Source organism: Saccopteryx leptura, chromosome 1 (assembly GCF_036850995.1).
Source record: "Saccopteryx leptura isolate mSacLep1 chromosome 1, mSacLep1_pri_phased_curated, whole genome shotgun sequence".
Classification (NCBI taxonomy): Eukaryota; Metazoa; Chordata; class Mammalia; order Chiroptera; family Emballonuridae; genus Saccopteryx; species Saccopteryx leptura.
This window is the reverse complement of record NC_089503.1, coordinates 103887963-104005888: the sequence shown is the minus strand read 5'-3', so window position 1 is coordinate 104005888 and position 117926 is coordinate 103887963. Positions and strand designations below refer to the sequence as shown.

At 50.8% G+C, this 117926-nt stretch overlaps 2 protein-coding genes across 3 annotated transcripts; one reads left to right on the top strand and one right to left on the bottom strand.

Moving 5' to 3' along the window:
* Positions 1 to 18554: 18554 nt before the first annotated feature.
* Positions 18555 to 31852, top strand: ANKK1 (ankyrin repeat and kinase domain containing 1). Its single transcript, XM_066360773.1, has 8 exons — positions 18555 to 18736; positions 24369 to 24663; positions 25803 to 25954; positions 26207 to 26256; positions 26956 to 27111; positions 27860 to 27978; positions 28501 to 28537; positions 29802 to 31852. Exons 1-8 carry the CDS (start codon positions 18555 to 18557, stop codon positions 31103 to 31105), a joined length of 2295 nt encoding a protein of 764 aa, XP_066216870.1. The 3' UTR covers positions 31106 to 31852.
* A 12345-nt stretch (positions 31853 to 44197) lies between these two features.
* DRD2 (dopamine receptor D2) lies at positions 44198 to 113977 on the bottom strand. 2 transcript variants are annotated; one of them, XM_066360771.1, is made up of 8 exons: positions 113758 to 113977; positions 57254 to 57569; positions 52134 to 52243; positions 51005 to 51141; positions 49274 to 49464; positions 48087 to 48173; positions 46289 to 46616; positions 44198 to 44410 (listed from the first exon to the last, which is right to left on the bottom strand). In XM_066360771.1, exons 2-8 carry the CDS (start codon positions 57536 to 57538, stop codon positions 44217 to 44219), a joined length of 1332 nt encoding a protein of 443 aa, XP_066216868.1. In that variant the 5' UTR covers positions 57539 to 57569; positions 113758 to 113977; the 3' UTR covers positions 44198 to 44216. The 2 variants fall into 2 exon arrangements, with proteins under 2 accessions (XP_066216868.1, XP_066216869.1); XM_066360772.1 differs by lacking the exon at positions 48087 to 48173.
* Between the last annotated feature and the right edge of the window lie 3949 nt (positions 113978 to 117926).

Below are 117926 nucleotides of genomic sequence, written 5' to 3'. Positions count from 1 at the left end.
AATTTTAGAAAAAGCTTTATTATTAAGCACACGGCGCATGGGGCATAATCCCAAATCATGCAGCCAGGAGCACAGTTCTGAGGCTGCTTTTATAGACAAAATCACATACTGGTTGGGGAAAAAGGAGGGGAACATGGTACAAAAGTCATTAATCTTACTAACAAGCTCATTGAATTTTATTGTCTTGTTACAACATTATCTATAGGATCTATCAAAAGGAAAAAACATTCCTACACACTAAGACCATAAGATAACACAGTAGTGATAAATGTTTTACATATCTGGCAAAGACATTCCCAAACATTCTAGGATTTACAACCTATCTTCATAGCTACAATAGTGGGAAATGTTTAATTTAGGATAAGGAGAGAAGCTAAATGAAGTTACTTTTGCTAAAAGTGTTGGGGTTAGCTTATTAGGAAGTCTAAAGCTAGTTCCTGCTGGCTTAGTTTACAAGTTTTGCACATACAAAGAAATTCAAAATGATGATTATTAGAAAGCATATAAAATGTTACAGAATACAGGTTTTTCATTCAAGGAGGAGAGGCTCATGATCCCTTTGTCTAGAGGTATAGGTCGCTCTCATGACTCTAGGATGAGAGAGTGAGTCAGGATTAGTGTAGGAATTTTTAATTAAGGTACGTAAACATTGTTTCTTGAAGGCTTTTAAGACAGGAGAAGAGGAAGTGGTTTTCAGATAGGTTCTATCTTCTTTGCTCTGTCTAGCAAGTGGCGTCAGTCCTTCCAGAGAACTATAGGAAATAATTAAACTATGACTAGCTGACTTTTGCCCCTGCAAGCTCTTCTTGCATTCTTGTTTTTTCTTCCTCAGAAAGGAGAGGTAAAGGGCCTGACTCTTCCTTTTAAAATACTAATGTTAATAATTGCGCACTTCCTTGGCGCCCCATCACATTGGAAGGAAACTGCATTCTGCCAACCTGACTCCCAACTCCCTTCCTCCCTCTTTTGCTGCTTTTTGCTGGAAACATGCTAGAAGCATCAGGGTTTCAACCTCAGCATTTTGGCACCTATTTCCCGGCTCTGGAGAGTGAGGGACGGCTATACAGTGTCGACAGTGCCTTTCGGCTTCTGGAGTCAGAGTCTGGCCCTGGGGCACATGCTCTTAAATTCTGTGGGTCCAGTGGTGGGCGATGGCTCCCCTGGCAGGGACTTCTGTACAGTCTGTGGAGTCCTTCCTGGAAATGCCACCTGGTGCCCTCTTCCAGCCCATCTGATGATGATGTGATCACCCCATTCTACATGTTGGGATGATCTGTTTCTGCACTTAATGCTCACAAATACACTTATTTTCCTTACCTGCTTTGTATTCTCACCTCATGTCCTAAAGGCTCTGCCCCTTCTGCCATTGCCCCAATTCTACCCTCAAACTGTCTGGCCTACCTCTGGACCCCAGTTCCCTACGTGAAAAGTCCAATAAGTGACATAACTCTTCCATGTCTCAGTATACTTAAACCTGGTCATTTCAGAGAAGGAGGCAGGACCTGCATAGTACAGTGAATGCCAAGAACCCCAGACCAGAGTTCCAAAGGCTTATGGTCCTGCCCTGCTACCTGGAAGCTGTGTGACTTTAGGCAAGTCACTGACCCTCTCTGAACTCTGGCAGCTGCTTCCAGAAAAGAGTTAGAATAACAGTGGTCCAACCTATCTCCTCCATTGCTGTGAAGATTAAGTGACATTCTAGAGGTAAAGATACTTTGGGAATTATAAATTGCTACACAAATACAACATTTCCAGGCTCCATCTTGAGGTCAAGGGGGTTGACTGTGGTGTCAGTTGGGTTAAATTTGAGGGACCTGGGCAAGGGTAAAACACACATTCTCTAAGGAATCAGAGCTGTACAATTTCTGGACCACGTAGGAAATGAATCCCTCCTCCTCCTAGGAGATTTTTGTGACATCCCCCCAAAACTAATCTTTCACAAGTGAGGTAGCTCTTAGTTTATATTATGAACTTTGCTCCTGAAACCAAGATAGCTAATTGGCCTTTGCACTTTGAAGGGCTGGAATGAAATAGCCCTGAGCCCATCATTGTGGGATAAGGGCACCACCTGGGGTTGAAGTAAGCTCCCTGGAGGACTTGTGATGCTGGGTGGCAGGCAAGTGACAGGCCACAGCAGAGAGGCCAGGGCCCGCCCACTTAGTCCCATTATACAAACACACTTCAGCAGGTTACTGAATTGCAAGGGGAGATGTCTTGAAACTGAAGAGAACAAAATGAGAGGTTGCAAAATTTGCCACCTTCAGAGAGAATTCAGTGGAGCTTTAAAAACGGAAAAGGCTGGCCTTGTGTGTAACCAGCAGGCTTGTCTCCGAGTTGAAGTTTCGGCCCCTCCCACTCCCCCTCTTTGGCTGTACTCCTCCTTCCTGGCTCTTGAAAGTGGATATTGTTTGTGTAATCTCTTCCCCAGAGAGGCAATGTCAAGTTATATTATCATCTCTGCCTCAGAGAGCCTGCCGAGGGCTGCATCTTCTGTGCCATGGAGGAGGGAGGTCTGGCTGCAGCCGGGGCGCCCCCTCCCCTCAGGAGGGAGACGTGTTACAGGCTGGTGTTCACCTCCAGGATGGACCAGCCCTCCTAACCCTTGTGGCCTCTGACACACACCACCTTGTGGCCAATCACATGTTGAAGGCAGGGCTCACCCTTTGTGCCAGGAGCCACAGGCATGAGCACCGTCCTTCACACCCTAAGGTTCAGGGCTTATTCCAGGAAAGCAGACTGCAGGTTCCATGGGAAAAGGAGTGGGACTGCCCATCCTAAGGAGGATGTGACCAAGGTGATACTTAATAACCACCCTGAATCCACTGCAGAGGTAACGTCAAGTAACAGGCATTAACCAGCTGTCCTAGACAACAATACCATGGCAGGTCTAGAGGGCAGCAAGGCAGAAGAGGGGTGAAACATTGGGAGAAAATAACAAGAAAGGACAGGACATATTCCAATAGGCCAGGATGCTCTTGTAAGCACATTCCTGGGGACTTGTTAAGACAAGAATTTGGATTGAACTGCGTGAAGCATAGCACCACTTGGCAGTATCCTGAGTCCAGATGACATTCAATCCTCCATGACTTTTTTTTCCATCAAAAATCCCATATTCTGAATGCCTTGAAAGTACAGACTCGCCAGAGGACCTAGTCCTTCGCCCCCTTACCCACTTCACTCCCAAGTCACGCCTTTCCCAGTGCCAAGGACTCTTGGTCCTCACTGGCCTGCCACCTGCAGGCCCGCAGAGAGAGGATAAAGCCTGCCTCCACCCGCGCATGCACCCAGAGCTAGGCCTCGAAATACGTGCTTAACCACCCTGCCTCGCAGACCCTGGGAGGTGGGGTCATCACTTCTCTGGGCACAGAAACCACGATACAAAGATTTGTGCAGACAATGTGTACTTCTCACCCAGGCTCACAGAGCCAGTAAGGACGGAAGCCAGAATTCGACTCCAGCTTATGTTTATAATTTGCATGGAAAACATTCCTCCACCTATTAAATGTAGCGTGAAAAAAATTAATCTAATTATCCTGAGCCTCAGTTTCCCTTCTTACATAATGAGAGCAGTACTCCCTACCTGTGGAGTTCTGTGGGCTCCTGGTATAGGTGACTAAAAACATAGGAGGCATTTATTTAATAGTGACTCTTATTTTTAGGCATGAAATTACCATAAACTCATTATCTTCCCCTCTCCCCCTCACTAGAGGCAGATTAAAGTTGGTTGAGGCCCTGGGTGCAGAAGGAAATATTGGGCCCCTTACATTAGGAAAAAGTGTAAAGTTGGGGTTTTGCAAGGACCTTCAGAAGTCGGGGCCCAGGGCGTGCGCCCAGTGCACCTGGTGCACCCACTGTTATATACGCCTCTGCCCCTCACACATCTGCACATCCTCCCACAAGTTCCATCATAATGAAGGGTCTCTTTGCCTCTCCCTCTCTCCATGCCTGGTGGCAAACACAAGGCTCCCTCAAGACCCAGCTGCCTGTCCAGTGGTCTGCCTTCTAATACTGGCTCCAAGGTGTCTGGCCTGGGTTGGGTGGGGTTCTGAGCACACCCAGGGCTCTGGCAGAATGACCGCTCTCTGCCAGGAACTGTATGAGTGGAGCCTGCCGCATTGATATCAGCAAGATCTCTTGTGCAGTGACTAGGAGCCCAGACACTGGAGTACTGTAGTGGCTAAGATCAATGCCCCAAGTCCCCTCACTAAAGAGATGTGTCCCTGTCATTTGCTATTCATTATTCCAACCACTGATTCCAAGGACGGCATCTCCACATACACATACATCAGGATATCTTTAGTTCTTTTCTCACCAGGCTTCAGGGGCAAGAGGTCCCCCTTCCCCTAGTGCCCTAGAAAGGAGGCAGGGTACCAGCAAGGCAGGCAGCTGGCCGGCAGCGCACTGCCTCAGACAGCTCCCAGTTCTGCGATCTGAAGCCTGCAAAATGACGACTTCTTGTTGTTGTTGTTGTTGTTGTTGTTGTTCTTCTTCTTCTTCTTCTTCTTCTTCTTCTTCTTCTTTTTCCTCCTCCTCTTCCTTCTCCTCCTCCTCCTCTTCTTTCTCTTCCTCTTTCCCTTCTCCTATCTCCCCTTCGTCTTCCCCTTCCCCTTCTCCTTCCTCCTTCCTCCTTCTTCCTTCTCCCTTCTTCCTTCTTCTTAGTTCTTCTCAAATTTGATACCAATTTCAAAACGGCAAAATGAAGACTGGATTCTCCCGGAAGTATGGTGCCTGGTCTGATTTGCTCAGTCTGAGCTTTGAGGGGGAGTGGGAGGGCCTTGGGTGGTGGCAGAGCAGGGAGAGCAGCCACCCCAGCCCCAGGTGAGCACAGGTGAGCCTGGCCCGAGCCAACGCCCACCGTGGCAGGTTGGAAGGAGTGCTCCGTGAGTGTGACAGTGGCCACATGTGCCGATTCAGCTCGGCCTGAGCATCACTCCTCTCATCACGTGTCTGTCCCAGCTTCACAGTTGTGCTTTTAATCTTCGGCAGCACCATCTGCTCATTTAGATCCCTCGCTTCCCCTTGAGCCACGCGTCCACCCAGACACACGCAGGCACTGGCACACTTCGCATCTCTGTAGCCCTGAGGTGAATTTCTGCGTAAAAATGAGCGCGTTCGTGTGCAATGGGGATGTTCAGCTAGATCAAAACACAGAAAGATAATGAGAAATAGAGGAACGGGTGGTAAGGACACAGGCTCCCACAGTGTCTGAGATGGAAATAATTTAGGGACCATCTCCTTCAGTGTCCTTTTTATAGGGATCCATCCGATTTTATTTGCTAAATGTGAGGCAGTGTGCAAAAATATGTAGCCTGCACACTGCCATCCAGTTTACAAATAAGGAAATCAAGACTCCAAAAGGCCAGGCCAGCTGTCCTCCAAGTGGCAAGACTCTGAGCCAAGGGGACAGAGAAGAGGGGACAGGACAAAAGGGAGCCGCGGGGCAGGAGTAACTGCTGTGCCAGACTGCAGGCAGCTGCCCTGACATCCAGGCTCAGAGCCCAGCTCCGACTCTGATATCACTGCACCTCCTCACTGCTTTGTTGATAGAAGGTGGGGGTGGGGTGGGGGCAGTGTAATACCCACTGTCTGAATCTGTCCCAAGGATTCAATGAGATGATTTCTGCAAAGCTCTTAGCGGCCCTCCCAGCATGCAGCAGCCCTCAGAAGGTAGCTGGTATTGTCCTTATGCCACAGTCTGCTGCTTCTGTAGATAGATGCCCCTAGCTGGCCACCCATATATGCTCTTTTCCGGAGTTCTTAAATATGAGGATTGTTGTCAGGATTGGAAGGGTCTGACTCTACAGGAAGGTGGGGGTATAGAGATGTGGGCTTCCAAGTTCAATGTCATCTGGATGTAGACCAGCCAGCAGAAGAGGAGGGATGGGCTGGGGAGGATGGCTGGTTGAAGTCCGGGTGTGGTGGGGGCATGCACAGGGAAGCATGAAGGACTGAGACCCGTATTCAATGGGATTAGACTTTGCTGAACTGGCACATGTTCAGGGATGAGGGTGGGGGAAATAAGAAAGAAACAGGCCCTGAATTAGGTTAACTTTCATTACTCTAATAGCCTCCGGGCAGACTCCTCTGTCTCACTCCATATTCTAAGCACAGAAGCCAGAATAATCCTCTTCATAATCCATCATTTTCATTCTGCTTCTCAGACACCTTCTCACAGTTGTCCACAGGCTAGAAGGCAAACTCCTTTGTGGGGGTGTGCACATAGCTGTATCATGTGTGCACACATAGCTGGGTGGGTGTGGTGTAGATGGGCAAAGCGGTGGTGAGAGCACAGCACTTTTTAAATTTTCTGAAATTTTGCTGATAAAGCACTCACATTATCTTAAGCTACCATAAGAATTATACACATGCCTTGCACTGAGTAGAAATCAGAGCTATGATTCATATGTTTTAGGTATTGTTTAAAATAAATATCTCTGTCGTGACCCCTCAGATATTAATAAAACTGTACCTGACGTTGCGTGTTACCCATCGTCCGGTGTGATCGCGAGGCCAAGCCCCCCCTAAAAGTCAGCTTGGTTTGAGGGTCAGAGTCTGGCCCCATCTAAGCTAGCAGTCTTCAGGACTGGCCCTGGGTCCCACATCCTGGTGGTCACCGCAGCACTCCAGCTCCTGATGGAAGCCTGAGGCCTGGTGGTGAACGGTGCTTCACACCAGGCCCTCTTTCCTCAGGCCTGCACCCCCCACCTCTGCATTCATTCTGCTCACTCCCATCCTGTGGTATCAGCTCCTGCCGTCCCCCCACTTCTCTGTCCCTCTCTAGGTCCCACACATCCTCAAAGCCCCGGCACAATTAATGTGGCAAGTGCCTCATGTTAAAATTCTTCCTAGGATTCAGACCCTGCCTGATGAAGTGGGTACTATTATTATTTTCCCTTAACAGATGAGGAAACTGAAACAGGAGGGGTGAAGCAACTGTTGGAAGACCTGTACTGAGTCCGTCTAGACCCGCATGCACTCAGCATGAAGCCCTCGTCAACCCACACTAGGCATCTTTTCTCTGATGTCCTACTGTTGTGTCCTGCACATTCTTTTTCAAAAATTTTTCCATTGATTTTAGAGAGAGAGGAAGGGGGAGAGAGAGAGAAACTCATTTCACTTAGTTGTGTACTCATCAATCACTTCTCCTACGTGCCCTGACTGGGTTTGAACCCGCGACCTCTGGTGGACCAGGTCAACACTATCCACTGAGCCACCCAGCATGGGCATACCCTGCACTTTTAAATACTTCATTTCTGTGTCTTTTTTTTTCTCTCTACAACTAGACTTTAACTCTAGTTGGAGGACTTGGAAGACTTTTGTGAGAACTTTCATGGACAAGGAAGAGTGAGGTGTGCACAGAAGCTGTTTAATAACCTTACTGTAAGGACACGTCGTCTGGGAAGGCACATCCTTGAATCTGTGCTTGGCCACGTTCTCAAGAGTCTGTGGGTGAGTCCCCAGTAATGACAGTGGCTTCCCTCATGGTCATGAAAATGTCTCGTCCATCACCCAAGCCACTGGGTCCCCCACTCCTCAGAGAAGTGTGTGGCTGATACTACGATTGTCCCTCATAATATCCACAGGACGTGAAATGGGATGGTTCCCCTTCATGTTTCTTCTGAGAAAATGGAGGCCAGAGGGCCACGTTCAAAGGCCCCACCCCTACAATCCTGGTGTTTCAGGCATAGCCCTCAACCTTGAGCTCTTTCTCCTGTGGCAAGATGATAATATCATGCAGAAGGTTTTTAACTACTTCAGAGGCTTCCACGGCCCTGCTCTCACTTCATGTGCAGAGCCCCGTCAGGTAGGTGTACTGTTTCCCATCAGATATTCCGTGTCTCGTCCACCATTCCTGAGGAAGTCATGGCTGAGCCAGGGCTAGAACCCAGCCTTGCCCTGCACCTCACTACCCACGGCCCAGCCCTGTCTCTCCTGCTGTGAATAGAGCCAGTTTTTCTCACTGGCTCCCTGAGCGTGAAGGAAGAAATGAAACTCTAACCCCTGTAAGGTTTTAGCTGAAAGCCTTGCTAATCCATCAGTAGTCTGTCAGATAACAGCTAAAGCTCCCCGCTGCGAAGGATTACCTTCCCATCTGATCAACAGGCATATGAAAGGGGGCTTGGGATGGGGGCGAGCTTGTGGAGGCCAGGCCGCTTTATGGGAAAACAAAGGTGCTCAGGTTTCTAGACACTGCTGTCCTCCTCAGATGGGAGGGGGGCAAGGTGGTCCAGGGTCTGTTGTTCCATTGAGGAGCTCCTCAGCCAAGGTCACTTAGATGACAGCTTGATCCCAAAATGCCCCTTACTCATTAACTATTTATCAAGCACCTACTGTGTGCCAAGCACTGTGTTATTAGACAATATAAAGTGACTTTGGGAGAAATGGAATAATACTTCCTCCCCCACAACTCTTATAATGGTAGTGAGACATTATTATTATGAGAAGCAAATCAGACCCCAGCAAAACTTCCACTTGGACCTGACATGATCTTGGCCCCTGATCTGTGCCCCTCACATCAGGGAACATCTGCTGAGACCAGAGGTCCTCCAAACCCCAGCCCCTGGGTTTCAGGGGTTATCGCTCCAAAGGCCAGGGTGCCCGTTGTCCTGCCAGCACTGAGAGGACTTCAGGTTCCTGTCGGAGTGCTGTCAGTGTCACAACTTTTGGGAGAGCATGTCTGATGACATAGAGCCCCTCCTACGTGCTCTCTATTTCTACTGAAGTGAGCTGTGACTTTTCTTCCAAGGGCAGAGGAAGTTTAGTCCGCCTTATCTGTCGAGTCAGCAGCAGCACCTAACATCAGACAACGAGAATTAGACCTGGTCTCCCCTTCCCCTCAGATGTTTGCTGGGGACCTGTTCCTCCCTTCAAGTGCTATCAGAGTAGGGTTCCTACTCTTGGGTGGACCATACATCAGAGGCTCTGGATAATTGAAAAAGCAATAAAGAAATATGTGGCCTTTATTGGAGAGGGGGTTTGGTTCTCAGAACTAGTGAAGTCATAAGAAATTCAGTTTAGCAACTGAAGCAGGAATGGTGTTTTTGAAACAAAAACTTTCCAAACAGCTGTGCTGTGCTGCTATACCTGGCCTCACTGTGAACAGAAAACTGCTATCCAGGGCTGAGGAGGAATGTTGCTTGTTCATCAACAGGACAGCTGGACAAGGTTGCCTCCACGGGCTCTTTCCAAAGGGCATCCTTCAACCAGCGTGGACCTAGTGCTGGAGCCCCAGCTCTGACCTCGCCAGACTGCAACCTCAGATGGACCAGTTCACTTTTCCTGGTCTGGGCCTTTCATTTCTACTTCCTTGTAGATTGGACAATTGGTATGTGCTTGACCAGCACCCATTCCCCCTGTTCTTGGAGAACCACTCAATCCCCATGATTAAAACCACATGATTCAGGTGAAGCTGAGTCTACTCCAGATTCCATAGAGGAGCATGGGATCCAAGACCTGCCAATCACAGCACTGCAAATCCCTTTAGCCGTGGTGATTGGTTTAGAGGGAATCGTGTGACCTGAAACATGATAATCAGCACTCAACCCAGCCTGTGCTGGAGCAAAGGAGAGGACCTTTCTCTTCGCTGGGGTTGCTCAAAGGATGGAACATGAATCTGGAGCTGTGGTGGTGATTTTACCATCTTTGAGGATGGCTTCACTGAGAATGGAGTCAAAATAGAGAAAAGCCGAACCAATGGATGGAATTAAGTGGAGCCCCGACATCACTGACCCCTTGGTCCAGCTGTGATTCAGGCTGTTGCTTCCAGGTATGTGAGATGGTACTAAGACCAAAAGAACCTTTGTCAATATGCCCTCCCTTGTCCCCTTTATCTTACTTAGGTCTACTTATCTTGAAAGTGCCAGTTTAAATGCAAAGTGCTCCTGCCCTATTACCCCAGCCCCTTTCTTTCCACAAGGTACTATCATTCTGACGACAACGATACTGTATAATTACTGTTTGTTGCTTGCCCTCCTCCACCCCTCTTCCCACCAAAATGTGTGCCAACACATAACAGGCGCTCAATAAACATTTATTGCTTGAATGATTAAAATGTAGCAGAGAAAGGCATTAGGGGTTTTCACTAGCACCAGCCTGGGATAAAGTCCGTTTACTCTCACCCATTTTTAACTTTCCAGGCTCCTCCCTCTCCCCAGTGGTAGTAATGGTTTGGGCTGAAATGCAATGAGTAATAGCTTCTGTTTCTTAAGTGCCCATTATGTAGCAGGTACTGGGACAAGAGCTGGGCACACACAGCCGATGCCTTCTTGGACGGGTTAATGTCTGAGCTGTCCTTTTCCCAAGTTGGAAGGAAGACCTGGCAGAGATGGGCATGGGTTGGGGGTAGGGAGAGAAGATGGGGAAGAGTGATTAAAACTCAGACAACCCCAAAGGCCGGGCAGAAGAAAGTGCTCTGATTCCCTCCTTCACTTGTTTAGACCGGACTGACGTGAAAGAGCTCCTGGCGGACTGACGTGAAAGAGCTCCTGGTGGACTGACGTGAAAGAGCTCCCTTCCCAGGACTGGCCACACTCTCCCTCACAAGGCCAGGGAACAGTTTCTTTTTGTTTCATTTTTCTCTTGTGAGTTTCAAGGCAAAAAAGAAAAAGAAAAAAACCACCTTCATAACCTCCTTTGTGTTTCCACATCATTCCAGGTCACATCTGGAAACAGCCATAGGCTCTTGGCTAAACCAGCTGTGGTTTCTAGGAAAAGCCAGCCCTTGCACTCCACGCGTTCCATTGTGGGGACAGGGCTTCAGCACTCGTCCTCATTAACTCCTCTCCTCCGCTCCAACTTGCTCCTGGTTCAGTCCCAGGACCAACCATGACTCATCCTTCTTTCTTTTGTTTGTTTTTTCTTCTTTTCTAAGTGCGAGGAGGGGAGGCAGAGGCAGACTTCCACATGCATCTTGACCAGGATCCACCTGGCAAACCCCATCTGGTGCTGATGCTCTGCCCATCTGGGGCCATGCTTACAACTAAGCTATTTTTAGCACCTGAGGTAGAGGCTCCACAGAGACATCCTCAGTGCCTGGGGCCAATGCTTTGGAACCAATTGAACCATGCTACAGGAGGGGAAGAGAGAGAGATAAGGGGTAGGAGGAGGGATGGAGAAGCAGATGGTTGCTTCTCTTGTGTGCCCTGATCAGGAATCGAACCAGGGATATACACATGCTGGGCCAACGCTCTACCACTGAGCCAACCAGCCAGGATCAACTCCTCCTTCTTTGAGGTCATTCTTGAGTAACACCTTCAGGACAGGGTACATAACTCAGAGCTGGACCGAAAGAGATCATTTTTCCTGGCGCGAAACCGCATCTGCTGACATCCTATGTGCCAAGTTTCCACACTCAGATGCAGTTATCTGAACATAGATAGTTTCCCTTTTACTGGTGAGAAGGGTTTTTGACAAGACAGACACACATTGATTTCTTTCCAGCCAAAAAAAAAAAAGAAAGCAAAGACAGAGAGACATGTCCACTGTTGCTAAGTTCTCCTAAAGTTTCTCCGGAAGTCAAATTTGTTTGAGCTAATACAGACTTTTCCACAGACACAGCTTCCAAAGATATCTTTCAGCTGCAGGCAAAGCCCTGATGAGTGTGATGGTCATCAAAGCTTGCTCTCAGCACCAGCCCATCCACCCTCACCCTCACCAGAGGGGTTGATGGAGGATGGAGAAGGCCACTGAGCACCTGCAGATGGTTTGTAGCATGGGGACCCTCTCGCTTTCTCCTACTTTCAAAGCCCACATCTGGATGCACCTCACAGTCTGAGGGTCCATATTTTATTTAATCAAGGCTCTTCTGGCCACATTACAGTGTTAAGAGTATGTGCTTTGGCAAGAGATGAGTCAGGTTCAAAACTTGGGGCACTTACTTTTCAGCTAAGCTACTTGGCTCCTGTAAGTCTATAAAAATGGAAACAATAATAGTACCCACTCAGAGGATTGGGTTAAACGAGACGATGCAGGCCAATCATTGCAGACAGGGTGGGCCCCGACCAAAGACTCTGTGGATGGCAGGTCCCAAAAGTCTCACCATCAGTTTCTTCCTATTCATCAGGAAAGTGTTTTGCTTAGTGTTGGGCAGATAAAATGTATTATGCTCACTTTGTTAAAGATAACACAAGAGGCCATCGCCCAGGTGATATTAATGTGTGTTGGAGATCGTTGTAACCTGGGGCTTGGTTTTGGGATTAAGCCTTTCCCACCCTTTTTGATGTAGGGCGGTACAATCCAATCATGCCTTACAGAAATGACTTTGTATTAGAGACTTCCCTGTTATGTATATTGGATTAAGGGTTTGGATTTCTACACTATAAAATGGGGGCAAAACGAGAGCTTGCCCTCTTGGTTCCTGAGGTTAGCATGAGAGAGCGGAGAGAGTAGAGCCAGCAGCTAAAGGAGGCCACGTGGAGGAGGCCAGGAGAAGCAGCCAAGATGGCGGAGTGCTGAGTGAGATGCCAGTTTGTGTAGAGTTTGTATCTGGGATAAGGAAGGAGATGGGGAACTGAGGAGAATAAGGTTGGTGAGCTAGAAACCTTTGATTCTAGGAAACTCGGATAAGTCAGTGGCTTTGTGAGCACTGAGTGTGACTGGGTTTTGGAGCCCAGTGTGTATTTTTACTTGCCCGCCGGGTGCAAGGTAGGATTAAAGGTTATGGCCCACCAGTTTTTGGCTCCATGGTTTCTTTACCGACTGTCCGAATCCAATGCGAACCTGCATGGGCCGGGCTGCTGTGATAGTGGCCCTGGCCGTGCCTCCTGGCTTTACACTTAGAAAACCAATTTATTATTTTTTTAAATGCACAAAGTCAAGGGACCTGACTGGAGGAGGTCAGTGGCAATGGATGCTGCTGAGAGATCTTCCCCAGGGAATAAGAGTCCTTGGAAGTTCCCGAAACTTAACTTCTAGGAAGCTTATCCACAAACTCTTAACACTGTAAGCTTATCCACTTAGCTGCCTAAAGGTCTTAGCTGCCTAGCCCTGGGGTCAAATGGGGGTAAATGTGAAGTGTAAGGGAAGGGAGGAGCTCACTGAGACTAAAGGAGACCCTTCAGAAAGGTGGGAGAGATTGCCAAAGCCAGCCGTACTGCCTGCGTTTCACCTTTCCCTTCACCCATCCATTCACTCATGCATATCATGCATATCAAATATAACATGAGCTCCCTCCTACATGCCACGTGCTGAAAATGCAGCCCTGAACACCACAAGCTACGAATCCTGTTCAGGAGCCATATACTACTAGTCTATCTGAGGTGTTTTTGGCTCTTCAAAGTTGTGTTCTATGCTGATGCTTGGGGAATGGCCTTGATTTAAAAACAAAACAAAACAAAAAACCCAGGTGTGTTCTTTCCAACCACCAGATGGTGAAAAACAAAACAAACAGACCAAATCTTTTTTCTTGGTTTCTTTAAGTGTGCCCAAAGTAGTCTAATTCCCTACACCTAAAATAAATAAATAAATAGATAAATAAATAAATAATAGAAAGGAAAGAAGAAAGAACTTTCCTAAAAAGTAAGGAAAAGAGGGAAGAGAAACCAAATACAAGAAGTAAAGAAGTATGAAATCAGTCACATCTTAGAAGACCCTTCCTTTTCCCACACAGCAGGCAGCCCTCCAGCGCGCTCTGCTGCATGGCCCGGACAGCTGCCTTTGGTGGCGAAGGTCCTTCCTGGTCCTAACTCCTCCGGGCTCACGCCCGCCCTGGGAGGGCCCAGGGGAAGTGGGAGGCTGGCATATGGGTGTGGAGGGAGGTATTTTCCTGCTGGGGTCCCCCCTAAAGGGAGTCACATCACTCTACCTAATTGGTTATTAAACTCAAGGGGGTCCTATTTAAATTTGCAGTCCTTTTGTAACTTCTAGAAAAGATATTGACCATGACCTCTTGGATTCATTGATGAGTTCGAAACCTGGTGAGGGCCAGGGTAAGACTGAGGTTCTCTAAAGCCCTGGCCATGTGAGGTTTGAGAGGGGAGAATTGTTGGGGCATTTGGTTCTTATTTTACTATGGACACAATTCAAGCATCCAAGTCTCCAAAGAACCTGTGACCATAATTCTGGCAATGTGAACTGTCTTTTCTGAAACACTGGGCTTCCAATTTCCGGCTTCTTGACACTTAAGAATTTTTTTTTAATCAAAAGCCCTTCAAAGGGGAGCCAGTGTTCCCTATCAGAGGGGAAAAATTGACAACATGTCAATTCAGACATGCTCTTTACCAGTGGTGAGATTCAAATAATTTAACAACCAGTTCTCTGCCCTAATGACCATTTTAAGTATAAAGAAGATATATTGAAAGGTAGTTTATTATTTCATGCATTTAATACTTAAATAAGAACAATAAAATAGGTACACAGAACTAGATTATGTTATAAGAAAGAGTTTTGAGATATTAAATAACACCTGACAAAAACCAATGAAACTGCTATTTAAGACATTTCCATACTGCTTCTTGATTGGTGTCCTCACTTGCAATTTTTTCACCTATGGATGGAATGAACATTACTCTAGGTGCTTAGAATACGCTGTTGCACAGATGAACGTTAAAAAAGAGTAAGGAATGTAAATTTAGGATTTCCATATTGGGTGGCTGCCCAGGCGTCCACCTTAAAGAGAACCCTGGTTACAAGTGCCATTTTAACAACTGGTTAACGGAACTCAACAAAAAATTAGGTATCGGTTCTGCCAAACTGGTGTGAACTGGCTGAACCCCACCACTGGCTCTTACTCCTTTCTTGAGCTACTGTACTCCATTTTCAGTCCGTCTTGACCCTGAAGGAGACTATTTTTCTGGAGTATTCAGGACCAAGTCCATCTTCCTGGGTAGAAACAGATGACTATGTCGGGGCTCATCCTCTGGGTGCATCAGACTAGCAGCAGGCTGCTTGGGAGTGTCCTGTGGCCACAGTGGAGGCCTGCCTGTGCTCCCCGCTTCACAGAGCAGCCACATCTGTATGCCTGCACATCTCAACTTTCAGAACACAATCCCATGACCCTCAGAGAGGTACACTGAATAGCTAGAACCCTGAAATGATTCTAAGAATGGCCAATTGAATTTTATTTTTCCAGCTTTCTCTGAATGACTGTTTTAAATTTGTCTCATCGGACATTATTCTGGTTTTATCAGTAGGTGGCAGCTAATCTGCCCGAATCACCTGGGTGAGAGTATTGAGTTTTGGAGGGAACTAGCTGTGGTAGAGGACAAGCCCAGGTTTAAATGCAGGTCTAACTGACTCACATGCTTTGCATTTTAGCCCTGCCCTTGCTGCTTCCTGCCACCCCTTCCTCTCTGGGAGAGTCTTGCTTCCCGGGCAGATGTTCCAGTTTTCAGCATGCATTCCTCATGATGACCGGCCTTGCCCTCACAGCAGCACACAGGTTATCAGAGGTTGCCACTTGCCAGAACTTGTCCGGGTATCTTGTTACACGTCTGCAGAGTGGATAATGGGGACAGACTGAGAAATTTCCCTGTATGCAAAGAGTGTGTCATTCAAGTTTAGGGAAGGCTCACATTGGGTGTCAGCATCTTCCAGTGGATGGCAGGACCACTCTACAAGCACACTGGTTTGGGGGTAACAGGTTGAAAATTTTTAGGCTCCCCACAAATAAATACACACACACACACACACACACACACACACACACACACACACACACAGAGAAAATGTCCATCCCCGAGCTACCAAGATAAAATGCATTGACAGAGGTCAATGGGAAAGACTTGAAGCATCTTGGGGCAAAATGCCTATGGCTAGAACATATTTCCTGCCCCTTCTGGTGGGTTTGGGAGATTGTCAGACTGTCCCTGCCTCATTTATTCCCATCCATTCACACTCATTCCCATTCATGGGTAGGAGTGGTATACAGCTAGTGCTCGATTTACAACCACGATTGGTTCCAACAGACCAGTCATAACATGATTTGGTCATAAGTTGAGTAGGCTATGTATACAGTACTGTGAAATGATGTTATAAAAATCTTTAAGTCATATTTTATCATAATTTTCTTTCATTATTGTTATATATCATAATTTTCTTTGTTCATTTTATGCCATTTGTATCATCTCTACACCATTTTGTTTCTTATTTTTACATTCATCAGGTTTATATAAAACACTGCATTATCAGTACAACTGGTTTAATATTTGCAAAGACAGTTTCCTCTTGGTAGACATCTTGGGAGGGGTTTGATGAAAATATCCAAGACACAAAACACAAATTGCTGTACCGAGTCTGGGATAACAGTTGAAATGGTGCACGCGGAGATGGTAGTGCTGCCGGAAGCTGGTCCGCACTGTCGTAGGCCCAGCTGGGCAACGCTTGCGCTGCCAGAAGCGGAGCAATAGTGGCTAGCGATTGTGGTCGTAAAGTCAAATGGTCGTAAGTTGCATAGGTTGTAAGTCGATCAATATTTGTAGTTGAAGGTGGAGCATTGCTCTCCAGCTCTCTCCTCTGTTCTCACCAGCAGCGGACTTCCCAGTCAGGCGGGATCTAGGAACTTCGGTACTCAGACCACTGGAGAGAAATTAGCAGCCTCTAGGTTGATCTTGCTCTTTCCCAAATGCCTGAGCACTGCCCTCTTATGAATGAGGGATCTAGGCGTTCTTTGTCTCTGGGACCTTACACTCATTAAGGGCCCTTCTCCCTACAACTTCCCCCAAAGCTTGTCCAGAGACTCTCAGTTTTTCATCCTGGCCCACTTAGGAGAGGCAGAGGGGAAAGAATGAGCTCAGTCTAATGAGTCCAGTTATATAGGTATATGCATATATCTACTTGGCCAGATTCTTCAGAAGCCTCAGGGGGTTTGCTTGAACCCACAACTTGTCTGTCTTAACAAGCGAGCCAACAGTAACACACCTGGGTCCTGTCCGTGCCTCCGCCTCTTCTGTTGTGGACTTCACCTTCCCAATCTTCATGCTCACCACCTAGTAGATCTCCCGACCCCCTGACAGTAATACCCGCTATCATCTTACAAGCTTCCGAGGGGAGGGCGCAGAGGGGAGACTGGCAGGGCAGGGAGGGCTGCTGGAGGAGCAATAAGCTGTCATGCCCCACGTGCTGGGGGCCCCCACGACGTTGTCTGTTGGGTTTGTCTCTTGCTCCAGATTAAGGTTTCATCACCTCCACCCTCCTTCAGGGATCACAACTCTATCCTCCCTCCTCCCCAACCCCTCCCCATAGTCTTAAAAGGCTACCCCTTGCTCCTCCTGTGCCTGACCCTTTCTATGAGAACCAAACAGTCCTGGCTCTGAGCCTCAGGAATCACTTACTAGTTATGTGGACATTCACTATTCCCTGTTTTTAAGCCCAGTTCCCCCATCTGTAAGTAGGGAGAGGTTGGTCTCCTAGCAGGTGCCGTGGATTTCAGCAAGATCACATCTGTAGAGTAGGTACCACAAGCAGAGAAGCCACTGATTCTGGGACAAAGCTAATGCACAGTGGTGGCTGTCGTGGTCCCTGTGATCACAGTGTTTGTGTCCGGGCCAATCGTCGGTCCTCACTCTGCACCCTGGAGCTGGTATGTAAACTGTGATGGAAAGAGCAAGCTCTGGGCTTCCACCTGGAGCCCCTGCTACACACCTACCCCGTTACCCGGGAGTCTGCTGGGAGTCATGCTCCAGCTGTTCCCTGAGCCTCATCACTGGTCCCTGACAGCAAGCCTTCCCTACTAACTGGGTCAGAGTCCACTCCCCCACAGTCAGCCCCAGACCAGGCACCCAGCCCTTTCAGGTTGGGGCTGAGAGCAGGCCAGGGAGGGGAGCTTCCTGTAGACAGGCACCCTGCCTCTCACCCCACTGTTGGCTAACCCCTTCCTCGTGACCTTTAGCACCCCAAGACTGGCTAACCAACAAACAAAACCCAACAACGAAGGAAGTGGAACCAATCAGGCTAACAGATTCAGACTACAAAATCCCCATTGCAACTTTTTACCCCATGCTTGCTGGGGGGTGATTAAGGTTTCATCACCTCCACCCTCCTTCAGGGATCACGACTCTATCCTCCCCCCCAACCCCTCCCCATAAGGCTATGGGGGAGGGGGAGGATAGAGTCGTGATCCCTGAAGGAGGGAGAGTCCAAGGCCCCCACACTCAACAGTGGGGAGACCCCTAGGCAGTCCCGAACCTGTCATAAACTCCCAGGATATGAGCTGCGTGAATAAACAAATCAGCCCCTTCTGAGCTGGGGCTAACTTCTCCACCAGACTCCTGCTTCCAGCTCTAGGACCCCTTCCCTGCCCAGCGCCGCCCCCAGCTCCAAGGGTCAGGGCAGGGGGCAAACTCACAGGCTAAGACCAAGGAAGGATGCAGGGCTAGGAAGGGGTCTGTGGGGGTGCTTAGGGGGACACACCCTTTTCCCAAGCCAGGTGCCCCTCACTGCCACTGCCAGGGGCCTCAGGCTCAGGCTAGGGACTTCCCCGCCCTCGCTGGGCAGGCTGGCTCCTCCGGGAAAGGAAGGAGGGGCTGGCTGTCCCCACCCCAGCCTCAGGACCTGAGCTGAGCAAGTCGCAGCCACCCCTGAGCAGAGCGCGGGCCTGCAGCAGACGGGCCACCAGCCCCATGGCCGGGGCAGTGCAGCAGAGTCTGGGCAGCCTCCTGGTCTTCACCCGCGATGACTTCGAGGGCGACTGGCTCCCATTGGCCAGTGGCGGCTTCGGCCAGGTGTTTCAGGCGCGGCACAAGCGTTGGCGGACAGAGTATGCCATCAAGTGCTCCCCCTGCCTTCTGCCAGAAGCCAGCAGGTACCTGTCTGCCCCGCCCCTGACCACGGAGTGGAAACTGGGAACAAGACACTCTGGAGGGCGGGAGGGCCAGCCAGGGCTGAGGATGAGGATTGTCCTCTCAGTGTTTCTAAACTCTGCCCAGTGGCCTGAGGACCCCTGGCTCAGCTGCCTTTGCTTCTGTAACTGAAATCCAGCTGGTGCGCCACACCTGTTTCTGGAATCCACAGAGGTCATAGGTGAGCAGGAACTACCCTCCAAGCAGCCTTTGCCCCATCTAACCTCCCAAACTGGCCCTGCCTCCTTTCCTCTGGCACCTCCTCCCTTCTGAGTGTCAGGGCAGCGATGACTGCTCTCGCTGGCCCTCTGCCACCCTCCTGCTCGTCCTCAGACTCTCAGGGCAGGCAGGGCTGGGCTGGCTCGGAGGCTGTGGCACCTGTCTCAGCAATGCCCGGTGACCCGTGGGGAGCCACAGCTGTCTGACGTGGTCCCTGCCCAGGCAGTGTAGGCTGGAGGAGGCTTGGGGGAGGGAGATCCTGTCCAGGCCACTTGCTGGCTCTTATGGTGATCAGGCTGAGAGATCCAGCCTGAAACGCTGCCATCTCTGTCCTTGCTTTTGTTTACGACTTCTGCCCATCTCATCATGCTCACCTCTCCCCACTGGTTCCACCCATGCCCACTCTCTCACTGAGGTGGGCTGAAGCCTCACCTTGCTCGCCGCATTGCTGGGCCTGGCTGTGCATTTGCCCCTGTGCTGCCGTGAAAAAGAGACACCTGCTATGTCTTTTTCCCAGGGTCCTGGGCCTTCAGCTAGAGGGCCTAGGAGGGGGCAGCTCCTATGGGCACCTTATTTCATGTTCTTTGTCATGTCCTCTGAGTTCACCATGCCAGCTCTGAAGACAGCTTCAGGTCCAAGCCAGTTCCTCTTCTAATTCCCAGACCCCACTTGCTCTGTGACTAAGGGCCAAGGGAGACAGCCTCAGACTCTCCCATCGTCCTCCCTTGACCCCTTCCTGCTGCTGTGGAGCAGAGGTAGATGCTAGGATTTGTGCAAACTAGCTACAGCCTTTGAAGGAAAGAACAGAGGGAAACGATGGCACTGACAAGACTAGATGGCTGGACACTGACGATAACATCTGCACTTTCCTTCCTGAGTCCCAGGGACTCCCTGGGTGGAGTGGGCTAGGATGTAACGACAGTTTATGCCTGCTCTGGGCGGAGTGCCTGGAATGCTGTACCAGGAGTTTCTATGTATCACTTCACAGGACCCTCCCTCCATCTCATTCATGCATCCACTTGACAGATGCCTATGACCCTCTTACCATGTCTCAGGCGCTGTGCTAGATCCCGGGGTGTGCTGATGAGTGCAGCAGATAAGGCACTGTTCTCCTGCAGCTCACAGCCCATGGGAAAAAGACATTCATCAGCTTACCTGCAAGTAAATGGTGAATGTAAGTGTGCTACTGTGAGAAGTATTACAGGAAAGGAGAGAGTTACAGTTCTTTTTTTTTATTTTTTTAGGTGAGAGGAGGGAAGATAGTGAGGCAAACTCCCACATGTGCCCTGACTGAGATCCACCCAGCAAACCCATCTGGGACTGATGCTTGAGTACTGAGCTATTTTTAGTGCCTGAGGCCAACACAGTTGGACCAACTGAGCTACCCTCATTGCCCATACACTTGAATCAATGGAGCCACCAGCTGAGGGAGGGGAAGAGGGAGAGAAGAAGGAAAAAAAGCAGGAGAAAAGTGAACAGTCGTTTCTCCTGTGTGCCCTGACTGGGGATCGAACCCCAGATATCTATACCCCAGAACAATATTCTATCTATTGAGCTACGGGCCAGGGCCAAGATTCACAGTTCTGTGTGAACTTATTAACATATCTTGACTGAGATCATAAAAAGGCTTTCCTGGGGAAGTTACACTTGAGCTGACATGGGAAGGATGAGTGTGACTTAAGTAACAGAAGAAGAGAAAACTTTCTAGGAAGAGGCAACAGAATGAGCAAAAGGCCTGTGGCAAGAGGGGAATACTAAGTGAAGGCTGAAATAATGGCTGTTTTGGGTGGAGCTGAGAGAGAGAGAGCAGTGGAAAGCCCTAAGGGGTCTGTAGTCAGGTGGAGGTTGGTGGTGATGGGGAGAAATTGATCAGAATTGCGGGATGGAGAATGGACTAGAACGGTAGAGTGGATGCTGGTCCAGTTAGGAGACTGTTGTCATCCATCATGCAGGCAAGAGACTAGTGGAGTCTAGAATGATGTGTTGGTGATAGAGTGAAAGGGATAGATTACGCAATATTTCGGAGGTAAAAATACATTCAATTTGATGCTGGATTGGCTATGGGGGCCACACAGAGGAAGCACGTGACAAGGTTAACCTGATGTGTGGCTTGCCCAGAGGAACAAGGGTCCACTAGAATGTATTTGTTCTGTAAGAACAGAGTCTGTGTGTGTTTTGTTCATCACCCTAATTGCTAGAGCTTGGCACAGAGTTGGTGTTCAATAAATATTTTTTGGATTATATTGTTGACAGTAAACAAATAAAACATGAAAATAAGCCCAGGTTTGGAGAGGAAGATCATGAGGTCAGTTCTGTACACGTCAAGAAGAATTGTCAGGTAAACTTCAGAGAAAATGTTCTGAGCTAACGATGTTAAATTTGTGTCATTCGTTATATGTAATTGAAGCTAAGACATGGATGACATTCATTCATTTTAAAACAAAGTGAAATCAAAACATCTCTTCATAGAGCTTATAATCTAATGGAGGAAGATAATAAATGAGTAAATAAGTAAACAAACAAACAAATGAATAATTTTATTTATAGCACTTATAACCGCCTGATATTTTCTTGATTAAAATGCTTACGGGAAGCCCTGACTGGTTGGCTCAGTGGATAGCACATTGGCCTGGCATGCAGGTACCCCAGATTTGATCCCTGGTTAGGGCACACCGGAGAAGCAACCATCCACCTCTCTCCCCTTCTCTTTTCCCCTTCTCCCCTTCTTCCCCTCTCTCAGTCAGTGGCGCGACTGATTCAAGCACTGGCCCCAGATGGAGGTTGCACAGTGGGTCCCAGTCAGAGCACATGTGGGAATCTGTCAGTCTCTCCCCTCTCACTTAAAAAAACCAAACAAAACAAAACCCAGAAAACAAAAAAACCCTAAGGAAGGGTGAGTAATCTGCTCTTCCAAGAATACATTTGATCTAGAAACGTTAAGCTGTTGGCCACCTCTATATGGGGGGAGTGAGGTTTTGCTGATGTTAGGGTAGGGTTGCTATTTCATCTAGACTTGAAATCCTAAGTAGATACCATTTAAGTAGAGAATTGAAATAAAGAAGCAAGCCATATGGCCTTAGGGAGAAGTATTCTAGGCAGAAGAAACAGCAAGTACAAAGGTCCTGAGGTGGGAACATGCTTGCCACGGTGGAGGAGCAGCAAGAGGCTAGTTTGGCAAGAGCAGAATCGGGAAGGGAGTGATGAGTAGGAGAAGAGATCAGGGAGCAGTGTCTGTGGCTGATCATGGAGGACTTTATAGGCTGTTGTCAGAACCTCGGCTTTTCCTGTGACTGAGAAGAGAGCCCTGAACGGTCCAGAGCAGAGTAGTGGCATGCTCTGACTGGCATTTACAAGTGTTGCTCTGGCTGCTGGGTGGATCATAGATGGGGAGGGGAAGGGAGAGAAGCAGGGGCACCCATTAGGAGGCTTGGGCCAAGATGCCAGTGGGTAGAAGTGGTGAGAAACGGTCAAATTCTGGCTCTATTTTCAAAGTAGATCTGACAGAATGTGCTGAGGGACTGGCTGTGGGAAGGAGAGGGAGGGGGGAGTCAAGGATGACATCAGGACCTTTGAGGACTAGGAGCTGGAGGCCCCAGTCACTGGGGTGAGGATGACTAAGGGAGGAACAGGTTTTAGGAGGAATCAAGAGTTCAGCTCCAGACACGTTAAGTGTCAGATAGCTCCATTAGAGATGCTGAGGTTGTCTAGAGACAGAAGATAGAATGAGAAGATGAAGGAAGGGGACGAGGGCCCGGGGTGGTGTCGGGTCACAGGACTGAAGCCTGCAAGGGAAATGGAGAGGGAGTGAACAGGAGAGAGGGGGAAATCCTGGGGAGTGTCAGCCGGCCCGTGGCTGAGGGAAGTGAGCATTTCAAGAAGAAAGAGAAAGAGTGAGAGGTCTGACCCTGTAAACCGAGAACTGAAAATTGTTCATAAGCTAGAACAACGCAGGGTCGTTGGTAACCTTAGCAACAGCTGAATCCAGATGAAAAGGGTGGTGGGAGGTGAGGAAAAGAGGGACAGCAGGCATGGCAAGTGCTCTCTCAAGTCTGGGTGTCAAGGGGAGCCATGCAGGTACTGTTGCCCCAGTTTACAGGTAAGAAACGAGGGTTCAGGGCTTACCTATTCGAGTCATCAGAAATTAAGTGGCAAAACTGGGATTTGAAATCAGGGCAAAGTGCCCTCAGATCCGTTGCTTGTTGTCCACTTCACGACAGATGTCTCAGTTCCTGTGAACTCAGAAAGACGCAAGGAGACAGATAAAAGTACTGCAGAGGTGGCGGGAGCTTTCTGGGACAACAGAGAAGTCAAGACAACAGCAGGAGGATGGACCAGCCAGCCCGCTCAGATTCGAGGCAGAGCCAGTGGCCTTTTCCAGAGCTTGGGAGTGGCTGGCTGGCTCCCAGGAGGCGTGTAAGCAAGTCTCCAGCCGCCTCTGACTGCAGTGCCAGCACGGCTTTGAAAAGACTGTGTTGTTAAAAATGCCATCTCTCCCTAATCCCTATCCTGCAGTCCCCAAACAATCTGTGGCAATTAGCGTGTTTATTGCTCTGTGGACACTTCAGTGAAAAGAGCAGGAAGCTTTGCAAATGCTTTATTTTCTAAGTCCTTCCCTGTTCTACAAAGAACAAAACGCTGTGCTGTGTGCATGGTCCTGAGCTTGTGGCGGAATGGCTGCAGTTTATCCATAAAATGGGACGCCACGCAGCCTTACAGTTCTCGCTCCAGGAGAATAACATTGTAGGGCACGCTCAGGCTGCACCGACAGGGAAGGCTGCTCACAAACCAGCCCTTGCTGTGGGACAGAAATGGGGAGACAGTTAGGAGGGGCTGAAAGGGTTGGGGGAAAGGGAGACAGAGACTGACGTTGGAAATGGACTGTAAGAAATTAACACAGCCCAACTCTGGAAACTGAGAATACTGACCATTTAATTTTTTTTTTTAACTCGTTGTATTCCCTAGATTTTCTATATGAGCTATATGTATTACTTTCATAATCAAAATATCAATAAATAATATTTTGAAATAGATGCAGGAGGCATAGTTTTGATCCTCCAGGGGCTTGCCACCTACCAGAGGGAGATAGACATGCGGTCAGAACGAATGGCAAGCTTTCTGTGACCACTCCGATTAGAGTGAAATTGCTCCTAAACTTGCAAACTCCTTTACTTCCTGTCTTCTTCCTGCTGGCCATACAGACCCTAATCCGTAAGCCCTGCTGGACATCCCTTCCTGTCTCTCTGTCCTCCTCTCCGACCTCACGGGCTCCCGAGGCCTCTCGGGTCTGCGCAGCCTGGTGCATCGAGCCCAGTTTGTGTGCTCTGCTAGCTGCTCTCGTAATTAATGCGTCACCTCCCTTTGTCTTCCCCTACACAGCTTTGATGTGAATGGCCTCATTGAAGAAGCAACCAAAATGGAGAAGATCAAGTTTCAGCACATCATGCCCATCTACGGGGTGTGCAAGCAGCCCCTGGGCATCGTGATGGAGTTCATGGCCAGCGGCTCCCTGGAGAAGGTGCTGCCCACCCACAGCCTCAGCTGGCAGCTCAGATTCCGCCTCATCCATGAGACCAGCCTGGCCATGAACTTCCTCCACAGCATGAAGCCACCTCTGCTCCACCTGGACCTCAAGCCGGGCAATATCCTCTTGGATGGCAGCATGCATGTCAAGGTGAGGACCCCGGTCCACCTTTGCCCCCTTTCTACTTTGGAGTCTTCTCCAGGTGAGCAGGACTATTTACCCATCTTGACTGGCCAGTCAAGAGTTTTAAGCAGCCTCCTTCATGGACAAATGCTGAGGGCAGGAATCACACCTAAAGCAGAGGAGGATTAGCAGCACCATCTGGTGCATGAAGTGTGGTGTCAGGATGGCTGCAGTGACCCTCTCTGGGCCTTGGTCTAACATTTCTGATGTGGGTAGAATCTCTGGCCTTCTCATTCTTTGCTTCAGGTGAAGATGTGTGTAAATGAGATGACCGTATAAAAGGTCTTGATGACCATCTTTCTCAGTTCCTAAAACACACAACAGTCTTTTTCTGCCCCAGGACTCCTGCATATTCTGTTCCCACTGTCAGGAAAAGTGCTCTCACACTGCCCTCTGTATCTAACGAAGGACTTCCAGCTTTCAGCATAAATATCACTTCCTCAGTGCACCCCGCAGGGGCCTGTTGCATACCCTATTGTACCCATCTCTTTCTATTGCTAACCCTGATTGTAAGTATGTAACCATAAGTAAAACTATTTCCATTAGTGACGCTACCTCTCATCTGAATCATAATTTAGGACAGTGATGGGTGTGAGCATCTCATCAGTTCTGTCCGCCCTCTGGTCCTCAGTACCCAACCTAGCTGCCGCTCAGTAAAGGGTCAACTGGCGTAAGAATGAATCAGTGGATGGAAGCAAAGAGGGGATAACTATTCATGGTGCAAATGCTAAGGGGACGTGGAAGTGAAATGAACAGCAACTCACCAAAGACAGCACCCTTATTCACAGTCCCCCTTATTCACAGTCCCCCTGGATGAAGGCAGCACGGACCATGGACTACTATGTGCCAGGCGCTATTCTACATGTTTTTTTGCATATTTACCCATTTAATGCTCATAAAAGCATATTATTTCAATTTTATAGATGAAGAAACTGAGGCTCTGAAAAGATAACTTACCCAAGACTTTCCAGGTCACATATACAGTAGAGGTGGGGAGAGTCCACACTCTTAGCGCCACTCTGTACTGGAAGGGGTGAGAAGCCAAGGTGGCTCTTTGCAGGCAAGACTCTGCTGCTCCCTTGTCCCCACCTCTGGCTTCCTCCCAGATTTCGGACTTTGGCCTGTCCAAGTGGATGGAACAGTCGACCCAGCCGCAGTACATCGAGAGGTCGGCTCTGCGGGGCACCCTCAGCTACATCCCCCCTGAGATGTTCCTGGACAGTAACAGGGCCCCAGGGCCCAAATATGATGTGTACAGGTAAGAGAGAGGCTGGGCACCCTCTGCAAATTCAAGGAGTAGCTAGTTGTCACCACCCTGCCTGAACCCCATGGCCCAAAGCGCAGGGCAGGACAGGGAGGATGTCTGGCCCTTCCCTGCCAATGGGGGAGGGGAGTATGGAGAGGAGCTGGGGCTGGAGAGGACTTGCCTGAGACTGTGTGGTCTGTGGGGCCCTGACTGGATGACCGTGGATATCCAGGGTCACTCAGGGCGCACTTTCCCCGTTTACAGCTTCGGGATTGTCCTCTGGGAGATCCTCACTCAGAAGAAACCCTACACAGGTAGCAGACAGAGGTGGTGCCCTCAGACGGGGTCCCAGGAGGGCTCGTGGCAGGGCTGAGGGTTTGTGGGGACAAGACCCATGGCAGGTTCGCCCTGGCCGGATAGCTCGGTTGGTTAGAGCATTGTCCCGATACACAGAGATTGCTGGTTCAATCCCTGGTCAGAGTACATCCAGGAACAGATAGATGTTTCTGTCCCTCTCTCTCTACCTTCCTTTTTCTCTAAAATAATAATAACAAAAAGGCTAGTGGCAGGGCCCCCATCCGCACCCTCCTGGCTCCCCACCTGCTTCCTGGAGCTTACCTGCAGGGAAGCACGGGAGGCCGCACACACCAGCCCAACCCAGGCTTTCCATGTGCTCTTTCCGCACCCCTCCCCCACAAACGCAGAAAACAGACCGTCAGGAAACTGGGATAGTCGAGCAAAGTTGAAAGTCATGTTCATGACTAGTCCTGGTATCTCTAGACTTTAAGGGTCTACAGCGTGGGGTCACGTCTGGTCTTGGTACGGGAGGTGGCTGGAGCTGGTCCAGAGACCTGAACAGAAAGTGGGCCGCAGTCTAGCTGTTCAGGCCCCACGCACCGACTGAGGCCCTGCTGGGCGCACCACCCTGTGGGGCTGCTCGGAGCCCACCTCCTGGCCAGCCATTGCGCCCGCCGCCCCTCCCGGCACCCCAGAGCCTGGGCCTCCTTTTTCAGGCCTCAACATGATGGACATCATCATCCGAGTGGCTGCCGGCGTGAGGCCCTCCCTGCCGTCTGTCTCTGACGAGTGGCCAGGGGAGGCCCAACAGATGGTGGACCTAATGCGGTGCTGTTGGGACCAGGACCCCAAGAAGAGGCCCTGCTTTCTAGGTTCTCGCCCAGCCTGGCCGGCCCAGGAATTGAGCGGTGGGGTGGGGCTCGAGGGGAGGGGCTGGGCATGAGGGGAGGGGCTGGGCACGAGGGGCGGGGCTGGGCACGAGGGGAGGGGCTGGGCACGAGGGGCGGGTTGGGCACGAGGGGAGGGGCTGGGCACGAGGGGCGGGGCTGGGCACGAGGGGAGGGGCTGGGCACGAGGGGAGGGGCTGGGCACGAGGGGAGAGGAAGTGATGGAAGGCCCAGGCCATTCCTGAGTGCTCTGCGAAGGGGGCCCGGCAGGGCCTGGTGCAGAGCCTGTGCAGAAGTGTAGGGATGGTGGCCCGGAGGGCAGGGCGCCGAGGACTGCAGCTGGCCGGCCTCTGGGAGCTCACTGTGCACCTTGTGGCAGTAAGGCAGCTGGGTCCGGCTTTCCAGTTCCTACAGTGTCCTCATTTATAAAATGTCCCCAGACCGTGAGATCACTACGCACATATGCACATATGTGGGAATGTGAGCATCTTAGAGGTCACCTAGTCCTTCCCTCATTTTACGGAAAAGGACAGATCCTCAGAGGGGCAACTTGCCAAACGTGTTGATTTAAGGCTGGGACCCATGTTTTCTGCTTCATGGTCTCACTCAAGGATATGTGTGAGCCCAGGAATGGGTTTTGGGGTTAGCAAGGGACACAAGAAATGCAGGGCATCTAAAATGGGACTGCTACTCAGCCTGTTTCTTCTTTTACTGTCTCTTCTTTGAGGAGCAGATCTCACATTTGAGACAGACATGCTGCTGTCCCTGCTCCAGAGTCCTGTGACAGACCCCAAGAGCGAGGCCCTGGCCAGGAAAGTGTCCTGCAAACCGTCTCTTTGCCGGCCCCGGGAGGTGAGTGGTGGGCTGGGCATGGTCTCTGGCCTGCACTGAGGATGCACGCACAGGTGTGGCCTTCACAAAGCCAACTGGCTGAGGTGGAAATGGGCACCCAGCCCACACTCTGCCAGCCAAGCCAGGCTGCCTAAGCCAAGCTTAGGTTGTGCAAAGCTCCTCGGCCCTAAGAAAGACATGCCTTCACTGGGGTGTGGGAGAAAGCAGAGCCCTCCCAGGCTGTCCTGCTGGGCGCTCAGCACCACCACTCTGTTCTGCCTGTTCCCAGCAGGGCAGCCAGCCACGGCTGGTGTGGGGCTCCCTGCTTCTCATGGAAGTCGAGCCCTGGGCTGCCTCTTTGCAGCAGGGTTCCCTCTTCCCGGGGTTTTCCTTTAGACACAGCTGGTGGTGAGAATGGCTCAGGAGGGGTCTCCCAGGACATGGCAGGATGGAGAATAATAGACAGAGGGGAGGAGTAAAAGGGGGCATGGACCGAAACAGCCCTGCTGATCCACCCTTGTGTCTCCTGGTTCTCCCTCCCAGGTCAGAGAGGAGGTCTGCCAGGAGCTAACAGACAGCGGTGAGTCCGGAGTGCCACAGTGGGAACCAGAGGGTTTGCGGCAGAAGAGAAAGTGGACTCTCATGCTTTCCCCTCCCTGGCCCCCTGCCTCCTCCCCAGGCACCAGAGAATAAAGAAAAGAACCGACACCTAGCGCACCCTATACTAATGAAATCAGAATCCCTGGGGGGTTGGCCTGGAGGTAATTTTTATTTTTTGAAATTATTGCTTTTAATTTTAATAAGCCATGGGGCAGAACAGAAGGAAGTCGGTCCTAATGGCCTCAAGAGTTCAGATCATAGAGCTCCAAAAATTTATTTTCAACTTGCATTTATTTGTGCCAAGTAGTCCTCTGAAAGTTCTTACCTACACAATTTATCTTCACAATTGTAGTATGAGGTGGGCATTGTTTGTGTCCCCTTTAAGGATCAAGACCTGGAGGCTCAAAGAGTCAGAGTGAGTAAGGTCACATGATGCTGAGGGGTGGGGTCACGATTTGCACCCCACCCAGGCTTTCTTCCTCAGTCATGCTTTTAAAGAATATATATATATTTAAAAGTTTTGGCCCTGGTTGGTGGCTTAGTGGATAGAATGTTGACCCAGCGTGTGGATGTCCCAGGTTTGATTCCTGGTCAAGGCACACATGAGAAGCTGCCATCTGCTTCTCTCCCTCTCTCTCTTCTCTCTCTCTTTTCCTGTCAAGCAGCCAGTGGCTTGATTGGTTCCAGAATCAGCCCCAGGCACTGAGGATAGTTCAGTTGTTCTGAGCGTCTGCCTCAGGTGCTAAAAATAACTTGGTTGATTCCAGCATTGGCCCCAGATGGGGGTTACTGGGTAGATGGATCCTAGTCAGAGCCCATGCAGGAGTCTGTCTCACCATCAACCCTCCTCTCATAAAAAAACAACAACAAACAAACAAAAAAAAAACACTATTGATTTTAGAGAGAGGGAGAGAGAAGCATCAATTTGTTGTTTCACTTATTTATGCATTCATTGATTGATCCTTGCATGGGCCCTGACCAAAGGTTGAATCCACAACTTTGGCAGATCTGGACAACGCTCTCTTACCGACTGAGGACCTGGCCAGGACTCTACCTCGTTCTGACAGGAAGAACTGCCAGAGTCAGTTCTCTAGGGCAGTGGATCCCGCATGGAGATCTGTGGTATCAGGAGAGACACTTCACAGGCTCTGTTCCTGGACAGTACTCTCAGAAGGCAGGGGGTGGCCAGGATGACCTCTGGACAGGTCAGAGGTCCTTTCTGAGCCCCCTCTCCCCCCCAGCAGACTCAGGAGACTGCCTGCAACAGCTTCTGCCGCTCTCAGACCGTGCAAGCCTGGTCCCGTGCGAGGAGGAGCTGCCTGTCTATGAGAACAAGGTCACCCCCCTCCACTTCCTGGTGGCGCAGGGCAGCGTGGAGCAGGTGAGGCTGCTGCTGGCCCATGAGGTTGACGTGGACTGCCAGACAGCCTGCGGCTACACACCCCTCCTCATCGCCGCCCAGGACCAGCAGTCTGACCTCTGCGCCCTGCTCCTGGAGCATGGTGCCGACGCCAACCTGGCGGATGAAGATGGCTGGGCCCCGCTGCACTTCGCAGCCCAGAATGGCGATGACCGGACCGCCCGCCTGCTTCTGGACCATGGGGCCCACGTGGCCACCCAGGAGCACGAGGGGTGGACCCCGCTCCACCTGGCTGCACAGAACAATTCTGAGAATGTGGCGCGGCTCCTGGTCTCCCATCAGACTGACCCCAACCTGAGTGAAGCTGAGGGCAAGACCCCTCTCCATGTAGCCGCCTACTTTGGCCACATCAGCCTGGTTAAGCTGCTGACAAGACAAGGGGCTGAGCTGGATGCTCAGCAGAGAAACCTGAGGACCCCCCTGCACCTGGCAGTGGAGCAGGGCAAAGTGAGAGTCATCCAACACCTACTGAAGAGTGGGGCAGCCGCCGACGCCCTGGACCAGAATGGCTGCAGTCCACTGCACACCGCGGCTGCCAGGGGCAGATACCTCATCTGTGAGATGCTGCTCAGGTATGGGGCCAGCCTCGAGCTGCCGACCCGGCAGGGCTGGACGCCCCTGCATCTAGCAGCCTACAAGGGCCACCTGGAGATTGTCCATCTGCTGGCTGAAAGCCATGCGGACGTAGGGGCTTCTGGGGGCATGAGCTGGACACCCCTGCACCTGGCTGCCCCCCACGGGGAGGAGACAATAGTGGCGGCGCTGCTGCACTGGGGGGCTGACCCCAATGCTGCCGAGCAGTCGGGCTGGACACCCCTCCACCTGGCGGTCCAGAGGGGTGCTGTCCTGACTGTCCTCACCCTACTGGGGCACGGCGCCGATGTTCATGCTCGCAACAAGAGAGGCGGGACCCCTGCCCACCTGGCTGCCCTGAAGGGCAACATGGCCATCCTCAATGTGCTGGTCAAAGCCGGCGCCCAGCTGGACGTCCAGGATGGGGAGGACTGCACACCCCTGCAGCTGGCCCTCCGGAGCCAAAAGCAGAGCATCGTCGCCTTCCTAGAGGGCAAGGAGCCCCCACTGGCCGTTCTGGGCAGTGCTGAGCCTGGAGACCAGATGGAAGTGTAGACCACCTGGGGACTCCTTACCATGAGGGCGAGGGGTTGAGGGAAGTGAGGCTGGGCTTCTGGCCGGGCCCCTTCCCTACTTGTCACCAGCCCCTTCGACCTTGAGAGGAAACAGGAACCCGGTCCCCTAGGAGACGGAGGGACAGGGAGAGCGGCCCAGAGGATGTAGCTGGGAAAGGGCTCTGGCTTGGAGAGGTCCCTGCAATACGTCCTCCAAGTGCCTCTCTGGCAGACCCCGGCCGCCTCCTCCTCTGCCTGGACTCAAGCCCCCAGAATGAATTCCCTTTTCATGCCCAGCACTCCTGTCACATTTTACCAGGTATGCCTGGGCTCACAGGACCTTTTCTATCCTAGAAACCCTGTCTGCAGACAGAGTGCCTCCTGCCAGCTCAGGTCTGTGTGACTCCAGCCCTCACCTGGGTGGGCCCGGAGAGCCAAACCCCTGCTTTGTGTGGGGTGGAGCTGAAAGATCAGAGGGTACTGCTTCTCACTGAAAGCCCAGCCAGCCCCCTATTGCTATAGTGGCCATACCTGCTTAGTGGCCCTGGTCCCAGTGCTTGGGCCTTCCACAGGCTGTTAGAGGGGAAGGAAGGTTGTGTTCCAACTGCCCGTGAGAGATCCTACACAGGGCACTCAGTCCCTGGTCTCTTTGACCTACCTTTGCTGTGCCCAGTTCTATGACTCAGTTCAAACCTCGCAGTCAATAAAGCCATGGATTTGAGAGTCTCCTTCAGAGATGGACTGGCCTGTGGAGCTGGGTTGTACATAGGGGCCAGTCATGTTAGTATGGTGTGTGTGTGTGTGTGTGTGTGTGTGTGTGTGTGTGTGAAGTACGTGTGTATGAATTCACACGGGGAGGTGGTGGGGGAGGACGTGGGCAGTAGCAGCAGTGACACCGAGGAACAGGTTATCTGGGCTCCATCTGGACTCATAGGACAGGGCCTTTCCTGTCTAGCCGAAGCTCACAGGTCTCCCCAGCGACCACACCCTGGTCTCCCATCAGCTGGCCTGGCCTGTCTTGCTGGTTCCGGGACAGGCTGGGGCTGCTCACATGTACCTTGTATGATGCTCAGCTGACAGCTGACATCTATGTCCTCTCTGGCTCTGCCAGGGCTGGCAGCCACTGGGAGGCAGTGGAGTGGGGCTGTGAGCAGGGCAGGACAGGCGACCTAGGGGTCCTACCCTGCTCCCCTCGACCTTCCCACACTGCAGGAGCAGCCTCTCCAACTCAAGGATCTCTTGTAATTGTCTGAGAAAAAGAATCTTCTGCCCCAACTAATGGCCAGCTCCAAGCCCCAGCCGGTGGGCAGTCCTGCCTTTGTGTGTCACCCTCCTGGGCTGGGTGTGGGGACATTCGTTGGCAGCCTATGTTAGTGTGGGACGAGAGGGGCAAAGCAGAGGAAACCTATTGTCCCACGCACAGGCCAAGTTTATGAGTCACTTTTAGTGGAGCTGGCAGCATTGCCACCCCTCCTATGGTCTCCGGAATGTGGGCCCTGGACACTTCACTCCACCTTGGCACAGCCTATGGTCCCCACGGGGACCCTACTGAGCTGGGCTATGCCCTAGAACAGTGGTTACAAATCAGCCCTTCAAGTTAGAATGTCCTGGGTGAGGTGTGTTTGGAGGGGGGCTGGGATAGAGGGGCTTATTTAGTACCTGGCGTTACCCTCGACCAATGAACTCAGAACCTCCAGAATAGCATCCTGGTGTTAGTGAGAGAGTGGCCAGGCTGAGAACATCCACCAGGGGGCGGCCTGTGGCTTTGCTCTGTGCCATTCCTTAGGGTTCCCACAAAAACCGTCACTGGCCAGCAGCCCAGGGTGGGGGCCTTTTCCTCCCCGGGTTGGATGAGCGGAGAGTCCTGAGGACTGGGGCGGGGCAGGTACTCCACAGACTGTCCCATCCTCCTACTCTTTGCGAGTTGCCTGACCCATTCTCCTTTACCCCAGACTAAGCCTTAGGCAAGACGTAGTTAAAATTGCTCCTGGGAGTTCTGCCTTTCCTAGAACGTGCTGGAGGGGAAAAAGGAGGGGAGGGGCACAGTGCTGTTTGCCCCTTGTACCCTGAGGTCTGGTCTGGCTCCCCATCTAGGGTGCAGATGAACCAGTGAAGGGATGTGAGCCATGTGAGCCGAGATCAATCCATGGGAACAGGGAGGAGTGAACCACAGAGGAACAACAGTATCTGTCTGTCTTTATTGGAAAGTTTGAGGGAAAACCTTGAAGAAAGGAGTCACAAAAGTTAGATGATCTTTGTGCCTGTGGGGCAGCTGTGTTTGGCTTGCTAGCGGGTTTACCAGCTGCAAGCACTTTGATTAGTGCATGAGCACGTGGCAGAGGCACGTGTGCGCAGCCTATGTAAGGCTACGGGTGCTTCCCCTGGGTGGCGAGTCTCCCAGACAGCTCTCCCACCACGAGATGTGGCTTTCCTTACTCCCTTGCCCTTATTGCGAATAGCAGATTTTCCTTTGTTTATTATCTCTTTCTTTTTTTTTTCTCTTTCATTTTTGTTGTTTATTTGCTCCCCGTCTTTGCGAGCCTCCAATAAACGGGAATGGCCTGACGCTTTCTGGCTCCACAGTTTCTCTACTGTCTGCCCAAATTCAATGTGGACCTGCCTGGCCTCGGCCACCAGCATTACAGTGCACCTGTTGTCCTATGAATGGCAGGGACCCGATGAGGATTCAGGCATGACTAGCCCTAGGAATCATTTCAGCTCTGAGGACCTGTGGGTCGGCTGTGTTAGGCTTGCTCACGGGTTACCAGCTGCAAGCACTTTGCTTGATTGGTATGTGAGTGCGTGGCTACGCCATGTGTGCATAGCCTACATAAGGCTATGAGTGCTTGTGCTCGAGAGAGATGGGGGATTGCAGATGACGGATTGCTTGTGAGGGGCCATTTTGCTGTTTGTTTGCCTGAGAGGCAGTTTTCCCTGCCTGTGTGCTTGTCTGCTGCTGTGAGACTTTATTAAACAGAATGGCCCTAACGCTTTCTGGCTCCACAGTTTCTCTACCATCTGCCTGACTCCAATATGGACCTTCCTGGCCTCGGCCACTGGCATTACAGGACCCCAGGGCCTGGGTTGAGATCATGAGACCCCTGCTTCCTGCACTTCCTTCCTCCGAGAGAGAGCTGGGGTAGGCATGCGAGGGCTGTTCCAACCAGCACAGCCCTGCTGGTATCTCCTTCTCACTTGCAAACCACCAATTCCAGACACACACCCTTACAGGCACACACAGCATCACCCTGAGTCCCCTTTCCACAGCTGCCTTTTAATGGTTTTCTGGGTGTTGAGAATTGGGTTATAGTGGGCCCTTGAAATTCTCAGGGAGAAGGTATGCAGTTGAATCTCAAACTCTGTTTGAGGGAGATTTGGGTCAAGCAGGACAGGAACTTCTTTTTGTTTGTTTTTTTTGTTTTGTTTTGTATTTTTCTGAAGTTGGAAACGGGGCAGGCAGTCAGACAGACTCCCGCATGCGCCCGACCGGGATCCACCCGGCATGCCCACCAGGGGGCGATGCTCTGCCCATCTGGGGCGTTGCTCTGTTGCAACCAGAGCCATTCTAGTGCCTGAGGCAGAGGCCATAGAGCCATCCTCAGCGCCTGAGCCAACTTTGCTCCAATGGAGCCTTGGCTGTGGGAGGGGAAGAGAGAGACAGAGAGGAAGGAGAGGGGGAGGGGTGGAAAAGCAGATGGGCACTTCTCCTGTGTGCCCTGGCCGGGAATCGAACCCGGGACTCCTGCACACCAGGCCGACGCTCTACCACTGAGCCAACCAGCCAGGGCCAGGACAGGAACTCTTAAGTTACCTGCTGTGCATTTCCGCTTGGACCTTCTACCCTCAATGTGTCCCAAACCAAGCATTCCCCTCCCCCCGCCCCCACAAGCCTGCTCCTCAGCTGTGCTCCCTCGTGTTCACTGAAGGTACCCAAAGTCCTAATGTAGGAGTTACCCCGGACCGGCCTGTCCAACAAAACACTCTCTGAGACGGTGGAACCTCCTCTTTCTGCAGCTGTTTAAGAGGATAGCCACCAGGTCCCCGTGCTATTGAGCATTTGAACTGTGGCTAGTGGCACCGAAGAAACAATATTTTAATTTCAGTAAGTTAGACTGAAGCAGCCACACTGAGTCTATACTCCCAAGATCCAGTGTGCCTCTCCCGACCTTTGAAGCCTTCTCTGACTGCCTGTTAGGGATGGCCACTGTGTCGACATCCCATGCAGTAAGGTTCAGAGAGCCCATGGCTGGCTCAGGATCAGCGGTGTCACTCCGTGTGCTTATGTCTGCACACACAGTCCTCTCCAGGTATGCTGCCCCAGCTTACTGAACCAGGTCATGGCAGCACGGTTGTTGCTGTAAGCAGTAAGAGGAGAGGGTAGTTGCCAAACTGGGCTGAGGCACAGAGGGAGGCTCCCGGGAGCTGGGAAGTAGAGAGATAGAAGCTTTGAGGACAGACCAACCTGGGTACAAACCCTGCCGTGCCCCCCGAGTGTGTGACCTCAGTTTGCTGGGACTCTCAGCCTCGTGTGCTTCATTGCACAGCTGTAATGCTTCTCTCACTGACTGGCAGGAACGGCTGAGTCAGCTCCCATGTGGGCCAGGGGAAGGCAGCCGGGAGCACTCCACACATTGCTTTCTGACAGTTTCTCCCAAGTCAAAAGGATTTTTCTCTTGGAAGGGTGCACAGACAAGCCAGCTTCCGGATTCTCTTGGCATCATGCTCATTGTAATGCTGGTCACTGAGGTCAGGCAGGTTCACATTAGATTTGGGCAGAGGGTAGAGACACTGCAGAGCCGAAAAGTGTCAGGCCATACCCATTTAATAAAGCCTCACAACAGCAGACAAGCACACAGGCAGGGGGAACTGCTTCTCAGGCAAACAAACAGCAAAATGGCCCCTCACAGTGGCTGGCTGGCTGGCTGGCTGGCTGGCTGGCTGGCTGGCTGGCTGGCTGGCGGGGGGGGGGGGGGGGGGGGGGGGGCAGGCAACCTGCACTTCCCCAATTCCCCATCTTTCTCGAGTGCAAGCACCCATAGCATTATATAGGCTGTGCACGCATGCCTCTGCCACGTGCTCATGCACTAATCAAGCAAAGTGCTTGCAGCTGGTAACCCAGCCTAACACAGCTGCCCCACAGGCATGGAAGCCGCTGCCTATCTTCCTTGGCTGGTCAATCCAAGGGCAGAAGGGGCAGCCTTCCTGTAGTCCTTGGCGTGTGTGACACAGATACCAAACCAGTGTCAGGCAGCTGTAGGGCAGGGGGAAGCCCCTCTGTGGGTTGTGCCCATTGACTCAGAACTTTGAGGACCATCTGTCAATTGGATTATCCTGAGCCCTAAGAGCCACACAGCGGGGTTAGTGTTAGCAAAGCAAGGTGGCCAGGTCTGCGTCCAGCAGGGGAGGGAGGTGTCCAGGGCTGATGCTGGACCTCACTCTGCTTGCAGATGAGCAACAGCAGTGTAAGGACTCACCTGCACAGGGAGCGGCAGGAGGGTGAACACAGGGTGAGCAAAAGGAGGTTTACAGTTGTTTGACCCAAAAATAATACAATACTTAATAATGATACAAGAATCAACTCTTTACATACAACTTGTGGGGCAGCTGTGTTAGGCTTGCTCGCTGGTTTACTGGCTGCAAGCCCTTTGCCTGATTAGTGTGTGAGCCTGTGGCAGCGCCACATCTGTATAGTCTATACAAGGCTATGGGTGCTTGTGCTCAGGGGGATTGCGGATGCACAGATTGCCTGCCCGTCACTGTGAGGGGCCATTTTGCTGTTCATTTGCCTGAGAGGCAGTTTCCCCTGCCTGTGTGCTTGTCTGCCATTGTGAGACTTTATTAAACAGAATTGTCCAACACTTTCCGGCTCCGCAGTTTCTCTACCGTCTGCTGGAATCCAATGTGGCCCTGACACCGGCATTACACAACTGTAGACCTGCTTTGGTGCACCCTGTGCAGCAGCTGAGGTGGAGGAGGTGGGAGAGGTGGTGGAGGCAGCACAGGAGGGAGGGTTGGAGCTTCAGCTTAGATGGGGAGCAGGGCTGGGGCCAGGTTGGCTTTTTGGGCTCTGTACCACAGAGTAGTATGGACCATGGAGTTTGTCAGCCCCAGGCTTTCCCCACTGTGGGGCAGTTGTGTTAGGCTTGCTTTCGGGGTTACCAGCTGCAAGCACTTTGCTTGATTAGTGCATGAGCACGTGACAGAGGCACGTGTGCGCAGCCTATGTAAGGCTATGGGTGCTTCCCTTGGGCGATGATTCTCCCAGATTGCTCTCCTGCCACCGTGAGGTGTGGTTTTCTTTGCTCCCTTACCCTTACTGTGAATAGCAGATTTTCCTTTGTTTATTAGCTCTTTCACTTTTGTTGTTTATTTGCTCACCTGTCTTTGCGAGCCTCCAATACACGGGTATGTCCCGACACTTTCCGGCTCCGCAGTTCTTCCACCATCTGTCTGAATTCAGTGGGAACTTGCCTGGCCTCGGCCACCAGCATTACACCCGCCCTGGACAAAGCACAGAGCCTGGCCTCCACAGACCATTCTCATGGGGCCGACGGGAGGAGATGATTGGAGTCGGGCCTGTTCAGGAGAACCCATACGGTGTGCATGCTGGAGCTTTGTTTCTACAAAGTCCCCAGCCCCTCCCCATGTCCCAAGTGGTGTCATCTTCCTCCCCTTCCCTGACCCTCATCCTTCCCTTCACCAGCAGCATCTACTCCCAAGGTGCCAAGGGGCTGCCCCCCTCACTCCAGCCTCACACACCTCTCTGGATCTCAGGACAGAAGCCAGGGGTAAAAATGGGGGAAATGCCCTAGCCAGTTGGCTCAGTGATAGCATGTCGGCCCGGCATGTGGAAGTCCCAGGTTTGATTCCCGGCCAGGGCACACAGGAGAAGTGCCCATCTGCTTCTCCACCCTTCCCCCTCTCCTTTCTCTCTATCTCTCCCCTTCCCACAACCAAGGCTCCATTGGAGCAAAGTTGGCCTGGGCATTGAGGACAGTTCCATGGCCTCCACCTCAGGTGCTAGAATGGCTCTGGTTGCAATGGAGCAATGCCCCATATGGGCAGAGCATCACCCCCTGGTGGGCATGCTGGGTGGATCCTGGTTGGGCTCATGTGGGAGTCTGTCTGACTGCCTCCCTGCTTCTCACTTCAGAAAAATACAAAAAAGGAGGGGCAGCTTCCAGTGAGCACAGTGGCCCTGCAGCATTTCTGGTGGACACAGAGCAGCCCAGCCCCACTGGCAGTAAAAGGCCTCTGCAAATGCCAGCTTCAGTGCCGAGTAGCAGAGCTGGGAGGGGAGAGGGAGTGGGAGGGTGACCCTGTTCCCTGACCTCCCAAATCCCAAAAGTCAAAAAAGCCAGGGTGGGTGTCCCACTGAAAGATGGTCTGCTCACTCCCCACCAGCTCCCTACTTCCCTGGGCCCCCCAAACCAGAACCAGGGCATCTGCTTGGCAGGAGCAGACCTCCAGGCACAGGGTCCTTGGACGCTGGCCTCCTGCTGCTGAAACCCACTGCCCTGTCCCCCACCTCTCCCCACATACACTCAAAAAGGCCACTGGACTACTCACAGGCACCAAAGGCATCCTAAAAGTAATCCAGAATGGTTTTTCTACCTCTATTTCTCTTTTCAAAAATCTTCTGACCACACTAGCCTCCTCCAACTTTGCTCCGGGCCGGTCAGGAATGGATGGAGTGGATAACATAAGACAATAGAGTCAGAAGACCTGACTCAAAGGCCAGCCCAGCCACCAGGCAACCACCCTCTGAGAGAGGCTTCTCCCCTGTGGTGGGATCACCTGGACCCACCCTGGGGACTCTGAGGACAGGAGATCCCGTGGGGCAGGGCCCACCACGGCCCCGGGTGGGTGGGAGCTAACACCACAGACACAGCCCGGGTCTTGGGGCTGGAAGGCAGAGAAGCAGTGGGGCACAGGGCTGGGCCATGCTCCCTGGGGCAGGGACGGATGGGCAAGGGTACCAGCAGGTGAGCACACTGGAAATGCCCGCGAGGCAGGCCAGTCTTTACCGTCCCTAGTTGCTGGGAACTGGCTGCCTTGTCCTGAGACCACCAGGGAAGCAGGATCAGCAGGTGCTTCTTTGGGGACCCCCTGACCCACCATTAAGGAAGTCCTCCAAGCAGGCTTCTTGCCCTCACCAATTCCTACCTACCTGTCAGGGCACAGCAAGGCCACCGCATCTACGTCATGTCACCCAGATGCATGGTACCTGGCACTGGGTGGCCGAGCGGGGTCTCCCATCCAGTCAGGGCTCTGCCGGAAGACGTGGAGCTTTTACAGTGAAGTGTGGTTAGCACCCCTCACACTGCAAACCTCGTGAAGGCAGGGACCGTGCCCGCCTTCCTCACCACCTCGCCCAGGGCCGGGCACAGCAGTTGCCCCATGAATAGTCACTATGACAACAGCTGGTAGATGGACGGATGGATGAAGTGAGTTATTCCTGCATGACATGCCTTCCCAATTCCCAGGATGTCCCCCAGCCGCTGCCACCTGGAGGAGCCCACTGGGGAAGAACGAGGCTGGAAGCTCCGACACCTTGTAGTCACGTGCAGACCTCTGAGAGGACATGTGCAAGGTGCCCAGCGGTGCCTGGCCAGAAAGGCTAACTTCTTTAAGGGGTGCTTTTGGGGAGGCTGGAGGGACTCCACCTGCAATAAAGGCAGAGGAGCGATCCTTTGATTAAATGGAATTCTATGAGAAAGACAGGCACAGGGCAAAGCAGAGAGGAGAGGAAGTCAGGGCTGCAGCCTGCCCAGCCTCCAGTTCCCTCCTCCCACCCTGCTGTCAGGGCACGTGGTCAGGGCCTCTCGGGAAAGAGCCAGAACCTGGGGCGGCCCCCCCACCTTGGCATGCCTGGGCCCCACACGCATTCCTTTGCCCTTGAAACACAGGGGTGGGGTGGGGATGAGGGTGGAACCCAGTCTTCCCCCTGCCCACTCTAGCTGTCAATCTGCTGTCTGGCAGAAAGATTTGAAGCATCGTGACAGCAGTAGGCAACTCTCCCCGATCCCGCCTCCCGCCCATGCCTGCCCTATTGCCCTCTTCTCCCTGCTCAGCTGCTCTGAGGGTGCCTTCCTCCCATCTCCCACCTGTCTTCCTCCCTCCTTTCCTTCCTTCTTTCCTTCTTTCCTTCCTTTCTTCCTCCCTTCCTCTACCCCTCCCTTCCTCTTCCCCTCCCTTCCTCTTCCCCTCCCCTCCCCTCCCTCCCTCCCTTCCTTCCTTTCCTTCCTTCTTTCCTCTCTCCCTTCCTTCCTTTCTGTTTTTCTCTCTCCTTTCCTTTGTCATCTCTTTCAGTCCCCACATGTGATAAACCCGTGTGATCTTGTAAGATTTCTAATGATGAGAGGAGCTTTTAAGCTCCCATCCAGGCCAAGATCTTTTTCAGACTGAGGACGTGGTGTGCGTGTGTGCTGTCTGTGTGTGTGTGTGTGTGTGTGTGTGTATGTTGGCTATAGCATGGGGTTCAGCAGCTGAGAGGTCCTGGGGTTTGTAGCCACCTTGGAGATCTGCTGTCTTCCCCAGAAGGTGGCTACTGGGTTACTGATTCCTGAGGGACCAGTGTTGCCCACCTTCTGGAGTTTTCTGAGGACAGGAAACGCTCTTAGAGCTCAGGGCTACATGGAGGTTCAAAGAAAATATCAACGGCCATAATTAAACATTCAGGGCAAGTTCAGTGCTCCAAACTTTGGTGCTAAAAATACTGTATTCAGCATGCAGATTATGCCCTGCCAGCTCCCTGAGCCCGAGCCCGTGGGTGTGCAGCCTTGTTTGTTATCACTGCGGTTACTCCCAAGGTGGTAAGGATATTCCTCCTTCACGAGCTGACTTGTATTTCACTTTTAAAAAGCCAAATCCCTGTTTGTTGGGTAGTTCCCGTGTCATGACCCCAAAAGGCTTGGAGCTGCGACTGGCTCGCAGGTCGAGAGGAGGGAGGACAGGGCCACGTCACTCAGGGCCTCCCTGCCCCTGCATCCCACCCCAAACAGGGTCCTGCTGTGGCACAGAAGACCGGGCGAAGGGCAGACCCAGACACAGCACAGCCAGCACCTCGAAGATACCTTCTCCACGGAGCCATCTCTGCCCTGGTGGGCAGGAGGGCTGAGGGCTGGGCCTGCGGAGGTGCACCTGCATGGAGGGGCAGGTGGGGGTGGGACAGCCCGGCTCCCTCCGCAGGCCCCCACTGCCCTGCTGGGCATGCTTGGGAGTCCCACTGGAAATGCTCTCCCTGCCATCTGGGCTGACAGGTGAGGGTCAGAGCCACCCAAGAACAGGAGTCGAGCACTCAGGGCAGCTTGTTAGGAGAAGACGGGGACGAGGGAAGGACCACCGGGCGGCACACACATCTCTCCAGCCCTCCTGGACCAGCCTCTCTTCTTTCCTCCACAGTCCTGCCCACCTGATGGCGCTGGTCAGGTCACCCTTCTGGGAGGGTCTACGCCTCTCTGACTCTATGCCTAGTCCAGAGACGGGGCTTTGCTACCGCAGCTGCTGCAGAGGACGTAGGTGGCACCGCGCCTTTCCCCACAAGGGGCCGCCCATGTGACTGTTGTCAAAGTTTTATTAGTTTGGAGCATGTGTGATGATGTTACAGAGTCTGGGACTTGACCCCCACCCCAAAGCTGCAGCTTCCCCTTGTCCCTCAGGACAGGGCCAGGCCAGATGGCAGTCAGCAGGCTCTTAGCTGGGAGTCCTCTAAGGCCGAGGCCGTGGAAGAGAAGGGCAAAAGGAGGAGAAAAGAAAAGTGGTTTTTGTGGCAGAGTATGGCGGGGGGAAGTCCCCCAAGACCTCAGGCACCCCAGCCCAGGCCCCCAACAGAGTCACAAGCCACTTTCCCTACCCACCCCCAGACTGGCCGGACAATTGCTACAAGAAGGGGTGCGCCCAAGTCCATCATGACATCATGAGGCGGCAGAGTGGGCTTTGGGTAGGGATTCGCTCCCCGTGGAAACCTCCGGGGCCCACCCCTCATGAGGTGTGGAGCGAGTGGGCCAGCTCAGGACCCACTGTGGTGGGCGGCGGAGGCTCCTGTCAGGCAGCAGAGGGAGCAGCGATGTTTGGCTTGGGTTTCCCTGGGGTCTTACTATGGTCTGGTGTTTACATGGGTCTCCTCAGACTGAAGTTAGCCAGAGCCTCGGTAAGAGCTCTGGCTTTCCTGGTGTGGACCTCATGGGTTATGAGGTATCCGTCCCTTCCTGCTGCCCACTCTAGCACAGACCTGTGCAGACCAGGCTGAGCCCTGACCCTGGCCCCAGCACCCAGAGCCCCAAAGGAAGGTCAAAAGAGGTGGCTGCGTCTTTGGTGCCCAGGAGAAGGGGTCTGGGAGTGGAAGGGGCTCTGTGAGTGCCCCTGAGCCACAGGGTGCCAGCCCAAGGGCTGGCACCATGTCTGGCTCTCTGCTCCCTTAGCAGAGTGAGGGTGTTCAGGCAGTGAGGGGCATGGTGTCCGGCTAACACTGCAGGGCCTGCTCAACAGAGAGAAGTCCACCCACACCCTCCTGGCCACAGCACAGGGACTGGGCCTGGGCCACGGTGCCAGGCTAACACTGCAGGGCCTGCTCAACAGAGAGAAGTCCACCCACACCCCCCTGACCACAGCACAGGGACTGGGCCTGGGCCACGGTGCCAGGGTAACACTGCAGGGCCTGCTCAACAGAGAGAAGTCCACCCACACCCCCCTGACCACAGCACAGGGACTGGGCCTGGGCCACGGTGCCAGGGTAACACTGCAGGGCCTGCTCGACAGAGAGAAGTCCACCCACAGTCTCCTGACCACAGCACAGGGACTGGGCCTGGGCCACGGTGCCAGGCTAACACTGCAGGGCCTGCTCGACAGAGAGAAGTCCACCCACAGCCTCCTGACCACAGCACAGGGACTGGGCCTGGGCCACGGTGCCAGGGTAACACTGCAGGGCCTGCTCGACAGAGAGAAGTCCACCCACAGCCTCCTGACCACAGCACAGGGACTGGGCCTGGGCCACGGTGCCAGGGTAACACTGCAGGGCCTGCTCGACAGAGAGAAGTCCACCCACACCCTCCTGACCACAGCACAGGGACTGGGCCTGGGCCACGGTGCCCGGCTAACACTGCAGGGCCTGCTCGACAGAGAGAAGTCCACCCACACCCCCCTGACCACAGCACAGGGACTGGGCCTGGGCCACGGTGCCAGGGTAACACTGCAGGGCCTGCTCAACAGAGAGAAGTCCACCCACAGTCTCCTGACCACAGCACAGGGACTGGGCCTGGGCCACGGTGCCAGGCTAACACTGCAGGGCCTGCTCGACAGAGAGAAGTCCACCCACAGCCTCCTGACCACAGCACAGGGACTGGGCCTGGGCCACGGTGCCAGGGTAACACTGCAGGGCCTGCTCGACAGAGAGAAGTCCACCCACAGCCTCCTGACCACAGCACAGGGACTGGGCCTGGGCCACGGTGCCCGGCTAACACTGCAGGGCCTGCTCGACAGAGAGAAGTCCACCCACACCCCCCTGACCACAGCACAGGGACTGGGCCTGGGCCACGGTGCCCGGCTAACACTGCAGGGCCTGCTCGACAGAGAGAAGTCCACCCACACCCCCCTGACCACAGCACAGGGACTGGGCCTGGGCCACGGTGCCAGGGTAACACTGCAGGGCCCGCTCGACAGAGAGAAGCCCACCCCACACCCCCCTGACCACAGCACAGGGACTGGGCCTGGGCCACGGTGCCAGGCTAACACTGCAGGGCCTGCTCGACAGAGAGAAGTCCACCCACACCCCCCTGACCACAGCACAGGGACTGGGCCTGGGCCACGGTGCCAGGGTAACACTGCAGGGCCTGCTCGACAGAGAGAAGTCCACCCACAGCCTCCTGACCACAGCACAGGGGACTGGGCCTGGGCCACGGTGCCAGGGTAACACTGCAGGGCCTGCTCGACAGAGAGAAGTCCACCCACAGTCTCCTGACCACAGCACAGGGGACTGGGCCTGGGCCACGGTGCCAGGGTAACACTGCAGGGCCTGCTCGACAGAGAGAAGTCCACCCACACCCCCCTGACCACAGCACAGGGACTGGGCCTGGGCGGCCTGGGCAGCCTGGGCCGGGCGGCGGGCAGCTGGGTCAGCAGTGCAGGATCTTCATGAAGGCCTTGCGGAACTCAATGTTGAAGGTCGTATAGATGATGGGGTTCACGGCGCTGTTGACGTAGCCCAGCCACGTGAAGGCGCTGTACAGGACAGGCGGGATGTCGCAGTCACAGTGAATGTTCAGGATGTGCGTGATGAAGAATGGCAGCCAGCAGATGATGAACACACCTGGAGGAGAGTGCGGCCATCAGGCTGGCCCAGGGCCGGGTGACGGGGGGACTGGGTTGGGAGGGCCCACACTCAGTGGGCACCCGGATTGTGTGCTGGAGTTACAGCCCAGGGCAAGAGACCTGCACTGTCCCCCAAATCGATGTCTGCCCCCAACACTCTGCTGAACTCAGGACCACCCGCTTGGGTGGGACCCTGGGTGTCAAGTTATTGTGTGCACACAATGCTCCACAGGCACTCTGGGGGTCCCTGGGGATGGAGGGGTGCCCAGGAAGGGCAGAACTACAGAACAGAGCCCCTGTGGACTGGAGAAGGGTCCTCTGTTCCTCCTGGCAACATGGCAGCACAGTCAGTGATCACCCAGCTCCTTCGCCTGTTGTGACTGTGAGCCCTCCCGTGCCTGCTCAAATCGCAGGGCTGCCGGGAGGTCAGAGGGTGGCTGTGGAGAGCACACAGAAGACGGGGTCCCATCAGTCCTTCCTGTTCCCAACCACCCCTATTAGCGCAGCCTTGATTCTTGACCGTTATTATCTGGTTTTCCAGGGGCTTTTACTTGAGAACCTTGCCTCACTGACGGGACCTGCTGACAGAGCCATGCTCTCACTTAGGCCAGGCCCTCCATTGCGGCCCTTTTTAAAATTATTACAGCTCTGGCCCCACAGGTCTTGGTTAAGGTCAGGGGAACTGATTTTCTCAATTCTTAGAAAAAGCAGTATTACCAAAGACCATGATGATAACCCCATGTGTGCTGTTTAGCAGTTTATAAAATGCTTTCACTACCACCTGTCATTTGATGACCACAACAACCTTGAGAAGTAATTTAAACCCTGACCAGTTGGCTTAGAGTGTCGGCCTGGCATGTGGATGTCCCAGGTTCGATTCCCCATCAGGGCACACAGGAGAGGCGACCATCTGCTTCTTCATCCCTCCCCCTCCCTCTCTCTCTCTCTTCCCCTCCTACAGCCATGGTTCGAGGATGGCTCCATGGAGCCTCTGCCTCAGGTGCTAAAAATAGCCCAATTGCAAGCATGGCCCACATGGGCAGAGCATCCCCTCCTCTCACTTGGAAAAGAAAAAGAAAGAGAAGTAATTTTATCTACTGATGGGACTAGAGAGAGAAAGTAACTTATCTGGGGTCATGAGATTTAGGGGTCATTATGGTAGATTGATCAAGTTCCCATACTTTATTCATTTATTTTTATTATTATTAAGTGAGAGGTAGGAGGCAGAGAAAAAGACTCCTGCATGAACCTTGACTGGGATCCACCCAGCAAGCCCACTATGGGGCTATGCTCTGCCCATCTGGGGCTGTTGCTCTGTTGCTCAGCAACCGAGCCATTTTAGTGCCCGAGGTGAGGCCGTGGTGTCATCCTTAGCACCCAGGGCCAACTCGCTCAAATTAGCCATGGCTGTGGGAGGAAAGGGAGAGAGAGAGAGAGAAAGAGAGAGAGAGAGAAAGAAAGGGGAGGGGTGGAGAAGCAGATGGTTGCTTCTCCTGTGTGCCCTGACTGGGAATCAAACCTAGGACTTGCACGCACATGGCTATTGCTCTACTGCCGAGCCAACCGGCAAGGGCCAAGTTCCCATACTTTACAGTCAGACTACCTAAGTTTAAATTAAAGTTAAAATGGGTCCTCCTGGGTCAAGTTATAGGACCCCTCTAAACCTCAGGTGTCCCATCTGTAAGCTGAGCATAATTGTAGAACCCACCCAATAGGTACACGAGGAGGTGTGGGCTGGGCTTGAGCAATTAGCAGTCCCATGACCCACCAATCACAGATAGGAAGAGGGCAGCAGGTAACGGGACCTGCAGTGAGGGGTCCATCCCTCAGCCAGGGCAGCAGGGCTGGGCCGGAGCCAGCAGCGCGGCCAGCTCACCGAGGACGATGGCGAGCATCTGGGTGGCTTTCTTCTCCTTCTGCTGAGAGAGCTTCCTGCGGCTCAGCGTCTTCAGCGAGGTCCGGGTCTTGCCGTTGGGCATGGACTGGATCTCAAAGATCTTGGCAATCTTGGGGTGGTCTTTGGCATGCCCGTTCTTCTCGGGTTTGGCGGGGCTGTCGGGAGTGCTGTGGAAGCCATGGTGGGACGGGTCGGGGAGGGTCAGCTGGTGGTGGCTGGGCGGGATGGGGCTGTACCTGGTCCTCTCGGGGGGGCTGGTGCTGGACAGCATCTCCATCTCCAGCTCCTGTGCTCGGCGGGCAGCCTCCTGCATGAGGCGGGGGCTCCGGGTGAAGCCGGGCAGGTGCTCGGGCAGTAGCCACCCAGCCTCAGCTGGCCTCCCCTGGCCCCGCCCAGCTCTTCCCTATCTCCCTCTTCAGTCTTCAGCAAACATCACAGGTCACGCCGCCCAAGATTCAGGGAGGGTGACCACTGGGAGGCAGGAGCTCTCTGGGTACAGGCCCCAGGCCCCACGGCAGTCCTTGCCTGCAGGGTTGTTGGGCTCCCTTCCCAGAGCAATCCTTATGCAGCCTCAGTGACCCCACAGCCACTCTGCAGGGGCTTACTCCCCTGCCCTCCCCTTTTATTAACTAGACAACACTTCTGGAGTGCCAGTTCAGTGCCAGGTGCCAGGTGGGCTGCTCAGCATAGAGTACCACTGATGCTCAGTGCCCGCCTCCAGACACTCATGTTCAAACCGCATTGGGGATGCTCCTGACCTTCCTGTCCCCTGACCTGAAGCAGCCGCAGCAGCACCCACACAGGGCTCCACGTCTCCTGGTGCACGGAGCGAGGTGCCAGGGGAGCCCGTGGGCCCCACAGGCTCCTGCTGGGCTGACCCAGCGGGCCCTGCCGTGGACCCGCCCAGGGCCTACCAGGTTCTTCCTTAGGTCTCTTTGTTCCGGGCGTCAGTGTCTCAGCCTGAGCCGCTGAAATGCAGCCTCGCCCTATGCCCAGGTGGCACACCTGGGGCACCACCTCAGCCCCAATCCAAAGTTCCTGTTTTGGCAGGTGAAGGGTGGGCCTGCTTCCTGAGGACACCTGGCCTGGACTTCATGTGTGGCCTGCCCAGGGAATGGGGCACCTGGTGCTTGGACCCTGGTGCTGGCCGTTGGGCAAAGCCAGGGCCTGCTGTGATTGTGCACCCCTGGGATCTGTGAGAGGCTGCACTTGACACCAGCCCTGTGGCTGCTCAGCTCCCATCCCCTAGCCTGGTCTCCAGCCCCAGAGCCTGCCCCTGGTAAAGATGGCACATGTGGGCAGAGGGCATCGGAGGCATGGATTTCAGAGACACCTAAGACTGGGCTCGGATATGCGCTCCCACCAACTAACTAGTTCGCCTTGGGCGAGTCACCCAACTTCTCTGAGCCTCTGTGTCCTCCTGTGAAAGGACCAGTAAGACTTACCGCCCAGGGTTGCCCTGAGGATTTGGGGAGATAACAGAAACATGGTAAGTGCTCAGTGAATGGTAACAGCCATTCTTACTATTTTTATCATGTTATTAAAGGCCAAGTCCTTTCTCCCAGTTATTTTCTTGTGCTGCAGGGACCTCTTGGTGCCTTGCAGAATTGAGCTCTCTTGCCCCACGCCTGGAGAGTTTGGCCTCAGTTGAGGCAATGGTGGGGGATCCCAGAAAGTGTGTGTCCCCCTGACCAGTGGTGGGGTTTCTGAGAATTGTGGCTGGTGGTTTCCCCTAGGGCAGAAAGACCTGGCTGTGGGGCCTGACCTAAGCACTTACCACTCTCCGCCTGCTCACAGGGAAACTGCCATTAGACTTCATGACAACGGTGCAGAGTTTCATGTCCTCGGGGTGAGCACAGCTGCCCTGTGGAGTGAGCCAGCACACCGGTCATGACGGGGAAGTGGGTGGGGGCAGACACCCAAGGTTGGGTAGTCAAACTGGGCACAGAGGCTCAGAGAGGAGCGGGGAACAGAAGGGAGGGGCCTGAGGAGGCAACCAAGGTAAGGGAGAGGGGCAGCCCTGCAATAAGAAGAGGTGGGCAGGAAGGGGGACAAATGAGCCCTGACTTTTATGGAGCGCCTGCTACCGGTCTGGCACCACGCTAGGCACACTCACATCGTTCTCACACCGAATCCTCAGGAGTACCCTGTGAGGTTGGTGTTATGATTCCTTCCCATTTGACAGATAAGGAAACCGAGACTCAGAGAAGTTACGCAAGTTGCCCAAGGTCACTCAGCAGAACAAGTGGCAGTGCCAGGATTCGGACCTGTTGTGTCTAACCCCAAATTTCCTGTTCCTTCCATGCCCACACAATGTCTTCCTCGGGGAGGGCTGAGCAAAGGAGAGAAGGCACAAGACACGAGGCGGTGGTAGATGAAAGAGGGGCAGAGTAGAGAAGTAGAAAAGAACGGGGAGGAGGAAGGAGGTGTGCAAAGAGGGAAGCACAGGGGTGTGGATGGCCAAGGGGATGGGACAGAGGCATCGGCAGGCGGGACAGAGAGACAGAGGGACCGGAGTGAGGGAGGGAGAAGGAGACACAGAGAAAAAGAGGAGTCCAGGGGGGCGCCAAGCAGAGGAGGATTTAATGGCGGGCACACTGGGTGCGTGCCCTTGGCCCTGACTTCTGAAGGGCCTCACAAAACCCCTGTGGGTTTTTTTTCTAATGTAAGGGGCCCAATATTTTCTTCTGCACTCGGGGCCTCAACCAACCTTAATCTGCCTCTGGTGACAAGGGCTTCTGTGTTCAAAGACCTGGTCCACGCACAGACTCCTCCATCTGGGTTGCTTCTACCACCCTCTGCACCTCCCATCCCTGGAGATTCAAGTCCCTCTATGGAACTGTGCCCTGCTCAGAGCTCCCCCAGCCTGGACCCTTCCTGCTGCGGAGTCCCAGTCCCCACTGAGAACTGGATGAGCCACCTCAGGGATGGCAAGTGGGGACAGTGGAGAGGAGAAGCTTAGACCTTGAGTGGGGTCTTCAGGTTGGCCCTGAATGCCCGGCTGCTGCGCTTGGTGTTGACCCGCTTCCGGCGCCTCCGGAGGACAATGTAGATCTTGATGTAGACCAGCAGGGTGACGATGAAGGGTACATAGAAGGAGACGACGGAGGAGTAGACCACGAAGGCGGGGTTGGCAATGATGCACTCGCTCTGTTCTGGAGGAGGGAGAGCCCCAGGTGGCAGGTCAGCAGGCCCAGGGCCACAGCGTCCACCGAGAGAACAAAGGCAAGGATATAGAGCCTATACTAGATGTCTACGGTTGCCTGGAGGTATTAGATACAAATACACGTGCAGTGTACATCACGGCATTAAAAACACAACTCGTGAACCTGACCAGGCAGTGATGCAGTGGGTAGGGCGTCAGCCTGGGGCACTGAGGACCCAGGTTTGAAACCCCAAGGTCGCTGACTTGAGCGCAGGCTCACCAGCTTGAGCATGGGATTATCAACATGATCCCAAGGTCACTGACTTGAGTCCAAAGGTTGGTGGCTTGAGCAAGGGGATCACTGGCTCGTCTGGAGTCCCCCGGTCAAGGCACATATGAGAAAGCAATCAATGAACAACTAAGGTGCCGCAATGAAGAAGTGATGCTTCTCATCTCTCCCTTTCTGTTTCTCTATCCCTGTCTCTCTCTCTCTCATCCTTTCTTGTAAAAAAAAAAAACAACAAAAATGAAACTGAAAAAACAACAGCAAAAAACAACAACAACCGTAAGCAAAAAGCTGAGCTGTGACTGCTTCCCAGTTCCTCCATTACTATCCCCTCCTTATGTCGTCATTAGTTCTGCCATCTACGAGCACACAGCTGGAGCCTGAATGTGTGGGAAAGGTGCCTGGAGAAAAGTATTTTAAGAGAGCAAGCCATTATTTTAGTTTTTCCTGTATACCGGGGGTGAGATCTGCCACCAAACAGGCCACCGGGTCCTGTTTGCTAAACTCACCTGTGTTCCACTGTGTTCCCAAGCTTCCCTCCAGGTCTAGTCGGTGTCTGTCACCCATCTCAGGGACTCTCCACACTGACCCAGGCATCTTTAGACCTATTGCCTCCTATTGCAATCCCCACAGGAGCTAGATTTGGCACCACGCACCTTTAGGACTTCACTGTGTACTATAGTCCTGCAATGGTCTCCAGGGGCGCATCTGCCTGCTTCTGCCACCCTGAAGAGCGTGAGCTGGATGCCAGGCCCACAGGCGGGCCTGGTGCCTCTTCTATCTGAGATGCTCAGAATGCCTCGCGAAGGGCCAGCCACGGAGCACTAGCCTCCTGCTTGTTCCCCCTTCTGCTCCCAGTGGCTGAGGTGTGGCCTGAACTCCCCAGCCCTGGGGCTGCAGCCTCATTACACAGACACCACAGCCAGGGCACCTCCCATGTGTGCATATACACAACACCGTGCACATGCAGTCTGTGTGGCTATCTGACCTGCTTCCACCTAGCAGAGTTGAAAAGGGCCAGACACCCCCCTGAATTATTACCCCCATGCTTCACCCAATTCCACTGTGCCCCAAGCCACTGCTCCTCTCTGGCCCAACCAGGTATAACACGGAGTCAGGCTTAGGCCAGGAGACCCGCCCTGGCCTCAGTCCAGCGTGGCAAACAGGCCCCCATGGACACCACTAGGTGTCTACCATGTCAGTGCCAGGGGCTCAGCCCCCTCAGGGTCCAGCAGAGATCTTGGCAGACAGAGGCACAACTCACCTGTGTTGTTGAGTCCAAAGAGCATCGGGCAGGAGATAGTGAAAGACAGGACCCAGACAATGGCGATCATGACAGTGACCCGGCGCTTGGAGCTGTAGCGGGTGTTGTACAGCATGGGCATGGCCACGGCCGTGTACCTGCAGGCACAGGACAGGGCACCACACTCTGCAACAGGCCCAACCAGAGACTCTACTCTGGGGGACCATTGGCCCACCTCCACGGACCTGCCTGTCTACTCTAAGTAAACCCTCCTTCCTGTCCCCAGCTCAGCAGCGAGGACATCGGGTGCTGCCCGATTAACTGCCTAACGACTAACCGGTCACCATGAATCCTGGACCACATCTTTTGCTGCAGTCACCGGGCGTGGATGCTAGGCCTTGTGGGGAGCCATGGCCGGGTCTTTGTGCTTTGGAGCCCTACCTCCTGGGCCTGTGCTAGACCCACTGAAAACGGAGGTGCGTGTGGGTGTGTTGATGCCTGGTCCCTCTGAGCACGGGTCAAGCCCGCTCAGCAGAAAACAGTGACAACGGCCATTGTCCGTGAACCTTCACATCCTCCTAGCCAGCCCTTCTTGCACAGTAGCTCGTTTTGTCTTCTAAGAATCCCACAAGGGGAGCAGGGCCGGAGCCTCTGGGAGCCCGCATGGCCTGCGTGTGCAAATTAGTGAGAAGCTCTAAGGATGTCACTCAGCGCGGTGAGCACAACCTGGGCCCTGGGCCCTGGGCCACGTGCCGTGCTGCATAGCTCCAAACGGGCAGTCTCATCGTCCTTGCTTTCTGGACAATGACACCACGGTTCTGAGAACTTCCACAATCTGCGTAAGGTTACCTAAGCAGAAAGTGACAGAACTAGAGCTTTAGTTGGAATCAAGTGCTTTCTCCTCCATCCCAGCCCGGGTGTTGTTGGTAGCTGTCTGTAAGATGGCACTTTCCCAACCAGACACACCGCACCTACATATGTGTGCATGTGTGCGCACACACACATACACACGCACAAGTGCACAAAACCATGGACTCATAGGCACAAAGACAGCCACACACAGCACCACAGACAGAGCCTGACCCTGAAGGGGGGGGCAGCCAGAGAGGTGAATGGCCTGGGTCGCCTCTCCCACCCTCGCTGAGCTCACCTATCGATGCTGATGGCACATAGGTTCAGGATGCTTGCCGTGCACATCATGACGTCCAGAGTGACGAAGATGTCACAGTGAATCCTGCTGAATTTCCACTCTCCCACCACCTGGGGACAAAGCAACATGACAGGTGGACAGTAGAGGGGAGATTAGCTGAGGGCAGGGCTCAGTCCTCCCGGGGGAGGTCACGCCATGGGCTCAGAGGGCAGCCATGAGGTCTTGTGCGTCTCCACCAGGGGTCTGGAGATGAGGAGCAGCAATGGGGAGTCATGCCTGTGATGTCTGAGGCCCTTGCCTGGCCCCTCTCCTCCTAGACATCTAAGGCAACATTGTGCCGAGAACTGTGCTAGAAGAGAGATGACCCGCTACACTCAGGGCTTCGATGTTTCTTATCCATAACACATTTGTGTGATCACCTGGAGACCCCAAGTTTACCAAGCAGGAAACCCAGCCTCAGAGCAGGGCAGTGACTTGCCCAGGCCTTTCAGCTCAGCATCTGGTCCCGCTCGGGCCAAGGTTTCTCGGGGGATCAGGCAGCTCCCTAGGTGCCCAGCACAGTGCATGGCACAGGGTTGGGGCCCACTAAGTGTCTGTTAAGAACAACAGTGAAGACAATGACCCTATGAAACAGGGAGGACATTTCTGCTCCTTGTGATACCTGAAGAATGAAAGAAGGAGTCTGGGCTCGGGCTGCTGGCCTGGCAGAAAGCGCTGGGGAGGCTGAAGCAGCACAGCCACGGTGTGGGGTGGGAGGGGTCCAGCTCCTGGCAGGAGCACTTTCCTCCTGCCCCTCCCCGGCCCCACCACACACACACACTACAGGGGTCTGAAGACGAGAAGCAGCAATGGGGAGTCATGCCTGTGATGTCTGAGGCCCTTGCCCAGCCCCTGGGATGGGAGGGGCCCAGCTCCTGGCAGGAGCACTTTCCTCCTGCCCCTCCTCGGCCCCACCACACACACACACTCCAGTACCCTCCCCCCACGCACACCCCCAGCCCACACCGCTGTTCACAGGCATTCAAACTCACACTGCCCTGGCAACTTTGGAAGTCTGGGGCGGCCCCATTCCTGAGCACAGAGTCGGAACAGGAGACGCATGTAGGCCTCCACCCACAGGAGAAGAGGGGCGGCAAAGCAGCTCAGAAATGGGCAGGGCAGCGGCCACACCGCATGTCACAGCTCAGCAGCAGGCTGGACAGTGACCCGCTCGTCTCACCGCTGCCCTCTGTCCCGCTCTGGGGCACTGGAGCTCAGTGGCAGGCACCACAGCGGCTGTTGTTGAGTGGGGAAGAAACAGCAGCCTCCCCTGGGAGGCAGGAAGCCTGGTGGCGCTGCCTTCTCTGGCTCACATGGGGCCCGTACCAGGCTTCTCCCGTGTCACAGCAGCAGGGTCCCTACACCTCGGAGCAGCGCTGCCCGGGTGGGCAGGAGCAGACTGTCCTGTGAGGTGGATGGGGATAGAAGGGCTTCCCTGGCATAAACAAAGTCTACATGTGGCACCACTGGGAGAGTTCTGGGCCTATCTGGCCTATGCCCCCTTGGAGCCACTCCTAGACTAGTAGGTTGGAGCTGCTTTCATGTCCCCGGGGACCTTGGTCCTCTGTCCTCCCTATCTTCTCTCCTTCCTGTAGACACTTAGCATGTGCAGAGCTCTGTGCTAGACTCCAGGGTACAGTGCTGAACAGAACTGACAAGTCCCTGCCTCTAAGGAGCTCTCCACCCCCTCCCCCAAGGTCCTTCTGGGCCGAGAACAAGGGCGGGCTGTCCTGCACGTCTCAGGGGCGGCTGCCCCAGAGCGCAGTCGGGCAGGTGGCTGACTCACAGACCCGAGGGAGCGTGCTGGCCGCCACTGTTTCTGGAATGCCTGCCACGGGCATGTGCTTCATCTCCTGTATGATTCTCAGAACTCACACAGCAGGGACTGCTATGTCCAGGCCTTCTCTGCCCTGGGGAGGCATTTTGCTCCCTTGACGCTGAGACCAGCAGGACAGGCCTTTGAGCTAGCTGGACCCCAATAATCAGCAGCACATATGAAGCCCTTCCTGTGTGTCAGGCACCGTCCCAGCACTCACACTCCCATCTGTGGGCTGTGACAGCAAACCTCTGAAGTTAAGGCATGGCTGGTGCACCTCAGAACCCCAAGTGCCTGTTTGTCGCCTGGATAACTCCTCTGGAAGCCCCATCCCCCTGCACACGTGCCGAGTACCACGTCACTCTGGTGCCCCCACACCTCCTGTGGGGACTGTCCCATTGTCAACTCCGTCAGACTGCACCATCACGGGCGACCCATCTCCTCCCTGAGGCGGGGGGAGGACGTATCGTTGCTTAGTGCATGTCGAACGAGTGAGCCAATGACTCTGGGGTCTTAGCTGGTCCACTTCTCACCCCACCTGCTCACTTGGAAAATGCACGCAGTGAACCCTCCCCCCCAGAAGGCCGGGAGGCTGTGATGGCATGGCACACGCCACCGGGTGGCCCTGACTAGTCTCTCAGGGGCTTCTCCGGATGGAAAGCGGTAGAGTCGGGAACTGAACCCAGTCCTCCCACTCCCAAACCAGTGTGCTTTCCATACACTGACTGTGATAAACAGGCGCATCCAGGTCTACCCTAGACAGGTGCTAACACGGTGGGCTATTTAGTAGAGACATTTAACATCGCTGGGAATGGAACAAGAAGGAAAAATTCTAGACAACAGAGAGTACGGTATGTGATTGCAAGAATACTTTGACAGGATGTTGGGATAGAGATACTCCACTTAGGACATTTTCTAGAGATGATAAGTAGCTGCGAGAATGTCCTGTGAGTAGGACTCACTGTCCAGCTCTTGTTTTGGTGGGAGACTATGAGAGAGTTTGAGCACAGCTTCCTGAAACACGGAGCTGTCCCTTTAAAGTAACAGTGAACAGGTATTAGAGATTGCAAGAAGCCCTGGACAGCCCATGTACAGATTTGTCTCTACCCTAGAGAGTCTGGACAGGGGCGGTGGGTCTGAAAGCCCCAGAACCCATGCTCACAGGCCTGGGTAGAGCACACCCACTCTAGGAACAAATGCTTCTTTGTCTGGTGTAAGAGGTCTTCTCTAGGTGGGGAGCTGCTGGGTGTTATTGGTCATTTCATCTCAGATGCCCTTGTCACGGCCGACTTTTACATAGTGCTTGTTATGAGCCTGTTTCCATTCTAAATGAATTAATCCATTTGATTCTCAAATAACACTATTAGAGAGATACTATTATTACCTCCATTATATAGAGGTAAGGAAACTGACACATAAGAGGTCATTTTCCCCTGATGGTCTGACCCTTGGCCCTCCTTTGAAAGCGAGCAAGAAAGGAGCAGGCCTATGAATGTGGAAGGGGCCCCTTAGGGAGGCTCTCAGACAGAACACGGGGTGAGCCGAGTCCAGGGCCCTCGACAGCACTGGGGCGCAGAGGAACTGAACCCTGGCACGTAGCTCTGTCCTGGGCCCTCGAGAGCACTGGGGCCGCAGAGGAACTGAACCCTGGCACGTAGCTCTGTCCTGGGCCCACATGCTTCCATGTTGTTTTGTGTCTTGTTCATTTCCTTTGGGTTCTTCCCGAATATCCAGGCAGGTCACTGGGAAAGCTCCAGCCTGTTCCGGCTGTGCTAAAGGACAGCAAGGGTGTGATGGCCCAGAGCTCCCTGTGAGCAGTGTGGCAGAGACAGCAGGAAGCCCGGGGAGCCCCTGGCAGAGAGACAAGGTGCAAGGCCACTTCGAGGGTAAGGAGTGGATAAGCTTCTTCTCCTCAATGTCTTCTCTGCTCAAGCTGACAAGGTTCCTGTTTTCCTTTCAAAGAAGGCTTGCCCCCAGGGCACAGGTAAATAATAACCCTCTAGCCCAGAGCAGGAAGGACAGCTCAGTGATCCCTCCTGTGCACTCAGACTCCACCCTCGACTGCTGTGTAGAGAAAGGGGCAGACGCAGCTTGTGCCCACTCACGTCACCTCACCCTCCCACCAGAGGCAGATTACAGCTGGTTGAGGTTCTAGGCGCAGAAGAAAATATTGGGCCCCTTAAAAAAAGAGAGAGAAACAGGGAAAATAAAAATATATGTTTAAATAAATAAAAAATATTATGTACTATTAATGTTAAAATTGCACATATGAAACCAAACTTGGTGTCATTAGAAAAAGGTGTAAAGTTGGGGTTTTGTGGGGCCCTTCAGAAGTCGGGGCCCAGGACGCATGCCCTGTGTGCCTGCTGTTAAATCTGCCTCTGCCTCCCACCTGTGCCCACCAGCCCTGAGGGGCCTGTCCGCCAGGGGCGGGTCCACAGAGGGGCGGCTCTATCAGCAGCTTCATCCTTCAGTACATGATCTGGGTGCAGACAGGCAACCTCGCAAAGCTTCTGTTTCCTCTTTGGTAAAGTGAGGAGAATAGGACACCCTCCCAGGATGAGCACTTGCTGAGTCTATGTCTGAGAAATTCCGGGCACAGCGCCGGGACCGCAGTGGGGCTGCCAACTCACTATGCTGTGGTTCAGAGCCAGGCTCTGTCCTGAGCCGGGCAGTGGTGACTCTCATCCTGAGGAAGGGGCAGCTGCACAGAGGCTGTTAGCTGGACGTCCCCCACACAGGTGCTAGGACCTACCAGGGAAGCAGGAAGGGAAGGGGCACACAGGGCAGCAGTGGGGAAGAGGAATGGAGGGCTCAGTCCTGGAAGCAGGAACATCCCCCATCCTCGGGGGTCCTCATCAAACATCCCCACTTCCAGCAGGACCTTATAAACTGACTCTGGCCTGGACAGAGTGCCAGCCTGGGCCTGCCGGCTGATGCCGGAGAGGACACCCGACTTTTGTGGAATGGTGTTAACAGCACCGGCCTCTCAGAGCTGCGGGGAGGATTCTATGGAAAAGGCTATATATAAAGGATTTAACACTGGGCCTGGCACTTAGTAACTCTATACCTGGTCATTGGGATTGTTAAGGAGACAATGTACCCATTTTATACGGTGAGAAACTGAGCCCAGAGTGAAAAGGGAGACAGCATCTTGGAAAGCACCGGGTGACCTGTGGATAGAAAACAGTGAGGAGCCCGGACTCGAGACTCCAGCACCACGCCCCCTGGAGCCAGTGCCAAGTGAGGCAGGGCCCCAACTTACCTCCAGGTAGACAACCCAGGGCATGACCAGTGTGGCTACCAGGAGGTCGGCCACGGCGAGGCTGACGATCAGGTAGTTGGTGGTGGTCTGCAGCGCCTTCTCACGGGACACGGCCATGCACACCAGCACGTTGCCAAAGACGATGATGAAGATGAGCAGGGTGAGCAGCATGGCATAGTAGTTGTAGTGCAGCCTGTCGGCCTTGCCCTCCGACCCATTAAAGGGCCGGCTCCAGTTCTGGCTCTCCAGGTCGTCATCGTACCAGGACAGGTTCAGTGGATCCATTGGGGCAGCAGGGCCACTGGGTGGCCAGGCTCTGGCCAGGAGAAATGGACACAGAGAGTGAGCAGGAGGACCTCCCAAACGTGTGCCTCCCAGGGAGAACTCTGCTGCTAAAACCAACCACTAGAAGTTAATGGAGAGAATTCTCCAGCCTCAGGGTAAGTGTCATGTTGAGCAGTTTCTTAAAACATCGAGGCCTGCTGCCAGTATTCTGCTAGCAAGTTCTGCAGGTGGTAAAACAGATGAGCAAGGATGACTTTTTAAGAAGTATAATAAAATAAATGAGCCTGAGAAGAGCTGAGCGTTCATTCATTCACTCACTCATCCAACACACACGTATTAAACACGTCCCATGCACTGCACACTTGAGACAAGCTCGTGAGGAGTTCTAGCTTCTAAGAGTTGGAATAGAAATATGCATGAATTATAAATATTTACTGAGCATTGTTCCACACAGTGCTAGAAACCTAGATAGAAACAAAATATATATAACTCTCCAGCTCCCAATCTAAAAGAAACAATAGCCAGGCCCTGGCTGGTTGGCTCAGTGGTAGAACGTTGGCCCAGTGTATGGATGTCCTGGGTTAAATTCTTGGTTAGTACATACAGATGAAGCAACCATCTGCTTATCCACTCCTTAACCTCCCCCATGTCTCTCTTTCTCTCTCTTTCTCTTCCCCTCCCACAGCCATGGCTCAATTGATTTAAGTGCATGGCTCCATGAGCCTCCGCCTCAGGTGCTAAAAATAGCTCGGTTGCAAGCATTGCCAAAGATGGGCAGAGCATCAGCCCCAGATGGGGGTTGCCAGGTGGATCTTGGTTGGGACACATGCGAGAGTCTGTCTGACTATGTCCCCTCCTCTCACTTGGATAAATAAATAAATAAACAAATGAATGAATGAATGAATGAATGAATGAATGAAACAATAACCAATCCATCAAGCAATGCAGTCTGTGAGTGATAGGCACTTGAAAGTGGAATGGGGTGAGGCTGGGGGGTGAGACACATAACCTAGTTAGGGATTTAAAGAAGGCTTTCCAGAGGAAGTGACATTCAACAGACACCTGAAGGGTATGTAGAAATTAGCCTGGTAAAGCCTGGGAGCCAGGGGAGGGTCCAGACATAGGAATCAGCATCAGCTCAAGGCAGAGCTGAGGAGCAGGCACCACCGTGGAGGGCCAGAAAGAGGTCTGGGCTGGCGGCAGCATGGAGGGACTTGCAATGAGTTAAACTGGGGAGGCTGCAGCAGCTGAGACCACAGAGGGTCACGGAGGGCCTTACAAGTCATACCAGAAGTTTAGACTTGAACCCACGGCAGCAGGAAGGATATGATCAGCTTTACGTTTTGGAGAGAAATTCTGTCGTGTAGAGAATGGAAGGGCGAGGCCAAGCAAGGTGGCAGGACCCCAACTGGAAGGCCCTTGCAGGAACCCCCAGCAGCAGACGATGAGGTCTGCACATGTGCATGGAGAGCCCTGAGGACCAGGCGTACCATCCCAGTGGGAAAGGACGTCCTGAAAGAGGCGTCGTCTGAGAGGAAGTAGGACAAGGAGTCAGCCAGGCAACCACGCTGGGGGAGATGTTCCATCCAGAGAGAACACAACACAGCCCCAAACAGCAAATACTTTTGTTTGGCTAACAGTGTAGCGCATGACGGTGACATTGGGAAAATTAAACTGGAGGGCCATTCATGGGTCATCTTGGGCCTTGTCAGCTTGTTGGGGGCAGAGGACTGACTCCACTGGACTGGTATTTTAGAGAGGTCACTAGCTGCTACAGTGCAGAGGGGACCTTGGAGGGAAGTGAGGTGTGGCTCTGTTTCAGGTAAGAGGTGGTGGTCGCCCAGACTGGGGGTGCAGAGAAGTGTTCAGCATCCACAGCTAACCTGGAAGTCAGCATCGTGGAAACTGGTCGTTGGATAGACGTGGGTGCGGGGGGTGGGAGGAAGCAGGGAGAGAAGCTGTCTGGGATAACTCTGGGACTGCGTTGGGCTCTTGGAGGCTGGGAGTGCTGCTTACTGAGAAACAGGAGCAGGGCTCAGAGGCAGACTCGCAAGGCATTGATGAGCTTGACAGCCTGTGTTTTGGTTATGATTGAAACATAATGCACATATAATAGAGTTGGCTTTCCTGCTAACAAAAGTGTTCCTATTTCATACAATGAAATTAAAATTATCAGTATTCCAAGGCATCCCGCACAAAGCACCATGATTTCCAGGTGTGGTGGAACCCGGGTGGGTTTGAGATCCACCAGTTTATACCATTCAGGATGAACATGGCACCACATCCAAATTAGGATGGAGGGCACAGCAGACACCACAGAAGAGAGGGGACCCCACCTCTGACCCGGGAGAAGAGTCTGCTCACCTCTGCACCTGTCTCACACATCATTCTGCCACCTCTCAGTAGGGGAGCGTGAATGTTATCCGACCCAGGGCCACTACTGTGGGGTCTCTGGGGAAAGCAAAATGCCTAATTCCACGTGAGATGCCATAGAATGACACCCATGCAGCAAGTCTTCCAATTCAAGGTAGGAAGCACGGTGTCAGACGGATGCTATCTTCTGCAAGCCAAGTGGGCCCTCTTCCTGTGTGGAGCACACAGAGGGAGACCTGTACTTATGTACTGACCAGGCAGCAGGGACTGCAGCCACCATTCATTTATGCAGTCAGTATCTACTTAGCCTCCCAGGCAGGAAGCACAGAGGCACACACACTTAGCCCAGCATCCTGGCGGTTCCTCTTTGCCCTTTCTCCCACTTCCTTAAGTCCCTCTCTGAGTAGGGCCAGTGGCATCTGATGGGGACTCTCAGGTCCCTGATTTCTCCACCCACCCATTCTCTACGCCCAACCAGACTTCTGTTCCTGCGGCCTGGTCCTGAGCCTGTCTGGGAAGCCATCTCCATCCACATGTATAGCACTGCTCAGTTCGCCAAGTCCTTTTGTTTTTGATATACTATCTCCTTTATCCTCAAAGCAACCTCCAAGACTTGTCGTTATTATCCGCGTTCTACAGGTCAGAAAAGTGTCTGAAGACTTCATCCCCCTTCTCTCCACTTGCCCAGTCCCTGCACATCCTTCTCGGCACGCTCACTCGAACCCTCTTGCCCTGAGCCCATCCCACGCCCACCCGGCTGGATCTTCTTTGGGGCTCCCACAGCCTGGTTTCCTGGTTTTGTTCCAGAACACACCCATGTGTGCCTGCTGTTTTCACTGGGTGTCAGCGTCTCAAGGCCACCCTGCATCTCGCTCTTGCTCGCCTCACCTCTGTGGGATAAACAAAGGCATCCTGGTCTCATCCTGCTCCTGACCTGGTGATCTGCCGGCAGCAACGCTCGGCAGAGGTGTGCTGAACCCAATCAAAGCCTCTGCGAGTCCTCCTGGGCAAAACCCCTCCACAGACACTTGAAAGTAGCTATTAGCAAAGGCCACTTGATAAACAAGTAACAAGAGTAATGGGCCGAAGTGTCATGGGTGTGGCATGTGGGTCCCCAGGAAGCAGACCAAGGAGGAGATAAGCATGCAGGAAATTTATTGGGGATGTTCTCAGGCTCAGGACTTGCAGGGGCATGAGGGGAGCAGGACTGGGCAGAGGAGTCAGGCTGCTTTGCTGCCACACCAAAGGTCTCAGGTGCCCCCTCGAGGAGCCTTGCGGGGTTGCCTTACTTAGGGCAGCAGGGTCGGGCCTCTGACCCCTTTCCTAGGTGTGGGCTGCCCCAGGGAAAGGATGTGGCCTTGAGAGAGGGGTCTCCCTTCAGCAGTGGGCCAGCACCAACAAGGTGAACCCAACTGCAAGCTGTCAGTTGTTGATGCCCCCAGTAGTTGGGGAAGGAGTACATTCCTGCTACAGGGCACCTGGGTGGCACACGACAGCGCCACTACTGTGATGTTCAGAAATCAGAGAGCATGTGCACATGGGCACAGCCAGGGTGTTCCTGGAAGGCTTCCTGGGGGGGGGGGTAAACTTAAACTGGGACTTAAAATTGTGGGTGCGGTTTAGATGGCAAATAGGACCATTGTTGATCAGGGAGGGGCTGGGGCTGAGCACTCACTCCTCTGTTTGCTGGTGACTCACCCAGGGCTGGAGAAGCATTCAGTGTTGCATTTAATTTTCTAATTTAGAATTGATTCTCAATTGCTCTTGTTGCTTCTTGCGGAGACAAGCGTACATATTCACATGATAGGAAGAATAGGAAATCACAGAAAAGGCCTAAATGCTATCAATCCTATTAACATGTTGGTACCAGGCTATCAACCCCAGTCCCCCTGTGTCCTCAGCACTCTGCCTACCTGGGCTGGGATTTCTCACACACAGGGGCTGCCTGACTAGCTTGTGTTCAGTGCCAACCTGAGCAGAAATTCAGACATCAGCAAATCCACCCCCACAGGTAAGGGACTCTATCACGAGAGATAGTGGTATAACATAGGGGCTGAAGACCAAAAGTCCCGGGTTCAAATCCCAGGTCTACCGTTACTGGCTGTGGGGTCTCAGACTGATTATTCAGCTTTCCTGAGCCTCAGTTTTGTCATCTACAACAGTGATTTTCAACCTTTTTTGAGCTACGGCACATTTTTTACATTTACAAAATCCTGGGGCACACCACCTACCAAAATGACACAAAATGACACTCCAATACAGTACATATTATACATATAGTTAATAATATAGTTTCTAAATGTATTTATACTCACTTAGTGTGAAACCTGGGCCTGTTTCGATGAACACAAAAGGGACATCCTGGCAGGAATGGTAGAAAGACACACACGAAGCTCTTCCTCAACAGTTCTCAGTCTCTCTCTGGTTTTAGTTTTTATCACAATCAAGCTTGAGAAGCTCAGCTCACATAGCTATGTGGTTGAAAACGGGAGCAATGTCAAAATAGCTTTGTTGGCAAGAATGGGGAACTCCTTGGCAACAGATAACCAAAAACTGTCCAAAGGAAGATCAGCAAACTTTAGCTTTAAAGTTAGATTACATTGTGATGCATTGTATATCACCCTCTGCAGGGGCTTCTTTTAAAAAGAAAAAGGTCAAATATCTATATACACCATCAGGATAGACATAACCAGCTGAGGCTGAGCTTCATCTAGTGGTGGCAACATTTACCTCCAGTCCTGACCAGGATTAGAAATCGGGACCATGGGGCAGAGTAGCAGCTTCAACTACTTGCCAGGGCCACACAATGACAAGTGCACGGCAGCCCGAGTGGGGACTTTCCTGGGTGTGGATGAGAGGCGGCCTACTATTGGTTCATCGCTAGTGGTCGGAATGAATCCTAGAAGGTGATTGGTCAGTGAGCGTTCCCTGTGCCTCCACTCTTCCTGTCGCTGATAGCTGGAGGGCTTGTGATGGGCATGTTTATGTTCGGATGGAGGCGGCTGTCGGTGGGCCAGATAAATAGCCTCCGTGGGCCGTATCCGGCACACGGGCCGTAGTTTGGGGACCCATGTTTAATTTCCCCACGGCACACCTGACCATGTCTCACGGCACACTGGTTGAAAAACACTGATCTACTACATGGAGAGAACGGTCGTTGTGAAGATGAAGTAAGGTGAGGCACCACGTGTGGCCAGCACAAGCAAACCCTCAAGGAACGTTAACTTTAACAACCAAATAGAGCAAAAGAATAAAAAGAAACAAGCAATTAGGTTTGTTTCCCCTTGGGAGGGAGTTAAGAAAAATAAAAAGAGAGAGAGCATGTCGGTTCCTGAGCCTCCTTTGCAGGAAAAGTGTGAGGGGTGGGGTGGCAGCTGCCCTGAAAGACCTGCCCCCAGCCCACCTGCTGTGCGGTTAGGACTCTAACCCCAGTGGTGGCATCTCCTAGGCTCTAAGACAAAACTTAATGTAAGACGCACCCCTGTTTCATATACCACTAGGAAAGAAAAAGTGTCATCACACCCCAACACAGCTCTACACTGGGGTCAATTATAGAATGAATTCTGATTTCAGAGACGTTAAGATGCTGATGGGAGTGTGTGTCCACACAGGATGAACAAAATACGGTGACCTCCGGCATCTCTGCTGGCATTTCTCAGAAGGCCTGAGAAATATGCAGGTCCCAGGCCTCTCCAGTGCGGCTCCAGAGGGGCCTCCCTCTTCTCCTTCTGTCCCTGGGCTTCAAGGGGTGTCTTGTGAGGATATGGCACAGGGAGAGGCCAGCCGTTGGTCTCGCTCACTCCGGGGGCACCTGGAGGACCCCTCAGACCCGTGCCCTTGCCCAGCACCTCAAGCTCTTCGTGCAGCTGAACTTTTGCCCGTGGGCGCAGTGGAGAGGCTCAGGTACTCTGGCCTGGCTCTGGCTTTAGAAAAGCCTTCTGAGGGTGAGGCCCATGCCCACCTGAGTAGGTGGGAACACCAGGCCACACAGCAGCCAGCACCCTGGAGGTGCCAGGATGGTCCAAATTTCGTGTGTGTGTGTGTGTGTGTGTGTGTGTGTGTGTGTGTGTGTGTGTAAGTGGAGATTGGATAAATGTATATATAAGCCAAGATGAATTACTCTTTTTTCTTTTTAACAGAGACAGAGAGAGGGTCAGAGAGAGAGAGACAGCCAGGGACAGACAGACAGAAAGGGAGAGAGATGAGAAGCATCAATTCTTCATTGCGGCACTTTAGTTGTTCACTGACTGCTTTCTCATATGTGCCTTGACCAGGGGGCTACAGCAGAGTAAGTGACCCCTGGCTCAAGCCAGTGTCCTTGGGCTCAAGCCAGCGACCTTTCGAACCTGGGTCCTCCGCATCCCAGTCCAACACTCTATCTACTGCTCCACCATCTGGTCAGGCAAGATGAATTATTCTTAACAGTTTTAAAACTTTTCAGAGAAATAGGACCACATTATTAATTTTTTTCAGCGTCGGAGTAAGCATTCTGATTTGGTGTTATGTAAGTACAATGTGCCACCACCCCCCTTCCCCTTCCACCCAGGTGGCTCTTGCTTTGTCTGAAAAAACTCCAGATCACAGTCCCCAACCATGGAGCACTTAGTGAGCGCCAATGCCTACGTGGTCACTGCCACTTCTTAGCGCTTACTGGTTTAGCTACACAGTTCTATCTCCAGGGAGAGGAGTGGATGACCTAACCCTGCTGCATGGACACCTCAAAATTCATATTCTGAAGCTCTAACCTTTCCTTTTCCAACGTAATGGTATTTGAAGGCGGGGCCTTTGGGAGATGGTCAGGTCTCGATGAAGTCCTGAGGATGGGGCCCTTGTGAGGAGATGAGTGTCCTTATAAGACAAGTCACTTGAGAGCGTGTTCCCTCCTGCTGCCCTGCTCTATGAACACACAAGAGGCCAGCCACTGAGACAGGAGGAGTGTCCCCAGCACCTGGAGTGCGGGCACCCTGCTTGCTGATGTCCAGCCTCCAGAACTGTGAGAACATGTCCGCTGTTTAAGCCACCAGTCTGAGGTGTCTTGTGTTGGCGGCCAAGCAGACAAAGACAGCTGCAGATGCCAGGCCTCACTGGAGCAGGGACTGCCTCTTCCCCAAGGTACCATCATCTTCCCTACGCAGCCAAAGGGATACCGCTGCTGCCCACCCCCTCCTCCCCGGGCAACACTCAGACAGGTTCCATGGGTTTCTTTCTCGGCTGTCCTGGTATGTGAGGAGGAAGAGGGAGCCAGGAATACGGATACTCCATTTGTGGGTGGCCCTCAGCCCCATGCCACAAAGTGCCAGAAATCACCTGGCCCTCATCGCCAGCACAAACTGCCCTGCCCCAGCTCAGAAGGGCAAAGGTCAATTGAAAGATCTTCCAGAATCCTCACTCCATTGGTCAGTGCCCTCCACCAGCTCCCCCAACACTCAGCCTGCCCGCAGCTGTTGCTGCTGTCGCTGCCCGCAGGGCCTACATGGCAACTTCCCAGTAAGATGTCCCAAATGAGGAAGGTGCGTGGGGTCCCCAGGGAAGGGGAAGTGTGGAGCTTGTGTTTCTGGCACCAAGCTCCTCCGCCATTCACCCTTTGTGCCTTAGAAATCGGAATATTTCTGTGTGTGCCCTGATTTGAAAATGTGCTAGCTCTAGGGTAGGGGTAGAGGAGAGGGGACAGTGGGGAGGATGCAACAAGGAGGTGGCTGCTCACCCGCCACCCAGCCTGCAGACAGAAACGGCTTCTCACAGGGTGCTGGGCCAAAGGACTCCTGTAGGACTCCACAGTTCGAGGCTGACTCCTAACAAGAAGATTGTCTCTCAGAAAAAACTCGGCAGGCTATTGGCACCCTTGGTCCTCAGCCTAGTGAGGTGTGGCCAAAAGGGCCAGTTGCTTAGGGCAGCCTGGGACCTGGAGGATAGCCGGCTGGTCCCAGAGGAGAGAGGAGACAGTTCCATTTCTCTGGTTTCAATGTGATGCCCTCCCCAGCAGGGCTCTGGGGCTGAGGGGCCCGGGGTACAGGACAAACCCAAGCAGCCTGGTCCCCGTGTGCTGCCTCTTCTTGATGTCTGGCACTGGGAGGAAGCAAATTGTCTAATTAAAATTTAACAATCCCTTATCGGGCTTGATGGCAGGTGAGACATTGCTGTCTTTTACACATCATTCTGCACCCCCCCCCCTTTCTGAGACTGGAAACATTTCAGTGAAAAGGGAAGGGGGGAGGGTTTTGCATCTGCATTTCAAAAGCAGCTTGTTGGAGTGACTTCAGTTGGATGGGAATTGGGAGTGAGTGAGCAAGGGCTCCTCCTCAGACCCCATCATTCAAACCACCCTTGCCCTGCCAATCAAAGGTCCATCCAGGCTGGGGCTTGGAGATGCGTCCTGTCCCCGCAACTCCTGCAGCTTCCCCTGCAGTCTCAGGATGAAAGAGTGGGAGGGGAAGTCCCACAAAGGGGAAGGGAGAAGTCACTGAATAAGCCTCACTGCTGCCCAGAAGGCCACCTCAGTGAGGACAGGGAAATAGGAGCTCACGTGCCCAGAGCCCGAGGCCAGGCAGCCACAGAGAGAGCCCTCAGGGCTCAGCCCTTGGGAAGGCCCTTGTGGTAGATGGACAGGCACAGTCCCGTCCATGGGAAGGTCTCCAAGCCCTGGGGCTGGTGTGGGAAAGATGGTGGGACGGACCTGTGGGGAGGAGGCAGAGGAGGAACAGAGAGGAATGTTGGGAACAGAGAACAGGGGACACAGGAGTGGGGGTGGGGCTATGAATGCTGTCATTTCCAGGATGCACCCTCCCTCTCTTCACCCTGAACATCTCTCCCCGCCTCCCAAGCTCGACATGCAAGGAAGTGGGATGGTGAGGCCGGGGGGGGGGGGGGCTGGCTAAGGTACTAGTGGTCACTCCAAAGGTTAGAAACAGGGATTGTTTTTTCCTATTAAGGAAAGGGGACACCCTCCACTCAGGTACAGGCAAGGTCTTGCTCCCAGAAATTCCTTGGCTACAGGAGTTCAGAGAAATCATAAAGGACTCCTCCTCTACTGCTCTGGGGGACAGATGTGAGATACACCTAGGCTGCTGGGGACACCTGCCCTCCAGTGGCCAGGGCAGGAAGGGGGGAACAGGAAGGAATGCCACACACTGATACCATTCTCCCTTCGGGCTCTCTCCCGGCATGGTCACCTTCCTGGTCCAACCTGGAATTCTGCAGGGCAATCAGCAGCAGGGCTATGTTATCTGTGGGAAATTGGGTGTCCTCAGAAAGTGTGTAACAGCTTGGATGAATCTCTCCCATCTTTGGTCTCTGACTGTGTTTGGTCCCACCCAGCTGAGGCCAGGAGAGTGGGCACAGACCTGAGGGTCCTCAGTGGCCCAATCATAACCCAGTCACCTGTTCGAAGCCTCCACCCTACTCGCTAGAGTGAATGTAACCAGGCATTCCCAGCCTTGCCTCCCATTCGCAGCCAAGAGAAGCCCTCCCTTGGGTGCTCATTCAACTTCCTGACACCAAAGCCACAGACCTACTAGCATAGGTACCCCTGCTCCTTCACCTTGGGTCCCAATGACCCAATTTCCACCCAGATCCTGTCTTTCCATCAGGGCTCAGGATTCAGTCCTGGCTGATGTCCTCCTCCTTCTTACCCTTCAAGTCAGCCCCTTCTCCAGGGAAGCCTTCCTGATGCCCTAGCTCTGAGCCGTCCTCTTGCTTCATGTTCTCACAGCACATGTGCTCCTTAATTATCACAAGTATAATTAAGTCATTATTTAATTATCTGTTTAGTGTCTATTCTTCTTGCCAAACTGTGAAGTACACCAGCATGAAAACCATACCTAGAGACTAAGTTGTGTGGCTCTAGAGTGGGGGACATTTTTCCTCTCACACCCAACTGGTGCAGAGCCCTCTCTTTACACGGCCAAATCTTGGTCTGTTTGGTCATGATGAACTCTGCTGGTCTCCTCTGAAGATTCCCTGAGACTTTGCCCCACCTAAAAAGGTCTGCAGGCACTTGGCAAGGGACAGCTAGACTCGGTATATCCTAGGATTTTTGCTGAGTTGCCTCAGACCCAGTCATAGGCAGCATCTGACATTTACCTGAACTAGATTCCCTCCCAAGAGGTCCCAGAACCAACACACCCAGGCTCAGACATTATCAAAGCAGGATCCAATTAGCTTCACAGTCAGCATATCCAAACAGAGATCTCGGCCAGCCCCAGACCCTGCTGAGGCAAATTCTGCTTCATGTGGTCAGCACCTGCACAGCAGCTCATACACTGTGGTCAGGGTTGATTCTCAGAGTCAGCCAGCCTGAGGGTGGACCCAATGCACAAATGGGCCAATAGCAATCAAGGGTCAATTACAACAGGAGGGCTCATGTAACCCACACAAGGGACATTCCTAGGACACCCAGCTCAGGTGATCAAGGAGACTGCACCACTGGGTCCCACAGGATACCTATTACATAAGGCCATCCTATCAAAACTGGAAGTCATAGCAGATCTATCTAATACATAGAAACAAACACAAAGGAGCAGCCGATATTGGGAGACAAAGAAACTGGCCCCAAATGAAAGAACAGGATAAATCTCCAGAAAAAGAGCTAAATGAAATGGAGTCAAGCATTTTGTCAGATATAGAGTTCAGAAAAATGGTTATAAGGTTGCTCAAGGAACTTAGTGAGAACTTCAACAGCATGGAAAAAGACATAAAACCAGAAAAAGAAATACTCAGAAATAAAGAGTACAATATCTGAAATGAAAGAATACACTAGAAGAAATAAACAGTAGGTTGGATGAAAAAGAGGATCAAATCAGCAATTTGGAAGACAGGTAGAAGATAATACCCAATGAGAGCAGCAAAAAGAAAAAAAGAATAGTTTAAGGGACCTTTGGAACAACAAGAAGCAGAATAGCATCCACATCATAGGGTTACCAGAAGGAGAAGAGGGAGAGCAAGAAATTGAGAACCTATTTGAAGAAATAATTACTAAAAACTTCATTAACTGGTGAAGGAAAAAAACACACAAGTCCAGAGAACACAGAGAGTCACCCCAAAAATAAACCCAAAGAGGCCCACGCCAAGGCACATCATAATTAAAATGTCGAAGGTTAAAGACAAAGAGAAAATATTAAAAGGAGCAAAATAAAGACAGTTTCCTATAAGGGAGCTCCCACAAGGCTGTCAGATGATTTTCAACAGAAACATTTTGGGCTATAAGAAATTGGCACAAAATATTCAAAGCGATTAAAAGCAAGGACTTACAACCACGGCTATCATTTAAAATTGAAGGAGAAATAAAGAGCTTTCTAGGTAAGAAAAAGCTAAAGGAGTTCATTGCCATGTAACCAGTATTATAAGAAATGTTTAAAGGGCCTTCTTTAAAAAGAAAAAAAGAGAAAAAAACCCCAGAGGAACAAAATTATAAAGAATGAAATGGCAATGAATATATACCTATCAATAATGACTTTAAATGTAAATGGTTTAGATGTGCCAATCTAAAGACATAGTATGGTAGCTGAATAGATAAGAAAACAAGACCCATGTATGTGCTATCTACATGGGACCCACTTCAGAACAAAAGATAAATGCAGACTAAAAGTAAAGGGGTGAAAAAAAGATTTTCATGCAAATGCAAATGAAGATAAAATTGGGGTAGCAATACTTATATCAGACAAAATGGACCTTTAAAACAAAGACTATAATAAGAACCAAAGAAGAATACTACATAATGATAAAGGGAGCAATCCAACAATAGGAGATAACCCTTGTAAACATTTACACACCCAACATAAGAGCACCTAAATATGTAAAGCAAATCTTGATGGACATAAAGGGAGAGATTTACAAAAATACAGGTATAGTAGGAGATTTTAATACCCCATTAACATCAATGGGTAGATATTCCAGATAGGAAATCAATAAGGAAACGGTGGCCTTAAATGACACTCTAGTTCATATGGATTTAATTGGTATCTTTGGAGCATTTTGCCCCAAAACACCAGACTATACATTCTTTTCAAGTGCACATAAAACATTTTGTAGGACAGAACACATGTTAGGACAAAAAACAAGTCTCAATAAATTTAAGAAGATTTAAATTATATCAAGCATCTTCTCTGACCATAATAGTATAAAACTAGAAATCAATCACACACAAAAAACAAACAAACAAAAAAAAACAGAAAAAGACACAAAAAGATAGAGGCTAAATAACATGTTATTAAACAATGAATGAGTTAACAATGACATCAAGGAAGAAATCAAAATATATTTTAAAACAAATGAAAGTGAGAACACATACCCCAAATCCATGGGACACAACAGAAGATGTCCTAAGAGAGAAATTCATAGCATTACAGGCCTACCTTAAAGAATATAAAAAAATCTCAAATAAAATATCTAACTTTATACTTAAAGGTACTAGAAAAAGAACAATAAACAAAGCCCAAATGAGCAGAAGAAAGAAAATAGTAAAGATCAGAGAAGAAATAAATGAAATAGTCTAAAAAAACAAATAATAAAAGAGGTCAGTGAAACCAAGAGCTGGTTCTTTAAAAAGAGAAATGAGATTTACAAACCTTTAATCAAACTCATCAAGAAAAAAAGAGAGAGGACCCAAATAACTAAGATCAGTGATGAAACAGAAGATGTAACAACTGACACCACAGAAATACAAAGGATTGTAAGAAAATATTATGAATAACTATAAGCCAACAAATTGGAAAATCTAGAGGAAATAGATAAATTCCAAAAATGAATTAGGAAAAATCAGAAAAACAGAAAGACTGATTACAACTGATGAAATTGAAGCAGTGTTCAAAAAACTCCCAACAAACAAAAGTCCTGGACCAGATGGCTTCACAGGTGAATTTTATCAAACATTCAAAGAAGAATTAACACCTATCCTTCTCAAACTAGTTCAAAACATTCATGAGGAGGGAACATCCCCAAGGTCATTTTATAAGGCCAGCATTACCCTAATTCCAAAATCATATAAAGACACAACAAAGAAAGAAAATTGTAGGCCAATATCACTGATAGATGTCTAATATTTTTTCTGCTATATCTCCTTTAGCAAGGGAAATAAAAGAACAAACAAATGGAATTAATTAAATCAAACTAAAATGGTTTTGCAAAGCTAAGTAAACCATTAACAAAATGAAAAGACAACCCATTCTATGAATGAACATATTTGCCGATGATATATCTGATAGGGAGTTAATATCCAAAATTTATAAAGAACTTATACAACTCAACACCAAAAAACAAACAATCCAATTTAAAAATGGGAAAAGGACCTGAATAGCATCCATTCATTCAAAGAGAGCATACAGATGGCCAATAGACATATGAAAAGGTGATCAAAGTCACTAAACACCAGGTAGATGCAAATTAAAACCACAATGGGATATCACTTCACACCTATCAGGATGTATCATCAATAAATCAACAAATGTTGGCAAGGGTGAGGAGAAAAGGGAACCCTCATGCACAGTTTGTAGGAATGCAAGTTGGTACAGCCACTGTAGAAAATAGAAGTTTCCTCAAAATATTAAAAATGCGACTGCCTTATGACCCAGTGGTTCTACATCTGGGAATTTATCCGAGGAAATCTGAAACACTGATTCAAAAGAATATATGTACCCCTCTGTTTAGTGAAGTATTTTTTTTTTTTTTTGTATTTTTCTGAAGCTGGAAACGGGGAGAGACAGTCAGACAGACTACCGCATGCGCCCGACCGGGATCCACCCGGCACGCCCACCAGGGGCGATGCTCTGCCCACCAGGGGGCGATGCTCTGCCCCTCCGGGGCGTCGCTCTGCCACAACCAGAGCCACTCTAGTGCCTGGGGCAGAGGCCAAGGAGCCATCCCCAGCGCCCGGGCCATCTTTGCTTCAATGGAGCCTCGGCTGCGGGAGGGGAAGAGAGAGACAGAGAGGAAGGAGGGGGGTGGAGAAGCAAATGGGCGCTTCTCCTATGTGCCCTGGCCGGGAATCGAACCCGGGTCCCCCGCATGCCAGGCCGACGCTCACCGCTGAGCCAACCGGCCAGGGCCTGTTTACTTAAGTATTTTTTAACATAGCCAGCATATAGAAGCAGCCCAAGTGCCCATCAGTAGATGAGTGGACTAAAAAAAGCTGTGGGACATATATATAATGGAACATTACTCAGCCATAAAGAAGGAAATCTTACCTTTTGCAACAGCATGGATGGACCTGGAAAGCATTAGGCTAAGTGAAATAAGCCAGTTGGAAAAAGACAAATACCATGTGATTTCACTTATATGTGGAATCTAATGAACAAAATTAACTAACTAACAAAATAGAAACAAACTCATAGATACAGAGAACAGATTGAAGTTGTCAGAGGTGAGAGGAGTTGGGGGGCCGGGTGAAAAGGGTGAAGAGGTTAAGCAAAGATAACAAGAAATCATATACCCAGACAACAATATGGTTGTTACCAGAGGGAAAGAGGGTGGGGTATGTAGAAGGGGGTTGAGGGGGTTAAATGGTAACAGAAGGAGACTTGACTTGGGGTGGTGAACACACAAATAATATATTATAGAACTGTACACTTGAAACCCACATAATTATATTAGTCAATGTCACCCCAACAATAACAAAAAAGAATCATACCTCCCTTGTCTTTCTATGATCTTCCCAGCACAGCACCTGGCGATGGTAGGTGCTCAATAAATAAGAGGCGTCCTGGGAGCTGGTATCACCCCCAAGTATGAAGGAACCAGTCCCAGGGGCTTTTTCTACCCTGGTTGCTGTTTCTCTCCCTGGATCCTTCTCAAGGGGCACTAGATCCCTCAGAGATCTTCACCTGGACCGCTGGGTCTCAGTCCTGGTGATAGCTGGGGTCGGATGCCCTGCTGGTTGGGGTCCATCCAGGAGTTCCAGGTGGGCTGCCACTGGGGAACGCAGGGGCACAGGCATTGAAAGAAAAGGAATGCACGTGTGTGAAGGGGAGTGTAGGGAGGTGTGTGGGGAGACACCCTGAATTCTGTGGAAAGGGAAGCACAGAGCTGGTGGGGACAGCTCTGGGCTCCTGCAAAGCCTGGGAGGCAGGGTTTCACAGCCTCTAGGTTAGCACCCACTGTGGGTGTGAAGTTGCGCGCAATAGGCCAAAGTAGCTGCAGCCCTTGTCTCACTCAGCATCGAACAGCAACTGTAAACGTTCACAGTGAGCTCAGGGAGTGCCGCTGAGCCTCATGGCTGGTCTAAGGGGCTACAGCAGGGGTCGGGAAGCTTTTTTGGCTGAGAGAGCCATGAATGCCACATATTTTAAAATGTAATTCTGTGAGAGCCATACAATGACCCGTGTACCTTACGCATTATCCAATAAAAATTTGGTGTTGTCTCAGAGGACAGCTGTGATTGGCTCTAGCCACCCGCAACCATGAACACGAACGGTAGGAATGAATGGATTGTAATACATGAGAATGTTTTATATTTTTAACGTTATTATTATTTTTTTAATTAAAGATTTGTCTGCGAGCCAGATGCAGCCATCAAAAGAGCCACATCTGGCTCACAAGCCATAGGTTCCCAACCCCTGTTTTAGGATGATAGAATCTTAGATTTTCACTTCTTTACATATTTCTTCTGTATTTTATTTTTAAACAATAAACGTGTATTACTTATATAAGCAGAAAAATTATTTTGACATTATAATAGAGTATATGTTGGTTCTAACTACATTTACTATTTTTTTATTAAGGATTTGTCTGCGAGCCAGATGCAGCCATCAAGAGAGCCACATCTGGCTCGCGAGCCATAGGTTCCCGACCCCTGGGCTACAGGGAGGAAGGCTGGGGGTCACCCAGGGGGAAGCGAGAGAACACAACTGCTCCCCCAGCGGTGGAAAGGGCCTCTGCATGTCTGGGAACCAGGCAAGACCGGAGGTGCTGGGGCCGGGGCCTCCTCGCCTCTGATGCTCTCCTCCTGGGCACCTACCTACTGGTTTTGCCTCTCCCCAAGCTGGCCGGGTGTCCTTGGGAGTGTGGATTGCGTCGATGGCCTGGACAGCGGAGGACTTCAGCATTTCATGGCCTCATCCCAGGTCTCCTGCATGTTCTCATTTCTGGGCCAGGGGCTCCTGGGGTCTACCTTGGGGTGAGGCAGGGTCTGGGGACACAGTGCCTGGCAGCCCCCCCATCCTTGTGGCTTTTGATGTCTCCGTAAAATGTCTCCTTGCAAACTGTCAAAGTGTCACAAATTAATTAACTGTTCGTTGGAGTGACTCAGCGGGGAGGGAGTGGGGGGAGCTGCTCAGGTATGCTAAGCAGGGTGGTGGCGGCACTGTTCTCTGCCAGTGCTGCTGCCTTCTGATGAAACATCCAAGCTGCTCAGCACGAGGAGGGAAGGGGCGGCTCACCGGGTCTCTCACATGCCTGCGGAGCAGAAACCTGGCTGGTGGGAAGCAGGGTGGAGGGCGTGGGGCCCAGCACACCTGCCCCCAGAGGAAGGGACACAGCGGGGAGAAGGAGGCCTGTAGAAATTGCTCAGGAGATCTAAATTCAGAATGGAGCCCACAGGCTGTTTTCTTTCATGCCTTCCCTCTGGTACTGGCCCTCCTCAGTTTTCCCCAGGAAGAACAGAATTGGGAGGTTGAGCTTGGTGGGGCCTGGGGCCAGGCCAGGTCACAGGGGCCCAGGAAGGCAGACACACTGAGCTGCCAAACTCCCCAGCAGAAGCCGGAGAGGGGGAGGGCTGGGTCTCAGACCAGCCACCTTGACCTTTACTTTAATTTCAAGAAAGAATTGAGAAAACATGCTGTCGAAAGTCAAGAGGGAGGCAAATCCTGAACCTTATTGCTCTAGAAGAAGGAAAAACAATCCTCACTATTTGGCAGAAAATTGCTCTACTTTATGAAAACACATCCCTGTTCATAAAAGCAGAGAAAGGGACTGGTCCAAATAGCAGCCACCACCCACAATCCCGCTACTGGGCAGCCCCTTCCCTCGTCACCCCCACCTGGCTCCAGCAGGCCAACCCTGGGGACGCATCTTTTCCACAAAGGTGACAGGAGGGAGCAAGACTTAACTTGGTGAGTCCCACCCAAACCCCTGTTAGGTGTGGTGCAGTGCAGTGCTCCAAAGACAGAAGGTGAAACTTCCCAGGGACGCATCAGCAAATCCAGACTACAGAAAAATGCTTCAGGACAAATGATCTGGTTCTTCCAAAAATAAATTGCAAGAAAAACAAACAAAGAGAGAGAGAGAGAGAGAGAGAGATGGAGGAGGAAGATCTATAATAAAAGCAACTTAAAAGCCCTATAAGCCAATTATAACGTGTGAACCTTATTTGAATCCTGATTCAAAGACATGAGCTTTTTAAAGATCTTTGACATTCATGAGAGAACTGAAAATTTGAAGAATAGATTTTTAATATTTAAAAAATGGTTAATAATAATGTTTAGATGTGATAGTGACATTTCAATTAATTTTTTTTAGAATCTTTCATTTTTTTAGAGATACTGAGTATCTTTACAGTACATGGAAATATTTGCAGGTAAAGTTACATGGTGTCTGTGATTTATTTGGAAAGAATATGGAGGGAGAGGGGTATGATGAAACAAAATTGGCCATTAAGTTTATTGTGGTTGAAGTTAGGTTCCTGTACTATTCTTTCTAATGTTATATATGTCTGAAATTTTCTATAACAACTTGTTTAAAAAAAAAGTCTGATATGCTCTTTAACCTCTGCAGCCTCTCTCTCCAAATACAGCTATGAGCCAGACCTGGGTGATCTTCCTGACCCTGTTGCCTTATTATAAACGCTGGTTTCCTGTCTCACACCTCGGTTCCCATCACCCCTTTGGTTCTGACTAGTATCACTGGAGTTCCGGGACCCTTTCTCAAAGATGTGACAACTTTGGTCTAATGGGTCATCTTCCCCCTTCTACAGATGGCAGCTGAGCTGGTAAGACAGAAGATGGGGAGTAGACACCCACTCTGACAAATGTAACAGCTACTGAGCTATGCTACCCCAGTCACGGTGTGAAGCACTATGCATATATTATTTTACTTAATCTGAACAGCTGCCCTATGAGATACTATTTCCATGTTAAAGATGCAGAAACAGCCTGACCAGGTAGTGGCGCAGTGGATAGATAAGAGTGTTAGACTGGGACGTGGAGGACCCAGGTTTGAAACCCTGAGGTCGCCAGCTTGAGTGTGGGCTCATCTGGTTTGAGCAAAGCTCACCACCTTGAGCCCAAGGCCCCTGGTTTGAGCAAGGGGTCACTTGGTCTGCTGTAGCCCCCCGATCAAGGCACATATGAGAAAGCAATCAATGAGAAACGAAGGTGCCACACGAAGAATTGATGTTTCTCATCTCTCCCCCTTCCTGTCTGTGTATTTCTCTCTCTGTCTCCTCTGTCTGTCACGAAAAGAAAGGAAAAAAAAGATGCAGAAACAGGAACCGAGAGGGAGAGTAGCAGGAACTGATAAGGAGAGGTCTCAGAATGGTGTCACAAGAGCCCTTAGTACATCCCCTCACAACCTGTTAAAGAGGGAAGTGCAGTCTAGGCAACACCCAAGTTTGCTCAGAGTCCTGAGTGCCATGAGGCAACCGGAAATTTTCCAGAAAACAACACTCTTGGCATCTCCAGGCATCAGGCTGCTCAGGTGGAGTGATCTCCGGGGAGGACAGCACATGCTGCATTTGGGGCAGAGTGTGGGCAAGAATGGGACTCGCTTTGCCCTGTCTCACTCAGGGGCTGCTTGTGGGCTCGCCCCTTCCAACCAGTTCAGCCCACATTGCTGCTCCCTTGTTTCCTTCTGTCCATGGGGTGTGGACCCAGCCACAGGGGCAGCGCCATAGGCCTGGGCATCTTGCCTGCCTGAGCTCCTGGCCCCTCACTTGAAGGAAAGGCAAGACAGGCACAGCCACAGAGGGGTGGGGAGACTGCTTCCCTGCCCCAGAACAGCTGGCAGTCACTGACAGAGCCCCTAACTTCCTCTTCCACATGATGTCAGTAGGGCAACAACAACGATGGGCACAGGTCCTGACCGCTGTGTGCCCACTGACCCTACACAGTCTCACCCCTCCGCACCCTGTCCCCAACAATTGAGGTTTTTCTAAGAAGTGATGACCAGAATATAAAGAAAAAAGCTTCCTTTTATCCTGGGGACTGAAGGAGAAAAGTCAATGTGGCCTGTTTCTTTTTGTTTGTTTTGTTGCTGTTGTTTTAATCAGGCAGCTAGCCTTGGATATCAGTTTCACCTGATATCCAAGGCTAGCCATGGATATCAGGTGAAACTGATATCCAATTCTTGCTAGCCATGTAGCCTTAACAATGGATCACTCTGGGCCTCAGTCTTCTCACCTGTAAAATGGAGCCGGTAACTCCCTCCTCGCTGGTGTGGTTATAAATTTAACTTAGAAATGCAAATAAAGGGGCCAGTACATGGTCGATGCTCTATAAATGGCAGCTAACACCACCATGAGTAATGCCACAGCGGCCGGAGACATGCAGCCGAGGTGTGTGGGGGAAAGAAAGAAAGAGACCCCCAATTTTCTGTGTCCCTCCAGCCCTCTGCACACTCCAGAGAGACTCAGCCATGCCCAGCATGTAGTTCCCACCAATCAGCCCTGAGGTCAAGCCCTAAGATGTTGGAAACCAGCTGGCAGGTGACCTTGGTAAAGTCTCCATGCAGAGTTGTAACAACCTTGACTCTTTCCCCAGAATCTTCAATAGAAAGAAGCCCCACATAGCCTGTAGACTACCTCATAAATTCTAACAATACAATGACTATGAGAGTGTATATTCTTGAAGGCAGAGGTAGGCCAGGCACACAATAAGATCTGGAGGACTCCATGAGGAACCATGCAATCGTCAGCACTGGCTTATTTCATATAATAATCCACTGCATGCCAGCGGATGTCTGACGTGCAGAAGGACAATCCTGTCCCCTTGGATGATCCATGGCTCTAATTAGCAATTTAATAATAATTAGTAACAACTTAATAATGAGAGCAGTCATGCCTAATTTCAGAGAGTAGAGGAAGAACAAAATAAAATGATATATTTCAAAGTATCTTGCAAACTCTAAAGCCCTATAAAATGTTAGGACTTTCAACCTTCCTTTGGCTGTCTATAAACTGAGTATACCTACACTCTCACCCAGGAGCCATTAGCTAGCGAAGATGGTTGGTACCATCTGATGGCTGCTTGCATGTGTTCTTGGTACCCACGACTTCTGTGGCTGGCACATCTCTCAGATGTGTCTGGTGGGCAGAGGTTGTCTTAAACCTCTCTTAAATCCTTAGCCTCTACTGGGAAGGCTACTACTCTGATAACTATTACTGAGTGTTGGTGGTCCTGGCAGATGCTGATAGGAAATGTGCCGCTTTGCATAGCTATAAACCAGGTGAGCCTGCCTTCCTCATGGGGTTGTGGTGAATGTTAACAAGCTACATTAAGTTCTTAGCCTAGTCTCCAGCCCAGATATTTTCTTGATTGTTAACCTAGAAAAATGCAGAATATTCCTTTTTCTTTTTAGGAAGAAACCTTAGAGAAGAACTAATCTAACCTCTTTATTATACAGATTAAAAATTAAGATCTAGAAAAAACTGAAGGGACTCACCCAAGTTCACAGAGAGAGTTGCTACCAGAATTGCAGTTAAGGTCTTTAGCTGGGTCCTTTGCTTTGCCCTACATGGCTCTCTGTCTGGCTCATAGAAAGGACCTGCTACATGGCAAGTATTGTTATTATCAGCATCTGCCATTTCAAACATGTTAGGGCGGCTAAGGGAGAATGATTATGGAGACTCTATGGGTATCTCTCTTGAGACTAGCCAAAATTTTCCCAACTTCTTATGCACACTCATCCTCCCCATTCCTGTCCTTAGCAGAGGTGGGCCACAGCTGGCATTTGGGAACCTGCTGTGTACACAGTCCCAACCCAGACTGTTCACTTCCTGGCAACAACCCTTTTCTTCTAACCTTTTCCTTCTAAGGGCTGCTCTGTAAGCCTGACCATTCTCTAGCTGTCCTCTGGACACTGGTGAAGCCAGGTACACTGCAGGTTCTGTGCTCATGGATGGTGGCCAGACGGTCAGGGCATAGCCCAGGGCCATGGGCCTGATAGATTTCTTGACAGAATTTTGCTTCTGGAGGTAATTTCTTTGGGAGGTTTTCTGTCCCATTCTTCCCCAGGAGCTGAGGGGAGGGGTTAAACCTCAGAATGTGTTTGTTCAGCAGCCAGACAAAGGCAATCACACAGATTACAGCTGGGGCAGACAGTTCAAATCCAGGAGGCCTTCATTACTTGCAAAGACAGTGGGGATTCCTAGGCAGGAGAGCTTGGCCACAGGGGACGCTAGATGGGACCAGGAACCCTATGCACCCCAGGCCCTCTTTTGATAACTGCTGCCTCTGGCTCTCCCTGCCACTCCCCCCCCCACCCCCATCCCATGGAGGGGGCGGGGGTGGGTGGGGTTGCAAAGAAAGGGGGCACTTGGGAACACCTCCAAGGGGGCAGCACCCCTGGCTGGAGCTGCCACACCATTCTGATCCTGAGAGTTTCCGAGGCAGAACAGACACACTTGGGTCTTAACTCGGGACTCCTGGGACCCAGATGAGCTAAATTTTCTAAGTGCCATCTTAGCAAACAACATAATGTCGCTAATCAAACTTCCTCCTCGCCCACCCAATTTGATAAATCAGCCTTTGATGTGCTAAGTGAAGATGAATTAGCTGTAATGAGGCTGTGACAGCTCCCTGAGGCACAGGCTGACAGGGAGCTCTGATGGCTGTGGCAGGAGGGAGTGGAGGGGGGAAGCTCTTCTCAGGGATCAGTTTGAGCTGCCAAGTTTGTGCAAGTAACCCGCCAGGGCCAAGGTACCACGTCTGTCACCTGCCACTCCTGCACACGCGTGCGCGTGCACACACACGCCATCCAAGAAGCTTAAGCCAGTGTGTAACTGACAAACAGCCTGCTATTTTCCTATAATAAGGCACATACTGTAAGCCCCAAGGCACAACTTTGGGTGGGCCAGAACATGAAATCAACCCTGTTTATTGCAGGGGGGAATGAAAGCTGGCAGGGGCAGGCTGGTAAAATTCTTATTTGCAAGGCTGCCTACTACTTAGGCTTGGTCTCCACCAGCCTGGCAATGGAGACACAGTACTAGTTAGCTAGTCCTTTCCATACCAGATGCCAAAAACTGGCGGTTTCTGGGGCATCGTTACCCTGCAGGTATTTTTGTTGGGTTCTGTATAGCCAGTAGCCACGGCCACCATCACAGCCACCTGGCCCATGCAGGTTCACATTTGATTCAGACAGACGGTAATGAAACAACGGATCCAAGAACTGGTGGGCCATTAGCTTTAATCCTAGCTTCCACTTGGCGGGCAAGAAATACACACAGTGGGAAAACACTTCCCTTTCCATTCAGGGCTCCCAAAGCCACTGACTTATCCGAGTTTTCCTAGAATCAAAGTTTTCTACCTCACCAGCCTTATTCACCTCTGTTCCCCAACTCCTCTCTGCACAAACTCTGCACAAACTGGCTTCTCCTTCAGCACTCTACCATCTTGGCTGCTTCTCCTTTCCTCCACATGGCCTTTCTCTGCTCTCCTCTCTGCTCTCCTCCAGCATGGGCTCCTCTGCCCCATTTTATAGTGTAGAAATCAAAACCTTTAATCCAATATACAAACAAGGAAGTCTCTGATACAAAGTCACTTATCTGAGGCATAATGGGATTCCTCATGAGACTGCACCACCCCCTATCATGCAACAGTCAAGGGTGTGGGGAAAAACTTAGTCTTAAAACTAAGTAGTCAGGGGTAGTCAATCTATTTATATCTACCACCCACTTTTGTATCTCTGTTAGTAGTAAAATTTTCTAACCACCCACTGGTTCCACAGTAATGATGATTTATAAAGTAGGGAAGTAACTTTACTTTATAAAATTTATAAAGCAGAGTTACAGCAAGTTAAAGCATATAATAATAATTACTTACCAAGTACTTTATGTCAGATTTTCGCTAAGTTTGGCAGAATAAATCTTTATAAAACAACTTACTATAGTTAAATCTATCTTTTTATTTATACTTTGGTTGCTCTGCTACCGCCCACCATGAAAGCTGGAATGCTCACTAGTGGGCGGTAGGGACCAGGTTGACTACCACTGCCTTAGGCTATAACGACCCTGCCTGCTTACAGCCTGTCCCCCACACCCAATGCAAACTATAAGCAAGCAAACATATATATCATATTTATAAACTTATTTGACCAACAGGTTCACATAGCATTGTTGAAAAATTATAATTTTTATTGCCGGTATTTAAAAATTTGAAGTGTTTACATTAAAACACAGCTCTCTGGCTTCTCCTATAAAAAGAATCATGAGGTTTTGAAAACACTGGGTCAGCACCCTCACAAGGCAACAACAAGATGGAGTCAAGCAGAAGCAGCCCTCCTTACACGGGGAGGGCCCAGCTGATAAAGAAGAGGCTTCGTCCTCACTCCAAGAATGGAGGAGGGGGAAGGACCTACTGCTCTATGCTGTATTCCCCACCCTTATGTTCTCCCCTGTTGCCTCAGTTTGAAAGGAGCAAGGCCCCAAGAGTTTGTCAGAGTCCCCTTTCTCCTGTCACTCATCCAGCCCCAGCCAGTTGGAGCACAGTGCTCTTAAGTTTACCATAGTTCCCACCAATCCTTATAGCTCTACGCCCAGCTGGTATGACTCAATCTACATGTATGGTCAGGCCCAGAGGATAGTGAAGGTGTTTTTTTTTTGTTTGTTTGTTTTTTGGGTTTTTTTTAGCAAGAGAGAGGAGAAAGAGACCTAGATAAGAAGCATCAGCTTGTAGTTGTGGCACCTTTGTTGTTCATTGATTGCTTCTCATACGTGCCTTGACCCTGGGGGCTACAGCAGAGCCAGTGACCCCTTGCCCAAGCCAGTGACCTTGGGCTTCAAGCCAGTGACCTTTAGGCTCAAGCCACCCACCCTGGGGTCATGTCTGTGATCCTGTGCTCAAGCTGGCGACCCCATGCTCAAGCTGGCAACCTCAGGATTTCGAACCTGGGTTCTCAGCGTACCAGGTCAACACTCCATCCACTGCGCCACTGCCTGGTCAGGCTCAGTTTGAATCCCCTGTTTTATAGCAGTGTTTAGGGTGGCAGAGTTGCTGATATGTTGCTGAAGCACCATGGCTGTTTCTGCACGAGGGTCTAATATCCTCTCACCTGATTCTCACTCTCAAGGCTGGTGGTGGCAGGAAGACGGCATCCTCAGGCTGGGGACGCTTAAGGAAACATGGGTGCCTTCGGGGCAAAAAAAGATTTTCCTACCATTCTCCAGCCCCATCTGGAGACTTCGGCCCTCTTTCTGGGGGCCCCTGTCCTACCATTTCTGAAGTTAAGTCTCCTTTGCAGCCTTTATGCCTGGCTATTAGCCAGAGTGACACAGTAAAATCAAATCTCTCTCCTCAGAAGTCACCTTTGCTTTAGACTTTCTATAGCTGATCATCTAATCACTCTGCAGCTCAGGAAGTGATCCTCTCTTCAGCAGCTTGGGTGTGCACGCAGGTGGAAACAAAACACCCGTCTTCTCGGCAAGAGGCAAACGGAGGTCTGGAGCTGACTGCATGCAGCAGCCCGGTAGGCAGGGCTGCTATTTCCTGGGAGAGGTGCCCTGTGCCTTTTCACTGCCTTCCACACTCTGCACAGTGGCTGGACTCCCTTCTCCCCCTCCCCCCCACCTCTGGCCTACTGGGATAAACGTTGATGACAATAAACAGGTGGATCCAGCTGCCACTGGTACCTTCTGCTTCTGTGTCAGAGGATACCCATATCTTGACTTTTTTTGAGAGGATGATGCTCTGTGGTGTCTGCCTCTTCCAAATTCCTTTCTCACTTGTGGTCTCTCTCATGCCACCTCCTCCAAGAAGCCTTCCATGATCTTGTCCAGGAAGAATTACATGTTTCTTCATCTTCAGTCTCACAATACACTACTTGTTCTTCTTGGTGCTGGCAGTATCAAAGTCTGCACGTCTGTCCCTTCCCATCTCCTTTACTGTTTCATGGCAAGGTCTACATCTTGTTCCTCCCTGGCTCCTCCAGCATCTGGCACAGGATAGGCATAGAGTGGGAGCTCAGCCAGGGACAAACTAAACTGAGATGAAAGACCATATACTTGAAAAGCACTCTAGCGCCCTCCAGGTTGTTGGCACATTGGAATAATCACTGCTCTCAGGAAAGGACGCTGGCCGATGCCCATAGTGCACATCACACTGGCTCCAGGAGGCTGTGCCCTACCTACTTTCCCGTCACCCCTGGGGAACTGTGTGCTCACTGGTCAGCTAGACCTGTTCCCTAACCCATTCATGATAGTTCTTATAACTGCCACTAATCTAGCTCATTGTTTCATAAACAACCAAATACAAAACCCAAATTGAAATGTAGGTTTTTATAAAAAGTAAGTTGAATGAATGCCTGGAGGGAAATTTTTTGATGAAGAAAAATAACCAGAAAGAAACAAAAATCCTGACTTGTTACGTGTGACTGAGAGAACTCTAACAATTCTGATACTCTAGGAGCCCACGTTTGTACTGTTTAATAAGGTCAAGTCTTTGCTCTCCTTTAAAAAATAACAGTGAGGCTCTAGCCATTGGCTCAGTGGATAGAGCGTCAGCCCGGTGTACGAATGTCCCAGGTTCGATTCCCAGTCAGGGCACACAGGAGAAGCACCCATCTGCTTCTCCACCCCTCCCTCTTCCCCTTCTCTTCCCCTCTCGCAGCCAGTGGCTCAATTGGTTTCAGCATCAGCTCTAGGCACTGAGAACGCTTGGTTGGTCCAAGCGCATCAGCCTCAGGTGGTAAAAATAGCTCAGTACTCGAGGATCACCTTAGACAAGGGTTGCCAGCTGGATCTGGTAGGGGCACATCAGGAGTCTGCCTCAACATCGCCCTTCCTCTCACCTAAAATAAATAAGTACATACATACATACATATACACATACATAAAATAACAGTGGAGACCTGGCAGCTGTCCACACAGCACTGGGGACACATGTAAACAAGGCGAGGCAAACTCCCCTTGGCAGACTCATAGTCAAAGCACAGGCTCAAGACACACCGAAAACTTTGCCAGATGAATGCTTTAAAGTAAAGCGATAAACTGTTTCAACTGGTCTATCAATCACAGTGGACAAGAGGGTGTCTACTGTGTTCTGGCCAGAATGTTAGCTTCTCCAGTATGTTTTGGATCTCCCAGGCCGATTGTCCCTTGAGAACACAGCATGCCTTACACTTCCGTCACCTGCGTGCTGCCCTCTGCACCCCCTGGGTCATCGGTAAGTACGGCCCTGTGGGGGTGGGGGCTGTGCACGTACTCGGCACGTTTGTTGAGCCCCTGTTGTCAGCAGTACTGATTAGGAGCTGGGGACACAGCGCTGAGCAGGAGGCAAGCCCCCATCCTTGAGGAGACTGCTGCCTCAGGGAGCACCTGCTGCCTCACGGAGCACCTGCTGCCTCACGGAGCACCTGGCTCAGCAGCTGAAGCTCAGCTGTGAGCATAAGCGGATGGGCTGAATCGGAGAGAGGACACGGAGAGGGAAGGGCACGGCGAGTGCGGCACACTAGTCAGGGGAACTTCTTGCCACTGAGCAGCTGAATGGGGCCTTTCGCTCTCCTGGCCAGGTTTCTGGCAGAAGCCCAGGCTCCGGGAATCTAGAGAGATAGAAGTAGGAAGGTACAAAAGCAAGACTGTGGAACCCTGATGTGAGTGAGCATCATCGCTGATGTTTAAAGTTGGTGCCCTACAAACTGCAAATGCCCGACCAGAGTCTCAAGGTCACGAAAGACTGGAAAAGACTAAAGACCTGTCACAGAATGGGGAGACTACAGAGATGTGACAATAAACACAACAGGGAGAACTGTGTTGGATCCTGAGCCAGAAAGGGACAGCAGTCGGAAAAACTGGGGCTGTGCACATGAAGCCTGCCACTTAGTTACAACATCATGGAACCAACTTTGCTTCCTGAGTTTCGATAATTGCAGCACCGTTAGGTAAGATGTTAGCATTAAGGGAAGCTAGGTGAAGGGTATACTGGAACTCTCTGTACTACTTTTGCAATTCCTCTGTAAGTCTAAAATTATCTCCAACAGAAAAAAGGCATCTCACGTGGCGCAGGGAATGGTCAGGTGGGAGGAACCTCCGATACCCAGGTGTCTGTGTACAGGGGCTGGGCCATGGCTCCCACCTGTACAAGGACACCAGAACTCCTCCTAGGAAAAGGTTTTCCCGCCCACTCAACCACAGGTGCAGAGAGTGTCAGGTGTGAGTTGAGCTTCTGGTGCAAAGGGCAGGAGGCAGAGGAGAAAGAGAGGGAAATTAATACCCGCCAACTGATCAGTTTTTAACACCGGTCATTTAATCACCGAACTTATTCTGGGCACAATGACATTCCTTATATAGGTGTTCTCCTTTGATTCTCACAATGCCTCTAGTTTTCAGGTGACTGGGGCCCAGAGAGGTTCAATTATATATCCACAGTCCCAGCTGGCAGGTGGTGGAAACAGGACTCTAAGCCAAGGGCAGCCCGTCCCCAGAGCCAGTGCTGGACAGAGATGCTGGGCATGGCCTGGCTAAGGAGGCTCTTCCCAGCCAGGGTTCTAGTGCATTTCCAAGGGCAGACCTAGTCGTTCCAGCCTCAGTCCATGAGCTGCAGGAAGGTTGTCTCTCTGTCTGACCTCTGCCCCTCCTCCTGTGGCTTCCTGCTGGACCGTGGGGCCCTGCATCACTCCTGCTGGGAACACGGACCTAACTCACACATGTGAAACAAGGGGAGGTCCTAGGCTCCGCCTGCCCACTCACCCCTTTCCGGGGATGCTCCCTGGAGCAGCATGAAGGCAGAGCTGCTTCCTGAGCCCATGGCCCACCCTGAATTATGGAGGCTGTTTCCCTACAGTCAGTCTGCTGAGAAGGCCAGGTTCTACCCCTGACACCGGGAGTCAGACCCTGATTCTTAGCCATACAACTGCACTGTTAGTAATAGTAGCTACTGTTTATTGACCATTCACCATCTGCTGGGTACTGTTGAGACTTTATCTTTCTCCTAACTCTTAAAACAACCTTAAATAAAGGTTTAAAAACTGAAGCCTTAGAAAAGGTAAATATTATAAATCCTCGTACTGCAGATGAAGCGGATGATGCTGGCGTGGTTCACAGCCCAGCTGAGCCCCAAGCGCCAGGCAGGGCTGAGGCCCGGTGCGCACAGCTGCAGCACTCTGTCCTCTGGGCTGGGACGCCCCTGCGAACACAGCAACACACTCTCCTAGCTATTTTCCCCCTATCCCTGCTGAACCTCACAACAGTCTATGGTCAGAACAATGGCCTTATTTTACAGTATAGGCTGATGCAAGTAGTTGTAAAACAAGAAAAAGAAACCTGTAGCAGTTGTCACGTGACTTGCCTCTCATGATACACAGCTTGCTCCCACTTGCAATGCCACTGAGAAACTGCATGACCACATAGCTGGTACCTGGCAGACCTGGTGTTCTAACCCAAGCCCCCCAGTTCTCCAAAGCCCATGTTCTTGTTGCCATCATCAAAGCCAGGTTCGCAGGCCTCAGGGTGCTGGTAACATGCGGTCAGACAGAAAGCATGCTGTGGAGACCTGTAGTCATACGGGCACTATTGAGGAACCAGGAGTCTGTGGCATATGAAGGGATGTGGGAAGGCACACTCTGTCTCCACAGCGGGGGGAGTCTGCATGGAACCAGCCACACTGTCCCATCTGCCTACCCACCTGCCCCCCATGCTGCCAGGCTGATGTGACAGACCCTAGCTGGCCACTTCTGATCTCATTTGCAGCTTAGAGTTAAGGAGAATGCTGCACAAATCCAGAGCAGATACAGGGCTGGGTCGAAGCCCTTGGAGCGCTCGAGATGGATCCAATTGTGCCTCACAGCCCTTGGAAGCCTAAACCTGCCCCAAGTGTGCTCACAGCTCCAAAAACAGCAGCTCCCCGGCCCCCACGCTGGGTCTGAACCAAAGGAAGCATGGGCTGAGGTCAGGAGACCACTGCCCTGCACGGCCACCTTCGGTTCCACTGCACACTGGCAGCTACAGGCTCTGCGATGTTTTTAAAATCGTAAAATCCTCACCCACCGCTGCACCTTTCTGACCCGCTCCCTCAGGTTTCTTATTGAATTTGAGATTTCAGGCACATCCCTGCTGCAGAGAACGCCTGGCAGAGGTGGATGAAAGTGGTTGTGAGAAAAGAAAAAGGAAATTTTCCCAATGTTTAATGTTTCATGACACACTCCAAAGAAATAAAAAGGAAGAGAGAAAGAAAAGAGGGCGCTTCCTGCTCCGGCCTCACATAGCTCATGCGTCAGCCACCATTCACCCTGCACACGGGTAAGGGCAAGTGGCCCCTGTGGGCACTGGGGAACAGAGGCGGGGCTCCAGGCCACGTGTGCACAGGGTGCAAGGACAGACACGGGACGCGCATGGAGAGAGCTGGGCCAGCGCCCAGCCCCAAGCTCCAGCCCAGCTCTGCCAGCTGTGTAACCATCAAGCAAGTCACTTTCCCTCTGGGCCTCAGCCTCCTTTTCTAACACATGTGTGTGGCTACCAGGGTCGTTAAAGCCTTCCTCTGCCCAGGTCCTCCCACCCTGCACCATGTGACCTCCAGCCCAGTCTGTGCTGAGAGGCCAGCGCTGAGGGCGGTGCTCAGAGTACCCAGGGCATCCTCCCTCCTCTGTCTGGGAACCACTGTCTGCTAAGGTTACTGTCCATGAAAGCACACATCTGTGCCTGTGGTGAGGATAAGGCTCCAGAAAAGGACCCAGAGGGGTTTCTGGGGGTGGTGCCTGGCGACAGAGAACAGTCAGAAGACCTTCAGTCTGAGAAGTCATCGTTGCGCTGTGAGATGGGGCAGAGGACAGGGAGTTGGGGGAGTCACCAGGGATAAGGAGCTTTGAGACAGGAAGATGCAACTATCTTCTGACGCCAGTTTTTTACGTCCTGATGAGAGATCTCTGGGGCCAGCAGAACACCCAGGCCTCAAGGGCAGCCCAGAGCAAAGGGTAGAGGGTCCAGCTTCAGCCTGGAGCAGCCCAGCCTCGGCGGCAAAGCTAGTGACCGTGTCCAGCTCCTACTCCCGTCCGGATGTGCTGTGGCTGGGGAACACACCAACTCTGGGCAACTCCTAACTGTTCCTGAAAACACAGGGGCTCCTGGCATCCTCTCAGAGCTGCTCCCCACTCTAATAAGCCCAGGAGTCTGCCACAATACTGTGCTCTCTGACGGAGCTGGTGTCACAGTGATCATGGTGTGATGCGCCTCTCCCAGCCGCAGCCCCAGCCACAAGGGAAGGAACCGGGGAAGGCAGAGCCAGAGGGGCCTGTGAGGCGAGGGCAAAGCTGTCTGCCCTGTTCCTTCTCCAAGCTGGCCTCCTTTCCCAGGGAGGCTGGGGCTCAGAATTCATTTGGGTTCTCCTGAGGTGAGGAGGGTTGACAAGGAGCAGGGTAGCTCTCCTTGGCCATTTCCAAAGCAGCTGTCCCTGCTTGATTTGTGTGGTGAGACCAGGCCCACAGGCCGAAGCCTGAGTGGCCAAGATGCGAAGAGTCTAGGAGTTGGAACTCGGAGGCTCTCCTCCCCGCCTGCGTGTACGTTCACCTCCCAATCATCCCCCACGAACTTCTGAGCCCAGCTCCCAATCCACAGCTTTGGTCTCCTGAAGGACAAAGTCCTAGCTCTCTGTTGTCTATCTTGGACCTTCTGAAATTATACCTGCTGCTCTCCCATGGAAAAGCTATACTAGTTGGGGCTGATCTAGTCCTTTCCTATCTCCTCGCTTTGCCTCTTTCTCCTCATTCCTCAACTCTGAATGTTGCCATTTCTCCACCTGCCTCCACTCCCAGCTGCCCAAATTCTACCTACACCTACTTTGGAGGATTCCCCTCCAGGATTCCCTTAGAAGAGCCCTTTTTTGACTGTCCAAACTCATCAGTCCTTCTTCCCTCTGACATTCATAACTAATTCTCATCATAAAGCTGAGGAGCATCCCAGATGCCTGGGGGAGGAGAGCACGTGAGACTCCCTGAGAAGGTGGGCAGGTGAGACAGGAAAGGCAGGAAAGGCCTAGCACTCTGTAGGTGTAGGCAGGGCAAGTCCCTGTGCTATGCAAAAGAGCTGTGAACAACAGGTCTCCTTCCAACAGGTGCAGATCACAGTGGGCCAAGGGTGGGTCTTGAAAAGCATCTTGCTTTGGCCCTGGCTGGTGGCTCAGTGGATAGAGTGTTAGGCTGGCATATGGAGTTCTCAGGTTTGATTCCCGGTCAGGACACACAGGAGAAGCGACCATCTGCTTCTCTCTCCCTCTTTGTCTCACTTCTCTTTCTCTTCCCGTCCCACAGCCAGTGGCTCAGTTGGTTTGAGCATGGCCCTGGGCGATGAGGATAGTTCTGTTGGAGCGCATCAGCCTCAGGCACTAAAAATAGCTCAGTACTAGAGCACTGGCTCCAGATGGAGTTGCTGGGTGGATCCTGGTCAGGGTTCATGCAAAAGTCTGCCTGACTATCTGCCCTTTTCTCACCTAAAAAAAATTAAAATAAAATAAAGCATCCTGCTTTTACCACTAAGCCCACGGCCACAGTAGGTGCTCAATAAAATGTGCTGGGTGAGCAAGCAGAAGGACGGAGTGACACGGCACTGTTCCCTCTTAGATGGTGTCTTGGGGAGCCTATGGGGAGGCCAGGTCAACAGTTTAAGTGGGAGTCCTAGTTGAGGAAAGAACAGAGCCTTTATGCTCAGACACACCAGACAGGCCTTCCACAAACTGAAGCCAGAGAGACCAAGAGAGGAGTGAGGAGTTGCCTGATGTTGGAGCGGGCCAGATGAGGCACATCCGAGTGGAGGCACTGACTGCTCCCTGAGTCTGGCGCCAGCACCTGTCACTCTGCAAGGTCAATAGTTCACATTTTGTGCGCATCTACCCCCAACACCGGGTACAAATCATGGGTGACACGGAGGGTGGGCTGGTGGACTGGGGAAAACATGTCCCACTTAGCGGAGCCCTCTCAGTCTACTGTCGCTGCAGGAGAACGTGCCAGCTCCCCGCCTGTCAAAAGGAGACTGAAATCTGGACGTTTCCAGATTTTGAAATCCCCTCATTTTAAGATGCTGGCAACTAATTCTTACACTGTTTGAACCAAAGCACTTGGGTGGGTCAGACCAAGCTTTTTCCTCCACTCACACCGTCTAAAACTCAAAGCTAAACAAAAGCCACAGTTAAAGATCCTAGATTCTTCAAAGGCCTCATGTCAGCCCTCTGTCCAAACAGGACAAGGCTAGTCCTCCCTCTTTAAGAGTTGAGGAAGGTGGCCCAGGAGGTTTATTAATTACCCCAAAGTCATGCAGCTAATTAGTAGCAAAGGCAGGATCAGCACCCACCTCTCAAAACCCCCTCAGAGGCTTTCCCCAAACCCCACACTGTCCCCCGGCCCTAAAGGACAGCGGGGCAGAGCAGAGGCTGACTCAGACCCACAGCATCAGCGAGCGGACCTCACTTGACCTGTAGGGGCAGAAGAGTTCTAGGTGAGGCAAACACAAGTCTAACTTAAATCACCAAAACAGAGCATCATAACTCCTCCATCAGTTCTTGGACTTGAGCCAGTTCCAGACCCAGAATCCCGTAAATGAAGGAAAGGCCAGATCCCCTGAAGGAAGAATGCACTTACTATCCTGTTAATCTTTCTCCCAGCCTTCCCCGAAGGGATTGATGGCCTTTTGCCAGGGTGACTGTGCGCTGGAGAAAAAGAAATAATCTGATTTTTCAGGTATAACTCGATGCTGACTCTGAACTGACACTAATTCCAAGGGACCTAAAACATCACTGTGATCCAACAGTCCTAGTAAGGGCTCACAGAGGAAGGCGATCAGTGGGGTTTTGAGCTCAGCACTTCCTACGATGGGTCCAATGGGTTCCTGAGCCCATCCTGTGGGTATAGCCCCAGTTCCAGAACACACAATTAGACTCATCATAGTCAGCAACTGGCAGAATCTCCCAGAACCCAAGACCGGCTGAATTCCTTTGAGCTGTTAAAGGTAATGTATCCAAAACCTGGAAGTAAGGCAACCAGGCCACCTATAGCCCCTCTCTGGAGGGCAGGGCACTTTGTTTATTTATTGTTTACTATCCCAAAGTGTCTCCCCACCCCGGCCATAAGAGAGAGTAACAGGGAGAGAATTGATAATAAGCTGTGAATGACTTCTATCCAGTTGAGAAGACCCCAAACTTTATTATTTTATTGCCCTCTAAGAGATTAATAAATTTTGAATCTAATCTAGCAATCTTATTCTAGCTTTCTCCCTTTCTTCCACTGATACGCACAGTGTCGTCCTTTGAACCTGGCTATGTCATCTTTCTGGTTCTGTCACTAATGAGTAAATAAATCTTCAACATTTGATTGTTTGAGAAATATGTTTTCAACCTTTTGGAAATTATTACTTTAACAGTTTACATGACTCAAAAAATAAACATGCACAGGAAAGTCCAGCAGCTGGGGACTCAGGGGGCCGAGTGAACTCCACCATCCCCGATCTTCTCCCCTCTGCCAGCCCAGCGCACCTGGCTCCCACCAGCCTCATCTAATGTGATTCACAGCTGCAGGCTCAGCCCTTGTGGTGACACTGCCACCCTCCCAGCCAGAGGTGGCGGACCCCAGGTCATGGTGACACAGCCTGCCGCCCTCCCAGTGAGAGGCGGATGACCCCAGGTCATGCGTGGGAGACGAGTGCTTTCAAGTAACTGGAAGCACGACAACCTCTCGAGGAGTCAGAGATGAAGACCATGAGAAAGGCCATTGCAGTCTGGGCAGCCTGGGGCCAGTGGATCCTGTGTGTAAACGACACATGAACACAAAGGGGATAGTAGTGGTGGCCAGGCACTTTTTCTGTGGTCTCCATGAGACAGGGTGAGCTCATCTGAAAGTTATTCCTTGCTTTCCACTCTGAGAGTCATGGAACAGGACCGCTGGGGTGTGTGTATGTGTGCATATGCGAGTGAGTGTTGGAGAGCACAGGGGCAACATCTGCCGATCCAGGTCAACCCCAGCTCCCCAGGGGACAACTCAAGCCCTACATATTTCTAAAAGACTTCCCTGACCATGTGACATCCAGAGGCGCTGCCCTGCTCTGAAGGGAGCTTTGTCACGTGCAGTACCTTACATTACAGTTTAGGATGCCATTAAAAGACCTAGGTCTCAATCCTGGTTCTGCATCCTGTTAGCTGTGTGTCTTTGGGCAGGTCACTTCATCTCTTTCTCCCTCTAGAAGCCAGCTTTTTCGCCTACAACGTGGGAATAACAATGCCTTTCTCCACTTCTTGGGGCAGGAAGGATCAAGCTTGGGTTCACATCTTGGCCCTATCCATACAATATCAACAATAAAAAATTGGGAAATCTATGAAACTGCTGTTGCTCATTTTACTTGTATATGAAATGGGGATGATGGTGATGATAATATTTACTCCACTGGGTTGTTGCAGAGATTAAATGAGACCATGTGTTGAGTGATTATATTGATGCCTAGCATTCAATAACTGTTAACTATTTCAACTAAAAATAGTTATCCAATGAGACGTTCTGTAAGTGTGACTAACCATTAACATGCATTGCTCTCTGAATGTTTCAGCTTTACCTCTTCAGGTGGATTTCGAGCTTACAAAACCTTTGAACAAATATTTATTAAATGCTTTCAAAGTGGTAGGCAATGTGGACACCAAAATAAGTAAGACATAGTTGTTGTCTTCAAGATCACAGCCCAGTGAAAAAGACAACGAAGATGATGAAAACATGACATGAGAGAGGTGACAGCACATGGGAAGGTCACCTAACCAGGCTGCAGTCTGAAGGCAAAGCTGGGTCACAGGTGTAAAGAAAACCCACCCCCACCCCTTTCTCCATGTCCTGCACTCTGCTCCGAGGACTTGAACTTCTGGTTCACTACGTATTTGTTAAATAAACATGGAGAATTAAGCAACCTTTCTCACTACCTAAGTCACTCAGAGTCCCCTTGGTGGGGGGGGGGGGGGTAGGAAACTAACATGGCTGGTGAACCTGTACACCCCAAATACTAGGAGAGCCATATGACAGGACATGCTGGCGCTGGGTGTGTGAGTCTTTCTCCAACGCTGCCTTCAATGACGTCACAACCACGATACGTCGGCAGTTCACTCCCAGTCCCAGTCTGAGTGTATACACAACGAAACTGGCAAATGCTCAAATCAGAACATTTTTTTTCTTGAGAGCTGGTTGTTAAAACACTTAGCAGCACACAACCGTAGGAACTCTCACAGTAATCTATTTTCCAGGTGAGAAAACTAAGGTTCAGACAGGTTAAGTAATCTTCTTTGAGTCAACGACCATAGAAGGCAGATTTAGGATTAGAGTCTGTCTCACTCACTCTAAGGCCCCAGCTTTTCCCTCTGTAATTTATACCCCTTCCCCGTCAGGCCCGGTGGGTTTGATCAGTCACAGATTAGTGCATCCCCTATAGCTTGTCCTGGCTGGAGGGGAAGCAGAAAAGCTTCACCTTCTACTTCATCTCCTCAGGCCTAGTCCAAGATCTGCGGGAACTCCAGGATATCCACCTTCTTTATTATCCTCACTGAGCGTCCTTGTTTAGCTCTATCAAGAATGAATGAACCTATGAAAAGATGTTTGTAAAGCCAGTATTCATGGCCATCCTGACAGCTGCCTGGCCCATGCAGGTTCACATTGGATTCGGACAGTCGGTAATGAAACAACGGAGCCAAGAACTGGTGGGTCATTAGCTTTAATCCTAGCTTGCACCCGGTGGGCAAGTAAAAACACACACTGGGCTCCAAAACCCACTCATTCAGTGCTCACAAAGCTACTGGCTTATCCGAGTTTCCTAGAATCAAAGGTTTCTAGCTCACCAGACTTATTCACCTCTGTTCTCCATCTCCTTCTCCCTGCACAAACTGGCTTTTCCTTCAGCACTCCACCATCTTGGCTGCTTCTCCTGGCCTCCTCTATGTGGCCTTTTCTGTTCTCCTCTCTAATGCTAATTTCAGGAACTGAGTGAGCAAGCTCCTGGTCTGCCCCACTTTATAGTATAGAAATCAAAACTTTTAATCCAATATATACAAACAAGGAAGTTTCTGATACAAAGTCAGTTATCTGAGGCACAATGGGATTCCTCATGAGAGTGCACCACCCCACATCATGCATTCAGTCAAGGGTGTGGGGAAAAGCTTAGTCTTTTTTTTTTTTTTAATTTTTTTTTTTATAGGGACAGAGAGAGAGAGTCAGATAGAGGGATAGATAGGGACAGAAAGACAGGAACGAAGAGAGATGAGATGCATCAATTATCAGTTTTTCGTTGCGACACCATAGTTGTTCATTGATTGCTTTCTCATATGTGCCACAACCGCGGGCCTTCAGCAGACTGAGTAACCCCCCTGCTCGAGCCAGTGACCTTGGGTCCATGCTAGTGAGCTTTTTGCTCAAGCCAGATGAGCCCGTGCTCAAGCTGGCAACCCCGGGGTCTCAAACCTGGGTCCTTCTGCATCCCAGTCCAACGCTCTATCCACTGCGCCACCGCCTGGTCAGGCACTTAGTCTTAAAACTAAAGCTTAGGCTATAATGGCCTGGCCTGCTTACAGCCTGTCCCCCACACCCAATACAAACTATAAGAGAGCAAACATATATATCATATTTACAAACTTATTTGACCAACAATGTTCAACATCACTAGTCATGAGAAAAAATGCAAATCAAAACCACAATGAAGTATCAGTTTACACCATTAGGATGGCAATGGTTATTTTATTTATAAATTTTCTTTGGAGGAATATCTGTTCAAATCATTTACCCATTTTATAATTGGGTTATTTCTCTTCGTATTATGACTTGTAAGAGTTCTTTATATACCATACTTCCCCATGTATAAGAAGCACTTTTTAAAAAAAAATTTGGAATCTAAAGACTGGGCGAGTCTTATACAGTGGTTGTAGGTTTTTTTACTTGCATTTCCCGTTTTTTTGCGCTTGTTTTTGCACTCATTGTTGTAGATTTTTTTTACTTGCATTTCCCGCTTTTTCGCGAGTGTAGTCTTTTTTTCAAATTTTGGGTCCCAAAATTAAGGTCCGTCTTATACATGGGATCGTCTTATACATGGGATTCATTCAATCATAGAAAGCCACAGGTAAACAAAAAGAAGAGGAACTCTCAGCATTAAAGGCAACAGGGACCTTGTTCTCCAGCACAGCCTTTCCTGGACTGGATGCTTCTGTCCTTGTTCAGCAGGGAAGCTGGGGTTTAATGCACAGCTTGCTGGTACCTCTGCTTCAGGCCAGTTGAAAAAGTACAATAGAATCTGCAGCTGCATTGACTCCAACACCTCCAGCCCCAACCCCAGGCTCTGATGTAACTGACTCCCACAGGGCACAGCAGCTGGAATCCCCCATCATCACCTCCCCCCCCCCCCACCCCAGAAGCAAGACCACAGCATCAGGACTTCCCTGAAAAGAAATCTGCATTTGCATCTAAATGAAAAGGGGGAGAGGGAAGCCCAGGGCCCACTTGACTCTGAATGAAATCACAGTCCATGTACGATTTCCACTTGTCTGTTCTCTGCAGCCTCTGCCAGAGCCACCTCTGAGCTCTGTCTGCCCTGTAAAATCCAGGCCAGAAACCTCTAATTTGGAAATTATGTGCTGTCTAAATGGCAGGCCTCCAGGTTGCTGGTTTGATGCTGGCCCTGGTCCCTCTGCAGGTAGCCGTTCCAAACTAATGGGCTTTGTCACCTTGGTCCTGCTCATTAGAGCCTGGGCCAATTGCTGCCCCTCCCCCTGGAAACTCAACCTAACAGCAGCTTCCCATTCCCAGGGCTGCTCACTGTGCATAGGGCAGGGCAGGCTGGGACCAGCCTGAGTGGGGAGGGACATCAAAGACCTGTGTACTCCTAGGCCTGGTGAGTGGCCGGCTGATGGTGGGGAGGCAAGACCATACAGAGATGATTAAAAGGGCAGAGCAAAATGCAAAATTTTCTCAGCGACCTTGGGGCTCCCAGCTAGTTGGTGACGACACAGCCAAGATCTGCAATTAGTGAAACAACTTGCCGGAGGCCATTGCTCAGCAAGTTAAATGGTGTCTAACCTGAGTATTTAGCAATCTTTACACAGGAGCACACATATCCCTACACACACATAGTATTACTTTTTAAATTAGAAAATGATTTTCCAGGCCTTATAGTTTGATAAATGCTTCTTTCACCAATTTCCTTACCCCATGCCTGGACTCTCCTTCCCGCATCTGCAGCTCTGGCCCATGTCGGTGACACAGAAGGCCAGGGGTAGGCCGACAGACATCACCAGGAAAAAATGAGGAAAGCGTTGTGTTTACTTCTAATGTGGAAACACAGCTATTTATGGTCATTGATAAAGAGGCCACAGGGACCACCCTGCACAGATTACTGCTTCCTCCAAGTATGTCAGCCGAGATTAACACACTAATGTATCTGAAAGGATGTGTACCAGTTATGATCTGGAAAAAAAAGTGCTGGTCCATCACAACCTATGCTGTGTGTATACCCCCGCAAGCACAGATGGTGTGTGTGCACATATGAATTAGCATTTATTGAATGCCCACTACTGTGTATAGCACTGTGGACAATATTTAAGATTTAAAAGCAGTCTCCAACTTATTCAAGTTCTTAATTTGTGGAATATACGTATTTCTTCATTCATACATTCACTCCACAAATGTTCAGGGTCTACTATGCACTAAACACCAAGGACAGGGAGATGTCCTATCTTTCATGGCTGTGTCACAATAATTTAAGATGATACAAATCATCCTTTATACAATATGGTCAGTATTTTTAAATAATAGATATTATTCGCTTGGGTACATTGAATGCTACCACAGGCAAGAAAGCATCTGATTGTAAAATTAACACCTTCATAGTTGATGTTTTAAAGCAGTGGTCCCCAACCCCTGGGCCGCGGACCGGTACTGGTCTGTGGGCCATTTGGTACCAGTCTGCAGAGAAAGAATAAATAACTTACATTATTTCCATTTTATTTCTATTTGTCTGAACGATGTTTTATTTTTTTTAAATGACCAGATTCCCTCTGTTACATCCATCTAAGACTCACTCTTGACACTTGTCTCGTAAGTTTGACAATTATATTTAAAAATACCACAGTTTTGCCCTGGCCGGTTGGCTCAGTGGTAGAGCATCGGCCTGGCATGCGGGAGTCCTGGGTTCGATTCCCGGCCAGGCACACAGGAGAAGCGCCCATCTGCTTCTCCACCCCTCCCCCTCTCCATCCTTTCTGTCTCTCTCTTCCCCTCCTGCAGCTGAGGCTCTATTGGAGCAAAGTTTTCCCGGGCACTGAGGATGGCTCTGTGGCCTCTGCCTCAGGTGCTAGAATGGCTCTGATTGCGGCAGAGCGACGCCCCAGATGGGCAGAGCATCGCCCCCTGGTGGGCATGTCGGGTGGATCCCGGTCGGGCGCATGCGGGAGTCTGACTGCCTCCCCATTTCCAACTTAAGAAAAATACAAAAAAATACCACAGTTTTTACGCCAGTCACATAATTTTATTTTGTGCATTTATCCATCCCACCCTAAAGACCAATCCGTGAAAATATTTTCTGACATTAAACCAGTCCGTGGCCCAAAAAAGGTTGGGGACCACTGTTTTAAAGCAGCATCTGTGACTTTCAGGTGCGGTCCTGGGTGAAGGGAGGAGAAACAAGAGACAGTACTGGTGGTTGTAGTCTGTTTCCACTCAAAGGACCTCATCCAATCCAATCCTAGTCTTATAAATAGGATTCAGAGGACAAGAGATGTTAAATATTCCCGACCACCCAACTAAGGTTGAACAAACTTTAATCAGGCTTCTCTGAGCACCCTTTCAACAGGCCGCATCTTTAGGCCCTGTCTTAGACCTACCCAGCCAAGTTTTAGCAAGAATCCCACTAAGTGAGTTTAGAAAGAATCCCCACCTTGATACCTGGTCCCACTGGCCTGCCTTTAGCCAGCATCTTTTGAAGCCTTTTAGAAAGAATCCCCTGAGCCCCTCATTCGGCTCATTGGTTATACATCCCAGCTGTCTATCCCATTTGCATATTTGGAGTAGAGATAATCTCTCTCCCCTATTGTGGCAGTCTTGACACCTATTCATAGTCATAAATAAGTTTTCCTAAGTGTTTGTTTTAAAAATGAAAGAATATATTTTTCTTTAGTAGGAGGGATGGTACAGAGGCTGCAACCTAAGTCTCCTGACTCTCTAGACCCCCATAAAGACCCATGTGTGTCTAGTCTGCATAGAAAGAAAGCCTCATGAAATAGCTGAGTGCCACATCACCCAGGAGCAGGCAGTAGGCTCCCAGGAGTAGGGTCATGGTCTGGCAAAAAATACTGTATTCTGGCTTTTTATTTTATTTCTTCACTTTTGTGCCCACTCTATCAGGCTTTCCCAGGTCTCTGTGTCTAAAGGACTAAAACTCAGAGGCTATAAACAGAGGCACCATCAAATCGACTGTCTTCAGACCAGTTGCTCATTTTGACCATTATTATGGTTCATCCCGCCAGTCTCTCCCCAGGGCTGAGGCAGCCAGGGCTGTTTGCTGAAGGCTCTGCACTCACTCAGCCGGCACTGGTGCCCCCTGCCCGCTCCAGGCCTTGCTCAGCCTCATGGAACATGTGACTCACAAGCAGACACTTGACTAGAAGAAGAAAGGTCCGCTGTCTGGTGAAACAGGGACAGGGCAGGACATGCAGGGCTAGGCTGTGGGTACACTCCACTGGGTAGGTGTCTCTGGACCACAGGGAGCCTGGGTTCTGTCCCACGCTGGACCATCCATGATTTCCATGGAAGGAGATCCCCAAGCTGCCAGGCTCCAAGGGCTCCCAAGGACAGAGACTCCCTGCTGCTCAAGAGCTCCTGATTCCTTTCCTAAACCAAATGATGTCTGGGGCCCTCGGTGAGGGCACCCTCTCTGGCCTCTTGAAGCTTCACTACTCAGAATGGGCACATGGACATGCTGGTCACATGTGCTCCTGTCCTTGACCTTTTCCTCCTCTCCCCTCTACCAATACCATGAATTCCTGGGGCTATGATATTGCCATGGAGACAGAGTGGCGAGATGCTATGGATGGCAGGTAACTGCCCAGGGATAAAGAGATAGAAGCCAGAGAGGCTGGGAGGCCTGGCATTCTGGCTGCTCAGGGAGCTGGTACAGGCCCCAAGCCAAGCCCCAGACTAAGCCTCACAGGCCTCAAATCCCAAAGCTAGGCTGGGACAACAGCTCTTTGGAAGTCCTCTGTATCTCCTTCCTTCACAAGCCCCCCGCTCGCATGTGTCACAATGCAGGGATACACTTTCCTCACTCAAGTCGTGAAACACATAGTTCCTGAGTACCCACTATGGACCAGGTCATTGGAGGCAGCATCCAAACTGGGAAGCTCCAGAGGGCAGGGTCTGGCAGCCCAGCCGCACCAGGCAGCTCCAGATACTGCATGTTGGCTGCTGAGGCAGAACCACAGGAAGGCGAAGTCTGCAAGGCTGCGGATTCCCATTTGCAGGCACGTGACCCATGCCAGGGGCCCCAAAAGCGTCCAGCACCATCAGCGTCTGCTCTGTCCTCAAGGACTGGCCAACTGAGCAAACTAGCAAGGCTCCCTTGGGGTTTATTATGGAGCCAGTCCCTGCTAGCCTCTGTCTGTGAGGACCTAGCTCTTCCCCCTTCTCTATGGGGAGACCTCACACCTCCCTTCCTCCACACCTAGCAAAGATGAACTCGGGGGCAGGAGCTGTGAAGCCCTCCTCACTCTGCCTCCACCTCCTCACATCACAGGGCAGTAGTAAAAGGACTTTGGAGAGATGCATTCTGCAAAGTCAAGCCCTGTCTAGATGCAGGGGTTGTTACTATTACTGCTCTTCCTTGGTGGGGACCATGGGTCCTAAAGGCAGACTGGAGTCCATGAGAGAAAACATTGCTACGTAGGAGGTACACTGAGAGTTGCGAGATTTGGAATTTTGTCCTGTCTCTGCCCCCAGAGACCTTGGATAATCCTCTTGGCTTACTGGAGACTCAGTGTTCTCATCGGTGAAATGTGAACAATGGACTGAGGATCTGACACGGAGGTGGCATGTGATAAATGCTAGCAGAATGAATGTTGAGTGAAAAACTGAATCCCTGAGTTTCTGGCAGTTACATAAAGCGCTTTATATTAGCACCCAGCCTCCACCTTCACTAGGCCTAAGCCCAAGTGCTGCAGGAACCCAGGTTCCCCTGGGCCGCCCCTTTATGGAACACTCAAGTGACTCCTGCCATGCTCTCTGTTTCTCTGAACTCCCGTGGCTTTGCCTCTTCCTAACCATAGTGCCAGAGGTCAGGGCATCCTCTTTAATCCTGAGCTCCCGGACATACTAATGGCTTTCTTTCCTATCCTGGTTTGCCTTCTAACTCAGGTATTAAAGTTTCAGTAAGTGGACAGCTGCTCCAAGAACAGGTGCTGGGGAGGGAAATGACCCTGCCTTGGAAGAGGCCAAAGATGCCCACAGGGACCAGGAACCAGGGAGCTCCTGCAGTGGACTGAACGGTGACTCTCCCCACCCACCAAATTCAGGTCCACCCACAACCCAAAATGTGACAGTATTTAGAAATAGGGTGTTTGCAGACATAATTAAGGATAATTATTAGATAGTTAAGGGTTGATATGGGGTCATAATTAAATTAGGGTGGGTCCTAAGTCCAATAGCACCCTTATAAGGAGAGGAGTCTGCCCAGGAGGTGGCATAGTGGATAGAGTATCGACCTAGGACACTGAGGACTCAGGTTTGAAGCCCTGAGGTCCCCAGCTTGAGCGCAGGGTTTTTGGCTTGAGCGTGGGGTCATAGATATGACCCCATGGTCCCTGGCTTGAGCCGAAGGTCACTGGCTCAGCTGGAGCCCCAGATCAAGGCACGTATGAGAAGCAATCAATGAACAACTAAAGTGCCATAACTATGAGTTGATGCTTCTCATCTCTCTTCGTTCATGTCTGTCCCTCTTTCTCTTTCTAAAATAATAATAATTAATAATAATAAAAATAATTATAAAAGGAGAGAAGACAGCGACACAGGGAGAGAAAGGGATGTGAGGATGGAGTGGATGTGAGGGTAGAGACAGATTTGATGTGATGCTGCTGCAAGCCAAGGAGAGCCAGGAGCCGTGAGCCTCTGGAGGGAGCACAGCCCGTGAGCCTCTGGAGGGAGCACGGCCCGTGAGCCTCTGGAGGGAGCACAGCCCTGCTGGCACCTCGATTTCAGACATCAGGCCTCCAGAACTGAGAGAAGAGAAGTTTCTGTTGTGTAAAGCCACCCAGTTTGTGCTACTTTGTTACAGCGGCCCTGGAGCACACTGCTCCTACAGTGAGTAGTGTGTAAGACTCCCAGCTGCCAGCTCTGCAGAGGTCTGCTCCACTTCCCCTCTCCCTGTGGAGACTCTCCTGATGTCCTGGGGTTAATTCACAGGGTTCACAGGCATACTGTGCCTATCACATTTAGGAGCCAAGTGAAAGTGCTTAGACAGAAAGGCAACGGGCATTTCTTTCTCCAGGGTGACTGCCTGCCATCTGGTTCCTTCAGAATGGAGGGACCCAGATCCATTAAGATGCAGCAGTTACTTATTGACAGCCTACTACCTGCCAGGCGTGTGCTCCGTGTAGGGCAGGGGGGCCACTCCTTCTTTTGTCCTCTGCTTGCTGCCCCGTGCTCAGACCTGATGAATGAGTTATCAGTGCACCTTATTGTGTTATTATTAGTGACGATAATATAGTCTCCAAAGGGCTTCTCCATGTCACTTACTATACTGAGCACTAACTTGCCTACAACCTGCATTTCTCTGTGAAAAATGGGAATGTTAGTGGCTTTTCTCAAAGCTGTGAGCTCCTCAAAATATATAAGAACCAACTTGCTCCTACTTTAAACTTCACTTTTCCTGTACTTATCTGAATTTCCCAGGCAATAGTGTAATAAAGGTCACCAAATCAGCAATTTGACCTAGAAATGGGAAGAAAGGACAAGAGGATGAGTTCTAAAGCTGGATAAACTGGGGGAACTTTCAGTAAAGCTGTCTGAGGTCAAGCGGTGTAGCCAACACCATCTCTGGCTCTCCGTGGTTTGGCGCAGGGTTTGGTGCAATAGGAAGTGGGCTGGGTCACAGGGAGGCCTGAGGTTTGGGTCTGGTCCTTCTATGCAGCCATGAGACTCTAGATACATTGCTTACTTCTCTGGGCATATTCTCATCTCCGCGTGACAGAGCTAGTCTAGGTCCCCAAGGTGCTGTGAAGCCTTGCCACACTGGGCTCCCTCCAGGGAAGTCACTTTTAGATGAACATCCTAGCCTGCCTCAGCCCTGTGGGGCCTCCCAAGGACATGCAGAAGGTTCTCTCCTACCTACTCTTCCTCTAGTCCTGCTCTGCATCATTTCTCCAGCAAGGCTGCCTCTGTGATTTAAAAAAAAAAAAGTCAATTGAATTATTCCTTGACTTAAAGCCCAACCCTTCAAAATGGCTTCTTGTTGCCCTTCAGTCCCCTCCACAGGGCTGCAGGGTCCGTAGACTGGCCCTGGCTAAGCCTCTGGCCTCACCTTGTACTATTCCCCCACCACCTCAAACTCCACTCTGTAGCACTCAGTTACTTAGACTTCCTTGAATGCTCCCCGCCATAACCTGTGGTTGGCAACAGCACAGTGTGCTAGAAAGGGTGCCAGGGCAGAGCCAAGTTCTAGTCCAGCTCTGCCACTCTCTTGCTGTGTGGCATTGGGTTCTTCTAAGGGTAACACTCTAGGAGTCAGGTCCCATCTTGTTGAATTTCCTCATCTGCAATGTCTTCCTTCCCTCTAGAAGAGAGAAGGTAAAATTTGGGAAGAAGCCTGTCCAGGTGGTGGTGCAGTGGATAGAGCATTGGACTGGGATGTGGACGACCCAGGTTCGAGACCCCTGAAGTTGCCAGCTTGAATGCAGGCTCACCTGGTTTGAGCAAGGCTCACCAGCTTGGACCCAAGGTCGCTGGCTCGAGTAAGGGGTTACTCAGTCTCCTGAAGGCCCACCATCAGGGCACATATGAGAAAGCAATCAATGAACAACTAAGGTGTTGCAACGAAAAACTGATGATTGATGCTTCTCATCTCTCTCCGTTCCTATCTGTCTGTCCCTGTCTGTCCCTCTCTCGGACTCTCTCTCTATCTCTGTAAAAAAAATAATAAAAAAATAAATTAATTAATAAATAAAACAAAACAAAAAAAATTTGGGAAGGATATGTAGACATTTTTATGCCTCCCAATAGTAATAAAAATAATGATAGTGAATGTTTATTTAGAGCTTACCATGTGCCAGAGACTATGAAATAAGTGTTACGGTTTTCTATTTTATGGAAGAAAAAACCTGAATTTCAAAGGGGTCATAGTAACTTGATCAAGGTCACATAGCTGATCATTGGCAGAGCACAGACCTGAACATACATCCATCTGACTTCCAAGTTTGTCATCTGAGTCACTTTGTTACACTGAATAGCCACCTATGCAGGGGGTGGTGTCACATGTTTTAGAAGTGATTTTGAGAAAGATAGTTCAAATTGTTAATTGCTTTTGAAGGGTCTTAGGTAGTAATATCTACACCTTTTTAAAAAGTACTATGTAAACTTTCTTTTATTAATATTAAGTTGAATTTATTAGGGTGACATTAGTTAATAAAATTACATAGGTTTCAAGTGTACTGTTCCATAATACATCATCTGTACCAAGTCAAGTTTCCTTCCATCACCATTTATCTCCCCTTTCCCTCCTGTAAGCACCATATTGTTATTTGTGTTTATGAGCTACTTTTTCTGCGCTTAATCCCTTCACCTTTCATCTAGTCCCCCAACTCTCTTCCCTCTGACAGCTGTCAGTCTACTCTCTGTGTCTATGAGTCTGTTTCTATTTTGTTCGTTAATTAGATTCTACATATGCATGAAATCTTGTCTTTCTCTATCTGGCTTATTTCACTTAGCATAATAGTCTTTGGGTCCATTCATGCTGTTGCAAAGGGTAACATTTCCCTGTTTTTTATAGCTGAATAGTATTCCATTGTGTAAATGTACCACAGCTTTTTTGTCCACTCATCTACTGATGGGCACTTGGGCTGTTTACAGATCTTGGCTATTGCAAATAATGCTTCAGTGAACACAAGAGTGCATATATTCTTTGAATTAGTGTTTCATGATTCTTAGGATGTATTTCCAGAAGTGGGATAACTGGGTCATAAGGCAGTTACATGTTTAATTTTTTGAGGTAACTCCATACTGCTTTCCACAGTGGCTGCACCAATCTGCTTCCCCACCAACGGTAGGGTTCCTTTTTACCCACATCCTCATCAATACTTGTTTGTTGATTTATTGATGATAGCCATTCCAATAGGTGTGAGGTAATATCTCTTTGTGGTTTTAATTTGCATTTCTCTGGTGATTAGTGACAATGAACATCTTTTCATATGTCTATTGACCATTTGTATGTCCTTTTTTGGAGAAGTGTCTATTCTAGTCTTTTGCCCATTTCTTAATTGACTTTTTTTTTTTGGTGTTGAGTTTTATAAGTTCCTTATAAACTTTGGACATTAAGCCCTTATCAGATGTATCAGAAAATTTTTATCTGTACCTTTTAAACTAAGGATCAGCCCAATTCCCCAAACTTTACATCCCAAATTCAAAACAAACTATTCAGGGCTCCAAAGATAATGCCCAACAATTGCCCCATTCTGTTTGTCTACAGGCCCCCAGGTTAACCTGGACCAACACATCTGCATCTGTTTCCTTGACAGCTCCCCCAACACCTTCTTCTCCATGGGCATGTCTGACTGAAGCAGGCTTTCCCTAGTCAACATACCCTGACCCCCACACCCTACAACAACTATGAAGAATGTCCAGCCAAACTAGAATGTACCTAAGCAGAGAGTGCTAACCAAAGATAAAAGAGAAGGTCTGAAGCCTCTCGCTGACCCACTCAACCTGTGGAGGATGCCTCAGCCACTTCCAAACACTCCTGTTGGGCTCCAAGTAAGTGCGGCCATGGGGAAGTAAGCCATCACTCACCTTCTCACTCACCCTCCCACTCACTCACCCACTAGTTCACATTAATTTAAGTGATGAGCAATTGTTCAGCATCATTTGAGGTTATAACAATTTCCAGAGAAGTAGGAGACAAACTCTGTATTAAGGAGCTCTCTTTCTAGTGGGGAAGACAGTCATGTGCAATTGGAAGACTGGCATTAAGCACTGAGATGGCCACATAAGAAAGGACCACAGGAGTGGTCCTAAGGCAGCAGCTCCAGCACTTCCAAGCCCCATGAGCCCAGGCAAGTTTCACATGAACTCTCTAAGCCTCAGGGGCCACGTCTGCAAAACAAGAGTTATTACAGGGGTTGGAATGACCAACAGGGATAGTGTACGTGAAAGTGACTCACACACCAACAAGATTACTACCACCTCATGGGTTTTGAAAAATTAAAAGGGAGTTCCAAATGCAGAGTATTATTACTATCCTATAAAGAACAAGACAGTTGTTAAAATACTTATAAATGTATGCAGACTGGATGATGCCTGCCCCTCGCCTTGAATGCTCTTTTCTCTGATATCTCTGCATCTCTCATTCTTACACATCCTTTAAGTTTGCTCTCAAATGTCACTTTCTCAGTGAGGTCCCTCCTGTCTACCCTATTCATAATGCAAACTTCCTGCTCTTTTCACCCCTCAGCATGCTACCTCATCGATCTCTAATAGATTTTTTTCTCTTCCCATGTACTTATTGCCCACTAACACACTCAGTAATTTACTTTTACATATTTATTTTTATCATCTCTTTCCTCCCACGAGAGCGTGAGTTCCAAGACAGCAGGGATCTTTGCTCTGTGCCATGATGCATCTGCCACCAAAATCAATGCCTAGTATATAGTAGGTGCTCAATAATACTTATTCAGTGAAATAATTAAGAGAAAGTGCACACCAAAGGGCTGCCATGCCAGAGGGCTTTCGGAGAAGAGTGCGGGAAGGAAGGGCACAGAAATCAGTACCCAGGGCTGGGAGGATGATGGTTGAGAGGCTCATGAGCGCAATGTGTGGAACATGAGCACTCAGGGTAACAATAACAGAGGGCACCCCCTGAAACTCACGGAGGCAATTTTAGTCCAGTGAGAGAAATTCATCTTTATGGATAGTGAACAGATCCCATGTCGTTGTAGAAGACGGGTTTGGAAAACTTCATGAAGAATAATTTCAGAGTGTATATTAGTTATCTACTATTGCACAACAACTTATCCTCAAACCTAGTATCTTAACACAACAAAAATATATTGTCTCACAGTTTCTATGGGTTAGGAATTCAAGCATCTTGATCGGTGGTTCTAGCTGAGGGTCTCTCAAAAAGGTTATATAGAGTTGAGACCTTAACATTGGCCCTAATCATTTGAAGGCTGGTCCAGGGAGGAGAGAGATACTTCCAAGATGTTCCATTCACATGGCTGTTGGCAGGACACCTCAGTTACTTGCTGTGCAGACCTTTCTAGAGAGCTGCTCGGGTGTCCTTATGACATGGAAGCTGGCTTTTCCCTTTTCCAAGAAAGAAAAGGGTAGACATCATGATATCTTCTCTGACCTATCTTTGTAAGTCGCAATCTGTCATTTAGGCATTATGCTATTGGTACACAAGTCTTCAGGTCTTCCCTATTTAACATAGGAGGAAATTACACAAAAATATGAATACGAGAAAGTAGGAAGTAGTAAGGGCTATCTTGGGGGCTGGCTACCACAGCATGTAACTAAGGAAGGATTCAGGATGTGCGGAGGGCAGCATGGTTCTATGGAGAGCAGTCATTACCTGCCACCATCTACTTCCAGCACACCAGAGAAGACTGGCCAGAGGGCAGACTTTGTGGCACTAGTCATGCAGAGTGACCCAGGCCCTCAGCTGTACACATTCTCAAGGGAAGATGTGTATGGAAATACCTTTGGAGGGCCTGACATCCTCTTCCTGTGACCCTGGACCTGGTTTCTACTTGTCAATATGCTTCTCATGTTGACCCTGCCACAAATGAATGTCAGAGCTGAGGGAGCTCAGAGACCAAGAGAGGAATGCCTACATGACCTGACGAAGATGACCAGGAAACAGAACACCTGCCACACCCTCAGAAATCTCCTACCTTCGCTGGACAGCAAGCTTTTGGGAGTGGTCAGTAGTAGCTGCATCAGTTAGGAAAGAGTGCTCCCCAAGAAAAGATTCACAGAAAAAGAAAAAAAACCAATGTCAGGAAATAGCTTTCAGGGTAAGAGAGTCCTAGAAACAACTGTGTCCATCCCTTTCTCAGGCAGGACCAAAACTCAGACTTCTCAGACTTCATCCAAAAAATAGGTGGCATTTACTCCTGCCATTATTGACCCCAAAAGATGTATTTCTACCAGCCTTGGGGATTTTCTCAGAGTGAGGTGTGTCGGCCCTCTCAACACAGGGGAAGAAAGACAGCTCCTTATCCTTGTGCACCAGTACTTTCTTATTTCTCATTTTTAATTAAAAATGGGTTGTGCCCGAGTGCATCACCTCATGTGACAATGCCAATCAAGAAGGCTCCAACCACAAGGAGAGATGAAGGACCCGGAAATCCAGGAAGAGAAATGAGGCTGTGCAAAGCTGTCACTGTGCAGACTAGTGTCCTTTCTTAGCTTGAGTGTGGTAATATGGGAGTCCCGGACCTGGTTTTAGTCACTGGGCTACTTTAGACCGCCCTGCCGTTTGCGTCTCCATCCCACCTTGTGGTTATTGTTGGATTCCAAGTGGCCCAACGAGGGAAAGGCGTTAGAAATGAAGTTACGTTTGTTACATGCTATATAACTGCTTCCTCTTCTTTCTGTTACCCCAGCAGAAACATCACTAGCAATTTCCCAGAACCCTTGGTCTGGGAAAGTGTCTCAGTCACAGACTTCCTTAGAAGGGCTGTTGGACAAGTGGTCCCGCTCACCAGTCCCTCGATCACTGGTCTCATCATCTCAACAGCCAACATTTATCATGCACTTGCTGTGTGCAAGGTACTGCAACCTGAACCCCCTTGCTCAAGATGAGTAAGAGCTTCTTCTGACTCACTGAGGTGAGTGTGAAAACTGTAGTTCAGATAAGTGGAGAATGTAAGAAAGAAATGGAAGCATGGATTCTGTAAAAAGCTTTAGAAATGCACTTAATTTCAGAGATGTAAAATCAGGTGCTGTGCTTGTGCAAAAAGAAAAAAACTAAACATGTTCTCTCAAGTTTCTTAACAATAATCATCATTATTGTTAGCATTTATGGGGTGCTTTTTAAGGACTATTTCAAATCTCTGGTGCCTATTGGCTTACACCTTAGAATACTATGAGGTCAGTATTACCATCCCACTAATAGATGAGAAGCCCAAGGTGAGGGAGATTAACCAGCTTGCTTAAGGGAACAGAGTGAGTAAATATTAAAGTTGAGATTCAAATTCTGGCCATCTAATTCCAGAGCCCACAGGCTGAGCTATCATTCTATGTTGTTTTTAAACAGTTTAAATAAGCGACCAAATGCTGTAAAATGTCATTTAAAAAATTCACAGTGAGGTCAGAAGTCTCCTTGCTTAGTTGACCCTGCCTCCCTCCAGTTCCTGCCTTCCTCCTCTCCAAGCACATTGCTTGCTGAGGCTTATTCCTAGTGCATTTCATCCAAAGGGCCCAGATCCAAGGACAGAACATGTAGATTTTCCTCAACTTCAAGAATCCCAAGAAGTTATTCCATCCATCCTTCACCTCTGCTGTCTCCTCCTTTCCTGGTATGTTGAGCAATATTCTCTGTCACTTCAGTGGATAAAAGAAAGTACGTTCTGTGTGCAACCTACCCAGCTCAGAGAGAGCTATGGCTTTAGCATCAGTTTGACTTTGAATCTCACCCTGCATATTAGCCCTGTGACCTTGTGCAAGCCACTTACCTCTCTAAGTCTATGCTTCTCCTTTGTAAAATGGGGGTAATAATGGTGCCAACTTCATAGAGTTGTTGCAGGATCAGGAGTTGAAATAAAAAACACATGTCAAGTGCTTGCACACAGCAAGTGCATAATAAAGGCTGGCTGTTAGGATGATGAGACCAGTGACGGACAGACTGGTGAGCAGGACCACTTGTCCAAAACAGCCTTTCTAAGGAAGTCTGTGAGTGAGCCACGTTCCCAGACCAGTGGTTCCCAGGGAATTGCTAGTGATGTTTCTGCCTGGGGTAACAGGAAGAAGAGGAGGCAATTATATAGCACATAATAAAAATCATTTCATTTCTAATGCCTTTCCCCCACTGGGCCAATTGGAATCCAAACAATAACAACAACGCCTTGTTATATGGAGAATGAGAAGGGCAGGGGCAGTCTAAAGGAGCCCAGTGATGATGAACAGGCCCACTCACTTTGGCTCCCAGATATCTGCAGGGGAGTGTCCTTAGGGCCGTGGCTGCATTCTGTACACCAGGCCTAATAGTGAATTGCAGATCCCTGGAGGGCAGGTCTGTCAGGCTGGTTGGGGCCTATGGACAGGGCCCTGGGGGGTGATGCTGCAATGACTTCATTCACCATCTGTGTCTGGGAGCAGGCTGACATCACTCAGAGGGCTCCAGGGATGCCAGGGTCCTCCCACCACCCCCTCCACATCACTGCAGACAGCAAAGAATTCCCATCTCCTCCTGGAAAAAGATACCTATAGGTGCCATCAGATTGACAAAACTGTCCACATTGCACTAAGCCAATGCCCAATGCCTTGTATGTGCATGCGTAACATCATCCCCTTTCTAGGGCCTCCATGAGTTTGCTTCTTAGCTCCCACCCCTGTTCACTGCCCCACAGTCTCCCAAAGACTCCAGGTCTCAGGCTTTGGGACACTGCAGCAGCATAGCCTCTGCCATCCAGGGGAGGGAGAAGTCCCCAGTGTGTCATCTTTGCCTCTTCCCTGCACTCTGGAGCCAGCAGGGGCCTCTGCTCCTCCACAGAGAAACATTCCCTTGTCTCCTAGGGAGAGAGGAGGCTGCACTTTCCCAGGAGACATCCCAGCTGCCAAGGGTGTTCATTTAACCCACTTATAAAATTGAGGTGAAAGGGGAAAGAAGAGGGAATGTGTGCAGACCAGGAGGGCAATTTTCTCTCCTTTCTCTGGACCCAAACAGGAACAAACCAAGGGGCTAAATCTCCACCCACATTACTGACACTATAATCAAGCTATTTTCCAAGCCTGTGCACTTGTATAATGTGATTCTATTTTTAAAAATCTTCAATTGCATTGGCGATGGCAACAGGTGAGACGCAAGGTGTACTAAGACTTGATTCCAATACTGTTAGAGTATTCTAAAATATTGGAGGTAACAGTCTCCCACCCAGAATTGGTAAACATGCAACTTGCATGCACACCCTTAGTGGCTCCATTTAGTATCCTGGAGCGCTGATACATAATCCCAAAGCCAAATAACTGAGTCCTCCCAGGGCTATAAGATGCCCTACTGGAAGTGAGGGGAAGGGAAATGCCATGCTGGGGTTCAGCTAAACAAGAGATCACATCCAGGGAGGCTGTCTGCTGAGAAGTTGAACCAAAGTGTACCCTATGTGGTTTCCAAGCACTTCCTAGGTGCAAGATGTTTTCTTGCTAAGCAGAGCTCCTGATAAAATGGAGATGCATTGGTTGCTGAGCCCAATCCGATACTCTGAAACTAGAAAAATTACCCACTCTTTTATGAGAGAATTTTAATAATGGGAAAGAGACCACCATATTTCTTGACTAAAGAAAAAAGCTTCCTTGATTGGGGTCTGGGGCATCCAGGATGACCATGGAGGAACCGAAATAATCTAATGGTAAGATGTCCCTGGGGAAATGGAACTGACTGGGCAACCATTCTAAGTTTTTTTTCAGGACTTCAAATCATAGGTCATATGATTTGTGATAGACAATCTGGTGCTTGGGGTCCTGGTGTTATAAAACCTCAACTTTGATTCCTCTCTCCCTTCCTGGGTTCTGAAACACTTTCACTGATGGAGATTCATAGGTATTAAGCCCTAAGGGCGAAAGAAATGGAAGGTGGAACTTCAGAAAATATGAGTCACTGGAAAGGGCGGGGCTGGCTCAAGGAAGTCTCATCATTCTCATTCTCTATCTCCCCCATCCCATGCTATCTGCACAGCCCTGCTTCTTCAACTCCAAAATAAGACTCCTGTTTGTAGGGAAGATGGAAACAGCTGTTTACAGGCCAGGTCTACATGCCTTTCCCCTCACACATGTTCACCCAGATAACAGTGACCTCAGACCATCTAAATTCAGCAGATCAATCCCAGGTATATAAGAGGCCATATTTGATAAACACCCCTGACCTCCCTTTGTTTCCCTGGTAAAGAAGGAAGAAAAGAACAGAAGGGTTTCTCTCAAGTTCATATTGTCCTGCAATATTGCATGTTCTAGACAAAATAAATAAATAAATAATGTAACCCTGCATGTGAAGGCAGAAGACTGGCCCACAAGCATCATTTCAGACTTATCCAACCCTACAAGCTTCCTGGCTTACAGAGCACAAAAACCAAATCAATACAGTCAATATGTCATTGCGAGCTGGGCACGAGCGGCTACCGGCCTTGGGGAACATGACATGCTACTAAGCTGAACTAATTACTCCTTGATATTTCAGGAGCAGTTAGGTTAGCAGATCACAGTACACACATAATGAAAAACAATAATTCCCTCATAATGTGAGGGGAGGAGGAACACACTGCATTGGAACCCAAGGAGGACAGTTAGTATTTACACAGGTCAACCTGAAGCCATATTGAAGACTGTTAAAGTTAAAAATTTGTTTTAGAAGAAAAGTCCAGGAAGATCTTGGGAGAGAGGAGAGAGACTGAGCTGCACTCTTTATTGCAGCAAAGGGATTTAATCAGGGGGATGGTCCCCCACTTAAAAATCTAATATGTATAACTGCAGGACGCAAGGAGGGGGTCGATGAAGATCTTAATTATGTTCCTTCTAGTCACTCAAAGAAGTCAGAACTTTTATGACAGGTGATTTCTTAATCCAGTGTCCACACAAATCACTCAGAAATATAGTTAAAATATACAGTACATTCCTGGGCCTCAGCCTGGGAAGAACCAAAAATAAGCATCTTAACTAGATTCCTGGGTGATTCAGATGCAGGGAGTTCAAACAAAAACAAAAACAAAAAATTGACCTTGGAGAAACGCATCTATGATAAATCAGAATCCCCCATTTTCCAGGCCCTTTCGCACCTCCCATCTCTAGGCTGTGCAGGTAGGAGGACCTCAAAATATTCTCCACTAGAACAAGGCTGGGGCTACCATCGCCCTCACTTGGCTCTAAGTTCAACCTCTCAAACCTCTTCCTTGAGAGATGTTTGGCTTCAGAAATAGCATCAACCCCCCACCCCTAATCACATATGCCAGGAATTTTGAACACTAAGCAAGGAAGTCAAAGGCAGGGGGCTGGGATCCAGCAAAACCCTTACTGATTCTCTTGCAACTGGTCACATGCATCATGGCCTTTCTCTCTCTCTCTCTCTCTCTCTCTCTCTCTCTCTCTCTCTCTCTCTCTCTGTGTCCACCTTCATCAAACAGCAGCAACAGAAGAAAAGATGAGAAGAATGATTCTTTTTTCAAGTGGTCCTAATTCCACAGGAGGAAATTAGGGATAATCAGAGTACATATTTGCATCCAAAGGAGAGAGAATAACTGAAAATCTAGTTCCTGGGGAAGAACAAGGATTAGCCTGAAAGGTTTGTAGCCCGGGCAAATCCAGAAGTGACTGGATCTGCAGAAGAAACTGGAAAGAGATCCATAAAGTGTCATGCACCAACCTCAGGAGTCCCCAGCACAAAAAGTAGTGGGGTGCCAGGTGGGCAACAGTGACTCGCTCAGACAGCTTCCCTGTGGCTGAGAGCACGGATCTGTCTCTGTGGGGCCACAGGGCTGAGCCTAGTGTCCACGATGAAGCCTGTTGTGTATAGACACACACAGCCTTTTCTCTCTGCTCTCCAAAGAGGAGTTTCAAGCAGGCTGCTGGTCGCAGACAAGGAGGGGGACATGCTGTCCCTGGCACTTAGAGCTGCCTCTTGCCTCCGCATCCCGCCCTGCCCTGCGGGGGCTCTGGGCTCCTGGTCCACTTCAGAGCCAGACGGTCACTCTCCGCTACTGCTCCCACCATCAGACTCATTCTCAAATTTAGATGGGTCTGAAATCCCAGCCTCCCACCTGGGCTGGATCTTGAACAGACAGGGGGCGAAGGAGAGCGGCAAATCAGCACCAAGGACAGCGGTCCGTTAGACAGCCGGAAGGTAAAAGTCAGGGCCCGCAGCCCTCCCTGGCTTTAGTCTTTAGACACTGAAAAGTCTCTGGCCACACAAACGCCGAGTAGCCAAAAACCACCCTTCTCCCTCGGGGGTTGGGGGGGTCGAACCCTTGGCCGCGCGCTCTGGCGTCCCGGGCAGAAAGTGCCCTACTGGGGAGGCCGAGAGGCGCCCGCCCCAGCATCCGCGGCTCCGCGGGGAGGCCACCCCCATCCGCCCGCCCGGCCTGAACGAGCGTCCCCGCCCGGCGGCACCGAGGACGCCGAGAGGGAGGGATAGTGGGTGGCCGTCGCGACTAGACCACCCCTGGGGAAGGCTGCCCGACGGAAAGTCGGTGGACAGCCTGACCGCAAGCGGAGTGGTCCGCGCGGACCGCGCCAGCGTGGCCGAACAAACTTCTGGCCCGGCCCGCCGGCCTCCCTGCGAACCGGCCCGGCCCGGCCCGCCCGTCTGTCCCGAGGGCGCTTACCTTCAAGCCATAGGGCGCCCTGGGGCGGAGGCGGCGCAGGCTGCTCCAGGTGTCCGGCTCCCGCCGCATCCACGCGGGGCCGCCCCCACCACCACCACCGGCAGCCGTCTGGGCCGCCGCTCCCTTGGCGAGTGCCTGCTCCCGCCCTCGCCGCGCCGTTAGGAGCCCCAGCGAGCAGCCGCTCGGCCAGCTCCGGCCCGCGGGGAGCAGTGGACCGGCAGCGGCGGGGCGGGGCGGGGCCGGACGCGGGTGGGCGTGTGGCGTAGGGACCGAGCGTGGAGGCGGTGCGGTGCGCGCGGAGGGCCGCCTGCTCCCGCTCTGCTCCTAGACAGCTCCGCGGGGCCCGAGCGCCGCACGGGGCAGGGCGGGCAGGAGCGGGGACGCCCTGGCCACGGGGCGCCAGGGCCCCGCCCCTGGAAGACCCCGCCCCGGAGGACCCCGCCCCGGGAAGACCCCGCCCCGGGACAGGCCTCGCCCCGGGGGCGGGGCAGCCCAGCCTTGCCCGGCTGTGCGCGTGTGTACCATCTGCGTGCCTGAGCTGCCCGGGGCGGCGTGGGGTGGAGGACGCCTCTATCCATGGCTCGGAAGCTGGTCCCAACTGAAGCAGGGACTGAGTGGTCCACTACACGTTCAGCTCCCCGCAGACCCGCAAAATAACAGTCTGTGTGTGCAGGGCTGCCGTGACAAATGTTTCCATTGCTTGCTTCTCTGTTCCTTTCTTTGAGAAGTCAGCAAACAAGGACGTGGAGAGTGGGGGGCACCACCATCCAGGTAGTCACGTGAGCAGGAGAGGTCCAAGGTCCGTTTTCTGACCTCTGCTCTTGGTCAACCTTTTGTTTCTCGACTCTTCAGGGAGAAAGCCTGCTTGGAGTTGACTTCAAACAAAAATTCAATTGCGGGGTTCCAGGTCACCTTTGACTCCATATTGAAGTGGGGGGCGGTAAAGGAGGCGGTGGTGAGGGCTGGGGTCCGTAGGGCTGCAGAGAAATCTCATTCCTCTCCTTTCGCCCTCTCTCCTTCCCTTTCTTTCTTCTTGAGGGATTAATTACTTACTGACTGTCCCCTCTTCGCTGAGCTCTTTCAGATTCTAAGGTCATGGAGAGGAATAAAGCCAGGTTTTTGTTCTCGTCTTGCCAATCCAGAGTGGACACCTCCAAGAACTAGTGTAACATACCTCAGCACCTGCGAGTTAAACAGATGCTGTGCACACAGGCAAGGGAGACCCCACAGGGCTGGTCATTGAAGCAGCCCAGTTCCACGGGGAGAAGGCAGCACAGCACTCAAGGCAGACATGGACAAAGGACTGACTTTGCATAGCAGGGAATCAATCCATTAAGGCTGGAGGCCACTCTGGGCTACAAAGATTAAATTTGTGTTTCCTCCAATGGCCCACACAATTATTGAAAATTCAGGTTGGAAATGACCTTGGCGTCCATCTAATCTCCACTTTCATGGCTCCAGCGGGGAAACCAAGGACTGTCCAGCTTCTGCATAGATCTCACCCTGGGTCAGTCCACCATCTGCCCAGGCAGAGGCTAGAGTATCTCTCAAACACGCCATCTTTTGAAGGAAACTGGGGAAGGGGTACGTGGTACCTCTTCCCCGACCCCTTTGGTATTAGCATGTGGATTTGGACTCTCCCCTGTCTCCCTGCAAGCTTCAGAGGAAGATGGTACAACAATCAGGAATCCTAACATTTTGGTGTATTTGCTTTCAAAACATTACAGAGATAGTTGGAACCCCAGTGCTCCTCCTCATCTACCTTTAGGCCATTATTTCCAAGGTTCAATCTGCTTAAGGAAGGACTTGGTGCCTTCCAACTCAGCACCTCCTCATGGGTCCGAGGACAGAGCCACCCAGTAGACAGGACACCCCTCTCCTGGCTAGTCAGAGGTACTTGGATTGGTGTCCTGCTTCTGTCACCGACCAGTTGTGTGACCTTGCCTAAATCATCTTAATCTCTCTGAGCTCAGATTGCCCATCTTTAAATTGGGTCTAAAAATACCTTTCTCTTTGGCTGCACTGAGGATAATAGATGAGGACATGTCAAGCAAATTGTAACCTGGCTGCTCTGAGGTGGGGCAGTTTGCTCATTCAAGTAGCAGAGAGAGAAAGAGAGCAAGATGTGACCTCCAAGGGGTGTACCAACCCACAGGCACTGCAGCTCTGGGCTGCCTTTTTATCCCGGTCACATGTGGCCCAGTGGCTTTCATGTTGGCTGTGAGTGAGATATGAGACAGAGGGATCTTTTAGTTTCAATTAGCAAGTGCCTCACTCTTTAAACAAGCGGCACAGCACACAGATGCCTCAACTGACTGATGACAGGGAACATCTGCAGCCAAGCAGCACTGCACCAGATTCCCTGCTCCTAGAGGGCTGTCAGGGCCCTCTAGAGGTCATTGGGTGCCTCTCCCAGCCTCCAGGCAGAACTGTCCAGGGTCCAAGTGGGCCAGGTGAGTACAGGATGAGACTTTTCCTTAAAGCTTTCCAGGAAAGGGGAACACAGAGCTTCTCTGAATTTCTCATCATATTCCAGAGCATCAGAGCCAGGAAGTTCTTTTTAAAATAATAGTAAGATCATACTCTACATATTTTATATCCTGATTTTTATTGGATAATATAACCTTGAACATCTCTTTGTGTCAATAAATATTCCTCGACAGCCTCATTCACCACTGTGCAGTGTTCTATTGTATTGGTGCTGCTGGGAATCTACCATTTGACATCTAAGTTGTCTCCAAACTTCAGATACTGTATCATAAATGGTGCTTTGGGCCCTGGCCGGGTTGGCTCAGTGGTAGAGCGTCGGCCTGGCGTGCAAGGGGTCCCGGGTTCGATTCCCGGCCAGGGCACACAGGAGAAGCGCCCATCTGCTTCTCCACCCCTCCCCCTCTCCTTCCTCTCTGTCTCTCTCTTCCCCTCCCGCAGCCGAGGCTCCATTGGAGCAAGGATGGCCCGGGCGCTGGGGATGGCTCCTTGGCCTCTGCCCCAGGCGCTGGAGTGGCTCTGGTCGCATCACCCCCTGGTGGGCAGAGCGTCGTCCCCTGGTGGGCGTGCTGGGTGGATCCCGGTCGGGCGCATGCGGGAGTCTGTCTGTCTCTCCCCATTTCCAGGTTCGGAAAAATACAGGAAAAGAAAAATTATACCATAAATGGTGCTTTGGTGGGGTTTTGTACGCATCCTGAATTATTTCCTTAGGGTCCCTTGCATCCCTGTTCCAGCCTCCCCCCTCATCACCTCCCAGCTCCTGCTTCTCTTCCTAGCCAAACTGAATTGCTTTGGGTTCGCAAGCACTCCATGATCTCTCTGCCTCTGTGCTCTGCACACACTCTTCCCACTGCCTGGAACATTCTTCCTCAGCTGCATTCTCACCCATAGCTAATCCCTATTCATCTCTCAGACATCACTGTCTTGGATGAGCCTCCCCTGACACGCCACCACCACAATTATTACCGCAGACAGGCTCAGCTGTCCCTCTCATGGTGGCCACCGTTGCCTGCCTTTCATCCTGTGAGAGCACTAGTCAGGCTTTTGTGGTATCTCGTCTCCCTGTATCTCCCTTCCACCAAGTTGTAATGTCCTTGAGGATGAGGATCGTGTCTGTCCTGGTCAGCGCACCCGGAGCCTGTCTGCTTGTGATAGGTGCCCCGTCAGATCTGTTGGATGGATATAAACATTCCTAAGAATAAGACTGCTGGGTCAGTGGCCTGGACTTTTCAAGGCTTAGGACACATATTGCCACACTGCTCCCTCAATAGGCCTTCCCAGTTGACCCCTACTCAGAGCATGTGAGCATACCCGTTCTCTCGTGTCCTGGTGAACCCTGTAAAGACTTCTGAGCTTTCCATCCACAGGGCTTTATTAGGGAGCACTGACTGGAATGATGTGTAGTGAGTCATTGAAGAGTCTCAGCTCAGCGGGATATGAAGATGAAAGTTAATTTTTTTCCAGTCGCTGCTTTCTGCTATGTTTTGTTAGATCCCTTTTCCCCCATCACTTCATGACATTTTGGGCAGAAAGTGGATGTTCCTGTCACTTTCAGTTATTGAAACTCAGTCCAGTCAGTTTAAAACTCCAAATTTGTATCTGATTCAAAGCTCTTCCTTCCCCCTAAAGCCTCGGGAGGATTATGGCTCTAGGGACTAGAGGCGGAAAGGGCAGCGTGGTCT

Excerpts from the sequence above, each read along its gene's own strand:
- ANKK1 (XM_066360773.1), top strand. The coding sequence starts at position 18,555 with ATGGCCGGGGCAGTGCAGCAGAGTCTGGGCAGCCTCCTGGTCTTCACC. Across the intron at positions 18,737-24,368 it reads CTTCTGCCAGAAGCCAGCAG|CTTTGATGTGAATGGCCTCA; the intron begins GTACCTGTCTGC and ends TCCCCTACACAG. Across the intron at positions 25,955-26,206 it reads CCCAAATATGATGTGTACAG|CTTCGGGATTGTCCTCTGGG; the intron begins GTAAGAGAGAGG and ends CCCCGTTTACAG.
- DRD2 (XM_066360771.1), bottom strand. The coding sequence starts at position 57,538 with ATGGATCCACTGAACCTGTCCTGGTACGATGACGACCTGGAGAGCCAG. Across the intron at positions 48,174-49,273 it reads ACCTGAAGACCCCACTCAAG|GGCAGCTGTGCTCACCCCGA; the intron begins GTCTAAGCTTCT and ends CTCACTCCACAG. Across the intron at positions 44,411-46,288 it reads GATGCTCGCCATCGTCCTCG|GTGTGTTCATCATCTGCTGG; the intron begins GTGAGCTGGCCG and ends ACTCTCCTCCAG.